The sequence below is a fragment of the Clavelina lepadiformis genome, chromosome 2 (genome assembly GCF_947623445.1).
Source record: "Clavelina lepadiformis chromosome 2, kaClaLepa1.1, whole genome shotgun sequence".
NCBI classification, from domain to species: Eukaryota; Metazoa; Chordata; class Ascidiacea; order Aplousobranchia; family Clavelinidae; genus Clavelina; species Clavelina lepadiformis.
The window spans coordinates 25640602-25784650 of NC_135241.1; the positions used below are offsets into that span (position 1 = coordinate 25640602).

The 144049-nt window shown below is 34.5% G+C and overlaps 13 protein-coding genes and 1 long non-coding RNA gene across 21 annotated transcripts in view; 3 read left to right on the top strand and 11 right to left on the bottom strand.

The window, feature by feature from the left end:
- LOC143445783 (uncharacterized) overlaps positions 1 to 946 on the bottom strand; it is a 3850-nt gene extending 2904 nt beyond the window's left edge. Inside the window, exon 1 of the mRNA XM_076945102.1 lies at positions 1 to 946. This exon is cut by the window's left edge and continues 1735 nt beyond it. The gene's annotated coding sequence lies outside the window, so the exon portion shown is untranslated.
- Positions 1 to 4107, bottom strand: part of LOC143445777 (uncharacterized) — a 12856-nt gene extending 8749 nt beyond the window's left edge. Inside the window, exons 1-7 of the mRNA XM_076945092.1 lie at positions 3926 to 4107; positions 3382 to 3551; positions 3114 to 3202; positions 2549 to 2688; positions 1420 to 1611; positions 1157 to 1314; positions 958 to 1090 (exon numbers count right to left, since the gene is read on the bottom strand). Of these exons, the coding sequence (XP_076801207.1) occupies positions 958 to 1090; positions 1157 to 1314; positions 1420 to 1611; positions 2549 to 2688; positions 3114 to 3202; positions 3382 to 3551; positions 3926 to 3956 (913 nt within the window). The 5' untranslated portion in view covers positions 3957 to 4107. The remainder of the gene's footprint in view (positions 1 to 957; positions 1091 to 1156; positions 1315 to 1419; positions 1612 to 2548; positions 2689 to 3113; positions 3203 to 3381; positions 3552 to 3925) is intronic.
- Positions 4108 to 12183: 8076 nt separating this feature from the next.
- LOC143445003 (uncharacterized) lies at positions 12184 to 13776 on the bottom strand. The gene is made up of 4 exons (XM_076943794.1): positions 13670 to 13776; positions 13498 to 13617; positions 13002 to 13365; positions 12184 to 12648 (listed from the first exon to the last, which is right to left on the bottom strand). Exons 1-4 carry the CDS (start codon positions 13774 to 13776, stop codon positions 12184 to 12186), a joined length of 1056 nt encoding a protein of 351 aa, XP_076799909.1.
- A 3832-nt stretch (positions 13777 to 17608) lies between these two features.
- Positions 17609 to 18019, top strand: LOC143445004 (uncharacterized). The gene has a single exon (XM_076943795.1). The coding sequence runs from the start codon at positions 17609 to 17611 to the stop codon at positions 18017 to 18019; it is 411 nt and encodes a 136-aa protein (XP_076799910.1).
- A 1458-nt stretch (positions 18020 to 19477) lies between these two features.
- LOC143445781 (uncharacterized) lies at positions 19478 to 33681 on the bottom strand. 2 transcript variants are annotated; one of them, XM_076945099.1, is made up of 18 exons: positions 32011 to 33681; positions 31643 to 31872; positions 27373 to 27542; positions 27015 to 27103; positions 26494 to 26627; positions 23790 to 23981; positions 23511 to 23668; positions 23283 to 23415; positions 22277 to 22582; positions 21913 to 22179; positions 21709 to 21825; positions 21566 to 21645; positions 21243 to 21459; positions 21125 to 21160; positions 20955 to 21007; positions 20834 to 20882; positions 20657 to 20703; positions 19478 to 19979 (listed from the first exon to the last, which is right to left on the bottom strand). In XM_076945099.1, the coding sequence occupies exons 5-15, from the start codon at positions 26615 to 26617 to the stop codon at positions 20985 to 20987; spliced, it is 1653 nt and encodes a 550-aa protein (XP_076801214.1). In that variant the 5' UTR covers positions 26618 to 26627; positions 27015 to 27103; positions 27373 to 27542; positions 31643 to 31872; positions 32011 to 33681; the 3' UTR covers positions 19478 to 19979; positions 20657 to 20703; positions 20834 to 20882; positions 20955 to 20984. The 2 variants fall into 2 exon arrangements, with proteins under 2 accessions (XP_076801214.1, XP_076801213.1); XM_076945098.1 differs by having other exon boundaries at positions 31643 to 33681.
- A 12097-nt stretch (positions 33682 to 45778) lies between these two features.
- LOC143445779 (uncharacterized) lies at positions 45779 to 58053 on the bottom strand. Of its 3 annotated transcripts, XM_076945096.1 has the most exons (15): positions 57836 to 58048; positions 56173 to 56550; positions 55769 to 55960; positions 55506 to 55663; positions 55307 to 55439; positions 50550 to 50669; positions 49855 to 49940; positions 49044 to 49290; positions 48770 to 48826; positions 48492 to 48535; positions 48332 to 48380; positions 47925 to 47971; positions 47811 to 47844; positions 47177 to 47322; positions 45779 to 47060 (listed from the first exon to the last, which is right to left on the bottom strand). In XM_076945096.1, exons 1-15 carry the CDS (start codon positions 57876 to 57878, stop codon positions 47001 to 47003), a joined length of 1794 nt encoding a protein of 597 aa, XP_076801211.1. In that variant the 5' UTR covers positions 57879 to 58048; the 3' UTR covers positions 45779 to 47000. The 3 variants fall into 3 exon arrangements, 1 of the variants encoding a protein (XP_076801211.1); XR_013113863.1 differs by lacking the exons at positions 45779 to 47060; positions 47177 to 47322; positions 47811 to 47844; ... (3 more) ...; positions 48770 to 48826; positions 49044 to 49290 and adding exons at positions 51428 to 51695; positions 51785 to 52084 and having other exon boundaries at positions 57836 to 58053; XR_013113862.1 differs by lacking the exons at positions 45779 to 47060; positions 47177 to 47322; positions 47811 to 47844; ... (3 more) ...; positions 48770 to 48826; positions 49044 to 49290 and adding exons at positions 51422 to 51695; positions 51785 to 52084 and having other exon boundaries at positions 57836 to 58053.
- A 4353-nt stretch (positions 58054 to 62406) lies between these two features.
- Positions 62407 to 68149, bottom strand: LOC143445786 (uncharacterized). Of its 3 annotated transcripts, XM_076945105.1 has the most exons (15): positions 67988 to 68129; positions 67728 to 67820; positions 66845 to 67030; positions 66095 to 66466; positions 65725 to 65913; positions 65463 to 65605; positions 65118 to 65247; positions 64925 to 65041; positions 64656 to 64735; positions 64249 to 64477; positions 64055 to 64093; positions 63862 to 63911; positions 63571 to 63619; positions 63294 to 63340; positions 62407 to 62938 (listed from the first exon to the last, which is right to left on the bottom strand). In XM_076945105.1, exons 3-15 carry the CDS (start codon positions 66960 to 66962, stop codon positions 62864 to 62866), a joined length of 1638 nt encoding a protein of 545 aa, XP_076801220.1. In that variant the 5' UTR covers positions 66963 to 67030; positions 67728 to 67820; positions 67988 to 68129; the 3' UTR covers positions 62407 to 62863. The 3 variants fall into 3 exon arrangements, with proteins under 3 accessions (XP_076801220.1, XP_076801218.1, XP_076801219.1); XM_076945103.1 differs by lacking the exon at positions 67728 to 67820 and having other exon boundaries at positions 67988 to 68149; XM_076945104.1 differs by lacking the exons at positions 64055 to 64093; positions 67728 to 67820 and having other exon boundaries at positions 67988 to 68149.
- Positions 68150 to 74485: 6336 nt separating this feature from the next.
- LOC143445005 (uncharacterized) lies at positions 74486 to 74896 on the top strand. Its single transcript, XM_076943796.1, has one exon. It carries the CDS (start codon positions 74486 to 74488, stop codon positions 74894 to 74896), a length of 411 nt encoding a protein of 136 aa, XP_076799911.1.
- Positions 74897 to 77868: 2972 nt separating this feature from the next.
- LOC143446904 (myelin-associated glycoprotein-like) lies at positions 77869 to 83707 on the bottom strand. 2 transcript variants are annotated; one of them, XM_076946761.1, is made up of 14 exons: positions 83581 to 83707; positions 82447 to 82638; positions 82169 to 82326; positions 81942 to 82074; positions 80848 to 81153; positions 80480 to 80749; positions 80262 to 80378; positions 80119 to 80198; positions 79796 to 80012; positions 79678 to 79713; positions 79511 to 79560; positions 79391 to 79439; positions 79214 to 79260; positions 77869 to 78565 (listed from the first exon to the last, which is right to left on the bottom strand). In XM_076946761.1, the coding sequence occupies exons 1-14, from the start codon at positions 83699 to 83701 to the stop codon at positions 78491 to 78493; spliced, it is 1851 nt and encodes a 616-aa protein (XP_076802876.1). In that variant the 5' UTR covers positions 83702 to 83707; the 3' UTR covers positions 77869 to 78490. The 2 variants fall into 2 exon arrangements, with proteins under 2 accessions (XP_076802876.1, XP_076802875.1); XM_076946760.1 differs by having other exon boundaries at positions 79511 to 79563.
- Positions 83708 to 83937: 230 nt separating this feature from the next.
- Positions 83938 to 86767, bottom strand: LOC143445006 (uncharacterized). The gene is made up of 4 exons (XM_076943797.1): positions 86617 to 86767; positions 84395 to 84564; positions 84098 to 84186; positions 83938 to 83971 (listed from the first exon to the last, which is right to left on the bottom strand). The coding sequence occupies exons 1-4, from the start codon at positions 86657 to 86659 to the stop codon at positions 83938 to 83940; spliced, it is 336 nt and encodes a 111-aa protein (XP_076799912.1). The 5' UTR covers positions 86660 to 86767.
- Positions 86768 to 89774: 3007 nt separating this feature from the next.
- Positions 89775 to 92020, top strand: LOC143446355 (uncharacterized). The gene is made up of 5 exons (XM_076945952.1): positions 89775 to 89867; positions 90075 to 90223; positions 90308 to 90402; positions 91153 to 91286; positions 91690 to 92020. Exons 1-5 carry the CDS (start codon positions 89834 to 89836, stop codon positions 91896 to 91898), a joined length of 621 nt encoding a protein of 206 aa, XP_076802067.1. The 5' UTR covers positions 89775 to 89833; the 3' UTR covers positions 91899 to 92020.
- A 3351-nt stretch (positions 92021 to 95371) lies between these two features.
- On the bottom strand, positions 95372 to 96084 carry LOC143447515 (uncharacterized). The gene is made up of 3 exons (XR_013114104.1): positions 95946 to 96084; positions 95672 to 95718; positions 95372 to 95440 (listed from the first exon to the last, which is right to left on the bottom strand). It is a non-coding gene; the product is annotated as an uncharacterized LOC143447515 (long non-coding RNA).
- Positions 96085 to 96304: 220 nt separating this feature from the next.
- On the bottom strand, positions 96305 to 105129 carry LOC143445008 (uncharacterized). Its single transcript, XM_076943798.1, has 14 exons — positions 105118 to 105129; positions 104908 to 105058; positions 103659 to 104051; positions 103156 to 103335; positions 101166 to 101528; positions 99056 to 99241; positions 98512 to 98880; positions 98099 to 98287; positions 97864 to 98006; positions 97521 to 97650; positions 97223 to 97339; positions 96953 to 97032; positions 96525 to 96773; positions 96305 to 96370 (listed from the first exon to the last, which is right to left on the bottom strand). Exons 1-14 carry the CDS (start codon positions 105127 to 105129, stop codon positions 96305 to 96307), a joined length of 2628 nt encoding a protein of 875 aa, XP_076799913.1.
- Positions 105130 to 112098: 6969 nt separating this feature from the next.
- LOC143446905 (uncharacterized) lies at positions 112099 to 125661 on the bottom strand. Of its 2 annotated transcripts, XM_076946763.1 has the most exons (21): positions 125185 to 125661; positions 124641 to 124810; positions 124373 to 124461; positions 123808 to 123947; positions 122679 to 122870; positions 122416 to 122573; positions 122216 to 122348; positions 119032 to 119331; positions 118661 to 118930; positions 117499 to 117804; positions 117117 to 117392; positions 116370 to 116489; positions 115826 to 115905; positions 115039 to 115285; positions 114768 to 114824; positions 114495 to 114538; positions 114334 to 114382; positions 114071 to 114117; positions 113958 to 113991; positions 113504 to 113649; positions 112099 to 113388 (listed from the first exon to the last, which is right to left on the bottom strand). In XM_076946763.1, exons 1-21 carry the CDS (start codon positions 125213 to 125215, stop codon positions 113329 to 113331), a joined length of 2949 nt encoding a protein of 982 aa, XP_076802878.1. In that variant the 5' UTR covers positions 125216 to 125661; the 3' UTR covers positions 112099 to 113328. The 2 variants fall into 2 exon arrangements, with proteins under 2 accessions (XP_076802878.1, XP_076802879.1); XM_076946764.1 differs by lacking the exons at positions 118661 to 118930; positions 119032 to 119331 and having other exon boundaries at positions 112101 to 113388; positions 125185 to 125657.
- Positions 125662 to 144049: the final 18388 nt, after the last annotated feature.

Below are 144049 nucleotides of genomic sequence, written 5' to 3' on the forward strand. Positions count from 1 at the left end.
TTGAAATATGTGTTGGAATAATCAATCAAATGAGGTCAAGAACTACTGGAAGAAGTTGACTTGTAGACTTATCTTGGTACAGCACTGGCAATATTGAAGACATCTGATATAGGTTTGCACTTAAAGAAAATTCATTAAAAATGCCTAGTACTAACCTGCCTTGTCGTTTGTGTAATAGGTATTCCTATAAACTTAATTAAGTACTTAAGAAAGCAGGTACTCCTGGCATGATTAGATCAAGAACAAATAGAGTTTAAGAAATAAGTATAGCGAAGTCATAAAAGTTGAAGAGATTATCACGAAGTGCCGATTACGCCAAAATGGTCACATATTTTGCTTACATGAGTAGCACCCTATAAGTATAGCAATAACTTGGATGCTATTTGGTGAAAATTGAAAGATCTACCTACCAAAGATCTACCTACCTAGATCTACCAAAGATTAACTGGCCATGGTAACTAAACAAACAGATGGATGGACAACAACATCAGCTTGACTAATTGCAAAAGAACTGCAAAATGTTGTGGGTGATAGAGGAAACTTGTCAAATTATTGTCCAACTGGTAAAGGAGGCCCTAAGCCCAAGTACACTTGGAAAGATTACCAAGAAAGAACAGTTAATGTTACACAAAGTTAGACGGAGTTAGAAAGTTAGACAAAGTTAGCTAGATAAATAAAAAAGTTAATGTTTTACATTTAATTAGCCAGTTAAACATGTAATGTAGATTATTACCTAAACCATTAATTTCTGTTTGGCTTGTTAAACCAATTTTAGAATTTTCAACATGTTATGACTTTTGTGCATATATTTGTCTACAGTTGGCAAAATTATTACTGTCATGCTATCAATTTTGTTCTGCGCATTTCTTGTCCGTTTAAAGCATTATACTTATAGTTGGTAAAATCTAATGTAAACAAAAATTATGTCACTTTTATACTGAAACATCTTTTACTCACATAATACATCCACAATATATTCCATTGACTTTCCACTTGCAGGATAGGCACCAGTATAAGGAGTGACAGCCTGACATGAGATTACTTTGTTGTTGTCACTTCTTTGCAATGAAGACAATATGAATCGTTCTCCCTTTGTAAAATTGGTGTCATATTACAAAAGTAGACATGTAAATACAAGGTCAAATAATTGATTCACCTGTGTCCTATTGTAGTTATTTCCTCCAATATATAATCGAGAAGTACTTCCTTCAGGAATGACATCATTGTAATTACAAGTCAAACTCAAATTAGCTCCTTCAATCACAATCAGTTTATTGCCTTCAATTGAACTGCTTGCAAGGGTTACATTGGGAGCTGAATACAAAAACAATCCTAAATTGAGCAATGAGTGTAAACAGCTTTCATTACTTAGGGCTAACTTATTATTTGACGTTTATGACAACAAAAATAATTAGAAACCTGTCCAACATTGCAGATTATCCTGATCGCTCCATTCTGCTGAAGCCAGACAAGTGGTGTCACTAGAGGTCAGGATTATACCATTTGAGTAAAACAAGTTTCCTCCGTTGGAACAAGCAAACTTTCCTGGTGAGTTGAATATCCTGGAAGTTGTATCCACAATAACATCATATGGAAGTGAGGAGTTGCAATCTGTGGAAAATTGCACATCTATTAGTATCAAATGTATGAAGCAGCATAATTAAGTAGGCCTACTTAACATTACCATGATAGTGCAAGTTTTTTGGCCCAAGCGACATACAACCGATGTTTTATTTAAAAAGCAAAAGATATTATAATATATTATAAACATAAATTGCGTTGAATTAAATTTATGTTATTACAGAAATGAGAGAAAATCAAATTTTATTATGCAAAGATTATATCATCTTGTAGTCGTGCATATACATTAAGTACAAAATATTTGAAGCTCTTTAGTACCAAAGTTTATGATATGGTATAAAGGAAAACATTGTGCTTTTTGTAATATCTACTTATTTTCCAAACAACGAATCAAACAGCTTATAGGCTTAGCTTGGCCATTTTTAAGACTGCCTGTTTACCAACAATTATATTTAATTAAACAATGATAATAACAAATAAATAGCAAGTAGTTCCATAAAGTATTGGGTCTCATATAAACTACAGCTGTTGAGAAAGGCTTATTTATGGAATAAAAATTTACTGTTCCTGGATGTAATAGCAGTTAAATGTTAATCTTGGTCACAGAATATTGCAACCTTGATACTGTGTGAAAACTTCATCATGTTTTCATCTATGAATAGGAGCATTGTTGGTTCAATTGATATCTACAACTTCCTCCTAACATGGTGGGATACTTGCTTATTTGAAGTTGGCATAAATTAACTTTTACATAATTTCAAGCATATCAGTAATATTTGAATAAGATAGTCGTCTACAACAATGTAATTTTATTGTTAATTATCTGAACCACTTAATAATGTCAGGTTAAACAGGAAAATGGTTTACTTATGAAAGGAATCCTGCAAGTAAAATGAAATGATGGAAAAATGACATTAAATAATATAAAACAATCTAAATATATAACTCTCAAATTAGTGTGGCACACCTCTTATATCAAGTACAATGGGTTGTGAATCAAAACCAATACCAATACCACCAAGTTCAACCTGATATCCATCTTCTTCAGCTCTAAGTTGTGCAATGGTAAGTTGTGTGGTGAAGTTTGATGCTGACATAGCAACTGCACTGTTGGAGATAAGTGACATGTTACATCACTAAGGCACCGCAGTTCATTCAAAGTCATTTTATAATAAATAATCTTGTAATAAATAATATAATCATTACATCAACATCACTTATTCAAGGTTTATTCAACAAATTCTACATGTGCAAGTCTGTGTAAGGAAATATTAATAACTAATGAATTTGCATATTGCAGATAAAATGAATGAAATAACATAACACTGGAAATATTTTGAGATAAACTTTTATGCAACATATATTAAGCTGTCAACAACAAGCAGACTAGTACTCTTCTGTAGAAAAGCTAAAAATTTTAAATTGCATTTGACTGAAAAATTGTTATAATATATTCATAATAAAAATCAAGTTGAAAAAATATTTCAAGGAGTTCATCACCCGTTCATCTATATATCAACCCATATAGTCACCTGATATTTATTCGACTGGAGTAGATGGAAGAGTCGGCAGCGCTATCAACATCAGGGTATGGGACATATCCTGCTTGGGCAACCCGAGTCTGTAAAATACTTAAAATATCAAAATACGGTAGAATAGTATAGAATAGAAAAAACAAAAACAAAACCATAGTAACTTGTAGCCATCATTTGGTAATAGATGAACACATAGTAACAGTAATTTGTAATAGTAAAACCATAGTAATTTGTTGTCACCATTTGGTTATAAATCAGCACATACCCCATTATATCTCCAGTCAACAATCCAGTTTCCTCCTGATGAGATCACTGATGATGGTGGTGAAGCTGTAGCAGTGATAACCACAGTGGAGTTGGTTGCTTGTACAGGGTATGGTGTTGTGAGAGGTGAAATGCTTTGTCCTTGTATCATAACAGCAGTTTGTAGAATAACTGCAAGTTTAAAGTATAAAAAATAATGTTAATTTTATACTCAGCAGTGGTAGCTACTTTTCCTTTGTTAAATATAACGAAAGAAAAGTCTTATGATAGTTAGTACAGAAAATTGTTTAAAAAAGAATTGATGAAAATCATTTCTTGTAGTTTCATTTATCAAAGCTGTTTCATTGTATGTTTTTTGTTTCAAAGCATTTTAAATTGCCTTGCTTTTAGTGATTGTTGATATTCAACAATTTAAAATACTACAAACTATAGCAAATAAATCATAAAGTATCAAGTGTTAGGTCAATGCGTTACATTTAAAAAATAAAAATTAAACCAATACAATACTACAATGATAGTTCAAAAATTGTTAAATGTATCTTTACCTGATAAGCTTAATTCCAGATGTTTTTGCATATTTTTTTATCTAATGTTGTGCATTGGCTCTCAGTTGAAATATTTAATCGTTTATTTCTATAAGAAACTTGACATTAAGTGTAACCTAACACACATTAGTGTTGTGACAAATATACACGGTTGTAAGCATGAGTGATAAATCTTAGGTATAATATAGATATAATATGGCATAAATATCTTAGTACCGTACTGCTTCTATTCGTAAATCTTTTAAATAAATGTATTAGCTGATATTTTGTGCAAAGTTTGGCTGACAAATACCGCTAAACAAACAATAGTTAATCAAAGCTAGCTGATCTTTAAACAACAGGAAATCCACATAATTTAATCTTCAAGCCACATATACTGTATAAACAAGTTGGCTAAGACCACAACTATACTTATACCCTGCAAGTAAATATTCTTTCTAACTGTAAATTTCATAACAACTACACATATCAAAAACTATTCTTTTTCAATTAGTTACAAACTGACAATGATCGTAAATTATGCAAAAATTTTATATAATTCAAGTTTTCTTTGATCACTGCTAAAACTGCCAATTTCATCTCTAAAAAGCAATTTACTTCATGCTCTTATTACTGTATGTTGTCATCTTCACTTACCAAAATAACTAACATAACATAAACTGTTTTGTATGTTTACCAAACTATGTACCACTTTAAAGTAAACCAAATAACCAAAATCTCTGATGTTTTACTCATGTTTTCTTTTTTTCATTTCACTTCACATTTTTATAAAAGACAAGATTCAATGCGAGTCTGCACGCAAGGTTTCGATTGAGGGAATCACAAAACTGATTCATATTTATGCGTAATATTTAGGTTCGTAGTTGATTCAATACACCTTTAGTTGAAATAAAATAGCATGTATTACACATACCATCATTTGTGTTTTATACTAACAACCAAATTTGCCAAACAACTAAACCAAACAGTTCATCTCCAAATTATGATACACTCTTAGTACACTCTTAGTTGAAATGAAAGAGCATGTATTTATTCCACACACCATCAGTTGTGTTTTATACTAACAACTGATTAATCACCAGAATATGACAATATAAGTTGTAACAAGCTGCTGGCCAAAACTTGGAAAAGTTTCTAGAAAAGCCCCAAACGTGAGCATATTATTTCAACAAGATACCGGTACATTATTTATAAGAACAGTAATCTGCCCTAGATATGAATGTTTTGACTGTTTATCAACTACACTTTCTTTCATCACACACAACATGCTTGTAGTGCAATTTCATGCAATTCACCAAAAAATGCCTCCATACAAATGCCAATATATCAACCAAGCTTCTATGCATTGTCTCACTTTTTTCCAATGGCAAAGTATCACTAAAAGTTACATTTTATGTTTTTGTTAAAAACATACTTTGACATTCGAGACCATAGGCTATAAACTGAAAACAAAAAGAAGATATTTTTATCATAAACTTTCCTGAAAAGAAAATAATTTGAACTTTTCTCGACTCTTTCATTTATTCAAATTCCTAGAATGAACTAAGTAATAAACAGAGGTGGGCAGTCAGTGCCTTAAAAGTACATCGGTAACGATACTGGTGTTGGAAAAAAGTGTAATAACAAATGTAAATAATGCAAATAAAATTTAAAAAACATACTACACAAAACCTTGAAGTAATCATTTTAAAAGTAACAAGCATCGGGACTGACTTATATTTCTTGAAAAAGGAATTCGGTGCTTTTTTTTAAAGTACCAACAGTACCGATATTGGTACTGAAAAAGTATTGCAGTACAGTAATTTGGTATTATAGTACAGCTGTATGACACACCTCTGCTAATAAAACAGCTGGAAGACTAATGTATGCTTATATGGCAAAATGCAAGTTTACTAACCAGTTCTATAGGGGTGATACATTAGCTATGAGGTCAGTCTTTAGAAAAAACAGTCTTCAACCTCATTCAACATCCTGCTCTGTAACAAAAATGACGACAGCCAACTTGTTAGCATCTGAAAAATTGTGTGTTTGTTGTAATATCCGTCGAAAGTTTAGCCTTGCCCATAATGGAAGCTGTGGTACTTGCACACATGAGATTCATCAAAGTGTGCGCCAAACTTTATCATCTTTACGCCAATTTATTACAAAAAAAAACAAAGAAAAACTGTTTGTTTGAACGTTCAAATTATAATTAATTAAAACTAAGAATTGAAGTTTCAGTGCACGCCATCAAGTCTTTGCATAAACGAGTTCTCGTCCAAAATTTCCGTACTTTCTATTCGGGGCCTAACCTACCCCCTTCAAATATTAACATTCTGACCCGTTCTCATGAGCTTTGAGCCGAAAGTTTTTACCTGAACAAAAAAACTAACTTGGGGATTCCCTTAACGCCAAAAATGATGAAAAACTAACAACCTAACCAAGTATGGTCGCACACTACAGGCTATAAAGTGTGCAACTATTTCTGAAGAAAAGATAAACAACTTTCCAAAACAATACAACTGGAAAATTATTTAGAAAACGTTTGCTGACGTCTTACTTACAAGAAAATCAAACAAAACACATTTCAATTGTTTGACCTCGCTATAAATTTAAGGTTTTGGCTTGGGTAAAATCCCCTAATTTAATGGTTGTTATGTAAAGTTTTAGGGATTATTAACGGGAGTAGAACGTAAAATGTTTAAAAACAAATTTTTGCCAAATTAGTTTTGGGTGATACAGAATGTGTTTATTTTATGTAAAATAAAGTTTTTAAACGGGAGCAATGAGCATATTTATATAAATTTAGATAAGTTAAAGCTTTTCTACTCGCCAATCACCATTCAGAATATGAAAATGAAAATTGTTATGCTCGAGTGATTTTGATCCTATAGGCCACCAACCCTGATGAGCTTTTTTCCACAATTTGGAAGAAGAGATCCTCTTGTTCATATTCTGAATGGTGATTTAAAGATCTACCATTTTGGATAGGTTTAACATAGACACATGCTAATTTATATTTAACACATTTGTAATAATTAAACTTGATTAATTGAGGTTTGTGCTTGAAATATGGCGAGGTAAGTTGTTGGGTTGCTCTGGTAAGTAGATCTGACTCCTGACTCCAAAAGCCTGCTGCTACAGTAATAAGCTATCCTCGCTCATATATTAAATAAGTAATAACCTTCTGAGCTCAACACTTTAATGGCCTCACAGTCGAGTCGCCGAAACAGTAGCAAAGAGAACGGCAAACGATCATGCAGTGAGAAAAAAGTTATCGTTTTTCGAAGTAGCTTGAGGGCGCCAACCAGCGACAAACGAAGAAGTACGCAAGGGCCGTTACAGAAAATTCAGCTATTCCGCTTGACCTATATTTGTCAAAAGCGACAGACGAACTGTGTTGATCTTAGTCAGTTACGAAGCTAGGCTAATAGCTAGGCTAATAAGTTGTTTTAGCTACAAAGTTGACGTTGGTCTTGCAAAAGCAAATGACAAATAAAAATTTTTATTTCTCCTCATTGACTTGTGATAATATTGTGATTATAACCAAAACTAATATACAGATTATGGGAAACTTACAATTCTAGTATATGTGCGTCGTTCTAGCAAAGTGTAACACGACTCGCAATCACTTCCTGTACCATTGTTGTGACGTAATATTTTCGCCTTTTTCGTATGCGTTCAGTTTGTCGAAAATAAGTTTTGTTAGCGTAGGCAGTTCGAAGTAACAAGTCTGGGTATAATCAGCAATCAACAATTTAATGCAGTTGAATATAGCTAAGCCAAAATGCTATTACATTGACTGTTGAATGAAGTGCTGTTGATGTGCCAATGTTCTGTCAATTTGTAATCGTACAACGAAGAATCAATATAACCAGTTTATACAATCAACAATTTGTGCAAACTATTGAACAGTACAATTTAAGACAAGCTCAGTGTCAGGTCAGACAACTCTGCTTGTCGGCTTTACAGGACAATCAGCTTTTAGCTGAACAAACGAGTCTAGGATTGATTAAGCAAACAACGGCCTTGAGACTCATTATATCGAAGACAATAAACATTCAGACAATCAAAGATTGTATTGGAGTGACTGGTACAGTCAAGTTCAACAACAATAACCAATCATTCCATCACAGACTGTTTACAAACTGAAAGTTTAGCTAATTATTAACAATATTGCCTGAAACTTTAACTGTTCACTAGAACCATTGAACAAGAGCAAGTATCGCTGGTGCCTTGCCAAATACCAGCATTACAACGGCCACTAAGTATCGAACATGAATCGTATTGACCCAAGCTAAATTCTTTAAACTAAACAGTCTGGTACTTACTACAGAATCGAACACCTGTGTTACAACTCTTTATTTTCAGTCACTATCTAACCTCAACAGTCTCCACATATATAGAAGCGAACAACTTACTGCAAACCACTTTAATTTTAAATGCCGTTTATGTATGTTGACCAAATTTGTAAACTTATGTTTTCGAATAGGTTCTACCTTCTTGTGCAAACAAAGCTTCAGCATTCAGGTGTCGAGCCAATATCAGTCATATACAACACATCACACATCGATGAAAACTACTATACGATGTTTCACAACAAAATGTGCTGAAATGTTGGAAAATTAAAAGATTAATGATTATTTGATTGGCTAAAATGCTAACTGAAATCCGTTTTACGTTTCTTCAGCATCTAAGTATTTGCTAACAGCAATTGAGAACTATTTGAAAATCCTTCATTTGTCAACAATCACCAACAAAGATTGCCAACAAATCTTAATGAAGTCATTCAGCAAGCTACTTTCATTGTTTTGCTTTTTCGAATAATTTGTAACATGATCAATTGAGACAGATAGCTATCACGCGTTTCAGCTCTGAGACAGTCGCCGCTTATGTTTGTTCACTTCCTTGTATGATATCTCTGTTTGTTTCCTCCTACACCACCTACGATTAAACTATACGTCTGCACTTACATTGGCGTCTTTAATAATAATAGTTTAACGATGTAAAGTATATGTAAAAGCAAAATATAAAAAGCACAACCAAACGAAAATTTTTGATCAGTTGCTAAGATCATAAACTATCTCCTTTTCACGCTGAATATGTCATTTTATAACTATAGTGCGGCCGTTATTGTTTGAGCAAAATGTTTTTGACAACTTGTATTAAACGTCTTGGCAGTAATCTTGCAATTAGTTTGTCATGTGCGGTATGAAACGTGCAGGCAATGGACTTGGCATGGTACATGTTGCACTCAGTGACTCAGACATGACATGGTTCGCGGTTTGGTCGCAGAGTTTGCCACTCCCCACTTATGTCGAATTGAATGATCTGAGGTTGGCGGTTATTGCATATCGTGTTATCGATTAGCTTGAACAAAGAGCTATTTTTTAGCCCGAGCGACTTTCAAGAGACGCCGATTTATTGTCTACAGCGCCTATTATAAATCGTCAGACCGCCGCTTTCAATATCCAAATGTACTGTATTTATTGGTCCAATATACTAGATCGGTGTTTCTCAACCTTTTTAGCCCACGGACTATTTTCCATTAGCATAAGTATTTGCGGACTCAGGTAATAGGAATAAAAAATAAGTTAGTTCAACACTTAAACAGTAACACAACACATACAAAAAGCAGAAGCAGTTTTTTTATTGGGCACATTTGCAATGTAGGCTAAATCTCAATGAGAACCTTGAAAATTACGACCTTTGCTCAACCTGTCTCAGTGAGAACCTTGTCCCTAAACTTGTTTCACAAGTTTGTCGGAATCAGGAATTATGGTCGTCAACGCACATCTGATATCGTCTTCGGGTTAAAGTTCATTCCGGTACTTGATTTTAACCAAAGCAAATGTTAAAAATCCAGCTTCACGTAAGTATATGTTACGCTGTTTTACGCTTGATTTGCATTTGCATGCAGTCTTGTCTGCCTTCGCACGAAAGCGCTTGTCGACTTCTCGAGCAATTATCCAAGCAGCAGAGAAAGAAGCGCGCACTGCTTTGTTGTGAGAGTAAACTAATTTTCCCCAAGCGGTTGGGTGATCAAAGCGACTTCTCTTTACCTGATATTCTTTTTCTTTAAACACATCAAGGGGCTTGTTGACGAATTTTTCATGGTTTCGTTCTAGGTGTCCACGAAGTTTTGCTTCAGCTATGTGCTAAGACTTTTAAGCACAACACACATTGTGGCCTAACTTCACCATTTACCTCGACCGAAGTAAATCCAAGCGTCAATTAATCATCATTATATGCAAACACCTGCTTTCGTTTTGCTATATTATTCTTATTAAAATATTTTAACTTTACGCCACCAACAATGTCTAATCTGGCTTCCTATGCACAGACATTTGCGAGCATAACCTGGTGTGACGTGTGCAGGTGAAATCGCATTGCGGGAGAAGGAAAGAAACAACAAAAGCGCTGACACTTGCGAACTCTTTTTAAAGAGAAAAAAGTATATCTTGCGACCCCTACTTTTTGAGGGGAAAAGCTGTCGCGAAAATTATGACCTATGCCTAATTTAATTATATACGGTAAAATAATGGGCTTGCAGACTCACAAAAATCTTACGCGGACTCAAATGAGTCCGTGGACTCGGGGTTGAGAAACACTGTACTAGATAGTTAAATTAAATTGATAATAGAACAATATTGTTTCAAATCAGAGCATGTGAGCTTCTGAACATGCTGTCAATCACGGAGTGAAATAAAAATATCTGCTCATAATCGGATTCAAAGTTGAGATGAATTATTCTTACTATGTCAGCTCCCAAACCCACGCAGTAGCAAAAGCTAATTACAGTAAGATGAGATAACTAGAGCAAATTGGCAAGGTTCATAGAAATGCAAGTGGAACTGATTCGACAACGATACATGTTGTACATGAAAAATGAAACACAATCTTAATATTTAGCTGCTCTGTATTCTCAACATTTACGGCTTATTTAGAATCCAGTAACTTCCTGCAAATTACTTTCAGTATAAATAAATTATTCCTTTGTCTTCCACCTACGCGGTTAATATTACAGATACATTAGTCACCCTCACACATACGTCATCTAAGAGTTGCAATCTCACCAGTGACATCCATCCAGTCTTAAATCGCAAGACACCGTCTATGTGGTGCTTGTGTGTACTGCGTCACCAGATAGATGCTCATACCCAGAAGTGCAATGAATGTGATTCTGAGCTGACGTACCTAAGGTCCACAGACCCAGTGTCGTAGCTAAACCCGGCTACGATCCGTTTTATCAAAGCGATTTCTTAAGTGTCTTGCAAATAGGTTCGGTCACTCAAGGTGTCGGCGATAGATCTGTTCAATGTATTTAAGGGCAGGACCGAAGTCTACATACGCTCCGTTGATGACAACATCAAGCACACAATTTGCTTCCTTTGTTGTTGAAGTTCCTAGCCCTAGCCTAGAACATGTTCAAATGATAAGCAAAATCCCAGAAAACCTTTTGCGGTAATTTTCGATCTATTGTTCTTCTTTACTAATTTCGCCAATAGGGGAAACCAGTGAATTTGGACCCCTTAAGCAAAATCTTTGATAATAACGAAAGTCCTTGGTCGATTTCTTCCAAACTTCACTTGTTTATTCACATACATGAAAGGTACAACATAACGAAGTATCGGGCTTAAATAATTTAAACTGCAGGTGCACTACCAAATTAAATTTTTTCATACTAAGGGTCCAATTTACACAACTGTTGGGTAAAATGGACCCCTTCCATTTTTGACCAAAACATACAACTTAATATTCAATTTTATTCGGATAGCACCTAACTTCACTGTATAAGTTTCTAATTCAATGACACTGCTGGTAAGTAGTCAATTTTAATTTCTCCACACACCAGGCAGATGGAATTTTGTTTGTTCTCTGTTTTCCTTCCTCTCTTCTGTTTAGTTTTTTGTGCACCGCCTCTTTTTGTCACATCACTGTCTCTTTTATTCAGAGTGTTTTTATGAGGAGAACTTGTCAAAATTGTGGCGTGTGAAGATTTTCGCCGTTTAGTACCAGGATTCATAGATCGGATTCGCTTTGGTAGAGGGCTGATATCTGTGGCAGTTACAACACTTTTTTTTTCTCAGAATAAGAAATGGATGAGAGTAGGCCTACAGGGCTGGCTTGCATGTCAGAAACTAGATTGCTGATTTCAGCTGTTTTGTTGATGCAAGCAGGAGTGGTGTTAACTGCAGTTGAGCTTGCATTTTTCACTAGACCTGAGCTTGTGGTGGCGATTAGATCATCTGAATTCTCAGCTGGATCGGGTTGATCTGTCATGGTTGATCATCTGGTTGTTGATCATCAGCAGCCGCAAAATCACTGTCATTAAAGACCAGCATATTAACTGGATAAATTCCGGCCTTTCGAAATCCATTCACCGCACAGCTAACATTTGCAGCTTTCCTGTATGCAAGACCAAACAAACGACAAATTTGAAACGCAGAGACTGCTCGTCCAGGATTTGCACGCAGCCACTGCTCAATTTGTTGATAATAATAGGTCATCAGTGGTTTGAAAAAAGTTAAATCTAATGGCTGCATCCGATGACTGGTGTGTGGTGGTAATGAAAGCATAATAACACCACTTTTTGATGCCAACTCTAAAGCTTCAATATTGTGCGTGTGGCTTTTATGTCCATCTAAGATCAGCAGGACCCTCTCTTCTTGGCTAGGCTTTGCATGCTGGATGAAGTGTTTTATCCATTCCAAGAATATGTCGTTGTTCATCCATCCCTTTTTCTGAAAAAAGGTTCAAAATTTATTACGAACTATTGAGCATAGGGAGATTAACATTTTGTAAAGCAAAGCCAAATTTATGCACCATACAGTGATAATAAAACCAATTTTTACGAATAAAAAAATTGTCAGTATGAGCATAGTTTAATTAATTTATAGCCTAATTGGTTGATACATTTGAAAACACTAGCAAACCTAAATAGTGTAGGCTATAAAATTTGACATCTTTAGCATCCCAGTGGTAACAACCACCATTTTTATAGTCCTACATAGATTCAATGTCGGCACACATAGCATCAACATAGAAAAGATGGGTTTTGCCTGGTAGGATTGCTAGACACTTAAACATGACTCACTTGACAAGTGAACATGCTTCCTGGAGGAGCTCCATCCTTCATACGCACTCGTGGAAAGATGAAGCTTGGTGGGACAAAATTTCCTCCTGCACTCATGCAGCAAATAACCGTCACATTTTGTCCTCGCTCTTGACTAGTTATCGAGCCAACTTGATGTTTCCCCTTCTTAGCTAAAACTTTTGACAATTTCTGAACAACGTTTATTCCAGATTCGTCCATATTATAAATTCTGGCAGCAGTTAAGTTGTTCTTTTCATAAATTTCATGTATGAGTTCAAAAAACTTAGCTATCTGTGGTTTGTTAAATCCAGATGCTCTCGCTAGTGATGTTGCCTCCAGGGATCGAAGAGATATTTCTGGATGCCTTTTCAGAAATCCTTTCACCTATTCATAGCCAGCAATTTTCTTTTCTTTGTTGAATCTAGTAGAAATGTTATTAGCTTCTGCAATTTGGAATGCAAGCTTTTGAAGGTCCATCAATGTCAAGCCATAAAACCTGGCTTCCATATCTTCAATATGCTTTGCCAATTGGTTTTCAATCTCTTCCGGGAGGTCAGTAGATCTTCCTAACATCTTGCGGCTGCCAACAGCAATCTTGTTCATATTTTTCAGTCTTCTAAGAAGAGTCGTTTTGGGGACATCAAACTGTTTGGCTGCTTTTTTTGTACCCATTGTGCCATCTCTTACAGGCTACAGCCTCTATTGCATGTCGCATCGCTTCTTCATCCCACTTTCCATACACTCCTTTGCTCTTACGTTCAGCTCTTGTGGTCATGTTTTTACCAAGTTAAAGATCAGAAGGTTCACCTGGGTCCAAATTACACGTTTTATTGGGGTCCATTTTACACAAACCTCAGCTAAAATTTCTTTCAGGCTCTACACTAACATCTCAAACTGACAGTCTAATACTGTCACGGTACAGTATCTGTGAATGTTTTAGTTGTCTCAAAACGTTTAAATTATTTTCCTACCTGCTTCTAGCCTCCGATTATATCGAAATAACGCATGAACAAAAATAAGATCAAGCACCCCTAATAGTTTACTTGCGTTTTCGTAACTAGACCAAAAAAGAAAAGAAATCAAACACAATTACTGCCATGTTGTCTTGCTAACCTCTTCCATGTCACGTGATATTTGTGACGTCACGTACCGCTATTAGTCTGAAATCAGCCTTGGTCCAATTTACACCAGGGTCCAATTTACACCACTTTCCCCGTATATAATATAGTAAATATTTTTTGTCCTATCCAGGTGTTTCATTTTTTCTTAAGACCCCGTATATTTTTGTAAACAGGCCGATTCCGGACAAGCACAGAAGCACTCATTAAGCATTTTCTTCTAAACAATGCTGATTTATTATAAAAAGAAGAAATGTTCCTGTACACGATTGCACTTAGTGTTGTCCGGATCCGGAGGTTGATTTTAAATAAAACGTATGACAAATTTTCAAGTAAAGTAAATATGTTTGTGTTTACAAATGTTTAATGAAAACTTTGTTAAGTTTTTTAGTTCTAAACCAAAGATCTCAAATTCAAATTGATCTGAAGGCAAGATAAAAAATTGCAAATCTGGCGGCAATACACAGTAAAAGGTCAATAGAAACGGACGTCTATCGTTTTTGCATTGTTTCTCGATCGCTCTTATTTAAAATGACGCAAAAGTTCAAAGATTTGTTACTGGCCTAAGATTACTGAAAAACACGAGGCAATGAAAAAGATATTAATTAAATATTTCAAAGTGCGTCGGGAGCCGCGTGTTCGAGACCCTTATTCTAAACAATGACGTTTTTGCATAAAATTGTTATTTGTCAAGTCAAGTGTGTTGTAAATATTTCTTTGCAAACCTTTCATGAAAGTTGTGTTTCACTGTTTTAAATCTAAACTTAAAAGCTCGTTTCGTAATTTGCAGTTAACGGCAAATCGACCTCTACCCGTTTGCAATTGCTTCCGGAAGATCCAAACCTCAGGGTTTTATTACGCACCATGCAGGGATTAAAACCAAGAAGAGGTGCCAAGTGTTTATGACGTCATTAAAAATTCTCAGTTTTGGAAACGAGTTTTGAACACCGTATGATGTGGCGCCCCAGAGCACAAAACTGTTTGTCACAAATTCAACTCGGCGATGATTCGTTATCGCTTGAGCCCCGGTTACCAAGTTCATCTTTGTGCAAGTCCCAATGAACACATGTTTTTATATATATTGTGTTCTACGGGTTTAGAAATGTTTATCAAGATTACTGCATAGGAGCATACAACGGCAGTGAAACTAAGAATAAAACCCAGGTTAGGACTTGGAGTCAGGTCAGTTGTTCAACCGCTTCACTACCGAGCTGGTCTATGACAATGTTTAAAATAACACTAATGGTAAAAACGCCAAGTTTCAAAATATTTCCGCATGTTTGTAAGAAATTTTGGGTTGAAAATTTCGTCATGGGGTAATTTTTCAATGAATATTCTAGTAATAGTCAGTACATGGTTATGTGACCCTTTATGAAGTTGGTTGGTTACAGCAGAAGGATGTGGTCGACTCATACTTCAAAGGTTGTGAGAAGCCGGACATTGACTGATCTTTCAACTTTCAACCAGCGAACAAGAGAAAAAGGAATGACAACATTTTGAAAAAACTGCTAAAGATTTCCTTACAAAGGACTCACACTATTCAAGGGACTTGACGAACGGTTCTGTATGTGCTATTTAAATGAGGTAGTCACTTAAAACAATCAACAATGAATGAACCTACTGCAATCATACAAGTTCAATTAGAAAGTGATTTATTGCTTTAATTCATAAAAATTAATCTCTTTATACAGTGATTGCACGTAATACTTACAAAACACGTAATACTTGAATATTAAAATGAAATTATGTTAATGAAAACTGTATCGCCCATTATTACGACATTAATCGTAGAGTGCATGAATAAAAACATAATGCTAAACACTGTTACTGCACAATATAAAACTCGCACTATTAATTAATAATAATTAATTAACTGACGGAAAATGGACAACGTTGTTAAGTACAATGCGCTATAGCGATGAACACGACCACTACTAACACGGAAAAGATCAAATGAAACAACCTGCCGCGTTAGTGTAGCAAGATTTCACAACACCAGTAAAAATACGTCCAAAAACAATGTAAGTGATATCTCTTTTATTATAAACGACATACGCAGTCATATAACAAAAGCAATGTGTAAAAGAGATATTGTTGGTAACCCTTGCATGAGAAGTCAACATGGACAGTTACAGATGCAGCTGGCAGATAAGTTGAGGTTGAGGAAGGAATATTGCGAAAAGTTACTGAATGAAGAAAACCAGTGGGATAACACACTAGAATCTAAGGAAAATGTTGGACCCGTGAAGGAAATCACAGTTCAGGAGGTTGGGAGAGCGATGTGCAAAATGAAAATAGGTAAAGCAGCTGGTCCAAGTTGTGTGCCAATAGAAGCAATTCAGCTATGTAATGTGGAGAGCATCCTAGCAAAGATTGGTAACGGTATGATGAATGGGGAGGGAATGCCTGCAAGTTGGAGAAAGAGTGTGTTGGTTCCTTTGTACAAAGGGAAGGAAGACGTGAAGGAATATACCAGTTACAGAAGCTTGAAAATGCTTGAACATGCAATGAAGGTTTTGGAAAGAGTTTTCGAGGAGCGAATTCGTGAGAGAGTTGAAATTAGTGAGATCCAAATGGGTTTTATGCCAGGAAAAGGTACAGTGGATGCCATGTTTGCTGTGAGACAATTGATAGAGAAATACGAAAAGGTTGGGAAGGAGCTGTATTTCGTGTTTGTTGATCTGGAAAAGGCCTTTGACCGTGTTCCCAAAGAAGTGATTTGGTGGGCATTGAGGAAGAAGGGTGTGATGGAACCAGAAGTTAGAGCAGTGATGGAGATGTATAAAGAAGCTGGGACATCTGTGAAACTCGAAGGCGAAATGTCAGAATGGTTTAAGGTAAAAGTGGGGGTCCACCAGGGTTCAGTGCTTGCTTTTCGTAATTGTTATGGATGCTCTGACACATGATTTGGAAACAACAATGAACGAGTTCTTGTATGCTGAAGATTTAGTTCTCGTAGGTCGTAGGAGATAACTGGAAAGGGGTGGAGGAGAAGTTTGTTAGATGGAAAAGTGCGCTGGAAAGCAAAGGTTTGAAAGTGAACATCAATAAAACTAAAGTGATAAGAATTGGTACAAAATCGTCAAGGAGAGTAGTCAGTACTGTTGATCCATGCGCAATTTGTGGGAAGAGAGTAGGGAGAAATTCAATTCAATGCAGAGAGTGCGAGTATTGGGTGATAAGAGATGTTCAGGTATCAATGGAAGGCTGACGAGTGGAATGAATTACGAATGTGGCAGATGTAAAGGTTGCATTAGTGATGAAGAAGAGGAGAAATATGTGAAATTGGGAAGTGATGAGATCGAGCTTATTAAGGAGTTTCGTTATTTGGGGGATATGATAGGGGAAGATGACAGTACTGGCAAGGCAGTGACGGCAAGAATACGCGCTAGCTAGAAAAAGTTTAAGGAATTGTCTGGTACGCTCTGTGGCAGACTACTCTCTACCAATCTGAAAGAAAGGCTGTATAGAGCATATGTATGAAGTGTAATGTGTTATGGAGCTGAATGCTGGGCGATGAAGAAGGTTGATATCAGGCGAATGCAGACGACAGAAATGAGGATGATTCGAACGATGTGTGGTAAGACACTAAGAGATGGCATTGCCAATGATGTGCTAAGAAGATGGACAGGTGTTGAAGATATTGAAAAACATCTGAGAGGACATCGTCTGAGATGGTTGGAGCACATTGAGCGAATGAATGAGGAGAGCTTGACGAGAAGAGTACAGCATAAGATGATTGAAGGAAAGGTGAAAAGGGGAAGACCAAAGAAAACATGGGAAGAGACGGTGAAGGATGATATGAGAAGGAGAGGTTTGAAGATCGAGGATGCCATCGACAGAGGAAAGTGGAGGCGTCGCTGCAGACAACTGGTCGACCCTGAATTTGTTTCGGGATGAAGACCAGGCCTGAACAACAGGCGAATGGAAGATGATGATTCTTTCAAGAGCATTTTTCAAGCCTTGCAAAATAATGTTTTGGTAAAAATAAGAAAGCATCAACCGATTTCATGCAACCACAGAAATGCTCCAACATAAAAAGCTTATGCTTTGCTGGGTAAGAAGAGGTGATTACAATATAAAGTGCAATTGGCGCACAAATTTATTAGCACCAAATCCAACACAAAAAAGTTTTAACCTAGATGTAATATATCACGATGGTGTGATGGATCTAGTTTAGATCTGAAGTTTTAAGAAATTTAAACATTTCGCTTGTGTCAAAGTCAATGCTAAAATTGCTGCATGTCCTTGCTATCTACAGTAATTAATGATTCATGTTCAAATGTTTTCACATGTTGAAATGAAATACGGTAGAAATAACTTCGTTCTTACTGATTTGTAAGGTTTTGAAATTGTTTCTTTGCTAACAAGTTGAGTTGGCAATGCCAAAGCTTCGTCCCATTATGTTGATTATTTTATTAAATTTTTATGGTTAATGTTTTGTGTGGCAGTTTTGTAAATCTAGTTTGTTTAAACATAAATACTAAATCAATCCTCTGTATGAAGCATCATCCTCACAAGATCAAGTGGAAGCCGCTTATGCTGAGTTTGATAAAAGCAAAAAGAAACAAAAAGCACCTGCTCGGGGTGAGATTCTTCTCTTTGTGTTATTCGCAGTATTTTTGTTGTCATTCAATTCCAAGTAAAGTTGCATTACTCGCCTTTTACAACACAGATTTGACCGAAAGTGAAAGATCGCAATGCAGCTTATGGGAGATGTTGGTCCTGCCCATATGGAATCAATGCATCCATGATTGTGTAAATGACGTCTGGGATGATCATCATGCAGTGCATGCACCATGATCACCACCAAGGAAGCAAATGTTTGCTTAAATTGGATGAAATCGGATTCGGAAAAGATTGTCCGCTGTTATAAATATAAAGCATTGCTTGAGAAGTGAATTATATTGGCGTGTTTTTAATTTCAAAATGTTCGCCGCGCTCGGATAGTTATGACATGGTTGTGATATTCTGCAAGGGTCGTAACAGAATAATCGTAACTATACTAAAATGTTGGATAATTAATGAATAAAATAACAGCCGAGGTGGTTCACAATTCTATCAAGTGTTATATTTTTGATTCTTGAATGAAGTTGGTAAAATATAAAACAAGGAACAATGAATAAATAATACGGAATAAACCTCAATCGACAGAACATTGGAGTCCATGTGACATTGTGTTCGTCACCACACACCTGCCCATGAAATCAAACTCCCGTCGAGAAGATGACTGGAAGTGACGATTTGTTGATCATTCGCTTTGATAAACGGGAAATTGATACAACCAGGACAATTAAAAATTACTTCACTGAGTTTTGCAAAATCAAATCTTTCTGACAACAACTTGTGTGCTGCACGCAGAAGTGGCTTAGATGGAAGAAAGTAACCCACAAAAAACTATAGCAACCTATAGTAATTTTATGGTCAAAGAGGCTATAATATTTATGGTTTGTACATTTCTCATTTGTCTTTAAAATGATTTGGGAACAATAAGAATAAAATAGTTTTTACAGAGACAAACAATGGCGCTATATTAAATAGCATTATTCAACATAACAAAAAACATGGTTGTTGTTAACTTTCCGAAACCGCTAAGAACAAAACGAATTAAAAAGGCCAAAACAATGAGGTAGAATCAGTGTAAATTTATATGTAATCGTAGTTCCCGTTGCAATCCTGATAATGACATTTATTTCCAATTTTAAAGATTTTAGCTATTTGTATTTTAAATTAATTAGTGCTCTTCTTGAATAAACAATATTAAGCGTTTTATCCCATCTGCAAACTAGATTGTTTCGTCATATTGCCCATCTATGGTGTCATAGTTTTGCCTATCTGGGGCGTTTTCATATTGTGAAGCCTAAAACAGCAAAAAAATTATGTTACATGCGGCTAAAACTAATCGAAATTCACAAAAATTCGATCATTAAAAACAAGACGCTAAAATATTCTATTATTCTACTTATTCTAACTCGTAATTATTGTATGTTTAACTTCATATGTTTTATGTAAAGGAACAGTTACCTGGTCATGTTCCTGGTCAAATTTTACTGCTAAAAAATTTCTTCTTGTACAGGGTGGAGCAGAGAAAGTAAATGTATTTAAAAACTAACTTCAGGCCAGAATTAAGCTCTAACTTATAGCATTGGAGTCAAACGCGCTAACCATTGCCCTGTCCAGGCTTAAACAATCGTAGCACTAAAGATACAATTAAACTTTAAACCTACTGATTTGTGAATTAGACATTTGCTCTACTGGCCTTCAGTTACAAGTATTTGCAAGAAGAAAATTTAAAATGCTGCCGAAATAAATCCAGTTATTGCAAATACCGGTATTTATCGTTAAATTAAATGGAGTTATTCAGTTTTCACTTTCAGGGCTCAACCGATGAGGAATCAGCTCAGGGTATAAGTCGTGCAAAGACTTTCCTCAGTCTTGAGGATAAACATTATCACAACATGACATTTCAAAAACATGCGGTTTTTCTGCTGCAACTTGTATTTTTAACGACATGAGTTTTTTTTTGAAGGAATTTACCGGGTTTTGTTTCTGACCAATGTTGACTGCCAGATAACCATCTCTTCCTAAACAAGTTGATAAAAGTGAGACTGACAATCTAGTTTAATTTTTGCAAGTAGAAAGAAACTTAATTGAAACAAAATTATATTTATTCTTTTGCCAGACAAAAATCCCAAAATAATCCTTATAATATACCTTCTAAAGGTCGGTCGATACTTTCATAAGCTCCATTGGTTCATTGAAACTACAAAATTTGATAAAACTTGTTGAAGATTCACAACTTAGCACCAACACAAATTTGCTGACAGTCATTCACCTGCAAGTTTTCTCGATTCTGATCTTTGATTTAAATGCATTCCTGAGCAACTGCTAACATTATAATTATTATTATTTCGCACTGGTTGATAAAATATTTGAACATACAACTTAACTTTTATTACCGTTTAAGAAACTAGCAGTAAATTCAATTGAAAATGTTCAACTTACCTATGTTTGCTTGTTTTTCAATCGAGTTGAATGAACCTTAACACAATCATACATAAATTAAATTACATGATTTAAATTTTAAACTGTGCAATTAATATAATTTATTGGAGATTATTACGTTTTGGATTTTGTTTTGGTTTTTTCTTCACAATATAAACTGAGACCACAATTGTTATGCAGACGACAATGACAGCTGCCACAGACCCTCCGACGATTGCTGGTACATCCAGTTGTTGATCGTTGATGACAGCGATGTTAAACACGATTGAGTAGTTGTACGGGGGAAGAGAATAACGCAGTGCAAGAGTATAGGTTCTTTCATCGTTGGATGTTACCTGAGTGGTTCAACACATATTTAATTTTGAAATTATAACTTTCAATACTTGTATTTCAATTAAAGCATTACGCAATATAATTGATATTTAAAGAATATTCCCCCACCTTTGTTTTTTTGTATAAATAATGTTGTTCCTGGCCAATGCTGAAAATGACATTCGGACCATCGTTTCCAACCGATATTTCTACAATATTTCAATTTTTTTAGCAAAAATGTAACGACATTTATCAAATATACCAGCTCTTACTATTCATATCCAATGATGCAAATTCCACTTCTGGGTTGGAGAAGATTATGACATCACAAACTCCAGTTTCCTCCATGACCCAAATACAGGATGTTGTAGTTACTTGATATGGAGCATCTGATTGAAAAGAAATTTTAATTCTTGATTCAGGGGATCAATAAAAGTTGAAAGCAAATTAATGTTTTTGCCATTTTCAGGGCTTACATTGTACGTCCAAATACACTGATGCATCAAAGCTTCCAAACAAGTCATTTGTAACGCAAGTGTAATTTCCTGCATCAGCGGTTGTCAAGGAAACCACATGCATCGGTTGTTTGACGATAGTGCCGTTTGGTAGAAATATTTTAAATTCTGTTGCAAGTTCGTCTTCATATGAGATATGACATGACAGTGTCATATTGTCGCCTGTTTGTGAGGTCACAATGCTATCACGCTTAGGCATGTCATCTACTTTACCAAATGAAACTGACCCTGTAAAAAATACTGAAACTGTGATTGCATAGTTTAATGATGAAATCGTGTGTGATTAATAGACACATACAAAATTATATGATATTTACTATCTTACTTAACAAAGGCACAACGGTAACTTTTTGCATCTTGCTTGAAGCAAATCCATAATCATTGGTAGCAATGCAAGAGATTGAGCTATTTGTGCTGAGATGGTAACCCATGTTGCAATCACTTGTATGTGTTGATGAGATATTCTCACAACTTTTGCCACAAACTGTCCATACGCACGATGCTGCAGGATTTGCATCACTTGAACAAAGTAATGTCAGATTCTGGTCTGATCTAATGAGATATTCATCATTTCCAAGTTCCAAGAAGTATTTTGATGCTGAAACTTGGCTTTTTGCGAAACTTGGTCTATCTGTCAAGAACGGTGTATTATTTATTGCACACATAACATTGATTTTTCCCATTCATTCACTCCATAAAATATTTAATGCCATCATATAATACTTAATAGACATAGCAGAGCCCATGCCAAGTAGTTAAAGTGACTGGCAACCATTAGATCAAGGCTCAATACTCACATGGTAATGATTTCGAAAAACGCTCTCTCACCACCGTCCAGATTGAACTAACTTAGGTACGCATAATGCTGAAATCAAAATCTGGTCAAGGGATTGGCTCATATCATGTACGAGACCAACCTTTACCTTCACATTACTGATGAAACTGATTGAGACACACCTTTAGCTCGCAGTACATAAAAACTTAACTAAGTTCGCCGTAAAGCATTATGGATTTAAAATCATAATCACAGCAATAATTCTTTAAAACTTATATATTTGGGGACATCAGATGAAGCTTAAACCTTGTAAATTGCAACTATTAACTCAGCAATTAATTCATGTTATGTTTGTTAAACCGATTTTACAATTTTCAGCGTATTTTGAATTGTATACATAGGTTTGTCAACAGTTTGATGAAATATTTACTATCAACACCAACGTTTTTTAGAATTTTGTTTTGCTCTTTTTAGCTCAGGATTATATATATACTGACGACAATCGCATAGTAAAATTAAGTGATATCATTTTTATCCTGAAATATCTTTTACTCACATAATACATCCAGTGTATATTCCAAAGATCTTCCACTTGAAGGATAGGCATCAGTATAAGGAGTGACAGCCTGACATGAGACTACTTTGTTGCTGTCACTTCTTTGTAATGAAGACAATATGAATGGTTGCCCCTTGGTGAGTGAAATGCATTCATTTAAACTGAAGCAATTACACAGTTCTATTATTCTTTGTAACAAAGTTGAAAAAATCAAAATAAAAAACTGACCTTAGTCGTGACGAACTGATTTTTATCAATGTAAAATCGTGAAGTATCACCAGATGGAATGACCTCATTGTAATCACAGGCCATTGAGAGAGCTCCACCTTCAGGCACACTCAGCTTATTGCCGACAACTGAGCTGCTTGTGAAGCTTACAATGGGCGCTAAATGCAAATCATCATTTAAACAATATTAAAACATGCACCAAGAAATTAACTTGTTATTAACTATTTGAATTATTGAAAATTTCACAATTAACTAAAATATTGAGTTGAAAAAATAAACCTGTCCAACATTGCAGAGTATCTTGACCACTCCACTCTGCTGAGGCCAAACAAGTCGTGTCACTAGATGTCAGCATTGTGCCATTTGAATAAAACAAGTCTCCTCCGTTGGAACATGCAAACGTTCCTGGTGAGTTGAATATCCTGGAAGTTGCATCCACAATAACATCATATGGAAGCGAGGAGTTACAATCTGTGGCAAATTGCACATCTATTAGTATTGGTTGTATATCATCTGAGTGACAGTTCATTTGAGCGACATAATTATAGTTCATTTGAGTGACACTTTGATAAGTACTGTTTAATTCATTTGAGTGACACTTTGATAAGGACTGTGTAATTCATTTGAGTGACAGATTGACATTTGTTGTTTAAGTTGCAGTTGCTATTAATTAGTAAATGCACAGATGACAACACACACAAGACAAAGTTTAGAATAATATCCATAAAAAAACAACTAAGAATCCTCAACCATCTCGTCCAATTCTTCTGTTAGTTCCGCAGTTGGTCCGATCTTCAAATTACGCGCAATTCGGCGGAGGAATACTTCCTGTGGAAGGTCTTCTTGCTGGGAAAACAAATTTCCAATACGGGTTTCTTTTTGCCTTGTCATACGCGATCGGCGCAATGGTGTTGATGCACCAAATTCAAGGCGAAAGAGTTCTTGGGAAACTCTAACTCGAAACTTGGTGCGATGTTGTGTGAAATGAAACAGATAACATGGTTTCCCTTGTATTGGTGTGAAGACCAACGGAAACCATGTTATCTGTTGCATTTATATGGTATGTGCCACTCATTTCTCAACCATTACTGTAGTTTGAACAGTACTCACCAATGTGTAACTCAAATGAACTGTCACTCAGTTGAGCATGAATTATTTGTCACTCAAATGAACGTTAAAAGAATGTGTCACTCAAATGAAGTGTCACTCAGTTGATCAACTACCATTAGTATTAAGTTAAGTATTAAGTATGCTTACTTTACATTATGATGTTGGTGCATTTTTTTGGCCCAAGCGACATACAACTGATGTTTTAGTTAAAAGGCAAAAAAATTAGAATATGCTATAAATATAAATTGTGTTGAATCAAATTTATGTTATTAAAAAATGAGAGAAATACAAAGTTTATTATGCAAAGATTATATCATCTTGTAGTCGTGCATATAAATTTCGTACAAAATATTTGAAGTTCAGCTTGTAAACGTCCAAATGATACATTATGCATTGTACGTGTCAGCAGTGCCATTTTTCATCTAGGCCCTTTTCTTTTGATCTTTTTCATCTGTTTGCTTTTGTTCCACAAGTGTCTTGTCGAATAAAGAAGTTGTTTATGTTTTTATTTTTTTTATTTTTACGCAGCTTGCATTTTACTACGTTTCCTACATTTACTAGGTATGCCACAGACCACGGTCAATTTTGATCACAGCTCACAGCTTTCATCACCACATCACTAGTTATCATGAATAAAATACTTTGTATAAAGCGATAAATAAATAAAAAATTTTGATCACATCACTAGTTATCAATGTTCTCTCTAAGCTGCGCGCGTGCGCAAATGCGCACTGCTGATACGGTCTCCACGCACAGAAAATCTGTGTTGCGCACAACAAAAAATCCAACCTGAATTGAAAATAAAATAAACGTATAATAATGGCCACAGTGCGCACGTCTGATGTTGCTCACAGTGGTCCAAGGGACCGTTCAGGGAGTTATTGTGTTTGCTCAGACTCATGAAAAATTAGAGGGAACATTGCTAGTTATAATGAATGCCGCCATGGATAATATAATTCACTTTTCGAATTATGACAACAATCACATCCACCATTGCTACAATTATCCTACAATGAAGGAAATTTCAAGCAGGATTTTAGGAGTATCTTCAATATTCGCTTTTTGGCCAAATTGAACTGAATATGGGCATTTTTTATGAGTTCGGCCGAATCAATTTGATCTGCAGAAATTTTGGTTCCTACCCCTAGTAAATTGTTATGTTTTATGATGTTAATGATGTTTTAGCTGCTTTCATGTTTAACTATTTAGAAATATTACATTCACATTAAATTTTGTATAAGATTCACAGGTCGTTCAAAAACGTTTTGATATAACAAAAATATTACGTATTAGGCCAGGGGTGGCCAAACTGCGGCTCTTTGAGCCTTTGATTGCGGCTATTTAATGAATTAGCATTGTTGAATTAGACATGCATTTTCCCGGTCTAGACGAGTTGTTTGATCAGATTATGAAACAATGCGTCCTATCACAGGTAGTAACAATGGACTCATTGTTAGTAATAATCAAATTACACTCCAAAAAGTACATTATTGTACAGAAGTGTGCTAACTTGTAGGCCTACACTGTAGTTAATTAAATTGTCAAATTGAAGCTGTAAGTCAGGGTGACCTAGTTTTAAGTCTTGGTTACCGTTATACCAATAATTGCAAAAAGAGTTGGTGAAGCCCAGTTGGAGACTCATAGAGTCATAGTATCACCACGCAGCACTAATGTTAATCAATAGCTACACTTCTTTGTGAGTGAATATATTCGTGTTTTTTATTTTGTTTGTGTTGTGGCTCTTTTAAAACTGGATGTTGTTATATGCGGCTCGAGCATGAAGCAGGTCACCCCTGTACCCACCCCTGTATTAGGCTCTTACAATTTAAAAATGTTCCTGATAATGATAATAATAGTCAGGTTTTATATTTACCTCTTATATTAAGTACAATGGATTGTGAATCGACACTAGAACCACCAAGTTGAACCAAATACCCATCTTCGTCAGCTCTAATTTGTGCGATGGTGAGCTGTGTGGTGAAGTTTGATGTTGACATGGCAACTGCACTGTTGGAGATAAGTGACACGTTACATCACTGAGGTACCACAGTTCATTCGAAGCCATTTTATAATAAATAATATAATCATTACATCAACATCACTTATTCAAACTTTCATTCAACAATTTCTACATGTGCAAGTTTGTGTAAAGAAATATTAATAACTATGGAATATGCATATTGCGGATACAATGAATGAAAAAACGTAATACTGGGAATATTTTGAGACGTATATTAAGCTTTCAACAACAAGCTGACTAGTACTCTGCTGTAGAAAAGCAAAAATGGATAAAATGTATTTAACTGAAACATATTTTCATAATAAAAATCAAGTTGAAAAAGTATTTCAAAGACTTCATCACCCGTCCATCTAAATATCAACCCATATAGTCACCTGATATTTATTCGACTGGAGTAGATGGAAGAGTCGACAGCGCTAGCAACATTAGGGTATGGGACATATCCTGCTTGGGCAACCCGAGTCTGTAAAAGTAATTGAAGTTGACATTTTATGTTTATCGATTCACATTTTATGTTACTGACAGTTTATTATTTGATGCAAAAAATAGTGTTTGAAGTAATCATAAAAAGTCCTATAAAAGATGTATCTTTGAAGCACTTTCATTTGACATTTCATCTTAATTAAAAGAACCTTATTAAGTTTATAACTACAACTGAACAACCACATTAACCAAGTACAAACAAAACCATAGTAACTTGCAGTCACCATTTGGTAATAGATGAGCACATACCCCATTAAATCTCCAATCAACAATCCAGTTTCTTCCTGATGAGATCACTGATGATGGTGGGAAAGCTGTAGCAGTGATAATCACAGTGGAGTCGGTTGCTTGTACTGGGTGTGGTACAGTGAGTGGGGATATGCTTTGTCCTTGTATTAGAAGTGTAATTTGTAGAATCACTGTAAATACATAACAACATTACCTAAAGGTAGATAACGCTTATGTCACTGGTTTTCGTTTTACTATGTCAAAAATATGAAGACAAATATTACAACAAAGACATATTTAAAATGATTAAAAAAATATTTTGATCATTTCATCTTTAAACATTGTTTAGTTTGTTGAACATTAATTGACTTTTTATTTTATTAGTTTCTTTGATGTAAGAAAAATACAACTTTTAGAATTTGTAAAATTTTCTGGTACATGTACGTCAATGTTTCAGGATAAAATGGAAAACACTTTTACCTGATAAGCTTATTGCAAAGTTTTTCATGTTCAAGATCAAATGTTTTAACTTAATTCACATTCAATCTTTTATTTTCATACAAAGAATTATACATGTAATATATTACAGAGAATATAACAAGACAAGTCATGTTCATGAATAAGACAACCAACATAAAGTCCAACATTATTATATATACAAGGAAGAATCCTTAACATGTCTTACTCAAAGGCATTACAACGGTATGGCACCACTGGGTATCAAACATGGAATACTAGCTGCATTATTACAAGGCCAGCGCTCAAACCACTCGACTACTGAGCTGACAACTCAGTCTTCTATCAGTTGGAATGGATGTTTGTCGCTCTCTACACTGAGCAAACACATAAAATGCCAAATCAAGACTGAATTAGCATAAAGTTTAAAACTGGAGTACATTAATTTAAACAACCAACAAAGGAATATAATGACATAAAAATCTAAAGCACTCCAAGAACGTCTAGAACCGTGACACGACAGTTAATCGAACGACAATTAATCGAACGACAGCTGATCGAACCGACTGGGTTAGGGTTAGGATTTATCGTTCGATAAATTGTCATTCGATCAACTGTTGGTTCGATTAATTGTTGTTCGATAAACTGTCGTTTGATTAACTGTCGGTTCGATTAATTGTCATTCAATAAACTGTCGTAGTACCGTCTAGAACAGGGGTGTCCAACCCGTGGCCTGCGGGAAGGTTCTGGGTGTCCCGCACGGTATTTGTCGAAATGACTTATATTATCAACTGAATCGCCTAAGGAATTTATGGCAAACTTACATTCCGAGAAATTGGCATTTATTGTTTGTTTACTAATTACTGACAGTCCTATGGAAAACTCGCTTCGCATTGCTAAATCATCCACCTCACAGAATATTGCCAAATTTGTTAGAGAAAAAATAATGCCACACTTCACATTGAAATGTCGACTTGTAGTAAAAACTTTGTTGACTTTACTATATCTTGGTTTGTTTATTGTTCTTATAATTGTAAAAGAGGATAATACTTTCTAGGGTTAGAATCTTGGTGTGAGGGTTATAATTAGAAATTAGCAGTAAACAGTCAAGTGGCCCGCGCAATCATTTGTGAATTGCATGTGGGCCTTTGGCCAAAAAGGTTGGACACACCTGGTCTAGAACCTGGTCACACCGTCATCGCCCAAGAAAAACAACAAACACAAAATAAAAGCTTACAAATTCAAAAATGAAGACGGGCCCCAAACATTGATATCCAGTCTCCTTTTTAATATTTTAAATACTTGACACCTGTTCATGTCACAACCCACACATCCATCCATCCATATCAGCCATGTTCATCATATAGCCAATATCAGGCCACACATGTCGGGTGAGTTTTAATAGCTGCGAGGAAAAGTTATCTATGAAGTCTTCTTTTGATTCCGTAATAGTGGTAAGTTTCGTGCGATCGGTGCTAATCCATTGCTGGTATGTCACGTCCTCAACATCGTTCAGTTCTTCACAGTTTTTAAGGTGATCGATGAGCCCTTCACGACCAAGGCAGTCCTTACAGTGACCCATCATACACTTTTCGTTCTCTGTAGAGCACACACAGAATTTCATAAGGTCACGAACAGAAGATTTCAAACACCCTTCTGCCATCAACTTAGGGCTCTGGTGGTACTTGCAGACACAGACAGAGTGAGTTCCTGATGATCCAGCAAGTACACACCACTTGGGACGCAAAGCCGCGAAAGACGAGAATCCAATCTTCTTTTCGGGATAAGTTTCTTTCCAGGAAGAATGCAGTTCCTTAAGATTGGATAATACCAGTCGCTTCTGATGTTGAACTTTCTCACCATTCTTATTTCGAACACTAACCGAATCTTTCATTCCAGGACACATTCGACTATTGTCATCACATTCATAAAAACCACAGACATCATTTTTAAGTTCTTCTGACAGCGTTTTGCCCTTGTTCTTATCACATATTCCCAATATTCCATATATTCCCATATTGTGTATATTATGCATTAGATTAGAAGGTTCAAAATGGTCATTTTATGGTCAGGCATGCCCACTAAAGTGTATTTTATTAATAAACCAAAAATATTACATCTCTGGATTTTTTATATGTTGTAGGTAACATCTTGGGGTATAATTTGCACTTAATTTAATTTCAAGGTCACGTGATCCACAAGGTCAAATTCAAGGTCAAACAATAGGTCAAAAGGTCACACACATTTAACTTGCTCCTATCAAGAAAAGAATAACATATTTGGATTCCTTGTGAAATTACCTTTCCAATGACACCAGTTTCATCAAAATTGGTCCACCGGTTACCAAAATATCAGGGCCTAAAATTTGGCGACCGCGTCCGTTTTTGCAAAAATTCGAAAATTCGAAGGCCTATATCTCTAAAACCACTGGTCCGATTGAGCTAATATTTTGGATTTGTGCTAATTATGCCAAGACCTCCCTACATACCAAATTTCAGCAAAATCGAAGACGTAGGGGTTAAACCCATTGGGTGATTTGACATGGAATGACCCAGTTGTAACATACTATTATTATTATTCTAGCTATTTTAGATACAAAGTTTAAGCCAATCACTTTTTAATAAGGTAGTTATTTTCCCCTTTTAAATTAAACTCTTATCAGGGCTTTTCAATCGTAACTTATTCTACTTAATTCAAATTGCATTATGCAGCCCTAAAACCAAATGGCTGCCACTGATGGTCAGCCACATCGAAACTAACACACTTTGACTTTATTTTACTTTCATTTTAAACACTGAGTTGACAAAGGTTGTTGATCAAACAAGTTTTAGTGACATAGCTCCTCTATGCAAACAACAATAAAACTGGTAATCTGTGTCATGCAGCCGCGCTTGATATTTTAATGATAAACATCTCATACTTCTATATTTCACAAACAAATCGTAAGAAAACGGTTACATTTAAGCTAAAGCAAATTTGTATATTATAATGAAAGGTCCTAGTTAAAATAACAGATTAAACTGAAATTTGTCCAAGAAAAAGATCAATGCTGTATGGATAGCAATTATACTACCCAAGCAACAATGCCAGCTTCAAAATACAAAAGAAGCAGTAATTGTATCAAAACATACAACTGCTGCTCCTTCCTGCTAATGCTACTTCCTTGTGTCTATATTTGTACGGTTATTAATCAGATGCCTCTTGTTAATAAACCACTGTTATATTCATCTTGTAAATTGCTTATTATTACTGCACTAAAATTAAATGTTAAAACGGTCACTACTTCTATTTGCAACATACGGAAGTGATATAACATATAGATGCAAACTAACTCAACATTTGTTTGTATGTACTAAATTTGTTTGGAAATATTAAACTATTATTAACAATCCACTATTTTCCAGATGTTAAATACACATTCGCAACACTGAGAGTCTGAGACTAACATTTTTTGGCTTTCCAAGAATGTCAAGTAACGTCAAACAGTTATTTTTAGTTCCTTTTGAACTATGAACTATCATAACTCAAGTATAACTTAATAAATTAAACTTATTTTATGATTTGTGGGACTAATATCAGCTTCAGTGTATAACAAATGTCCAATTGTTTCTCATTGCTAATTATTTTACTTGGAAATGAGCAATGCACTCATTCAAAGACTATACACAATATACATGCTGATGAAATATGTAATACGATGCATCAAAAGTTAAGCATCACAGCAGTTATATTTTAGCGGAAAATAATTGCATTTATCTTATAATTGATCTTTACAACACGAAGTTAAGAAGAATATTATTTCTGTGTATAAGATAAATTTATAAGAAGTACTTACCTGAAACATGACACCCCACATATTTTTGGTGCAAAAATTCTGGTGCACCAATTCTTTTCCTGATAATTACAAGGTTAAAGGTAAAGGTGGATTCAATACTTGATTCCAAACGTCCATTGATAAAGAATTACGGTTTCTCATTATGTTAAGCAAACTGCAATAATGGAAGCAGAGTGCTCTCATTACCACTTTACTCAGTGATAATTAATTCAACTCAACGATCTGTGATGCTGTTTTGGTGCAAGAATAGAAAAATCAATTTTGAAGTTTAAAATAAACTGACTGAAACTTAATCAATTAAATATTTATAATTATATTATTCAGTGATAACGTAATTATCCCAAGTCCAATTTAAAATAGCTTCTTACTTGAATAAAACACTGCCAAGGAGCAGAAATTCCCTAGTGCTCAAGTGTTTAAGTTTGAGTGTTAGATAAATCTATAGTTACAAGTGGTAACCTAGGTATACACTAGAGAATGATTAAAATTTGTATGATGTCAATCATTCAATCGTCAATCGTATACACATTTGGCTAGCTGTGGCACATCTGAGTAGTCTGAACAGGTCTTTATCATCAGATTAAGGAAAGTCTTTGTACAATTTAAAACCCGGCAATGGCAATGGCAAACCCGGCAACTTTAACAAGAGGTTGCGTGACCCATATAGGGTGGAATAGTAACTTGGTATTTTAATTGCACTCTCTCTGTAACTGCAGTTTTGTAAAAAGCTGGGAGTGCCATTGTTCAAGGATTAAAATCAAGAAACGGTGAAAACTGATCTTGCCTTCCGTAAAAATTCCCGATTTTGAGAATGAATTTTATAAGCCACAGGAAGATGTGGCACCTTAGAGCAAAACATTCAAATACAAATGATATGGTTTAGTTTTAGTGACACAATCTTTTTATCCTTGGTCTGAGAAAAATCTTCGACACAACTTAAACTCGGTATATGACGGGAAAGAATATATGATGTGATAGATAGACGGTGCTAACTTTTTATGCCGTCATTGAAATTTCTCTGGTTTTGAAAATGAATTTTGAAAGCTGTAAGAAGATGTAGCAACAACGAGCAAAAAATAAATCACTTTGTCATACCTCAGCAATGATTCTCATCGCTTGAGCCCCGGTTACCAAGTTCGTCCTGCTTGTTTTTCTTCGCTACCGAGCTGGTCAATGACAAGGTTTTAAACAACACTAATGGTACAGCATGTTTTGAAATATTTCCGCGTGTTTGTAAGAAAAATGTGGGTTGAAAAGTTCGTCATAGGATATTTTTTATTGTACCGATACCGTATTTACTTGATTGTAAGCAGTGCTTGATTGCAAGCCGCCCTTGATTGTAAGCCGCATGTGATAGTGTTAAAAATTTAATGTAAGCCGCCCTTGATTGTAAGCCACATGTGATAGTGTTAAAAATTTAATGTAAGCCGCTCTTGAATCTAAGCCGCATATACCAACTGTTTACATGCAAAGCTGAAACTGTTTAAAGGTTTATTTTAACTTTCACGCTCATTATTGTCATTGTCATCATCATCGATAATGTCACCGAGATTACCGACAATTTAAAATGCACGTCAAAACTTCACAATTGTCGGTATCAGACAACACAGTACGGCAAAACATCTATTCTATGGCAAAGTCGACAAGGAAAAAGGCAAAAAGAAAAATTGTAAGCCTCCTTTGATTGTAAGCCGCCCTTGAATTTAAGCCGCAAACATGATGAAAAAAAAAACTTTGTAAGCTGCGGCTTACAATCAAGTAAATACGGTATTGTAGTATTAGTCAGTTCCGTGACGCGACACCTTATCGAAAGACACTTTATCGAACGACACTTAATCGAACGACACTTTATCGAAAGACACTTAATCGAAAGACACCTGATCGAAACGACACCTGATCGAAACGACAGTTGATCGAACGACACTTTATCGAACCGAAAGTTGATCAAACGACACTTTACCGAACCGACAGTTAATCAAAACGACAGTTGATCGAACGACACTTTATCGAACTGACAGTTCAAGCAAGATTTTTGCGTGTTTCTCAAACATTGAAACAATGGGTCATTGTGATGTTCAGCTATCTGTCCATGTTTGTTTGATAAAGTTGGATTTTGTAATTTTTGATATATTGTGATATTTATATAATTTTGCTCTCTCTCCGCATTGAAACGTATTACTCATTTACGCACCAATAACTTGACTAACTATTCTTTTTCGTTCTCTTTTCACAGCGGGGGCGCGGCGTAACAAGAAGAATTTATAGAAATGTGTCACTTTTAGAAATACCTAATTTACACTAAATTCACTTTCTTTAGTTTTACAATTATGATGTATACAGGAAGCCAGATGATGTTTCTACTAACCTGTAATAATCTCATCAGTCTACGACGCATAGGTTTCTAGTAATTAACGATTGCAAATGTGTCTGCGGGGTTGGCCACACCTAGTTTTTTTTAGTAAACTCGCGAGCCTGGTTAGGACAGGGTTAAAAGATCCACAATTTATTGAAACAACTGACGATATGCACTGTTAAAAGAACGACAATTTATTAAAAGAACTGACAACATGCAATGTTAAAAGCACGACAACTGACGAAGTGCACATTTCAATCGCATTCATTTAATTACAAGTTGTGTGCAATTGCTCGAAGATAACTTTTTATGTCCATATTTGTTGAGTCATAATTTTCAACTATGCTCTTCAGCCGTTGGTTGACAGCGTCGTAGCGCTTCTTCCGAGGTGGGCCATCGATTCCAGCACTCAATTGCTCAATTAACATTTCGTTGGAACCTGGTTCCCGCTTAATTTTTTTGACGAGTCTTCGAAGCGTCGGATGGGATATTGAGACACGCTTGCTGAACGCATTGTGCCATCCTTCTGCGGAGGTCGCAGCTTATCAGTTCTTAACTTATATTATTCGGTCTTAGTTTACCTGCCGAATTAATGATCTGACTCCGTGGTTGCGTGCGGTTAGAAATCTCTAACCTTAACGTGTTACTACTGTTCTAGCCGAAAGCTATTACGATTAACTGATACAGTTTATCAGAAACAATCCTTTATTGTAGGAACTGTACAGGTTCCGATTATTATGACACAAACACAAACTTAGCATTCACCAATTAAACAAGTCTAACGAATTACATTTTAACACGACTGACGTAATACGTTCGTACGATTCGATATCTCTGTCTGCGCTACTCGCATATTAGCACGAGTTTATAAAGCGGAGCGATGTGAGCGGAAGTATTTAACAAAATATACACAAATAGGTCAGAAATCGCAACGATAAACTAAGCGTTGGCAATGGGAATTATACACAGTTTAAACTCGGATGCTATGAAATCAACTGGTAACATACTAAACGGCGCTTTCACATAAAGTTATTTAGTGCAAGTTTCCAAATGTTGCATAATGATTGCAGTTTGTAAAGTTGCGACTGCAGCCGAATTGCATCTGCATGTCGCATGATTAAATGTCCTAGTGATTATGTGTCGCGTGATTAAGTGTCGCGTGATTAAATGTCCTAGTGATTATGTGTCGGTGATTAAACGTCGCGTGATCAAGTGTCGCGTGATTAAGTGTCGCGTGATTAAGTGTCGCGTGATTAAGTGTCACCAAACCCCTCATTGACAACTTGCAGTTTCAAATGCAATGACGTCCAAACGTCCAAACACAGACTACGGTGACACTTTTTCCTTTCTAGCGGTTAGTCACTTTATTTACTTACCTGATGCCTCATTAATACAATAATTCGCACTCACTCAGCTACTTTGTGTAAAAGTCAGGCAGCGGCATGCCCCTTGCTATAAAATTTTGCCTTCAATTCCTTACTCTTTGTATCTATAATGACTAGTCTAGTCTACTGTACAGACAATCTCGTACTTAGTAATTCTCGTGCGTATTCTTGTGATATCTTATTAATATGTGGGCGGGCCGGCCGCCATGCGAAATCGAACACTTTATGATACAAATATAAAATATAGATATAAAATATAAATCGTCAACTTTATGATATATACATCACAATTCATTAATGCACACCATTACAAAGACCGCACATCACAATGGCTCATTTTTTCAATGTTTGAGAAACACGCAAAAATCTTGCTTGAACTGTCGGTTCGATAAAGTGTCGTTCGATCAACTGTCGTTTTGATTAACTGTCGGTTCGATAAAGTGTCGTTCGATCAACTGTCGGCTCGATTAACTGTCGTTCGATCAGCTGTCGTTTCGATCAGGTGTCGTTCGATAAAGTGTCTTTCGATAAAGTGTCTTTCGATAAGGTGTCGTAGTGTAACCAAACTTTGTTTACCAGGTAAGCTCCCCGCTTAACGGCTAGTCAATTAGCCAGACTGTCTTATTTCTACGAGTCTTCCTTAGATAAAAACAAACGTCTTCCTTTATTAAAACCAAACGTAGACTAACTCAACTCAACCAAAACACAGAATTAATCTTGGCCACATAGCAAGAAAATAAGCGTGGGGCGTTAATTACCAAATAGGTCTGCAGGGGTAGTGCGGTGACGCGGAACGAGAAACAAGCTAAAAAAACCCTGCACGTGTAAATAGTAAAGAAGTGCGACAGTGGGAGAGAAGTTATGAAAACGGACAAGCACACGCAAGTACGCATAAATGAAGTAATGAACAGCATCTATAAAAACGGCTGACACACACACATTGGATTAAATTACTGTATAATATAATGCAGCAGAAAAACAGTGCACGCACACACTAAGGTAAAAACTCCCTAACAGTTTACGGGGTAGTAAATATAAAACAAACACTAAGTAGTTATAAACAGCTTACACCGTAAACTAGTGCTTTACAAACCGGGTGTTACAACGTTAAAATGCAGTGCTTATAAAACAGGCGTGAAAAGATATTCTCGTGACATCCCCCCCAGACCAGTTCTTTTCCGGCCCCGGAAAAATTATTCATTATCCGGGTAAAAACGTGTTTGTCTTCGAGCTCGCCGTGGCGGTAGGTTTCTTTCCGTCATGGCCGAAGTGGTCTCGCTGGGAATGGGGCCGTTCTCTACGAGGGCAGGTTGGCTTGTCTCTATTGTCTCGTTATTGCCCTCCTCTGTGATCCTGAGTTGCCCAACTGCCGAGTCTTCCCGTCCTTGACTACTGGATAATTGCTCAGTCGCGCTCGTATTGATTGATGTAGCCTCGGATTCTCCGGTGACGGTATCCGTTGAATTTTGTGGTATGAACACCAAACCTTCAAAAGGAGAACAGTGGTTAATGCCATTATCTGGAACATGATCGTACGGGAGTTGATTGTCACGCTTGTCATCACTATGAACCCTTAATTTCATTCTGTTAAAATGAACCGTTTGCTCTTTGCCGGCTTTGTCTTTAATAGTATAAGTGGGATGTCGCGCGTTCACTACCGTGAAGGGGCCCTTGTAAGGAAGATGAAATTTGCGATATTCTCCCTGTGGGACCACTTGGTCTTTCAGCCATACTTCTTTCCCCACTTCAATTGGTAGCCCCCTTTGTCGTTGGTCGTAGAGGTCGGCCATCTTCGTTCGTTGTTTCCGTAGCGTTTCCCGCACCGTCTTTTCTGCAATCTTTAACCGCGTTTGTAAATCCTGAATAACCGACGTTTTTAGCACTCCACCGGTCGGTGTGCCCAATAAATCCGCAGGTAAACGAAGCGTACGACCAGTTAATAAGAAATGCGGCGATACACCTGTGCTGTCGTGGACGCTCGCGTTATAGGCCGCCACGACGGCTGACAAAGCTTGATCCCAACTACGTTGATCCTCCTGTACGTAATTTCGTAACATGGTGATGATAGTCTTGTTGTTTCTTTCAACTCCCCCGTTCCCTTGTGGATGATAACTTGTGGTCCTTGTTTTCGAACAACCCATCAATCGTAATAGTTCTTTGAAGACCTCGCTCTCAAAATTCCCACCCCGGTCGCTGTGGATAACATCTGGTACACCATGAACTGTGAACCATCGGTGGAACAAGACGTCCGCTGTGGTTTTTGCTGTTTGATTGCGCATGGGCCAGGCCCTTACATACTTGGTAAATAAATCGCACGCCACCAAGATGTATTGAAAACCTGATGATGTCATAGGTAGAGGTCCCACGACGTCTATTTCTACTCTCTGCATCGCCCTATCTTCCGTGGACGGAACCAACCTCGCCCTTGGCTCGGCCGGCGGTTTCTTGTTCCTTTGACATACATCGCAGTTTCGGCAATATTTTTCGGTGTCCTGTCTCCAACCAGGCCAATAAAATTTTTCTTCTACTTTGTGGCAAGTTTTCGTCAACCCTAAATGAGCCCCGCCAAGAACGCAATCGTGTAGTGACTGCAACACAGACAAACGCATAGGTTCCGGAGTTATAAGTCGATAACAGTGTGTTCCCGGTAAACTGCGATTACTATTCGCCCAATAAACAGGGCCGTCAAAAGTGTGTAAACTTCCAAATTGGGCCCATAGATGCTTAGTCATTCTTGACAAGTTTTTAACATGTTTGTACGGAGGTCTTTTCCCCAACTGTAGCCATCTCAAAGCGGGGGCAATCTCTGCGTCCTCTTCCTGTAGATTCAGTACTTCATTCGGAAGAAACCCGATGTTGCCTCTAAGATCTATGTTGTTGACTGTTTGCTTGGAATCTTCGAGGCTTGTTGCAACTTGTTGGTCATGCCATTTGTAGGGGAGGTTCACCTGTGTACCTTCGTTAGGGCGTCGACTCAACGCGTCAGCGTTTTTGTGTTTTTGTCCTGGTCGATGGAGTAGCTCAAAATTGTACTCGGCAAGGTGTTCTACCCATCGAGCGCATTGTCCATACAACTCCTTTGACTGCCATAACCAACGCAACGATGCATGGTCCGTCCTCAGCAAAAACTTTTGACCTAGGAGGTGACACCTATTCAATTTTGTTGCCCAGACGACCGCCAGAAGCTCTTTTCGAGTCGTGGAGTAGTTCTTTTCTGCTTTCCCTAGAGATCGGCTACAATACGAGATCACACGCTCTCTGTCATCTATGACTTGTGACAGAACAGCGCCAATTGCGTTATCGGATGCATCGGTGTCGAGAATAAACGGCTTGTCGTAGTTTGGGTATGCCAGCACTGGTGCGGTACACAGCAAACGCTTCAAAGTAGCAAAGGCGTTCTGATGCTCTTCGGTCCACTGAAACTTCTTGTTCTTCTCGGTGAGTTTGTGCAACGGTGAGGCAATTTTGGCATAATTTGGAATAAACTTCCTATAATATGATGTCAGACCTACAAACTGTCGAACGTGTTTCACGGTGCGAGGTATCGGCCAATTCGCGACTGCCTCTAATTTCTCGGCGTCACACATCACGCCTTCCTTAGAAATTTTATGCCCCAAAAATTTCACCGATTCTTGAAAAAGGGAGCATTTGGACGGTTTCAGTGTTAAACCGGCTTCTTCCAGTCGATTTAGAACGTCGCTTAAACGAGACATGTGTTCCCCGAATGTGCGACCATACACGATCACATCGTCTAAATATGCTAAAGCGCCGCGCCACTCCAATCCATTTAGAACGATGTGCATCAATCGTTGAAATGTAGCCGCCGAATTGCTAAGACCCATCGGCATAACGTTCCATTCATATAACCCCATGTGGGTGGTAAAAGCCGTAACCTCGCGGGACCTGTGATTCATGGGTATTTGCCAATACCCTGAACGCAGATCCAGAGTAGAAAAATAAATGTTACTCGACAATTCGTCCAGGCTCTCGTCGACACGTGGGATTGGGAAACTGTTCTTTTTCATCAGGTCATTTACGCGCCTGTAATCAACACAAAACCTCACCTCGCCCGATTTTTTTCGTACAAGAACAATGGCGCTGGACCAAGGGGATGTGGATGTGCGAACCAAGCCTTGCTTCTCCATTTCCGTGAGGATTTCTTCTACCTTTCGCTTGTCTCGAGGGGGTATTCGGCGATGCGGTTGTCTCACGGGGGCGCTAGTCCCAATATCGACATGGTGTTCTATCAAGTCGGTTTTGCCTAGATCGAATTGACTGGTCGAAAAACACTTCCAATGCTTCGATAATAAATTGAGTACTTCGCGACGTTCACTCTTAGACAGCTTCGTCCCTAAATCTACGCCTTCTTCGATAGCTTGCAAGTGATCACGCTGGGGTTTAAAACGATGTTCTTCTACCGACGCTACGGAACATCTTTGGTCGGAGTTCACAATGCATCGGTTATTATTACAGTCACACGTGGAGTTTAATCTCGAAACTAAAGCGCACGTGCCGGGCTGGTAAACATCACCTCCGCCGAATACAGAGACTGGATGTAGGGTGGCGACCCTGGTTCCGTTGACTAATCTGACTTCGTCATCACTGAAATTAGCCAATCGAATGGGGACCTTTCCGTTCTGAACTTGCGTGAGGTAGTTACCCGCTAGTATCCCATATTTATCATTCAATCGGAGATTACCTTCAACTAGTGCCGGGAACTCAACGTCGGGTATCTTAATCATCGGATCCATACAAAATATGCCAGAAGTACACACCTCAGTGGAAGCGGGGACGATCAGGTCTTCGACGATATAAACCTCGTTTCGTTGTAAGGTCACTCTTCCATCGAGCAGGGGTGTTGACGACGATCCGGCTTCTAGAGTTTTGTCCTTGTAGCAGATCCGGCATTGGTGATGCTGGACGAAATCTAACCCAATGATGAAATCTTCCGTGAGTTGATTAACTACGTAGATTTCGCACTCTGTGATCAAACCGGCCACTTGCACTGATAACGTGACAAGGCCTAACACCTGTAGGGCCGTCCCGCTAGCCGTAGTTAACTGTGTATCTAACGTGGGGCCTAGTGTAGTACTCGGATTTTCTGATGAAACTTTATCGAACAAAGTTTTAGACATGAGTGATACGCTGGCTCCCGTGTCTACCAGAGCACAAATGGGCACAGAACACAACATCATATTAACATACTTGCATAACCTTTTCCGGTAATGTTGTCGAGCGGGTGTTGCGGTGGCTGGAGCAGGCGGACAGGATCGATTCCAACTTAACTTTGATCTGTTTACATCACATGCGTTAGTCCGAGGGTTGTGATTCGTAGCTAGGCTTTGACGGTTTAGGCAATCTCGCCTAAATGAATCATATTTAGACGGATTTGCATTTGAACGTGGGTTGTTTAGGACCCCACGTGTTTTATCGGAAGGGGACTTACGGTTTCGGTATCGTTGATTTCTTCCTTCAGACGGACCCGGTGCGCGTGGTTTCCAATGGAGGCGATCCACGTCTCGTTGTAAAGTGTTCACTTGCGTTTTCACTGAAGACACAGTTTCGTCAATACTTGAAATCCGGCCTTGAATATTGTCATTAAACAATTTTATCTCGCCACTTATCTTAGCAAGTTCATTCTTCATCAAAACAGTCGCTTCGTCCTGGCGGCTTTCGTCTCCATGTGAAAGTCGAGCGACAGTGAACACGTCTGAACACGGAGTCTTTTCCGAGACGTCCAGGGCAATGGCTCGGGCGCTGGTAATGAAGAAGTCTCTGCCGATCTCTAGGTCTGCGACTAAGGTTTCCGATATTTTGCGGTTTCTCAAACCCCGGATCAATGCCAAGTAGAGTACCTCATTTTTTACAGGTGCTTGATCTGCACTGGCGTATGCCATGTCACCCTGTTTCCGCAAAGCATAGACGAATGATCGTGTAGATTCGTCCGGTTTCTGTACCCTATCCAAAAGGCTGTTTTTTAATCTGCTGATTTCCGCCTTTGATCGCCCTGCTTCTGAAGCCCTTTCCACCAACTCGTCGAACTCTAAGTCGTAGACGGAGGCATCTTTCCCTTGAATTTCCCAGACAAAGTCCTTATCGAAACTTTCAATGAGGAGGTGTTTCTTAAAATCTTGATTTGCCCTAACGCTGGCGCAGTAAGAGTTAAAAACTTTGAGAAAGTCTTGAAAGTCTTCATTGGACTTATATCTTAGTAGAGGCAACGTCACATTAAAAGCCATACTGGTAAACAATACCTTGATACCTTGATACCTTTTTGACTGCGGGATCCTGGCGCGCTCGCCAATTGTAACCAAACTTTGTTTACCAGGTAAGCTCCCCGCTTAACGGCTAGTCAATTAGCCAGACTGTCTTATTTCTACGAGTCTTCCTTAGATAAAAACAAACGTCTTCCTTTATTAAAACCAAACGTAGACTAACTCAACTCAACCAAAACACAGAATTAATCTTGGCCACATAGCAAGAAAATAAGCGTGGGGCGTTAATTACCAAATAGGTCTGCAGGGGTAGTGCGGTGACGCGGAACGAGAAACAAGCTAAAAAAACCCTGCACGTGTAAATAGTAAAGAAGTGCGACAGTGGGAGAGAAGTTATGAAAACGGACAAGCACACGCAAGTACGCATAAATGAAGTAATGAACAGCATCTATAAAAACGGCTGACACACACACATTGGATTAAATTACTGTATAATATAATGCAGCAGAAAAACAGTGCACGCACACACTAAGGTAAAAACTCCCTAACAGTTTACGGGGTAGTAAATATAAAACAAACACTAAGTAGTTATAAACAGCTTACACCGTAAACTAGTGCTTTACAAACCGGGTGTTACAACGTTAAAATGCAGTGCTTATAAAACAGGCGTGAAAAGATATTCTCGTGACAGTAGTACCAGTCAGTTCATGGCTATGTGTCCTTTCTGCAGCTATTGGTTACAACCTGCAACAACCTTTGTAAACTGGCGGCAACCATTGTAAGCTCAAAAGCCTAAAAGGGAGTTGAGATATTTCAAGGTGACCAGGTCAAACATTTATGATGTCAGAATTAGTTTGTGCCGTTATTTGGTCCCATATTGGTGTTCCTTTGACCTGACAAAGTTTCATTGGTAGGAATATCAATGCAGTAAAAACAAACGTTTTTCAATCAGCTTGAAAACCGGTTTTCTTTTAATTTTACAATGGTCTATTCACACTTAATAGTAGCTTGGTTATTCAAGTATCAATAAGGATTTACTTTTTGTATCATATCACCAATATGTTTATCATATCACCAATATAAGGCCACACATATTCCATATTGTCTATGTTGTTCATATCAAACTGAGATGAGTTAAGTAGTAAATTACAAGTACTTAAGTTCTTACTTACTACTTCTTAATTTACTTGTAACATACTATTATTATTACTATTCTAGCTATTTTAGATACAAAGTTTAAGCCAATCACTTTTTAAGAAGGTAGTTACTTTCCCCTTTTAAATTAAACTCTTATCAGGGCTTTTCAATCGTAACTTATTCTACTTAATTCAAATTGCATTATGCAGCCCTAAAACCAAATGGCTGCCACTAATGGTCAGGCACATCGAAACTAACAGTTGACTTTATTTTACTTTCATTTTAAACACTGAGTTCACAAAGCTTGTTGATCAAACAAGTATTAGTGACATAACTTCTCTATGCAAACAACATTCAAACAGCTAATCTGTGTCATGCAGCCTTGCTTGACATTTTAATAATAAACATCTCATACTTTTATATTTCACAAACAAATCGTAAGAAAACTGTTACATTTAAACTAAAACAAATTTGTATATTATAATGAAAGGTCCTAGTTAAAATAACATATTAAACTGAAATTTATCCAAGAAAAAGATCAATGCTGTATGGATAGCAATTATACTACCCAGGTAACAATGCCAGCTTCAAAATACAAAAGAAGCAGTAATAGTATCAAAACATACAACTGCTGCTTCTTCCTGCTAATGCTACTTCCTTGTGTCTATATTTGTATGACTACTATCAGATGCCTCTGGTGGATAAACCACTGTTATATGATGCATTTAACATGGTTAAATATTATTACAATGACATTTTGGCAATACATATCTGTATTCATCTTGTAAATTGCTCATTACTGCACTAAAGTTAAATGTTAAAATGGTCACTATTTCTATTTGCAACATGCAGTAGTGATATACCATATATATGCAAACTAACTCAACATTAGGTTGTATGCACTAAATGTGTTTGGAACTATTGGACTATTAACAACCCACTATTTTCCGGATGTTAAATACACAATCGCAACAATGGGACTAACACTTTTTAGCTTTCCAAAAATTCCAAGTAATGTCAAATAGTCCTTTTTAGTTTTTTATTGAAATATGACATCATAGCTTTTAATTAAGCAAGCTCAAGTATATCGCAATAAATTTAACTTTACAATTTATGATTGGTGGGACTAATATCAGCTTCAGTGTATAACAAATGTCCAATTGCTTCTCATTGCTAATTATTTTACTTGGAAATGAGCAATGCACTGATTTAAAAAGTTTATATCATACAATATATATGCTGATGAAATATGTCATAGGCTGCATCAAAAGTTAAGCATCACAGCAGTTATATTTTAGCACAAAATAATTGCATTTATCTTATAATTGATCTTTACAACACGAAGTTAAGAAGAATATTCTTTCTGCCAGTAACATAAATTTATAATAAGTACTTACCTGAAATGTGACACCCCACATATTTTTGGTGCAAAAATAACGACCAAATCTTTTCCTCATAATTACAAGGTTAAAGGTAAAGGTGGATCCAATGCTTGATTCCAAATGTCTATTGATAAGGAATTACGGTTTCTCATTGTGTTAAGTCAACAGCAATAATGGAAGCAGAGTGCTCTCATTATCACTTTACTCAGTGATAATTCAACTCAACGGTCTGTGAGACTGTGATGCTATTTTGGTTCAAGAATAGAAAAATCAATTTTAAAGTTTAAAATAAATTCAATGAAACTGAATCAATTATTTATATTATTCAGTGACAAAGAAATTATCCAAAGTCCAAATTCAAAATAGCTTCTTACTTGAATAAAACACTGCCAAGGAGCAGAAATTCCCTAGTGCTCAAGTGTTTAAGTTTCAGTGTTAGATAAATCTATAGTTACAAGTGGTAACCTAGGTATACACTAGAGAATGATTAAAATTTGTAGTCAATCGTATAGACATTTGGCTAGCCGTGGCACATCTGAGTAGTCTGAACAAAAGCATGCGTTGTTCATGGTTTGGTAATCTCTATCTTCAGACTAAGGAAATTCTTTGCTCAGTCTTTGATTCTTCATCGCTTGAGGCCCTGTTTTCTAAGCTAACCTTTGCGTGTTACTCAAAGAACATTATAAAGATAGCACAAGTTACTTGCAATCATGAGCTTATTCTTATGGCTGCCTCTACTTCACCGGAAAAAATCGTGCGTTTGAAGCTATTTTTCACAGTTCCTTGTTAATCTAACTTTAATTTTATAACATAGTAGCGTAAAATAAACCTACATTTACTTTCTAATATAAACTTAACTCAAACAAAACCTGAAATAGCTAAAATCAACTTTATGCAATTTACCCATTCTCCTAACCTAACCGCCTATATTTAACAACAGGCTGCATGACCCATATAGGGTGGAATAGTAACTTGGTATTTTAATTGCGTTCGCTCTGTAACTGCAGTTTCGTAAAATGCTGTGAGTGCCATTGTGCAGGGATTAAAACCAAGAACCGGTGCAAACTGATCTTGCCCGTACGTAAAAATTCCCGATTTTGAGAATGAATTTTAAAAGCCACAAGAAAATGTGGCGCCTCAGAGCAAAACATTCAAATACAAACGATATGGTTTAGTGACACAATCTTTTTATCCTTGGTCTGAGAAAAATCTTCGACACAACTTAAACTCGGTATATGACGGGAAAGAATATATGATGTGATAGACAGACGGTGCTAACTTTTTATGCCGTCATAAAAATTTCCCTGGTTTTGAAAAATAAAAAAATAAAACACTTTGATATAACTCAGCAATGATTCGTCATCGCTTGAGCCCCGGTTACCAAGTTCGTCCTGCTTGTTTTTCTTCGCTACCGAGCGGGTCAATGACAAGGTTTTGAGTAACACTAATGGTACAGCATGTTTTGAAATATTTCCACATGTTTTGCAAGAAAATTGTGGGTTGAAAAGTTCGTCACAGGATATTTTTTTCAATGAATATTGTAGTAATAGACAGTTCATAGTTATGTGACCCTTTCTGCAGCTGGCTGGTTACAGCAAAAAGATGTGGTCGACTCATGCTTCCGAGGTTGTGAAAAGCGGGACATTTACTGATAATTCAACTGTTGATCAGCGAGCAAGAGCAAATGAAATAAACCAAACGCAATAATTAGAAAAAACTCTCAAAGATTTCATTACAAAGGACTTAAACTATTCAAAGAACTCGACGAACCCACGACGAATCAAACTAATTTCAATTAGAAAGTGATTTAATTATAGCATTAATTTATAAAAATTAATCTCTTTATACAATGATTGCACGTTATAGTTATAAAACACGTAAGACTTGAATAATAAAATGAAATTATGTTGATGATAACTGTATCGGCCATTATTTCGATATTAATCGTAGAGAGCATAAACAAAAGCACAATGCTAAACGGTGTTACATCACAATAGAAAACTCAAACTATTAATTTCTAATTAATAGACGAAAGAATGGAAAAAGTTGTTCAATACAATGACGCTATAGCAATGAACGCGACCACTACATACACAGAGAAGATAAAATGAAATAACCTGCCGCAAATGTGGCACAAGATTTCACAACACCAGTAAAAACACGTCCAAAAACAATGTAAGTGCTATCTCCTTATTATAAACGATATACGCAGTCATATAACATTGAACACCTACAGCTGCATGCAAAAGGTTGAGATGCTAAACAATGAAGGATTTTCACTTTGGCTGGCTATGGCAATCATTGTATGCACGTTGGAATGTTAAGTTTAAAAACGTATTTCTGCATTCCTTATCTATTACATCACAATACATTGATGGCACCAGGCCAAGTAAGATAGCGGTTTATGACCTGGTGTTTATGGGTGGTTTCGGAAAGATGCCAATAATAGAAAGAATCGCTGTTAAAAAATATCTAGGATTTGTTTCAACAAAATAAAACTCCCAAGTTTTAACAACATTTGATTAAAAATGCATGAGGTGAAATGCATGAAGTATTCTACGTAACGCGAGTACAAACTATGTGGAACACAAAAGTATTCGCTGATTGAAAACATTTGAGATAAAACAGAAGCAGTTCACAGGATGAACTTCATAGTCCGCAACTGCACTGTTGCAATTTAAAAAACAAACAATGATAGATAATGGGGTACAAGACAAAACAATCAATGCAGCATTTATCGAAAAATATTTCTAAGAATTTATGCAACGAAAACTACCTTTTTTAAAATGAAAAATCTCAACGTGGTTTATATTATATAAGCTATCTATGACACAACAAACAAGATGAAGAAATATTGGAAGTATGCAAGTTCTTGTAAATCAATTTCTATGAGTTGTTGATTTCATCATAAGGCCCTTCAACATTTTCATATCTTCTTGAGCCGTTCTGTTGACCATGATTGTGAAGCAAAGTTTAATAGAAGTATAATTTTGAAATCTTATTTTTACTTCAGGTTTGATTTTTATGAATTAGTTCAACGACTTCAGTTTAATTTTTCTCACCTCAGTATGAGCACTTGGAGTAGTGATGACTTCATCATAAGCACCTTCAATGTTCTCATATCTTTTGGAACTACTTGATGCATTTCCTTGATTGTTCGACTCAGCATTGGATTCCTCCCCATTGAAGACAACGTAACCTGCATTGTCTGCGTAATAAAGTGTTCAGTTGGTCAAATTTTACTTTAGTATGATGTTATTTCTATGAGACAGTATTTGTTACCTCCACTATAAACATCATGCTGTGGTATTAAGCTGTTATTTGTAAAAGCAAAAAAGTATAAAAGAAAAACATAAAAAAACTTTCAGGTCATAGACATGAAAAGAAAATTTGAGCAAATATTGATAAACCCTACATTATCAATATTATCGTCTTATATATTTTTCGCCATAAACCTTGTGGAAAAAAACTATGACGCCATTCTAGATACAGCACAATAAAAACATGCTCACATACAATTAAGGAAGTGGAAAAAGAGCTTACTAAACACAAAGTATACAATTGTCGCTGCTTTGCAAAGGTGAAGATGTTAGTATGTTATTTGGTATGCCCACATTAAATCTTATACTTCATATTGCTGTGGTATTAAGCTGTAATTTGTATAAGTCATAAAAAATTGTAACTAAGATAATTTACCAGTTTCTGGCTGGGAATTAGAAGCTCTGTTTCTCTGCAAAATTGAAACAAATTAAGATTCAAGCAGCAGAAATCAATGCTGCTGCGTTACATTTAAAATAAAACAGGAATTACCAAGTGACCAGTTGTGCTTCCGTTAACTGCAAGATATCCATTTTGATCTGCAGTTTTACAAACACAAAAGCATGATTTATATTTCTTGTAAACACAGTCATGAAGATTATGAAACTCATTAACCTATATTATTAGTAATATTAGTATATATTATATTAAGTTACTATTCAATTCAAAATGAAATACTTTCTCCAGCTTTGGAATAAATGACGCAAATATGAGCATGGTTGCAAAAACAATCATGAAGGTTTTGAAACTCATAAATCTATGCAACCTATTACTATTTACTCTTCTGGCTTGAATAGATGATAATAGCTTATTTGAAAATTAACATCAATCGAAACAATTTTTCGCTACTCAATAATTCTAGGGAACATTCAGTCAGAGCAAATATTATGAAGTCATACCTTCAGCTGGACCAACTACTTCATAATTCCTTTGGTTATGTGAGTTTATCTGCGATCATTTATAACTTTAATTTAATTTCAGAACAAATGCAAGCCTTTTACTACATAATAAATTGTTACAATATGCATTTCCATTATTATATACAAAAATTTTGGTTACTTGGGTTGAATCATTTGCAGTAACATCAATGTAACCGGGTTGATCTGGAAAAATAAACAATGTCTATATGCAACATGAGCATATGCATATATACGAGCAAATAAAAATATAACTGCCTATGTTAACTTTACTAGACTTAAATACAAATAAAAACACGAACAAATCAGAAAATTGTGATTAAATAGCTTTGAAAAACAATGAACATTTTTAAAACGAGTTCATAAAAACACATTTAAAGTTATTTGAAGCATCAGTTTTGGCCTAAAGAATAATGGCACCTGTCAATGTGTGGTTGCCACTGCCAGTAGGATACCGTTCATTAGATTGACTTTCATCTGTGTACATACCAAGAATACAGTGAAAAGAATTTGTAAACTTACGTGAAAAAGTTTTTCCAAACATTTACCAAACAACATCGTAAAATTAAGATAGTCACAAACTACAAATGGAGATAAAATAAAAACAATTTTGGAATATAAATATAAAAACCTAAGTTCCAAGTAAGTCAGTTTCAACAAAAATAATGAAACAAATGCAAGAAAATAAACCAACTTTTCTTCTGAGATCCACTTCTCCATCTATAAACACCATAACCAGCTGCACATAAAATGACCACCACAACACCAGCAATAATACCAGCAATTGCACCAGTGGAGAGACCAGGAGTGCCAGGTGGTTCCCCATTGCCATCTGTATTGTCCACAACTTCAATGTCAAAGTATAAAACACTATTCGAGAATAAACTGCTGGTTGAAGATTTCACAATGAGCTCGTACCTTCCATTGTCTGAATTTGTTACCTGCAAAATATTTAGAGGTCAGACTACTTAGGTAAATTAATTATTTTTTATTTAATGAAAATTGTTATTATGCAAGGCAATTAAATATTACCCACATAATAATGATGGCAATTTTTATTATAATACAAAACACATTCACCAGAACTAAAATAAACATTCTCTATAAAACATATCGTTGAACATAATAATAAAGTAAATATTAATAACGTACTTAAACATAAAAATGCGACAAAGGTTTGATGCCTTTGTGAAAGATTTAAATAAGGTATAATTTGAAAAACTTGGAACATTTTTTTGTATCTTACATGATAAACACGGCAAAAACAGTATGTTTAAATTTCTATATACACCTTTAATGCAAACTCTGAGCCTAGCTATTGGTTGCTAAAGATCAAAGAAATGGTCTCAAAATAGAAGGCCGCATAACGATCGAGTTTTTCTCAAATTTCAATAATCCAGTCGTAAAATATCTTGGTGTAAAATTTAAGGCAATCAACACAAATCACAGAATTTCTTATCTGTGTGTGATCCTTACTTTACAGAAATATTATGCCAATTACTTACTTGTGTTCGGGTGAATGTGAAAGTCTGTTGGCCTTGATCACCAGTTGATTCTATAGTCATTGAACCGTCACTTGCTACCGATGATCCTGGTGAATAAATCGGTCAACATGTTTAATAAAAAGATCTAGTAATTACTATGCGAGTGTAAACTAAAATTAAACCAATTATAGAACGACTGTGGCAAAGTTTTAACCTAAACCTTGCCTAAACGTAAACCTAAACGTTTTCACCTAAACCTAAAAAAATTGATTTAGCTTTGGACAATATTGCTCCTTTAAAGTTTAAATCAGGAATAGGCAACCTTTGTAAACTCAAAAGCCTAAAAGGGGGTTGAGATATTTCTAGGTGACCAGGTCAAACATTTATGTTGTCAGATTTAGTTTGTGCCGTTATTTGGTCCCATATTGGTGTTCCTTTGACCTGACAAAGTTTCATTGGTAGGAATATCAATGCAGTAAAACAAACTTTTGCTGCACAATATCCTTTGGCAGGCAGAAATTGGCCAATCTCATTTCGCTAAGATTCAGCTTACACAGAAAAGTTATCAAGTTTGTGCAAGGCTGCGCAAATTAAGCTATAAGACTGCTGATAGCTGAACTATCATGTTTTCAACTGGCATCTTAAAAACTCTTTAAAAATTTCAGCTTTATAATACGAAGAAATTAAATGACCATAGAAATCAAGTCAAAACTTACCATTTTTGCTCAATGATACAAATTGGGAGTTTGGATTTGAGAAAATCACAACAGAGCAGATTCCAGTTTCATTCAAATTCCAGTTACAAGTTGGAAGTTTATCATCCTGTGTTGCAGCGTCTGGAAATACAAACATTAGTTTTATTGGGCAAGATCATCAAAGTTTAGAAACTTATGAGAGGCTTTATGTTAAAAAGCCTGTTTTTCGAAACATTCACATTATTTTATGCAAAAAAATTGAATTGAAAGAATCATTTTTATTGCAGATTTTACACAATGACATAACTAATGTAAACGTGCATCTGTTTCTAATTTGATTTTCTAAACATCACTAACTCAAACCAATTACAAAGCAACTTATGGATAGAAAAAAGTTCTTTTATTAAAAGCAGTTGTCAGCAATAATTATCAAGAAGTTTTAATGATCAAAATATAGAGCATGTAAACATGTTTTGAAAGAATTCAAATTAATTTGTTCGATTCAAATAAAGTCTTTAATTAAAAGATAAAATTTAAAACTCTTTAATTAAAGGTTGAATTGTTGGTGCTACTGTGCATGCTAATTTCAATTTTGTATATTTATTATTTTCATTACCAGTCACTACGAGTGAATAAAGTCAGTAAACATAATAAAACAATTGAAATAATTTTCACAGCAACGTCATTTCACAAAAATTCCAACACTTCATCAGAACTCACATATAACATTCAGGTAAATAGTTGAAACTTTAAATTGGTCGAATATGTTGCCGACATAACCACCAGGGTTACGAGTGAAAACAATTTCCAAGAAAGAATTGCAAATGTTTTTAGATAATTATGACAAATTACTCCAAGCAAAGTATGGTCTGCATGCAACTGATTGTTCATACTCATACAGAACATCAAGGTATATTGATGAGCTATAAGTTCCAAAGCTATCCATCGTTGTGCAGGAATAATTCCCAGTATCAGAAGGTTTTGCAGACAAGGTAACACTTGGGCCAGTATTGATGACGTCATTTGATTGATACAATAAATATGTCGTATTAAGCTCATCGCTATAACTAATAGTGCAGGAAAAATTCACATCTTCTCCAAGATAAGACATCATATATCCTCCAGTGCTTGTGATGTTGCTTACAGTCACATTGAATTCAGGAATGCCTAAAATAGTTGTGCAAGTTAATGCACCAAAGTACGGATTTTGCCCAATTACATTTGACTGTAATGTCTAAAAACGACAAATTACTCACGTTGCGCTGGAACCACAGTGATGGTTTCATTATTGCTTGACCTTGAACCAACTTCATTTCTAGCAGTGCAAGAGACCAGACTTGATTGGTCAAGATCATAACTTATGCTGCAACCACTGACTGAGCTGACTGTGTTTGACTGAGTCATATGAAATGTGAAGTTACAGTTTGCAGGTGGATTTGCTTCACTATATATGCACTGCATGGTAAGATTTTCATCTGATCTTAAAAGATATCCTTCTTCTGCAACTATTGTATATTGAGAAAGCTCAACTTTGCTGGTAACTGTGTCTGGTGCATCTGTCAATTTGAAAAATGATCAAATTATTTTAATGTAACACTTTCATTAATTAATTCAAAACAAACATAAAAAAACAATAAAATCAATGTCTTTCTGAGAAGTTTTTAATTGTCTTTAATTTTTCATGGTATTTTTTCCTAATTTGGAGAACCTGCAATGTAGAAAGAGAAAAAATTTATGTTAAACTTTACACAGTTGCAATCAAGGCAATGAGTAATCATATTCATCGTACTCTAAACATTTGCCCTTTTTATGAAAAAAAGCAAGCAAAGCAGCTAAACAATGGTAGAACCAAGTTGCAAAATCTTTCATGAAATCTTAATTTTCTGTCACAAACTTATAAACTTATCAACAAGTCCACATGAAGTTTATTGTCAACAGTGATAAATACTATAATGTCATCGAATTATACTGTATTGTCGCTTCTGTGTATCTGATATAGTCACCAGTCATACTAAGCCTTTAGCTGGACATGATCAGCACATTAAGTAAAATGGCTCTGACTTGTAGTGCGTGACAACTTTATAGTTTATGTTTGAGCTGGGTACGCAGCGACTATTTTGTACTCAATAATTATAGACTCTGTTTGTAATCATCCGAATTTATTAATCTTATTAATTTGTTAAAAGCACAGCCCTATGAAAATAAAACCTGATTTACTTTCTACCGTATTTATGTTGGTCTAAGCAAGCCATAACAGTGTCGTATTTTGACTGAATTGTTAAGTCTGAAGACCTCGATATCTTACCTCCTGATCCTGAAACCTCTGGTACACTCAAATATTGGCTGTCACTGCCTTTGCAAAAAATGTTTTAACTCAACATATTTGTGACAATTCAGAAGCAACACTGAGAAAAAATGACTTTGTCATAAATCTCTACTTGCCCATTACCTATTCTTATACAGAAAAGTGTTCTACCTATAACAAGGTCTTGAACGCTTTACAAAGTATCAATAAAACTGAAATTTTGCAAAAAAAACAAAAAGTATGTTGTTGCCTACCATCTTCTTTAACGTATTCGCAAATGACCGGGGAAAAAATTGCATGTATCCAAGGGATGCAAAAACGAAACTAAAACAACAAAGTACCAAAGTGATGGTTTCATCATTGCTTGACTTGCAACCAATTACATTTCCTGCAGTGCAAGAGAGGAAGAGACCAGACTTGATTGATCAAGATCATAAATTTTATTGCAACCACTAACTCAGCTGACTGTTTTTGAATGAGTCATGTCAAAATTTTGCAGAGCACAAAAACAGAACACAAATAGAGGTTTTTTCCTATGCAAGGGCAGCTTTACACAAAAAGTTCCAGTCCTCTTAAAACATAGCACCATAGTGAAACTATGTTATCTTTTTAAATGAATCTTTGTTTAAATTTAATGAACACTTTACGGAAGTTGGTGCACATGTTGTTGGTGCACATGTTGGTGGTTAGGCCAGGTGCGTCTAGTTCTATATTTACATTTAGTTGCAAAGACGAAGCTTGCTCAGGCAAGATTTCACAATTTTGCAGAGCACAAAATAAAACACAAACTGGAACAGCTTTTCACAAAAAGTTCCAGTCATCTTAAAACATAGCACCAAAGTGAAACTAAGGTATCTTTTTTAAACGAGTTCTTTTATCTTTTTTTAAATGCATCTTACTCCAAAGTTGCATAGAATTTAACGAACACTTTAAAGAAGTTGGTGATTCATGGGTGCAATAAATCCCCTCATAACCATCTAACATGACCGATATTTCTTGTAATAAATTGAAAAACGTGATGGAGCAATCACCATCTATGATGTTACGAACTGTCCTTTTTTTCTTAAGGCAAAAGCAGGCTGCTCCCATGTTTCCAGTACAGCTGTCAATGTGATACTAATTACAGTTGTTGTAAAATTCCAACCCATTTATCCTCAGCAAAATGCAGGAAAGACTGTGTCGAGGATTAGTAACAAGAAGATTAAGATATTGAAGATAGGCAACTACAGTAATCCAACAACTGAGGTCAAGGCTAATCAACAAGAACTACGGGAAGAAGTAGAAGGGGAGGGCAAGGGCAACTATGCAAGGGCAACTTTTCACTAAAAGTTCCGTTCATCTTAAAACATAGCACCATAGGAACTAAGTTATCTTTTTTAAATGAGTTTTTCATCTTTGTTTAAATGCATCTTACTCTAAAGTTGCATAGATTTTAACAAAGACTTTTCGGAAGTTGGTGCACATGTTGGTGATTCACGGGTGCAAAAATTCTCCTCATAAACATCTAACATGACCGCTGTTTCTTGTAATAATTTGAAATATGTGTTGGAATAATCAATCAAATGAGGTCAAGAACTACTGGAAGAAGTTGATTTGTAGACTTATCTTGGTACAGCACTGGCAATATTGAAGACATCTGATATAGGTTTGCACTTAAAGAAAATTCATTAAAAATGCCTAGTACTAACCTGCCTTGTCGTTTTGTGTAATAGGTATTCATATGAACTTAATTAAGTACTTAATGGCAGGCAGGTAAAATTCTCCTGGCATGATTAGATCAAGAACAAATAGATTTTAAGAAATAAGTATAGCGAAGTCATAAAACTTGAAGAGATTATCACGAAGTGCCGATTACGCCAAAATGGTCACATATTTTGCTTACATGAGTAGCACCCTATAACTATAGCAATAACTTGGATGCTATTTGGTGAAAAGTGAAAGATCAGTCTACCAAAGATTGACTGGCCATGGTAACTAAACAAACAGATGGATGGACAACAACATCAGCGGGACTAATTGCAAAAGAACTGCAAAATGTTGTAGGTGATAGAGGAAACTTGTCAAATTATTGTTCAACTGGTAAAGGAGGCCCTAAGCCCAAGTACACTTGGAAAGATTACCAAGAAAGAACAGTTAATGTTAGACAAAGTTAGACGGAGTTAGAAAGTTAGACAAAGTTAGCTAGATAAATAAAAAAGTTAATGTTTCACATTTAATTAGCCAGTTAAACATTTAATGTAGATTATTACCTAAACCAATAATTTCTGTTTGGCTTGTTAAACCAATTTTAGAATTTTCAACAAGTTATGAATTTTGTGCATATATTTGTCTACAGTTGGCAAAATTATTACTGTCATGCTATCAATTTTGTTCTGCTCATTTCTTGTCCGTTTACAGCATTGTATTTATAGTTGGTAAAATCTAATGTAAAATTAAATAATATCATTTTTATCCTGAAACATCTTTTACTCACATAATACGTCCAGTGTATATTCTGATGATCTTCCGCTTGCTAGATAGACATCAATATAAGGAGTGACAGCCTGACATGAGACTACTTTGTTGTTGTCAGTTCTTTGCAATGAAGATAATATGAATGGTTCTCCCTTTGTAAAATTGGTGTCATGTTACAAAAATAGACATGTAAATTCAAGGTCAAAAAATTGATTCACCTGTGTCCTATTGTAGCTTTTTCCTCCAATATAGAATCGAGAAGTATTTCCAGCAGGAATGACATCATTGTAATTACAAGTCAGATTCAAATCATCTCCTTTAACCACAGTCAGTTTATTGCCATCAATTAAACTGCTTGCAAGGGATACATTGGGTGCTGGATAAAAAACAATGCCACGTTGAGCAATGACTGTAAACAGCTTTCATTACTTATGGCTAGCTTATTATTTGAACGTTTTTGACAACAAAAATAATTAGAAACCTGTCCAACATTGCAGATTATCCTGACCACTCCATTCTGCTGAAGCCAGACAAGTGGTGTCACTAGATGTCAGCATTGTACCATTTGAGTAAAACAAGTCTCCTCCGTTAGAACAAGCAAATGTTCCTGATGAGTTGAATATCCTGGAAGTTGCATCCACAATAACATCATATGGAAGTGAGGAGTTGCAATCTGCGGCAAATTGCACATCTATTAGTATTAACTGTATAAAGTAGCGTAATTAATTAAGCCTACTTTATATTACAATGTTAGTGCAATTTTTTTGGCCATGCATGCATGATATATTCATCATGGCTACTGTTTGACCTTGTACTATGCCAGTTTCTAGAAAACTCTGAGTTGCGTTTAAAATTCAGTCATTTACATAAATTTTAAACACATACCTTGCACAGTTCTATTGATAGGACCAGGTGTGGTTGCAATAATGCATCTCACTTCGATATTTATATCCCCAGCAACAAGTGGTTGAGTGATTGTCAGTGTTGTTATTGTGTAATTTGTTCCATCAATTGTTTGTTCAGTGCAAGTGATGCTGTCATATGTGCCTGGTGATGGAGCAACACATCCACCAAATAATGCTGAGTAAAACTGAGCACCACTTCCACTATCCAGCTCTCCTCCATAATACCAAGAACATGAATCAGTAGTATCAATTGGTGTTGGAAACTGAGCAGTTACAATGAGATTGTTGAAACCAGCTGCCAATGGATTGTACGGAGGATCAGTGCTGATTGTTGTGATTGCTGCCGCTTTCAAAACACCTGGTTAAAATTATTTCGCAAAATTAGGATTTCTCGCTTCTTGATTTCTTTACATGGTTTTAACCGTACTTCATTTAAAATTCATTTTAGCTGCTGGTTTACTTAGGCATTTTACTTTACGAAGCAGGGACTTAGTGGAGGGTGCGATTAACACTCGTCTCAAACAGTCAGGAGTAGCTCAGTTCAAAAGATAAAGGTGATTACTGGCCCTGAATGGATCTGGGGCAAGGATGGGTTTAAAGGGAGGGGCAAGTCCAAAAACAAATTGGCTTTAAATCAAAGAACGGTTTCCAGTAAATATACTGGTGAAAAAGTTTTTAATAATGTGTAGTGCTTGGACAATTATTGTGAAAATTGTGTTGCAAATTTGGTTTTCTATTATGGTGATTATGAACTATGATTGTCATTATAACAGACAACTGGTTGACCCTGAATTTTGTTTCAGGATGAAGACCAGGCCTGAACAACAGGCGAATGGAAGATGATGAAGAGGTGATTATGAAATTACAATGTAAAAACAATATGCTTGATGACTGCCGATTGTATTAGGTATGATAGGCTAGCTAACTCGTTTGAGATAGAATACGTTTCCATAGATAGGTGATTAGTAGCAAGTAGTGTTTATTTTCATTGTAAGAATGTCACCGGCGACGGTACATAAATTTGTAAAGCATTTTGTTTTACTACAGTTACCAGTACCAGACTATGATAAAGCCAGCAGCACAGAAATGTAGAATAGCTTTTACATTAACCAGTACAAATAAATCAACAGTAAGCTACATTAGGCTTATTCAATGCAAAATATTCCTGTTGTACACTTAAGTATGCTATAGTTACACCTATTTCCATTTACTTGTCGGCCACAGGAAAAATTCTATCCATACTTGATCCAAACACCCAAATCATACCTATTGTTTCTTTAACTGTGGCTTAACAAAAACCGCCATCTTCATCATAATTAAGTGGTGAATTCGTGTTTTTTGCCATTTATTTATGATAATAACTACTTAACCACTACATATTATTAACAATCCATTATCCAATATATTTCCCGATAATTACTCTTTGAATTTATGCCAACTTATTTATGGACTTTAAAGGTTTAACTTGGAACTATAACTCGATTACTCCCCTTGTATAGTTGTATCAAAACATAACTATCCTTAAAATTTACCATGATTACAGCATATAACAAGCTCTTTTACGATGTTGCAAACTAGTAGATTCTCATAAAATAGAAAGGCAAGGAAACAATTTTAATAAACATGCAAACAAATATACAAACCATATATTATCAGCAGACAATGAAGATCCAAGCCCAACCTCATGGCTTCTCCTGTAGATGGACAACTTCGTTATAAGCAGATATTAAGTTGTTGATTTTCAGTGGTTCTTAAAACTTAAAATACACAGAATTTATTCAATAATGAACTGCTACAATAACAATATATATAAAATTTAATCTAAAAAATGCATTATGGAAACTACTGAAAATAATGTGGTACACTAAACAAAAATGATAAACTGAAAACATCTTGCTTGGAAACAAAATATTATTTTCTGAAATAGTATCATCTGCAAAACTCTTGAATGGCAACCATTTACTAAATTTCAATACATCTTGTTAATTATGAGGAAAATTGTGAAGTACAATTGCAATAAAAATTTTCAATACATAATTGTATATATATATATATATAATATATTTGTTTCTCAAATGACCATAAAATTAAGATCAATGACGTCAATGATAATAAAGCCGTAATGATGAATTGTTATATAATTTTAACATTAAGCCTTAGAGCAGGTCATGCTGACTCATGCTTAGCACTTCCAGGAAACATTCTTGCTATTAATTATTTTGTCAATTTGTTTCATAGAGAAGATAATTTGTACTTTTCTCAACTCTTTCATTTATTTAAGGTCCTAGAATGAGCTAACTAATAAAGAGTGGTGGGCAGTAGGTACCTTAAAAGTACCGTCAATAATGATACTGGTACTTGGAAAAGAAATGTGATAAAAAATGAAAAATAGTGTAAATAAAATTTAAAAAACATGTTTCCCAAAACCCCTAAAGTAATCTTAAAGTAATCTAAAATTAAAAACTTAAAGTAATCAATAAGAGAGTAACAAGTACCGGGACTGAATTTTATTCCTTGAGATAAGAAATTTAATGTTTTTATTCTAAAAGTACAAACAGTACCGATATTGGTACCGAAAAAGTATTGCAGTACAGTAATGTGGTATTATAGTACAGCTGTATGGCCCACCTTGGCTAATAAAGCAACTGGAAGACTAATGTACGCTTATATGGCAAAATGCAAGTTTACTAACGAGTCCTATCGGGGTGATACATTAGCTATGAGGTCAGTCTTTAGAAAAAACAATCTTCAACCTCATTCCACATCCTGCTCTGTAACAAAAATGACAACAGCCAACAAGTTGGCATCTGAAAAATTGGGTGTTTGTTGTAATATCCGTTGAAAGTGTTAGCCTTGCCCCATAGTGGAAACTGTAGTACCTACACGCATGAGATTCATCAAAGTGTGCGCCAAACTTTTTCATTTTTACGCCGATTTATTACAAACAAACAAAGAAAAACTGTTTGTTTGAACGTGAAACTATAATTAAACAAAAACTAAGAATTGAAGTTTCAGTGCACGCCATAATGTCTTTGCACGAACGAGTTCTTATTCAAAATTTCCGTACTTTCTATTCGGGGCCTAACCTACCCCACCTCAAATTTTAACATTATGACGCCGTTCTCATGAGCATTGAGCCCAAAGTTTTTCCCTGGATAAAAACATTTAACTTGGGGATTCTCTTAAAGCGGAAAGAATTGAAAACCCAACAACCTAACCAAGTATGGCCGCACACTACATGCTATAAAGTGTTCAACTATTTCTGAAGAAAAGATAAACAACTTTTCAAAAAAATACAACTGGAAAATTCTTTAAAAAATGTTTTCTCATGTCTTACTGGTAAGAAAATCAAACAAAACACATTTCAATTGTTTCAAAGGCTAGTTAACTGAGGTTTTGGCTTGGGTAAAATCCCCTAATACAGTGCTTTTTTGTTAAGTGGAGTTTTTAGCTTTCGAACGGGGTAAGGACGTAAAATGTTCAAAAACAAATTTTTGCAAAAATTAGTTTTGGGTAATACAGAATGTGTTTGGTTTGTGTAAAATATAGTTTTTAAACAGAAGCAATGAGCATATTTATGCAAATTTAGATAAGTTAAAGCTTTTCTACGCACCAATCACCATTCAGAATATTAAAATGAAAATTGTTATGCTCGATTGATTTTGATCCTATAGGCCACCAAGCCAGATGAGCTTTTTTCCACAATTTGGAAGAAGAGACTCTCTCCTTCATAATCTGGATGGTGAGTGAAAGATCTACCATTTTAGACAAGTCAAACATAGACACATGCTAATTTATATTTAACGCAATTGTAATAATTAAACTTGATTAATTGAGGTTTGTGATTAAAATATGGCGAAGTAAGTTGTCTGACTCCTGAATCCATAAGGTTACTGCTACAATAATACGTTATCCGCTAATATCCGATACTAACTTACTTATATTTAATACATTTGTAACAATTAAAATTGATTGATTGAGGTTTGTGCTTGAAAGTTCAACTATTCCGTTTGACCTTTATTTGTCCAAAGTGACCGACGAACTGTGTCGAGCTCGTTACGAAGCTAGGCTAATAAGTTGTTCTAGCCACGAAGTTGATGTTCTTCTTACAGAAAGGACAAATGACAAAATGGCAAATGTTTTACTTTTCGTCATTGATTGTTTACATACTGAAAGTTTCTCTTTCTTTATGTAACTCTCTCTCTCTCTCTCTCTCTTTTACTCTTTCATATTCTGAATGATGAATTAAAGATCTACCATTTTGGATAAGTTCAACATAGACACATGCTAATTTATATTTAGCACATTTGTAATAATTAAACTTGATTAATTGAGGTTTGTGCTTAAAATATGACAAGGTAAGTTGTTGGGTTGCTCTGGTAAATAAATCTGACTCCTGACTCCTGACTCCAAAAGGTTGCTGCTACAGTAATACGTCATCCTCACTCAGATATTAAATAAGTTATAACCTTCTGAGCTCAACACTTTAATGACATCAAAGTCAAATCGCAGAAACAGTAGAAAAGAGAACGGCAAACGAACATGCTGTGAGAACAAATTTATCGGTTTTTCACGGGAAGTAGCTTGAGGGCGCCAACCAGCGACAAAGTTAGAAGTAGTTAATGGCCGTTACAGAAAGTTCAGCTTTTCCGTTTGACCTTTTGAACTGCGTTGAGCTTAGTCAGTTACGAAGCTAGGCTAATAAGTTGTTCTAGCTACAAAATTGACGTTGGTCTTGCAAAACAAAATGATAAAACAATTTTTTTATTTTTCTTCATTGGCTTTTTACATACTGAAAGTTTTTTCTGAACTGAAACTGAAAGTTTAGCTAATTATTAACATTGCCTGATAGATTAACTGTTCACCAGAATCACTGAACAGGAGCAAGTATCGCTAGGGCTTGCCAAGTACCAGCATTACAATTACAACGGCCACTAAGCATCGAACAGGAACCGTATTGACCCAAGCTAAATTTTCTAAACACTCAGGTAAACTACTACAGAATCGAACACCTCTGTTTCAATTCTTTATTTTAAGTCGCTCAACCTCATGTAACCTCAACAGTCGTCACATACATAAAAGCAAACGACTTACTGCAAACCACTTTCATTTTAAATGCCGTTTAAGTATGTTGACCAAATTTGTAGACCTATGTTTTGAGTAGGTTCTACCTTCTTGTGCAAACAAAGCCTCAGCATTCAGGTGTCGAGCCAATATCAGTCATATACAATACATCACAACTCGATGAAAACTACTATTCGATGTTTCACAACGAAATGTGCTGAAATATTGGAAAACTAAAAGATTAATGATTATTTGATTGATTAAAATACTAACTGAAATCCGTTTTACATTTCTACGGCATTTAAGTATTTGCTACAAGCAGTTGAGAACTATTTGAAAATCTTTCATTTATCAACAATCACCAACAAAGACTGCCAACAAATCTTAATAAAGTCATTCACCAAGCTACCTTCATCGTATCGCTTTTCTGAATAATTTGTAACATGACTAGTTGAGCCAGATAGCTATCACGCGTTTCAGCTCTGAGACAATCTTCGCTTATATTTGATCACTTCTTTGTATGATATCTCTGTTTGTTTCCGCCTACACCACCTACGGTTAAATTATACGTCTGCACTCTGCACTTACATTGGCGTCTTTAACAGTAATAGTTTAACGAGGTAAAATATATGTAAAAGCAAATATATAAAAAGCACTTCCAAACGAAAATTTTTGATGAGTTGCTAGGTTTGATTTTAAAAATATCATAAACTATTTATTTTCCACGCTGAATATGTCATTTTATAACTATAGTGCGGCCGTTATCGTTTGAGGAAAATATTTTTGGCAACTTGCATAAAACGTCTTGGCAGTAATCTTGCAATTAGTTTGTCATGTGCGGTATGAAACGTGCAGGCAGTGGACTTGGCATGGTACATGTTGCACTCAGTGACTCAGACATGACATGGTTCGCGGTTTGGTCGCAGATTTTGCAACTCCCCACTTATGTCGAGTTGGACGATCTGAGGTTGGCAGGTTATTGCATATTTTGTTATCGATTAGCTTGAACAAAGAGTTATTTGGTTTTAGTCTGAACGGCCTCTGGGAGACTCCGATTTGTTATCTACAGTGCTTATTACAAATCGTTAGAGAACCGCTTCGACTCCGATTTGTTATCTACAGAGCCTATTAATTATAAATCGTCGGGCCGCTGCTTTCAATATCCAAATATGTTTATTGGTCCAATTCAATAAATAGATAAATTAGATTTATACTAGAACAATATTGTTTTAAATCAAAGTATAAGAACTTCTCAAAATGCTTTCAATCACGGTGTCAAAATAAAATTACTACTCATAACTGGATTCAAAATTGCTTTGAATTATTCTTACTACGTCAGCTTCCAAGCCCACGGAGTGGCAAAAGATAAGGCTAACTACAGTAAGATGAGGTAACCAGAGCAAATTGGCAAGATTCATAGAAATGCAAGTGGAACTGATTCTACGTTGAAACGTTGACCGCTACACACTTTTATAATCATATTAATAGTCTGGTCATGTCGTTCATGCCCAAAGGTCCTATATTTCAGTCCGGGCCATGAAAGTGCATTTTTAACAATATATACAACATAAAGAGATGGTTGTTTTAAATAGTTTGCCATTAACGTTTTATATTTCTCCATCATAAAGTCCTTCGATGATTTCATAATTTTGTTCTCCTCTGGTGTTTTCATAATTTGCTGCCTAAACAAGAAATTGAATCATTATTAATCAGATGACTGATGATACTGCTGACGTCATTACTACTTGTCTTATAACCTAACCTTTGATTGGCGTGTAATATTGTAACCTCAATAACGTGGTAGAATGATGCTATGAGTATATAGTATATACCAACACAGTGTAATGGTGATGTTAGTTTGCGAATGATGATATTATATTCAACAACACAATAATGTTGTATAAATAATTTAAAAATGTCGTAATTTTGTATTTGTAAAATTATATAAAATAAATTCAGACTTTACTTGAATATTTTATAAATTGCAACGTAGACAAAATGTAAACAGAAAAAAAATTAACAATTTTAGAAACAAACCGTAGTTTGTCGATCACCAACGTTCACTTCCAAGTAGCCATTTTTGTCTGTTAACATAAACCTGATTGTTAGGAGAATGGCAGAGTAAGTATCTTTATGAAATATTCTACAATTAAATTTTTATGATCGAAACTAGAAATTGTCGTTTTACGTCTTCATTAATAGACATCATATTTTATTACAACAGCGTGAACTAATTTTGCAATGAACTTATAACTTATATTTTCTAGTTGTTTGAAAACCTTCATGTTTATCTTAACACAATGCTCTGAGATACCTTCCTCAAGCTTCTCCAGGTTTTCATAAGCTGCGTTTGTTTCTTGTGTCTGCAAGTCATGAATTTATTTAAATATATGTACACACGCTTTATTTCTTTTATATTAACCACAAATAAAAAATACGACTAATTGAACAGTGAGAGAGAATTTAAGAAAATATAATTCGCTTATTCATGCTTCTGAATTTTCTTCTCTCTACGAATCTTTTAGTTTATTTTATATTGCAACGTTCCCAATTTCAAATCGAATCTTTAGCAATACATGCAAAATAATGTCAATATTAAAGTCACCTTTGCATTGCTTTTTACGTGTTCGTCGAATTCAACATATTCCTCATGCACTGAAAAGCAAATTTAAAATTTATTACAATTATTAAGCAAATATGTGCAGCTGACGTAAATAATCGCAATAAATTGAACGTTTTTTGTTTTTTGATTAATTTTTTACTGTCAATAAATACATCGCCGTTTAAGTTTAACTCACCAGTATGTGTTTTTGTGTTGTGTGAAGTGTTTAATTTATCTAAAAGAAATGTAAAAAGTTTGACTTACACTTCATGTTTTTTTTAGAAAATATTTATGTATTTTCAAGTGGAGTTTTATATAACTTTATTATGTCCTTAATTTCATGCATTGGGCTAAAATAGAAATTACTGTGCATTCAGTGTATTTTCTAACCTTTAGCTTTTGGCGTTTGTGGCCTCCTTGTAACATACAGTGCGAGCACAACTGTAATGCAGATGAGAGCAACAGCGGCAACAGTTCCTCCAACAATTGCTCCTGTGTTGTCTGGTGTTGGAAGTTGATCGATGTTGACAACAGTGATGTCAAACTCTATTGAGTAGTTGTATGGCGGAAGGAGATGGCTCAAAGTAAGCTTGTAAGTTCCCTCATCACTTGATGTCACCTGTGAATTTAGTTTATCTTCAATAAAATTCCGTGCATAGTTTTAATATTTGGGTCATTTCAAAAATTTCAACCCGGATGATAAATAGTTTGATATACATTGCGCATATAGTATAGTATTGCATAGTGTGCAGTATATTGTCAAATGTAATGCCCTAACTTTAATGTATTACCCTTACCTGACTCCTTGTATACAAATAGTGTTGTTCATAGCCGTTGCTGAAGACAATATCTTTTCCATCATTAGAGACCGCATTATCTGCATAATTGAAATGTCATTTGTGACAGATGCTTCAAATTTAACAACAACACTTAATGAACAAATAACACATAAACACCATAAAATATCAAATACACAATAATGTTGTCAAGGGTTCTTTGAATTTAACGATAATATTTACAGTTGTTTCGAATAGTAACATGAATAAAATTAACAGCCAAAACCAACCATTTAAAGACAAAAAAACAAATTTCATTTCGGGATTTGAAAAAAATGAAATATCACAAACTCCAGTTTTATCAATTGTCCAGCTACAAGAAATGTTTTCCATTCCATAAGGAGCATCTAAAGAAAACATTTGTTTTAACACTGTCTCGAATGTTAACAACAACGATACATTTGGGTTAAAATTATTTCTTACATTGTACGTTAACATGTTCTACCCTGGATCGTCCGGTGTCATTGAAAATCTGCGTATATGACGTCACCACTTGACATGATATGGGTTTCATGTTGTCTTCCTTTTCCAGTTTCAGGTGAAACATTTCATCCTTCGTAATTACATCAAAATGCAGACGTTACATAAACTATGTTAACATTAACTTGTTGTACTAAACGCAAAATTCTTTGTTGTGGTAAAACCAAGGGTTTTGATATATTACAAAAAAGAATAATTTTATTCTTAGTTTAGTCGAAAGAATAAAAAGTGTGGCGATTAAAATCGAAATTAGAATTAGAAAGTGTGTTAATTTCGCAAAAGTTTTACCTTTGATATTACATATCCAAGCTCATCAAAGTAAAATATCAAGGATGTTACTTCAGGAAAAACGGTATCATCATAATTGCAATTCAGGCTTGTGGTATCTCCTTCAGAAACGATCAGGTTTCCAGTGATTAACGGGTCGGAAGCTAAAAAGTAGATCTAGTAAATTGTTTAATACAATATCTCGTTTAACAAGTGTGTGGCGAGTGAAAATTTAGTTTATCAAGAGAAAATACCTCCTTACCCCTCCAAACTACTAACTTACCTGACCAACATTGTAAAGTATCCTGCCCACTCCATTCTGCATGGGCTAGACATACTGTGTCACCAGATGGCAGTGCGGTTCCATTCGAGTAAAACAAATCTCCTGTTGGGCAACTGAACATTCCACTGGCTTGGTATGTTTGAGATGATGACGTAATTACAACATAATAAGGAAGTGATGACGGGCAATCTGTATTGATTAGGTTAATATTTACAAATATTTAAACCAGTATTTTATTTAATGAATTCAAATGAAAAATAGTTTTTCTTGTATTATGAAAACTTTCAAACAATATTTAATTTATCAAAATCATATTCACTTTCAGAAACTTTACGCAGCACGCTTTGTAGTTATCGTTCAAAATGCTCACCTTGCACCAGCCTAGTTACAGAGCCTGGTATGATTACTGCTATAGCGCATCTCACTTCAATACTTATATCCCCAGCAACAAGTGGTTGAGTGATTGTCAATGTTGTTATTATGTGATTTGTTCCATCAATTGTTTGTTCAGTGCAAGTGATGCTGTCATATGTGCCCGGTGATGGAGCAACACATCCACCGAAAAGTCCTGAGTAAAACGAAGCACCACTTCCACTGTCCAGCTCTCCTCCATAGAACCAAAAACATCTATCAGTATTTGATGTTGGTGTTGGAAACTGAGCATTTACAATGAGATTGTTGAAACCAGTTGCCAATGGATTGTTTGGGGGATCAGTGCTGATTTTAGTTCCAGGCGATGCACCTAAATCAAAATTAATTCTAATTTTTGTAATTCAAAGCATAAAAAATCTCAGAATATTCTAAACAAGATAAGCAGATGTTTCGTTTCGTTTCTATTTAGAAAAAGTCTCAATGCTGATGATGCTGATGATGCTGATGATGCTGATTCCTGTGATAATGTTTTAAAATCTCCGTGCTGTTTTATTCATTCTTCCAATTATAAGTTGCTTCAAACATTATGCACTGAAATCTTTGTAATGTTTTATTTAAAAGTTCTTAATTGAATACGTTTAAGTTTAAGTATGTAGCAAATTATTGGGCAGTATTTCATGCAACAACAACCCAATTTACTTTGTATGCTTTGCTGATGAGTGAACATTTTGTAATAAGCTTGACAAACCTGTACACTGTAGATTATCTTGAGCCAACCATTGTGCATTTGCTAAGCAAATCGTATTGCTAGACGAAGGTGCTGTACCATTCGAGTAAAATAAATCTCCTGTCGGGCAACTGAACATTCCACTGGCTTGGTATGTTCGAGATGATGACGTAATCACAACACCATAGGAAAGAGATGATGGGCAATCTGTAGAATGCATAACGTATATTGAAGCTTTGATGCTCACGTTTAAATAAGGTTGTTTTAAAATGTAGTACTTGAACAATGAGCAGAGAAGCGTTGTTGTAAATGCAAACATTGTTAATACAGCAGCCTGTATATTGCGAATACAGCAAAAACGTAAGTAGTTTTTGAATGAAAAATTGTACTTTGTTTCTTGGAAAACTTTGGTTAAAACTAACAATTTGATTTGGATCCTATACTTGTGCGATTTCCTCACTTTGTGCAAAACACCTTTATTGAACTTACGCGTAGCAAAACGTAAGCACATTGCGTAGCATAAGCGCTTTAAAAGCTTTTTAATTCAACTTTACTTATCATAACAATAATAACTTAAATTGTATCTTCAAATTGCCAGTAAAACATTATTCGTTTTACCAAGTTTATATAACTCAAGTCTAAGTGGGAAATTACATGAAGCATGAAATTAGGTAAAGCTTATTTGATTTGCCCAGACGATTCAAATTTCAAAAAGTCAACGCAATAAACTCCCACAGTCAAGTTTGAACATTTTAGGCCGAACCCATGAATTTTTCAATCTTATTCTTTGAAATACTGGGCTCATACCAAGTAAATTGACTTCCCAATGATTGTTTTGTATATTTTTTTTATGCACATTACTTTAGTTTATAACAGCATTACTAGATTTGGTGGAATCCCTCACCTTAACTAAGCATGTCTGGTGATTCAAGAAGATTTTGTAACTGGTTGTGCACTTGGCATACTGGTACTGTGCATTGGTCATACTTGGTTGGTACTAGTTAATGAACCATTTCACGAGTGTTAAAAACAACAACAGCAATTTATTAACAATTGTGAATGATAAACACAGCATTTTTATGATGTTCAATTAGTATTCTCATAAAAAAGAAACCTCTTAAACAAGGCAACAATTTCAACCAACAGGCAAACAAATGTACAAACCATATATTATCAACAGACAATGAAGATCCAAGTCCAACCTCATGGCTTCTACTTTAGATGGACAACTTTGTTATAAGCAGATATTAAGTTCTTGATTTTCAGTGGTTAATAAAACTTAAAATACGCAAAAGTTATTCAATAATGAACTGCTATTGCCTGTATATAAAATTTAGTCTAAAAAATGCATTATGGAAACTACTGAAAATGATGTGGTACACTATAGAAAAATGCTGAAGTGAAAACGTCTCGCTTGGAAACAAAACATAATTCTCTTAAATAGTAGGCCTAATCCAGTCTACAAAATTCCTGAATGGCAGCTACTTCCAAAACTTCCATACACCTTGTTGATTATGAGGTAAAATGTGAAATACATTTGCAATAAAAATTTTCAATATACAATAAAGTTGTTCATTATGTGGAAGATTTTGATTGCTGAAATAATTTTCATTTGAACAAATATCAGTGCATGTTTAATTTGGGCTATTGTAAAGTGACAATTACATCACAATGATTGCATTATTTATGTGATGGATGTGCTTGTGTTAATTTGATAATTAGTTGGTGCTCAAATGACCATAAACTTAAGACGTGATGATCAATTGTTATATTATTTTAACATTGAGCCTTAGAGCAGGTCATGCTGACTCATGCTTAGCACTTCCTGGAAACATTCTTGCTATTAATTATTTTGTCAATTTGTTTCATAAAGAAAATAATTTGTACCTGTCTAGACTCTTTCATTTTTTCAAAGTCCTAGAATGAGCTAAGTAATAAACAAAGGTGGGCAGTCGGTACTTTAAAAGTACAGTCGGTAACAATATTGGTGTTGGAAAAAAATGTAAAATATTGCAAATAAAATTTAAAAAACATACTTCACAAAACCTTGAAGTGATCATTTTAAAAGTAACGAGCATTGGGACTGACTTATATTTCTTGAAAAAAGTAATTCGGTGCTTTTTTCTAAAAGTACCAACAGTACCGATATTGGTACTGAAAAATTATTGCAGTACAGTAATTCGGTACTATAGTACAGCTGTATGACACAAATCTGCTAATAAAGCAACTGGAAGACTAACGTATGCTTGTACGACAAAAACGACAAAATGCACTAACGTATGCTTGTACGACAAAATGCAAGTTTAATAACCAGCCCTAAAGGGGTGATACATTAGCTATGACGTCAGTCTTTAGAAAAAAGCAATCTTTAACCTCATTGAAGATTCGGCTCTGTAACAAGAATGACGACAGCCAACAAGTTAGCATCTGAAAAATTGTGTGTTTGTTGTAATATCCGTCGAAAGTGTTAGCCTTGCCCCATAGTGGAAACTGTGGTACCTGCACGCATGAGATTTATCAAAGTGTACGCCAAACTTTTTCATATTTACGTCAATTTATTACAAATAAGCAAAGAAAAAGTGTTTGTTTGAAGGTTAAATTATAATTAAATAAAACTAAGAATTGAAGTTTCAGTGCACGCCATCTTGTCTTTGCACGAACGAGTTCTCGTTCAAAATTTCCGTTATTTCTAGTCGGGGCCTAACCTACCCCACCTCAAATTTTAACCAGAACCGCTGAACAGGAGCAAGTATCGCTAGGGCTTGCCAAGTACCAGCATTACAATTACAACGGCCACTAAGCATCGAACATGAACCGTATTGACCCAAGCTAAATTTTCTAAACACTCAGGTAAACTACTACAGAAGCGAACACCTCTGTTTCAATTCTTTATTTTAAGTCGCTATGTAACCTCAACAGTCGTCACATACATAAAAGCAAATGACTTACGGCAAACCACTTTCATTTTAAATGCCGTTTAAGTATGTTGATCAAATTTGTAGACTTATGTTTTGAATAGGTTCTACCTTCTTGTGCAAACAAGGCCTCAGCATTCAGGTGTCGAGCCAATATCAGTCATATACAATACATAACAACTCGATGAAAACTATAATACGATGTTTCACAACAAAATGTGCTGAAATATTGGAAAACTAAAAGATTAAGGATTAATTATTTGATTGATTAAAATACTAACTGAAGTCCGTTTTACATTTCTTCAGCATCTAAGTATTTGCTACAAGCAGTTGAGAACTATTTGAAAATCTTTCATTTATCAACAATCACCAACAAAGATTGCCAACAAATCTTAATAAAGTCATTCACCAAGCTACCTTCGTCGCTTTGCTTTTCTGAATAATTTGTAACATGATCACTGATCAGTTGAGACAGATAGCTATTACGCGTTTCAGCTCTGAGACAATCGTTGCTTATATTTGATCACTTCCTTGTATGATATCTTTGTTTGTTTCCTCCTACACCACCTACGGTTAAATTATACGTCTGCACTTACATTGGCGTCTTTAACAATAATAGTTTAACGATGTAAAATATATGTAAAAGCAAATATATAAAAAGCACTACCAAACGAAAATTTTTGATGAGTTGCTAGGTTTCATTTTAAAAATATCATAAACTATTTATTTTCCACGCTGAATATGTCATTTTATAACTATAGTGCGGCCGTTATTGTTTGAGCAAAATGTTTTTAGCAATTTGTATTAAACGTCTTGGCAGTAATCTTGCAATTAGTTTGTTATGTGCGGTATGAAACGTGCAGGCAATGGACTTGTCACGGTACATGTTGCACTCAGTGACTTAGCCATGACATGGTTCGCGGTTTGGTCGCAGAGTTTGCCACTCCCCACTTATGTCGAGTTGGACGATCTGAGGTTGGCGGTTATTGTATATTGTGTTATCGATTAGCTTGAACAAAGAGCTATTTTTTAGCCCGAGCGACTTTCAAGAGACGCCGATATATTGTCTACAGCGCCTATTATAAATCGTCAGACCGCCGCTTTGAATATCCAAATATGTTTATTGGTCCAATATACTAGATCAGTGTTTCTCAACCTTTTTAGCCCACGGACTATTTTCCATTAGCATAAGTATTTGCGGACTCAGGTAATAGGAATAAAAAATAAGTTAGTTCAACACTTAAACAGTAACACAACACACACAAAAAGCAGAAGCAGTTTTTTTATTGGGCACATTTGCAATGTAGGCTAAATCTCAATGAGAACCTTGAAAATTACGACCTTTGCTCAACCTGTCTCAGTGAGAACCTTGTCCCTGAACTTGTTTCACAAGTTTGTCGGAATCAGGAATTATGGTCGTCAACGCACATCTGATATCGTCTTCTGGTTAAAGTTCATTCCGGTACTTGGTTTTAACCATAGCCAATGTTGAAAATCCAGCTTCACGTAAGTACATGCTACGTTGTTTTACGCTTGATTTGCATTCGCATGCAGTCTTGTCTGCCTTCGCATGGAAGCGCTTGTCGATTTCTCGAGCAATTATCCAAGCAGCAGAGAAAGAAGCGCGCACTGCTTTGTTGTGAGAGTAAACTAATCTTCCCCAAGCGGTTGGGTGATCAAAGCGACTTCTCTTTACCTGATATTTTTTTTCTTTAAACACATCAAGAGGTTTGTTGACGAATTTTTCATGGTTTCGTTCTAGGTGTCCACGAAGTTTTGCTTCAGCTATGTGCTAAGACTTTTAAGCACAACACACACAGTGGCCAAACTTCACCATTTACCTCGACCGAAGTAAATCCAAGCGTCAATTAATCATCATTATATGCAAACACCTGCTTTCGTTTTGCTATGACTAGATCTTACATTAAGTTTTAAAATATTTTAACTTTACGCCACCAACAATACCTAATCTGGCTTCCTATGCACAGACATTTGCGAGCATAACCTGGTGTGACGTGTGCAAGTGAAATCGCATTGCGGGAGAAGGAAAGAAAGAAAAAAGGCGCTGACACTTGCGAACTCTTTTTAAAAACAGAAAAAAGTATCTCTTGCGACCCCTAATTTTTGAGGGGAAAAGCTGTCGCGAAAATTATGACCTATGCCTAATTTAATTATATACGATAAAATAATGGGCTTGCGGACTCACAAAAATCTTACGCGGACTCAAATGAGTCCGTGGACTCGGGGTTGAGAAACACTGTACTAGATAGTTAAATTAAATTGATAATAGAACAATATTGTTTCAAATCAGAGCATGTGAGCTTCTGAACATGCTTTCAATCACGGAGTGAAATAAAAATATCTGCTCATAATCGGATTCAAAGTTGAGTTGAATTATTCTTACTACGTCAGCTTCCAAGCCCACGCAGTGGCAAAAGATAAGACTAACTAGAGTAAGATGAGATAACCAGAGCAAATTGGCAAGGTTCATAGCAATGCAAGTGGAACTGATTCTACGATGAAACATGTTCTACGTGAAAAATGAAACACAATCTTAATATTTAGCTGCTCTGTATTCTCAGCATTTATAATTTAGAATATTTATATCTACGGCTTATTTAGAATCCAGCAACTTCCTCCAAATTACTTTCGGTTTAAAAACTAAGCTGTTTGCTGATCAAACATATGTAACCTAGGCTGAACTTTTCTGGGTAAATAATCCTTTAAAATTCTGTTAAGCCGCTAACATCATAAATAAAATTACACGAAATGAAAACTACTACATGATATTTCGCCATTAAATGTGGTAAAACACTTGAACAATCAAAGGTTGAACAAAACATTAATGATCCAAAATACCGTTTAAAAATTTTTAATTAATCGAAAATCTCTTACAAATTTCAAAATATTTAAATCAAATCCTAAACAAAGTTACCATCATTTTCTTTCTCAACCGGTTTGCAAAATGGCAAGCTGCGCCATTTATCTAGTAAGCGTTTAAGTCATGAGATAATCGATTTGAAAACTTCCGTGTAATATATCCTTTGTCTTCCACCTACGCGGTTAATATTAGAGATACATTAGTCACCCTCACACATACGTCATCTAAGAGTTGCAATCTCGCCAGTGACATCCATCGGGTCTTAAATCGTAAGATACCGTCTATGTGGTGCGTGTTTGTACTGCGTCATCAGATAGAGGCTCATACTCAGAAGTGCAATGAATGTGATTCTGAGCTGACGTACGTAAGGTCGCAGACCCAGCGTCTTAGCTAAATTCGGCTACATAAAAGGTGTCGGCGATAGATCTGTTCAAGGTATTTGAGGAAAGGACCGAAGTCTACATATACGCTCCGTTGATGGTAACATCAAGCACACAATTTGCTTCCTTGTTGTTGAAGTTAGAAACTTAATCCTAGCCCTAGCCTAGAACATGTTCAAATGATACGCAAAATTCCAGAAAACCTTTTGCGGTAATTTTCGATCTATTGTTCTTCTTTACTAATTTCGCCAATATATAATATAGTAAATATTTTATGACCTATCCAGGTGTTTCAGTTTTTTTTAAGACCCTATTTTCTTGTAAAAAAGCCGATTCCGGACAAGCACAGAAGCACTCATTAAGCATTTTCTTCTTAACAATGTTGATTTATTATAAAAAGAAGAAATGTTCCTGTACACGATTGCATTTAGTGTTGTCCAGATCCGGAGGTTGATTTTAAATAAAACGTATGACAAATTTTCAAGTTAAATAAATATGTTTTTGTTTACAAATGTTTAATGAAAACTTTGTTAAGTTTTTTAGTTCTAAACCTATCTAAATGTAAGTGCTATCTCCTTATTATAAACGATATACGCAGTCATATAACAAAAGCAATGTGTAACAGAGATATTGTAGGTAACCCTTACATGAGAAGTCAAGATGGACAGTTACAGATGCAGCTGGCAGATAGGTTGAGGTTGAGGAAGGAATATTGTGAAAAGCTACTGAGGATGCTCTGACACATGATTTGGAAACAACGATGAATGAGTTCTTGTAAGCTGACGAGTTAGTTCTCGTAGGTCGTAGGAGATAACTGGAAAGAAATGTCAGAATGCGAAATGTCAGAATGGTTTAAGGTAAAAGTGGGGGTCAACCAGGTTTCAGTGCTAAGCCCGATTGGTGCGATCAGTGCGATTTAGAAACAACAATGAATGAGTTCTTGTAAGCTGATGAGTTAGTTCTCGTAGGAGATAGCTGGAAAGAGGTGGAGGAGAAGTTTGTTAGATGGAAATGCGCACTGGAAAGCAAAGGTTTGAAGGTGAACATCAATAAAACCAAAGCGATGAGAATTGGTAGAAAATCATCGAAGGGAGTAGTCAGTACTGTTGATCCATGCGCAATTTGTGGAAAGAGAGTAGAGAGAAATTCAATTCAATGCAGAGAGTGCGAGTATTGGGTGTATAAGATATGAATCAATGGAAGGCTGACGAGTGGAACGAATTACGAATGTGGCAGATGTAAAGGTTGTATTAGTGATAAAGAAGAGGAGAAATATGTGAAATTGGGAAGTGATGAGATCGAGCTTGTTAAGGAATTTCGTTATTTGGGGGATATGATTGGGGAAGATGACAGTACTGGCAAGGCAGTGACGGCAAGAATACGCGCTAGCTAGAAAAAGTTTAAGGAATTGTCTGGTACACCCTGTGGCAGACTACTCTCTACCAACCTGAAAGGAAGGCTGTATAAAGCATATATATGAAGTGTGATGTGTTATGGAGCTGAATGCTGGGCGATGAAGAAGGCTGATATCAGGCGAATGCAGACGACAGAAATGAGGATGATTCGAATGATGTGTGGTAAGACACTACGAGATGGGATTGCCAATGATGTGCTGAGAGGGTGGACAGGTGTTGAAGATTTTGAAGAACATCTGAGAGGGCATCGTCTGAGATGGTTGGGGCACATTGAGCGAATGAATGAGGAGAGCTGGACGAGAAGAGTACAGCATAAGATGATTGAAGGAAATGTGAAAAGGGGAAGACCAAAGAAAACATGGGAAGAGACGGTGAAGGATGATATGAGAAGGAGAGGTTTGAAGATCGAGGATGCCATCGACAGGGGAAAGTGGAGGCGTCGCTGCAGACAACTGGATGACCCTGAATTTGTTTCGGGATGAAGACCAGGCCTGAACAACAGGCGAATGGAAGATGATGATTCTTTCAAGAGTATTTTTCAAGCCTTGCAAAATAATGTTTTGGTAAAAATAAGAAAGCATCAACCGATTTCATGCAACCAGAGAATTGCTCCAACATAAAGAGCTTGTGCTTTGCAGGATAAGAAGAGTTGATTACAATATAAATTTCAATTTGCGCACAAATTTATTAGCACCAAATCCAACACAAAAAAGTTTTAACCTAGATGTAATATATCACAATGATGTGATGGATCTAGTTTAGATCTAAAGTTTTAAGAAATTTAAACATTTCACTTGTGTCAAAGTCAGTGCTAAAATTGCTGCATGTCCTTGCTATTGTGACGATTACGTCACGACTCACGAGTTGTTTTTGACATGTTTGGAATTTAATTTGGGATATTGAAATTCATTTGTTTACCAGATTTGAGTTTTCCTTAATGACGTCAGATAATTTCCTCGCTTGAACTAGTTTGCCACATATATATACTGTTGTAATGTTTACGATCTCCCTTTTCCCTATTTTACCGTCTCACGTGTTACTGAGCGCGATGTAACATTCCGCAAGCTTTGCCCTAAGGTGAAAACCTTTGTGTTATAATAAATAAAATGGGAACTTTATAAGTTAGTAATTTGTATAGACAGGATCAAGCAACTAACAGCATAGTCACGCAAATTTGAGAAATGAGAACTCATCCATCGAAGCAGAAGCAAAACAAGTCACCAACCATCAATCGTCCTCGCTCATATTCAAACAATTACCGCCAGCATACGCAGTCTTTATGACAGATATGTTCCTTGTGTAATACTTCACACAAGTAGTGCACAAGCGAACTATTTCTTTGTCATAAATTGGTGCCCGAGTAAGTTCGAAATTGCTGAGTTAGTTGCACATTGAGCGAGAAAGACTGTTACCAGCTATTTATGAAGTTTTGATGACCAAGTTTCAACAGCAAGATCAGCCAACTACGAACGCTAGTCAACGAGGAAGTTTTCACGACATTCCATCTACAATATAAGCAACCAGACTAATTCGGAAATAACAGAACTAATGACATTGATACCTGGTTGATGTGATGAAGTTTTGATCGCCTAACTAACGTGTTATACATCTCCAAGAGCATGAGCGACCTATTGTATATACTTTTACGCATCAAGAAACAAAGTCCACTGGACATCGCCACACGGCGCATCTCTCTACCGCAAACAAGGCTTGCTACAGCCGCGGAACGACACACGCAGACGTGATCGCTCATTTTTTTTACCTTCGACATGCAAGGGAAAGCGACACTTCTGTAAGCTTATGTCTCATGTTTTGTATTTCAAGTGAAACGGTGTATCGATATTTGTTATATTTACCGAGCTCTGTCATTGTACTGTACCAAATTCTTGTTTTAATAACTGTGATGAATATTATAACCACAGACATAATTTTGTCGAGTAAAGGTTGCCTTCAATTTCATTTCAGGCAAGCTTTACTCTGGGTAGGAAGGCTATGTGACGATTACGTCACGACTCACGAGTTGTTTTTGACATGTTTGGAATTTAATTTGGGATATTGAAATTCATTTGTTTACCAGATTTGAGTTTTCCTTAATGACGTCAGATAATTTCCTCGCTTGAACTAGTTTGCCACATATATATACTGTTGTAATGTTTACGATCTCCCCTTTTCCCTATTTTACCGTCTCACGTGTTACTGAGCGCGATGTAACATTCCGCAAGCTTTGCCCTAAGGTGAAAACCTTTGTGTTATAATAAATAAAATGGGAACTTTATAAGTTAGTAATTTGTATAAGTTAGACAGAATCAAGCAACTAACAGCATAGTCACGCAAATTTGAGAAATGAGAACTCATCCATCGAAGCAGAAGCAAAACAAGTCACCAACCATCAATCGTCCTCGCTCATATTCAAACAATTACCGCCAGCATACGCAGTCTTTATGACAGATATGTTCCTTGTGTAATACTTCACACAAGTAGTGCACAAGCGAACTATTTCTTTGTCATACTATCTACGGTAATTAACGATTCATGTTCAAATGTTTTCACATGTTGAAATAAAATAAGGTAGAAATAACTTCGTTTTTACTGATTTGTAAAGTTTTAAAATTGTTGCTAATAAGTTGAGTTGGCACTGCCACAGCTTCGTCCCATTATGTTGATTATTTTATTAAATTTTTATGGTTAATGTTATGTGTGGCAGTTTTGTAAATCTAGTTTGTTTAAACATAAATACTAAATCAATCCTCTGTATGAAGCATCATCCTCACAAGATCAAGTGGAAGCCGCTTATGCTGAGGTTGATAAAAGAAAAAAGAAACAAAAACTTTGTGCTCAAGGTGAGAGTCTTCTCTTTGTATTATTCGCAGTATTTTAGTTGTCATTCAATTCCAAGTTAAGTTGCATTACTTGCTTTTTACACCACAGATCTGACCCGAAAATGAAAGATCGCAATGCAGCTTATTGGAGATGTTGGTCCTGCCCATATGGAATCAATACGTCCATGATTGTGTAAATGACGTCTGGGATGATCACCATGCAGTGCATGCACCATGATCACCACCAAAGAAGCAAATGTTTGCTTAAATTGGATGAAATCGGATTGGGAAAAGATTGTCCGGTGTTATACAAATAATGCATTGCTTGAGAAGTGAATTATATTGGCGTGTTTTTTAATTTCAAAATGTTTGCCGCGCTTGCCGGATAGTTATGACTCCGTGTTTGTGATATTCTGCAAGGGTCGAAGGGTTGTAATTGAATAATCGTAACTATAATAAAATGTAAGCGAATTAATGAATAAAATAACAGCCGAGGTGTTCACAAATCTATCAACTGTTATATTTTTGATTCTTGAATGAAGTTGGTAAAATATAAAACAAGGAACAATGAATAAATAATACGGAATAAGCCTCAATCGACAGAACATGACACGTGAAATTGTGTTCGTCACCACACACCTGCCCATGAAATCAAACTGCCGTCGAGAAGATGAAGTGATGATTATATTATTATCATTCGCTTTGGTAAACCGGAAATTGATACAACCAGGACACAAACAATCAAAAATTATTTCACTAAGTTTTGCAAAATCAAATCTTTCTGACAATGCCACAACTTCTGACTGTGCAATCTTTCTGATTGTGCTGCACACAGAAGTGGCCCAGATTGAAGAAAGTAATCCACAAAAACTATAGCATCCTAAAGTAATTTTATGGTCAAAGAAGCCATAATATTTATGGTTTGTATATTTCTCATTTGTCTTTAAAATAACAATAAAGAATAAAAGAATAAATAAGAATAGCAACAATAAGAATAAAATAGCTTTATAGCATTATTCAACATAACAACAAAGATGGTTGTTGTTAACTTTCCGGAAACCGCAATGTACAAAACGGATTAAAAAGGCCAAAAGCAACGAGGTAGAATCAGTGTAAATTTATATGTAATTTTAGTTCCCGCTGCAATCCTGATAATGACATTTAATTCCAATTTTAAAGATTTTAGCAATTTGTATTTTATATTAATTAGTGCTCTTCTTGAATAAACAATATTATGCGTTTTTTCCTATCTACAAACTAGATTGTATCGTCATATTGCCCATCTATGGTGTCATAGTTTTGCCTATCTGGGGCGTTTTCATATTGTGAAGTCTAAAACAGAAAAAAATATGTTACATGCGACTAAAACTAATCGAAATTCACAAAAATTTGATCATTAAAAACAAGACGCTAAAATTTTATTCTAACTCGTAATTATTGTATGTTTAACTTCATATGTTTTATGTAAGGGAACAGTTACCTGGTCAATATTTACTGCTAAAATAATTTCTTCGTGTACAGGGTGGAGCAGAGAAAGCACATGTATTTAAAAATTAACTTCAGGCCAGAATTAAGCTCTAACTTATAGCACTGGATTCAAACGCGCTAACCATTGCACTGTCCAGGCTTAAACAATCGCAGCAATAAAGATCAAATTAAACTTTAAGGTGATTTGTGAATTAGATATTTGCTCTACTGGCCTTCAGTTACAAGTATTTGCAAGAATAAATTTTAAAATGTGGCCGAAATTAATCCAGTTATTGCAAACACCGGTATTCATCGTTAAATTAAATGGAGTTATTCAGTTTTCACTTTCATGACTCAACCGATGAGGAATCAGCGCAAGGTTTAAGTCGTGCAAAGACTTTTCTCAGTCTTGAGGATAAACATTATCACAACATGTCATTTCAAAAACATGCGGTTTTTCTCCTGCAACTTGTATTTTTAACGACATGAGTATTTTTTGAAGGAATTGCTTACCGGGTTTTGTTTCTGACCAACGTTGACTGCCAGATAACCGTCTCTTCCTAAACAAGTTGATAGAAGTGAGATTGATAATCTAGTTTAATTCTTGCAAGTAGAAACAAACTTAATTGAAACAAATTTATATTTATTCTTTTGCCAGACAAAACTCCCAAAGCAATCCTTATATTATACCTTCCAAAGGTCGGTCGATGCTTTCATAAGTTCCATTGGTTCCTTGACACTAAAAATTTGATAAAACTTATTGAAGATTCACAACGTAGCACCAACAAAAATTTACTGACAGTCATTCACCTGCAAGTTTTCTCGATTCTGATCTTTGATTTCAATGCATTCCGGAGCAACTGCTAACATTACACTTATTATTTCGCACTGGTTGATAAAATATTTCAACATACAACTTAACTTTTTTTACCGTTTAAGAAACTAGCAGTAAATTCAATTGAAATTGTTCAATTTACCTATGTTTGCTGGTTTTTCAATCGAGTTGAATGAACCTTAAAACAATCATACAAAAATTAAATTACATGATTTAAATTTTAAACTGTGCAATTAATATAATTTATAGGAGATTATTACTTTTTGGATTTTGTTTTGGTTTTCTCTTCACAATATAAACTGAGACCACAATTGTTATGCAGACGACAATGACAGCTGCCACAGACCCTCCGACAATTGCTGGTACATCCAGTTGTTGATTGTTGATGACAGCGATGTTAAACGCGATTGAGTAGTTGTACGGTGGAAGAGGATGACTCAGTACAAGAGCATAAGCTCCTTCGTCATTGGATGTTACCTGCGTGGTTCAACACATATTTAATTTTGAAATTATAACTTTCAATACTTGTATTTCAATTAAAGCATTACACGATATAATTGATATTTAAAGAACATTCCTCCACCTTTGTTTTTTTGTATAAATAATGTTGTTCCTGGCCAATGCTGAAAACGATATTCGGACCATCGTTTCCAACCGATATTTCTGCAATATTTCAATGTTTTTAGCAAAAAGGTAACGACATTTATCAAATATAACAGCTCTTACTATTCATATCCAATGATGCAAATTCCACTTCTGGGTTAGAGAAGATTATGACATCACAAACTCCAGTTTCCTCGATGACCCAAGCACATGATGTTGTAGTTACTTGATATGGAGCATCTGATTAAAAAGAAATTTTAATTCTTGTTTCCGGGGATCAATAAAAGTTCAAAGCAAATTAAAGAAGTCAAATTAATGTTTTTGTCATTTACAACGCTTACATTGCACGTCCACGTACACTGATGCATCAAAACTTCCAAACAAGTCACTTGTAACGCAAGTGTAATTTCCTGCATCAGCAGTTGTCAAGGAAACCACTTCAAGCACCGGTTGTTTGACAATAGTTCCATTTGGTAGGATTATTTCAAATTCTGTTGCAAGTTCGTCTTCATATGAGATATGACATGACAGTGTCATATTGTTGCCTGTTTGAGAGATCACGATGTTATCACTCTTAGGCATGTCATCTACTTTTCCAAATGAAACTGACCCTTTAAAAAAACACTGAAACTGTAATTGCATAGTTTAATGATGAAATCGTGTGTGATTAATAGATACATCCAAACTTATATGATATGTTCTATCTTACTTGTCAAAGGCACAATGATAACTTTTTGCATCTTGCTTGAAGCAAAACCATAATCATTGGTAGCAGTGCAAGAGATTGAGCTGTTTGTGCTAAGATGGTAATCCATGTTGCAATCACTTGTATGTGCTGATGAGATATTCTCACAACTTTTGCCACAAACTGTCCATACGCACGATGCTGCAGGATTTGCATCACTTGAACAAACTAATGTCAGATTCTGGTCTGATCTAATGAGATATTCATCTTTTCCAACTTCCAAGAAGTATTTTGATGCAGAAACTTGGCTTTTTGCGAAACTTGGTCTATCTGTCAAGAACAGTTTATTATTTATTGCACACACATTGATTTTTCCCATTCATTCACTCCATAAAATATTTAATGGCATCATATAATACTTAATACACATAGCAGAGCCCATGCCAAGTAGTTAAAATGACTGGCAACCATTAGATAATGGCTCAAATTTCACATAGTAATGAATTCGAAAACCGCTCTCTCATCACCGACCTGATTGAAATAACTTGGGTTCACATAATGCTGAAATCAAAATCTAGTCAAGGAATTGGCTTTCATATCATGATTTTAAAGCTTCACCTGCACATTACTGACTGACTGATTGATTGATTGATTGATTGAAACTGATTGCAACACACCTTTAGCTCGCAGTACATAAAAACTTAACTAAGTTCACCGTAAAGAATTTATAGATTGAAAATCATAATCACAGAAATAATTCTTTAAAACATATATATTTGGGAGCATCAGATGAAGCTTAAACCTTGCAAATTGCAACTATTAACTCAACAATTAATTCTTGTTTGGTTTGTTAAACCGATTTTACAATTGTCAGCGAATTTTGAATTGTATACGTAGGTTTATCAACAGTTTGATGAAATATCTAATATCAATACCAACATTTTTAAAATTTTGTTTTGTTCTTTTTTATCCATTTACAGCGATATCCATTTTATCCATCCATTTTATCCATTTTTATCAATTTACATTTCTTTTTTGTCCATTTATATATATACTGGCAACGATTGCTTCAAAAAATTAAGTGATATAATTTTTGTCCTGGGACATCTTTTACTCACATAATACATCCAGTGTATATTCCAACGACCTTCCTCTTGTAGGAGAGAGATCAGTATAAGGAGTAACAGCCTGACATGAGACTACTTTGTTGTTGTCACTTCTTTGTATGGGGGACAGTGTGAATGGTTCCCCCTTGGTGAGTGAAATACATTCATTAAAGTGAAGCAATTACACAGTTCTATTATTCTACGTAACTAAGTTGAAAAAATGAAATTAAAGAACTGACCTTAGTCGTGACGAACTGATTTTGATCAACGTAAAATCGTGAAGTATCACCAGATGGAATGACGTCATTGTAATCACAGGTCATTGAGAGAGCTCCACCTTCAGGTACACTCAGCTTATTGCCGACAACTGAGCTGCTTGTGAAGCTTACAGTGGCTGCTAAATACAAATCATCATTTAAACAATATTAAAATATGCCTAAGAAATTAACTTGTAATTAACTATTTGAATTATTGAAAATTTCAAAATTAACTAAAATGTTGAGTTGACAAAACAAACCTGTCCAACATTGCAGATTATTCTGACCACTCCATTCTGCTGAAGACAGACAAGTAGTGTCACTAGATGTCAGTATTGTACCATTTGAATAAAACAAGTTTCCTCCGTTAGAACAAGCAAACTTTCCTGGTGAGTTGAACATCCTGGAAGTTGCATCCACAACAACATCATATGGAAGTGAGGAGTTACAATCTGCGGCAAATTGCACATCTATTAGTAATAAGTGTATGAAGTAGCATAATTAATTAAACCTAGTTTACATTACGATGTTAGTGCAATTTTTTTGGCCCAAGCAACTTACAACTGATGTTTTATTTAAAAAGCAAAAGATATTAGAATATATAATAAATATAAATTGTGTTGAATCAATTTTATGTTATTAAAGAATGGAGAGAAAATCAAATTTTATTATGTAAAGATTATATCATCTTGTTAGTCGTGCGTATAGATTTCGTACAAAATATTTGAAGTTCAGCTTGTAAACGTCCAAATGATACATTATGCATTGTATGTGTCAGCAGTGCCATTTGTCATCTAGGCTGTTTGTTTGTCTTTGTTCCACAAGTTTCTTGTCGAATAAAGAAACTATTTTTGTTTTTAGTTTATTTATTTTTACGCAGCTTGCATTTTACTACGTTTACTACATTTACTACATATGCCAATGACCACGGTCAATTTTGATCACACTAGCTTCCGTCACCATGTTATGATGAATAAATGATAATATAATTCACTTTTCGAATTCATGCGCAACAACAACAATCACATCCACCATTGCTACAATTATCCTACAATGAAGGAAATTTCCAGCAGGTTTTTAGGAGTATCTTCAATGTTTGGTTTTTGGCCAAATCGAACTGAATATGGACATTTTTTATGAGTTCGGCCGAATCAATTTGATCTGCAGAAATTTTGGTTGTTACCTCTAGTAAGTTGTTATTTTTTATGATGTTAATGGTATTTTAGCTGCTTTCATGTTTAACTATTTAGAATAATTACATTCACGTTAAATTTTGTTTAAGATTCAAAGCTCACGTTTTGATATAACAGAAATTTTACCTATTACCTATTAGGTTCTTACAATTTAATAATGTTCCTGATAATGTTTAGATAATAGTCAGGTTTTATATGTACCTCTTATATTAAGTACAATGGATTGTGAAACAAAAACAACACTAAGTTCAACCAGATGTCCATCTTCTTCAGTTTTCAGCTGTGCAATGGTAAGTTGTGTGGTGAAGTTTGATGCTGACATAGCAACTGCACTGTTGGAGATAAGTGACATGTTACATCACTGAGGTACCACAGTTCATTTGAAGTTATTTTATAATAAATGATATAATCATTACATCAACATCACTTATTCAAGGTTTATTCAACAATTTCTACATGTGCAAGTCTGTGTAAAGAAGTATTAATAACTAACGAATATGCATATTGCAGATAAAATGAATGAAGTAACGTAACACTGGAAATGTTTTGAGACGTATATTAAGCTGTCAACAACAAGCAGACTAGTACTCTGCTGTAGAAAAGCATAAATTGATAAAATGCATTTGTATGAAACATATTTTCATAATAAAAATCAAGTTGAAAAAGTATTTCAAAGAGTTCATCACTCGTTCATCTACATATCAACCCATATAGTCACCTAACATTTATTTGACTGGAGTAGATGGAAGATCCGGCAGCGCTAACAACATCAGGGTATGGGAAATATCCTGCTTGGGCAACCTGAGTCTGTAAAAGTAATTGAAGTTGACATTTTATGTTTATTGATTCACATTTTAGGTTACTGACAGTTGATTATTTGATCCAAAAAATATATTGTTTCAAGTACTCATAATAAGTACTACAAATATAACTACTACTAAACAGCCACATTAACCAAGTAAGAACAAAACCATAGTAACTTGTGGTCATCATTTGGTAATAAATAAGTATATACCCCATTAAATATCCAGCTAAGAATCCAGTTTCCTCCTGATAAGATCACTGATGACGGCGGTGAAACTGTAGCAGTGATAACCACAGTGGAGTCGGTTGCTTGTACAGGGTGTGGTGTAGTGAGATTTGATATGCTTTGTCCTTGTATTATCACAGCAGTTTGTAGAATAACTGCAAGTGCAAAGTATAAACGATGATATCAGTTTTATATGCTGTGGTGGAAGCTACTTTGCTTTGTTAATTATTATAAAAGTCAATTTTTTTGAGAGTTAGAACAGAAAACTGCTTAAAATGAGTTGATGAAAACTATTTCCTGTTGTTTCATTTTTCAAAGCTGTTTCATATACCTTTTCAATATTGGTGATTGTTGTTATTCAACAACTTAAAATACTACAAACTAGCCAAGAAATCATAAAGTATCAAGTGTTTTGTCAATGCGTTGTATTTAAAAAACAAAAGTTAAACCAATTAACAATGATAGTTCAAAAATTTTTAAATGTATCTTTCCCTGATAACCATAATGGTAGATATTTTTGCATATTTCGTTATCTAATGTTGTGCTTTGGATCTCAGTTGAAATAAATAATTGTTTATTTCTATAAAAAAATTGACATCAAGTGTAATATAACACACCTTAGTGTTGTGACAAATATACACAGTTGTAAGCATGAGTAATAAAAGTTAGGTACACCATAGGTATTATGGCATAAATATGTTTGTACTGCTTCCATTCTCAAATGTTTTATCTTTTAAATAAATGTGTTAGCTGTTATTTTGTGGGAAGTTTGGCAGTGGCAGACAAATACTGCATAACAAACTATATTTAATCCAAGCTAGCCGATCTTTAAACAACAGGAAATACACATGATTTAATCTTCAAGCCACATATACTGTACAAACAAACAAGTTGACTATGACCACAACTATACCTATACTCTGCAAGTAAATATTTTTTATAACTGTATATTTCATAACAACTACACATATCAAAATATATTCTTTTTCAATTAGTTTCAAACTGACAATGATTGTAAATTATGCAAAACTTTTATATAGTTCAAGTTTTCGTTGATCACTCTCAAAATTTTAATCATGAACTTCATTTCTAAAAAGCAATTTATTTCATGCTTTCATTACTGTATTTAGTCATCTTCACTTACCAAAATAACTAACACATAAACTATTTTGTATGTTTAACAAGCTATGTAATATTTTAAAGCTAAATAACGAGAATTTTGTTGTTTCATTCTTATTTTGTAGCTTTTTGTAAAATGCCAGATTCAATGTGAATCTGCAAGAAAGGTTTTGATTGAGGAAATAACAGGAAATAACCTGGTCGATATTCATGCGTAATATTTCGGTTTGTGGTTGATTTGATACACCCTTAGTTGAAATGAAATAGCATGTATTTATTCCACACACCATCATTTGTGTTATATACTAACAACTGATTAATCGCCAAAATATGACAATGTAAGTTGTAAAAAGCTGCTGGCCAAAACTTTGAAAAGTTTCTAGAAAAGCCCCAAACATGAGCATATTATTTCAACAAGATACCGGTACATTATTTATAAGAACAGTAACCTGCCCTAGATACGAATATTTTGACTGTTTATCAACTACGCTTTCTTTCATCACACATAACATGCTTGTAGTGCAATTTCATGCAATTCAACAACAAATGCCTCCATACAAATGCCAACATATCAACCTATGCTTTAGGTTGATCAACCTATCAGCCTATCCTACCTTAAGCTTCTATGCATTGTCTCACTTTTTTCCAATGGCAAAGTATCACTAAATTTTACATTTTATGTTTGTGTTAAAAACATACTTTGAGGTTCGAGCCCATAGGCTATAAATTAAAAACAAAAAAAAGATATTTTTATCATAAAGTTTCCTGAAAATTCAACTATTGACATTTAAAATTTACAAGGTACAATTAATTGATGTGATCCCTCGCTTTAACCAAGCATGTCTGGTGATTCAAGAGGATTTTGTAACTGGTTGTGCACTTGGCATACTGGTACTGTGCATTGGTCATACTTGGTTGGTACTAGTTAATGAACCATTTCACGAGTGTTAAAAACAACAACAGAAATTTATTAACAATTGTGAATGATAAACACAGCATTTTTATGATGTTCAATTAGTATTCTCATAAAAAAGAAACCTCCCAAACAAGGCAACAATTTCAACCAATAGGCAAACAAATGTACAAACCATATATTATCAACAGACAATGAAGATCCAAGCCCAACCTCATGGCTTCTCCTTTAGATGGACAACTTTGTTATAAGCAGATATTAAGTTCTTGATTTTCAGTGGTTAATAAAACTTAAAATACGCAAAAGTTATTCAATAATGAACTGCTATTGCCTATATATAAAATTTAGTCTAAAAAATGCATTATGGATACTACTGAAAATGATGTGGTACACTATAGAAAAATGCTGAAGTGAAAACGTCTTGCTTGTAAACAAAACATAATTCTCTTAAATGGTAGGCCTAATCCAGTCTACAAAATTCCTGAATGGCAGCTACTTCCAAAACTTCCATACACCTTGTTGATTATGAGGTAAAATGTGAAATACATTTGCAATAAAAATTTTCAATATACAATAAAGTTGTTCATTATGTGGAAGATTTTGATTGCTGAAATAATTTTCATTTGAACAAATATCAGTGCATGTTTAATTTGGGCTATTGTAAAGTGACAATTACATCACAATGATTGCATTATTTATGTGATGGATGTGCTTGTGTTAATTTGATAATTAGTTGGTGCTCAAATGACCATAAACTTAAGACGTGATGATCAATTGTTATATTATTTTAACATTGAGCTTTAGAGCAGGTCATGCTGACTCATGCTTAGCACTTCCTGGAAACATTCTTGCTATTAATTATTTTGTCAATTGTAATAATTAAACTTGATTAATTGAGGTTTGTGCTTAAAATATGGCGAAGTAAGTTGTCAGGTTGCTCTGGAAAGTAGATCTGACTCCTGACTCCAAAAGGCTGCTGCTACAGTAATACGTCATCCTCACTCATATATTAAATAAGTTATAACCTTCTGAGCTCAACACTTTAATGACATCACAGGCGAATCGCAGAAACAGTAGAAAAGAGAACGGCAAACGAACATGCAGTGAGAACAAATTTATCGATTTTACATGGGAAGTAGCTTGAGGGCGCCAACCAGCGACAAACTAAGAAGTACTTAATGGCCGTTACAGAAAGTTCAGCTTTTCCGTTTCACCTTTTTTGCCAAAGCAACAGACGAACTATGTTGAGCTTAGTCAGTTATAAAGCTAGGCTAATAAGTTGTTCTAGCTACAAAGTTGACGTTGGTTTTGCAAAACAAAATGACAATTAAAATTTTTTATTTTTCGTCATTGACTATTTACATACTGAAAGTTTTTTTGAACTGAAACTGAAGATTTAGCTTATTATCAACAATTTTGCCTGAAAGATTAACTGTTCACCAGAACCACTGAACAGAATCAAGTATCACTAGGGCTTGCCAAATACCAGCATTTCAACGGTCACTAAAAATCAAATATTAACTGTATTGACCCAAACTAAATTCTCCAAACACTCAGGTAAACTACAACAGAACCGAACACATCTGTTTTACAACTCTTTATTTTCAGTCGCTATATAGTCTCAACAGTCTCCACATACATAGAAGTGTACGGCTTACTGCAAACCACTTTCATTTTAAATGCCGTTTAAGCATGTTGACCAAATTTGTAGACCTATGTTTTGAATACGTTCTACCTTCTTGTGCAAACAAGACCTCAGTATTCAGGTGTCGAGCCAATATCAGTCATATACAATACATCAAACATCGATGAAAACTACTATTCGATGTTTTCACAACAAAATGTGTTGCAATATTGGAAAACTAAAATATTAATGATTATTTGATTTGATAAAATACTAACTGAAATCCGTTTTACATTCCAACGGTATCTAAGTATTTGCTACAAGCAGTTGAGAACTATTTGAAAATCCTTCATTTATCAACAATCGCCAACAAAGACTGCCAACAAATCTTAATAAAGTCATTCACCAAGCTACCTTCATTTGTTTTCCTTCTTTGAATATTTTGTAACATAACTAGTTGAGCCAGATAGCTACCACGCGTTTCAGCTCTGAGACAACCGCCGCTTATGTTTGATCACTTCCTTGCATAATATCTCTGTTTGTTTCCGCCTACACCACCCACCTACACGAACTAGTTGTGTATGCATATTCAAACCAACTGATCAAACCATCTGATTGGACATGAGTGACGTAGCTGACCATCTTCTACTTCCGCTCACAACCGACCTGTGTAAAGATTCTTACAGCGTGAACAGGCCACCTGAACGGGAAACTATTCCCATGGATGGAGTTCATATTAATGGGGATTTTCTTCTTCCATCCAAACACACAGGTCGGTTCCATCTTGACGGTGACACAACGCTTATGTCCTGCCAAACTATCAGCGTAACTTTTGTTTCTATATATTTAAATATATTTTAAATATATATATTTATATTTATTTATATATATAAATATATTTAAATTACGTGTTTTTGTATTAAATTATGTTTTAATAATGTGTTTATAATTTGGGTTTGGTTGCCGTGCTGACGCTAATATCTTTCTTCATTCTCTGATTGGTCCATAATGCACATTTTTGCCCTGGAGGTCTTGTCACATTTTTCCCGTTTTTCCAATTTGTGGAAATTATTGTCGATAACTACTAAAATGTTTGCGACCACCTCCGTCAGCACAAATTTTTCGTTCCCCACATCGACGACGAAAAATAAAATGAATGAATGAATTATATTAGCGTAACACGTTATAAGAACGAAAAAACTAATAGCAGCATAACCGGGTTGGAGAATTCAACCAATTGCTTGGACCAACCAAGCAAGATTTGGCAACTTTTGAGTTACGTATTATTTGATATTTTCTTTCTAGGTAATCTCTGTTATAAGTTTGTTTAAGCTTAGACAAAATTCAATGCTATAATCCACATCAGTGCCCAACACCATTATTTGTAGTGAAAATTGTTTTCAGCCCAAACGATTTTTTTGCAGTAAGATCCACTTCATCTTAATATTTGCCATAAATTTTTATTGCCATTGAAGGCATCACTATGATTGGCGTCTCGCTTTTAGTTTAAAATACGCAACCATTCAATTTGCTAGGAAAAGCTTTAAACTAGTAAGTTACAAAAGTCTAAAACAGTTGCATGATGATGACGTAATAAGTAATTGAGAAAAGGAATATAAAAAAGACAGGTGTGTTATGTTATACCATCGTGGCGTAAAATGTTTACAATCCTCTGAAACATATTTCAAGTCCTTCATTTTGTATTTAACAGGTGTTCTACGTCTAGGAAACTAACTTTGTAAATATATTCATACCTATTACATGTGTTATGGAAGTCAATCTTATTTCTTTGTTCTTGCTTGGTACGTATTTTGTTAATATTTATATAACTTTAGTAAGCTTTCAAGATTGTTATGTAATTCTAATACAAGCACTAGAAGAATATGGCAGTAGAAACTGCTTCATAGGACCATGGCAAATATGTCTAGCCGCTTTTTTCATTGTTATGAATTCTTTAATATAATCGTGAATGTTTGGCTTCATTTAATTATAATAGAAACAAATTTCAGTTCTGTCATGGAACATTCATTTCTGCAACGCTCAAACTTTTTCATCACTTGCACCATCTAGTGCAATGCAAGCAATTGGGTCTGATGTTGAAATCTCTACAACCGTGACCACATCATCTCCTTTCGGAGCAATATGGAGAATTGACGGTGTAAACGATAATTAATGATAAATATCTTTAGTTTGCTATAGCATTTCAAGTTCAATTCAGTTTTGTTTTTAATGTTTGTTTAAGATTGTTGTTGGAACTGCATCTGTTAACTCTGCTGGAACTGCTACTGCTGGAGCTGTTACGACTGGAACAATTTATGAAAGTAGAGTTGATATAAGGTCTGTGTGTATATTGCCTTTGCCCTTTAGCATAGGTCATTGTTTCCCAACCTATTTGAACTCCAGACACACTAATCTACCCAAAGCAATGAAATTATGAAATGACACACATTCAAGCCCTAGCTCTAGCTATTCGAAACTTGTTTACCTGACATCCAGTCATTGTCGGTCTCTTTATTAAGTGTGTCGAGGTGGTTATAATTTCATATAAACCTAAGTAACAAAACAATGCCAGTGCTTTCAAGACTGAATTGCGCAGGATGTGTAGATCAACATCTAGTACAAAAAATATTTTGTGACAGTTTTGTTTAGCGATAGTGGAGGTAAGTGGATGCGAGTTTAAGACGCAATTGTAATTTAAAAACAATGCACCTGGGCATCGAGACACATCATTTGAGAACCTCTTGCGTGGGTCATTTTGTATGGTGGGCAGTCGCATATCTGGAACATTTAAGGGGATGTTCTACCAAATTTTGATAACTTGGGATGCTTCATATTTTAAAATTTTTGCTGCTTTACCCATAAGATCGTGTATTGTTGGGTCTTATGAATGTGTTGTATTCTTTATGGCGTCTTAAGGCATTGCACGTAATCCATATCACAAGTTATTACTTTTTTAAGATTTTGTAAATGTGTCACCTAGAATAGAATTGCTGTTGTATTATGCTGCTCCATGTGCTAACAAATTCGGAAAATAAAAATCAAAAACAACGTTTTTGGAGTTTGTACTAAATGCAAATATCTATATAGTGCCGGATCATATACTTTAACCCAATACACCACTGTTCTTACCATACAAGGATTGCTTGCCAGTGAAGATGGTGTAACTGTTGATGTTGGAACTCCTGGTATTTACGACACTTCACTCAACTTAAATGTACAAGGTAAGATTTCATTTGCAACAATACAGTAAATAGTCTTCACTTAGACACAATACCAATATATGTCACTAATCATTATCTCACTGGGTGCAATCTATTACAATATGTATTGGGAGATGCCCTGCACTATACACATCACATTGCAACATAATTTTCATGCAATGTTTTCAGAAATGTTTGCTCCCAATTCGTAGTAACATTATCTGAAAAAGAATTGCAAATGTAAGAATTTCGACATTAATTGATCTCGAACCTTATCACCAAACCTATTCTTTAGTTGTTTATTTTATCTATGCAGAAAGCAGTTCAATATTGGGTACCAATATTTCTATCATCAATATTATTTTATTTAATAATATTTGGTATTTATCTTAGATATTTCAACATGCAGTCTCCATTATTGCAGAATGCAGTTTAAACACAACAGCTTACCCCAGTCTCACCTTCACATGCGATGATTCTCCATGCGAGTTCAACTCTGCTGGAACACTCTCGTGTGCTGAAGGTTACACAACAAGTGGTGTAAGCACAACCTCAACCACTTGCCAGGCTGATGCAATGTTGACCAATTTAGATGTACTGTCATGTGTAGCAATCAATGTTAGTGCAAATTAAGTAACTGAATGTAAGTGCCAAGCTGAATATTTATTTGGCTCTAGTGATAATACGGTTTTAAGTGGTGTTGGTGCAATAAATTTATTAGTTTTAGTTTTTGTGTTGCCATAAAGTTATGAATATGATTACACTGGGCGACATTTTTGAACTTTTTTTTTATTTTTTTCAAACAATTAATTGAGTTTACCTAATTTGACTATGCTGATTCCGAATTTGCAGTCAGAATTCACCCATCACGTCACACTTTTTTGCAAAAATTGAATGAAAATTTTACTCAAAAACGGTTCTATTAAGGGCGCTTGTGCCCTATTACAGGTCAAGAGCTCCGTACGTGAAACGAAACACAGCCTACAAAGCGCTTAACTTACTCAATTGGATTTGAGATTTTGTTAGCTTAAACCTTAACCCTCTAAACCTAAACCCTAGACCCCAGTAGCACATAATTATGTTCATTTGCTCAATAAACTTTTGATTCAAACAACTTTTCTTTCTTATTTCTTATAGGTGTTTGGCATGAATTTTCTTCTTTTAACTTTTCTTGCAGCCTCACTATTGTCGCAGTCGCGTTTCAGGCACGAACAGTAGTCCGCCATCATCATTACATCCCATCGCCCTTGATACCGCGTATCCATAGCTTTGATGTCCTGGTGAAAACGTTCACCATGCTCCTCACTCATGTCACCCAAGTTTTTAGGAAAATTGTCCAAATGTGCGCGTAGAAAATGAACCTTTAAGCTCATTAGACAACCAAGTGCTTGATAAGAAACCAACATGTTTTCTACAGTATTTTGGTAATCCGGATCTTTAGTATTTCCAAGAAATTTAGATACAACTTCGGTGAAAGAGAGCCATGCTTTTTTTCCACATCTGTCATGGTAATAAGAAATTGGGGGTCTTTGGTAAGTGTTCTGATTTGAGGTCCAACAAATACACCCTCTTTAACTTTGTCGGCACTTAAGTGAGGAACCTTTTCCCGAATCTATTTAAAACATACACCTTCTTTGTTGAGAGCTTTTACAAACTGTTTCATAAAACCCAGTTTAATATGTAATGGTGGAAGTATAACATAAGATCTGTCGATAAGAGCAGGCTGTAAAACATTTTTATAGCCTGGTGTAAGATACTCCCTCAACGGCCACTCACGTTTAATCCAATGATTTCTCCTGTCTCGGCTGTCCCATTCACACATAAAACAAGGGTACTTGGTAAATGCAGATTGTTGACCCAGTAGCATATTTAGGACTTATAAAATCAACGCAAACTTTCCATGTATGAGTGCTATATTGCAACTTCGAAAGAAAAAGTTTCATATTTTCGTAAGACTCCTTCATGCTAGTTGAATGAGCTACAGGGATAGAAGCAAATTGATCTGTATTGTGCAACAATACAGCTTTTAGGCTTGACTTTGATACGCACAAGCTGGCATATGGTACTGTACATGTGCTTGTATGTAAATTGGTTTACTCACAATTAAATTATTATGACGTCATAATAATGTATAATGGCTATGACAATAGTAACTATGACCCAACAACGAGGAATACTTCATAGAACAGGCTGTTATTAGTAGTGAAGTGCAAAATTTTAAATCACAAATTATAAAAAATCTTGACGTGATAGAAAAAAAGCGACTTCATATTCGTAATCAGCGTGAGCAAATTATCTTAGAAGTCACCATTTTTGCCAGAAAATAAAAATCACGTCTAAATAATTATTTAGATAAATTTAAAGCGCATGGGTGACGGTTATGAAAATGGTTTTTGTGTGAGTGAAATAGATTTAATGTTTAATTTAATGTTAGTAACTGGTGGAATTGGTTTTTCAAGAATGTGATCTGTATTAATACAAAGTAAAGTATTTAACAACAACCACTTGGTAAGTTCAATGTAACATAGTAAAGTTTCTAGTTGTTGTGTTTATGCAGCTGACAGCAAATATTTTAGTATTTTCAATTATAATCTTTTTCTTTTATTTTCTATTCACCTGCTTGAGATCAAATGCAATACAACAGTTTCACAATTGCCATTTAATTTTACATCAAAATACATCTTTAAGCGATCAACATCAGCAAAGTTGTAATGTTCATTCAGTGAAAGAAAATAATCAGTTTGTGTATTACAAAAAGTGATGATTAATGACGACGATAAGACAGAAAATGAATTGCGTGTTTTTCATTATTCTGTTTGTAATTAGCAGCAACTGCTTTAAGCACCAAATATTCTGTGCTTCTGGAACGAGACGGCTAAACAGATTGACCGCTTTAAAACTAGCTTACGTGTGTGGCGTGGAACACCACAAAAATACTCCACAGCCCAAAATTATTTAATTTGTTTGAAAAACTTAGACATTTTCCTTTAATGTAATTTTACTCTTGCGTTAACCTGCATGTTATGTTTCAATCAATTTCATGTTTGGTTTGTGCACATTACACACAACGCGTTACCGAGACGGTCATTTGTGGTTTCGTGAACTACTGAACATTGAAGTATAAATGTAGTTGACGTTCATTCTGTTTGCTATCTGGGAAGGACAATCAACTTTCTATAGGAAGCAACCAGCTTGAATCAAATTATTTTTCAGTTTTAATGTGTCGTTACCGTACACAATGCCATTAAATTCTAGAAGTTTTGTATTGTTTGAAACGAATACAACCTTTCGAACTTTGTTGTTTTAGATTGATACGGAAAAGCGAATTTTCGTGTTCCTGCAGTAAGCAGAAATTTAATGACAAAACCAGTTGTGGGCAACAGACTAGTTAAGTTCATCAATAAACCATAATTAATATAACTGTGCGTATTTAGAGTTCTACTGTTTAAATTTGTTGTTGTTTTTCAAGCCTCGTTCTGAAAAAGTTTATATTTTTCGACAGCAGAGAAATAACTCATAACTTAGCTATATAAATTATTCAAAATAAGTTGCTCCTTATTCGTTTATTGATTTAAACTGCCTTAATAAGTTAACAAAATAGTGAAATTTAATGTTCAGAATGTTCAAGGTAGCTCATTGCAATTTGGTCGAGAAAAAGTCTGAGAAAGGCAACTTGACCAAATTTTTGCAATGCAATGAAAAGTCAAACAATTAAACTTTTTTATATGTGATTAAAACAAAAAGCAGAAAAGTCAACCACAATGAACTAGTGGTGAACCAAGTGAAACTCCATCAACTTCCATCAACTGAACACAGTGAACCACATGAACTAAAGTTATAATTGAAATGTACGATAATGAACAAACAAAGATTAAAATTTGATTTTAATCATCATGGCAAAGTGCTTTTACAACTGATCATACGCAGCAAACTTGAAAAATATACGATAAATAGATATAAACTGTGTTCATGTCCAAATACGTTACATCAGTTCTAATAATAAGAGATTTGTTTCTTTTTCTAACAACGTTTGCGTCATGAACAACGTTTGCGTCATGTCATAAAGACAGGAATTCTTAAACTATTTTGCCATTGAAGGTTTAGATTTCATTTCCATAAGGGCCTTGGATGGTTTCATAGTGTTGTCCTCCACTTGTGTTTTCATAATTTGATGTCTAAAAAGTTCAGAAATAAATGACACTTGATATTACTGATCATAAGAATATTCAGTCTTATAGTGGAATGTGATATATTTAATATGTACTGTAAAACTATTATACGTTTTATTCTGCAAATAATTGTGCAGAAAACAAATGTTAATTTACAAAGAAGTTTTATTTATTTTAGATTTACTATTAACCAAAAATTGCAAATAAACAAAACATTTAATTATTTCTATCGCTCACTGAAGCTTGCCATTGATCAACATTGACCTTCAAGTAACCATCGTTGCCTGAAATCATTTAAATGCTCGCTTTAAAATTATTTTTGTTGACTTTTTATTTTTCAAACTTAATTTCTTCATTGCTTACAGCAAACGACAGTGCTCAACTCACGCTCTTATTTCTACATAGAAAATTAGCATCGTGTAACATTTATAATTTGTTTCCTTAGGCAAGACATATTTTCAAATTGTTGTAAAATTATCAAACGTATTTTAATATAATATGCTTTACTTACCTTCATCAAGCTTCTCTATGTTTTCATAAGCTTCATTTGTTCCTTGACTCTGTACAAATAATTATCACTGAGGGAAGCTCACATTTAAGTTTGGCGCTTAATTAAGAACAACAAATGTAAAAAATAATTTCAATCCCAATCTTAACCAATAGTTACCTTTGCATTGCTTTGTTTTGCATTGTCAAATTTAACGTACGCCTCATTTGCTAAAGCAGAAAAATTTAAAAAAAGTTCAATTTTATAAATCAATTCAATTTCAATCAATCAGTTCACTGTTTTACGAAATCATACAATGTTTGCAATGAAGTAAAAGTATCTCCGTGATTGCTATTTTCTGAAAATATGATTTTATTATCTTATCATTGTGTTAAAATCATCCGACTCACACATTTCGGGTGTTGTGACATGTGACATCCTGGATGTGCCTTAAAACAATCAAACAGATTTTTAATTTGAACTGAAAAATTTAGAATTGATTTTTGCCACAACTGCGCGCTATACATGTCAGATTGAGTTGAATAAAACATGTCAAGTGTTATTCAATTAAATATAACGCATAAGCACAACCATGATTATTACTTTGAGGTAACGTGTGTTAACTTTTCCATTTGGCGTTGGTTGCCTCCTTGTAACATACAGTGCGAGCACAACTGTAATGCAGATGAGAGCAACAGCGGCAACGGTTCCTCCAACAATTGCTCCTGTGTTGTCTGGAGTTGGAGGCTGATCAATGTTGACAACAGCGATGTCAAACTCTATTGAGTAGTTGTATGGTGGAAGGAGCGAGCTCAATATAAGATTGTAAGTTCCTTCGTCACTGGATGTCACCTGTGAAGTTAGTTTATCTTTAACTAAGTTTCGTACATCGTTTTATCATTTGGTTCATTTCAAATATTTCAACCCGGATGATAAATAGTTTGCTATATATTGCGTAGTATAGTATAGTATTGCGTGGTGTACTGTATATTGTCAAATGCAATGGCCTTACTTTAACGTATTACTCTTACCTGATTTCTTGTATACAAATAGTGTTGCTCATAGCCGTTGCTGAAGACAATATCTTTTCCATCATTAGAGACCGCTTTATCTGCATAATTGAAATGTCATATGTGACTGATGTTTCAAACTTAACAACAACACTTAATAAGCAAATATCACATGAACACCATAAAATATCAACTACACAATAATGTTGTCATGGGTCCTTTAAATTTAACGATAATATTTACAGTTGTTTCCACGAGCAATAAAAATAAAACTAACAGCCAAAAACCAACCATTTAATGACAAAGAAACAAACTTCATTTCTGGGTTTGAAAAAAACCAAATGTCACAAACTTCTGTTTTATCAATTGTCCAACTACAAGAAGTGTTTACAACTTGGTAAGGAGAATCTAAGAAGGAATAATTTTTGAAACTGTCTTTAATGTTTGAGAATAAAAATTTGGAACAATATTTTTAACAAGTTTGCATTTTATTTTTTAACTTTCAAAATATGAAAATTATTATTTCACAAAAACCAAACACACCAACAACCACAACCACAATACGTTTCGCGTAAAATGTATATCTTACATTGTACGTTAACATACTCTACACTGGATCGTCCGGTGTTATTATAAATCTGCGTATATGGAGTCACCACTTGACATGAAATAGGTTTCATATTGTCTTCCTTTTTTAATTCCATGCGAAATATTTCATCCTACATAATTACATCAAAATGCAGAAGTTACAAAAACTGCGCAAGCATCAATTCGTTGCAGCAATCTGGAATTTACTCTTAAAGTTAAATCTAAATGTCTAATTTGGAAGAGACAAACATATTTTTCTTAGTTAGTCGAACTAAATTTATTAAAATTAGTTAAACTAAAATTTCATGCTATATACAAACAGAGTAAGTTTGCATATAATTTACTTTTGTTATTAAATATCCAATTTTATCAAAATAAAATATCGAAGACGTTGCTTTAGGAATAATGGTATCATCATAATTGCATGTCAGGCTTATAGAGTCTCCTTCAGGAACGATCAAATTTCCAGTTATTAAAGCGTCGGAAGCTAAACAAAAAATAAGTTTTGTAACTAAACAACTCATTTTACAAGTTTTTAGCCATTGAAAAATATTTAGCATATCAAGCGAAACTAATAACCTTTCCAACATTGTAAATTTTCTTGTCCCTTCCATTCTGCATTGACTAGACATACTGTGTCACCAGATGGCAGTTCAGTTCCATTAGAGTAAAACAAATCTCCTTTCGGGCAACTGAACATTCCACTGGCTTGGTATGTTCGAAATGATGACGTAATCACAATACCATAGGAAAGAGATGTTGGACAGTCTGTAATAAGTTTGGTTAATTTTGACAAATATTTCAATTCATATTGTATCTGCTGAAGTTAATTTTTATAAATATTTAACCCATATTTTATTTAATGCATTCAAACTAAAAGTATTTTTTCCTTTACTATAAAAACTTACAAACAATATTTTAACTATTAAAAGCACTATCACTTTCAGAAACTTTACGCAGCACGCTTTGCAGTTATCGTGTAAAATGCTCACCTTGCACCAGCACAGTTACTGAGCCTGGTATGATCACTGCTATTGCGCATCTCACTTCGATACTTAAATTCCCAGCAACAAGAGGTTGAGTGATTTTCAATGTTGTTATTATGTGATTTGTTCCATCAATTGTTTGTTCAGTGCAAGTGATGCTGTCATATGTGCCTGGAGCTGGAACGTTACATCCAAACGCTCCTGTGTAAAACAGGGCACCACTACCACTGTCCAACTCTCCTCCATAATACCAAGCGCATGCATCAGAAGTATCAGTTGGTGTTGGAAACTGAGCGTTTACAATGAGATTGTTGAAACCAGTCGCCAGTGGATTGTTTGGAGGGTCAGTAATGATTTTGGTTCCCGGTAATGCACCTAAAGTAAAATAAATTCCAATTATTGTAGTGTTTTATTCAATAGAATAGAATTATTCAATAGAATTCATATGAGTCTAAAGAGTGTAACTGATTATTGCACATCTTCTTATGCAAACTTCCGTATGCTTTGCTGAATATAATGAATACAGTAGAGTGATAAAATCCTGGCAAACCTTTACAATCTAAGTTATCTTGAGCCAACCATTTTGCATTTGCCAAGCAAGTTGTGTCACCAGATGGCAGTGCAGTGCCATTTGAGTAACACAAATCTCCTGTTGGGCAACTGAACATTCCACTGGCTTGGTATGTTTGAGATGATGACGTAACCACAACACCATGGAGAAAAGACGATGGACAATCTGTAAAATGCATGATGTTTTTAACGGTTTAGTGTGTTTAGTGTTTCATGTTTGAAAAGAGAATGTTTCAATACGTAACACTTAAATAATGAGCAGTAAAGCTTTAAATACAAACATTACTTATAAATACAATAGTCTGTATATTACCAAGATAACAAAAACGTAAATATCTCGAAATGCTAAATCGTACCACGTTTCTTGAAAAACTTTGCTAAACAAAAAATTAAAACTGGATCTTTGGATGCGATTTGCTCACTTTGTGCAAAGCACTTTATTAAAACTTACTCGTAGTTAAACTTAAGCATGTTGTGTAGCTTAAGTGCTGTAAAATTTTTGTAAATCGACTTACCTTATAATAACAATAAATAACTTATTTTGTGCTTTAAAATCTCTAGTGATATAGTATTCCATTTACCAAGTTTATACAATTTAAGTTTAGTTGATAAATATGCATGAAGCATGGAATTAGGTAGAGCTCATTTGAATTGATCCCAGATGATTCAAATTTGAAAGTCAACGCAATTAACTATTACAGTCTGAGAATCTTGAGCCTAATTCGTAAAATTTTCAATCTTATTCTTTAAAATACTGGGCTCGTAGCAAATGAATTGACTTCTCGACGGTTTCACAAGTATATATTAGTTTCATGCACATTACTTTAATTTATAGCAGCATTACTAGATTTTGTTAAAGGTCTTATTTTGCATGAAATTAGAGTAAACGTTCGGCGTTTGTAACCGGTGCAAAGGTTAATTTGGTCTGGAGTCCACTGGAAATGTTTTATAAACGAAACCAATATTTTCGATGGTTAGGCTGAAGAAGTCAATGAACAAGACCTGGTGTTTTTGCATGGGGTGATCCCGAGCACATTTATTTCATGAAATATTTTGTTAAAATAATTTGTAATTCACAAACGAGTAATTTTGGAATTCAGTAACGAGTATCTTTAGCTTATAGTTAATGAGCTTCACTGTATTGGTTTTAACAAATTTCTTTTTTGTTTCGCAAAAAAATTGTGAAACTAAGTTTCAAAGACTTAATGAAGCAAGAAATCAAAGAATCGATGCGCATTAAATAAACTTTCATGTTCGTGCCAATTATGATTCAGTTCATTAAAATTATTTTGTTTAAAGTAGGTTTGCCATACGTCAGGATTATTCCTGACATGTCAAGGAATTTAGTGTTCAAATCTGCGTCAGGGAGAAATGCTAAAATGTGCTTAAAAGTCCGGGATTTTTAAAAATTGTATCTTAGTCCAAGTTTTTCTAGGTTGTCACCTTTTTTCAAACTTTTTCTTAGTCGCGAACATTCTCAGCTCGTCAAAACTGTCTGCAACTCGTTTATGACGTAAGTTGTTTACTACCTTTTAAGATAAGATTTAAGATTTTTAAGAAAGAGATAAGATGACCATTGAGAGAATGAAAGAAACTTTAACACTTCAGTACAAAGCATGTCTTGTGGAGAATTTTATGTGTTTTTGAAGTCCAACATGAGCTTGTTGAAAAAAATCAGATCTTCGGAAAAGTTCGATTGGTATGATGGAGAGTATTGTTATATATATATTATTTATTATATTATTATATTATATATATATATTATATATACATACATGTGTATATACATACATACATGTATATTATTAGTAGTATTATTCATAAACTGTCATACGTTCATTACTTGTGTGTAATACAATGCAACATTTCTTTGCTGTTTTTGTATTGTTTCGTGTTTATCCTTCTTTCACAAAAAAGCAATGGCGGCAATGTACTTTGGTAATATTTTAAAGTTGGTCAATGCAACTGAGGTAAATTTGTCAGGGATTGTGCATTGTCAAATATGGTAACCTTAGTTTAAAGGCACAATGTTGGAAGAATGTAGACAGTAAGTCTAATGCTTTTATGTTTAAAACAATCCACAAATTTACCTTGCACAGTTCTATAGACAGGGCCTGGTGTGGTGGCAACTAAGCATCTCACTTCAATATTTATATTCCCAGCAACAAGTGGTTGAGTGATTGTCAATGTTGTTATTGTGTGACTTGTTCCATCAATTGTTTGTTCAATGCAAGTGATGCTGCGATTTACATTTGAAGGTGAAGGGTCACATCCAACAAGTGTCGAGTAAATAGTACCACTTCCACTGTCCAGCTCTCCTCCATAGAACCAGGAACATTGATCACCAAAAGCAGTTGGTATTGGAAACTGAGCGGTTACAATGAGATTGTTAAAACCAGTTGCCAATGGATTGTTTGGGGGGTCAGCGCTGATTTTAGCATTAGCTGATGCACCTAAATGGAAACAAAATTCCACACTTTTGTTTTTTATACGTCGTTTTGTGCAATTAAAGCGTTGTGCGTTTGATAGTAACATCAGCCCAAATAAAAATTTCGTACGTCCGATATAATCTGCCTATAGCTAAGCAAGTGAAAAAAGAACATGTTTTTATTTAAGTAAAACTTAAATGTTACTCTATCTTTATCTGTCTTGACCATATGTTTATAGAATATGATACCTCTCTGACTTGAAATCATTTTTGTGGGCTTATGCCAAACAAATTACAAAAGCTACCGAGGTCATTCTTGCACAATTTTAAGAAACTATCGAAACTTAACTTGTGATTTCTTTCTAACTCTCTTTTGTGTTAAGTTTTGATATTTACCTTCATCTAAGCAAGGGTATACAGTTTTTCAAAATATTTTTTTGAATCGCCGCCATTCGACTTGATTGTCAGGCATGTAATCTGCTTCCCTGACATCTTCTTCATGTTAGGATTATTTCGTAATGGCCATAATAACAGAAGAGGTTTTGTTATTTCAGCGATTTACATTTGTTACAAAATTTAAATGACGTTACGTTATTTGCATTTGTTAGTTTTGTTTCTTGGTTAGCTTCAAATAACTAAAGATAATTCTTTTATTTTTATGTCACAGATTGTTATTTTGCTTGATTATGATAAGATTGCAAATGTTGTTTAACCAAAAGAAGTTGCCCAAGTATATGGAAACAACACAAAGCTAGTTTAGGCTACATATTGGTTTAAAACATGTGAAATTTTGCAGCCACTCAAAAACATATAACCTTATAACTTGTGAGCAAAAATACCTACTTTATTATAAAGCAAAAGCAAAAAAAGGGTTTCCGAGGCTGTATGTAAGTAATGTAAATACTATAGATACCAATACATGGATTATTTGAAGCAAACCGTACTTTGATTTTTAAGACTCTTTCTGTCATATTGTCGTACTGAACGTTTTAGTTTGGGAAATATCAAAAGGTTTTACGATAGTTTTCCAAGTAAATACGGTCAATGAGGGAGGAAAAGTAACATATTTGATGTTATTGTTATATGTATTTAGCTAATTTGGTTTAATTTGTTTGGTTTTATTGTACAAAAATTTCTCGATAGAATATGCTATACATATTGATTTTTCTTCATAGCACAAAAATTTCATTAGTTCACAAATCCAAAAACTCAAAACCTTTCTTGATACAAATACTAAAAATATCAGTTCTAGCAACATTACAGACACTATTTTTAAAAAAGCAACCATTTCATAAGAAGTGCTAAAATTTCAACTTTCTATCGTTAATAATTCTTGCATTGCAGCCAGGCTTGGGCAGAATAGAGGTAAAGTTGTTGTGCGCTTGTGATCCAACTGAAGTTAAGCGCATGAACGATTTATTAGATGCCATAAATAAACGTAATACGCAGTTAGGCAACATATAATTAGGAATTCTGAAAATTAAATTCTTTTCGAAAAAGTTTTATATAATTTTCGGTTTTGTGTTAAAACAGAAACTGTGAAAAACCAACAATTGTTTAATTTAATATTATACAATTGTTAACAAACAATTTCCTTTGTATGCTTCATAGGAAAGCATCAAACTTAAAGTTTTCTATACAGTGCTACTTACATTGTAAATTTTTTTGACCATTCCATTCTGCATTTGGCATGCAAATTGTATCACCAGATAGCAGTGCAGTTCCATTCGAGTAAAATAAATCTCCTGTCGGGCAACTGAACATTCCAGTGGCTTGGTATGTTTGAGATGATGACGTAATCATAACACCATGGGGAAGAGATAATGGACAATCTGAAAAGAAAATTTAAATTGTAGTAATAAACCTTCCATAATTCCCAATAAAACAAATGTAGTTGCTCGTACCTCAGTGCCATATAGTAATTTTCGAAAATTCGAACACGTTTTCGGTTTATTGTAATAATATATTACTTAAAACCTGAAAAAATACTTTTAAATGCTGGTCTCACTAAACATATAATTTTTTACACTGGTATGTTTTCAGAGTTATTTAAATTGTTTATTTTTATTTGTTTTTTTCATATTATATGTAAATTTTGCTCCATGAATTTCTTTAGCAGTTATATTAACTGTTCATAAGCTTTGTATATAATTACCTTGCACTGATCTAATAATAGGAGCTGGTGTGTTGGTTGCAACTAAGCATCTCACTTCAATATTTATATCTCCAGCAACAAGCGGTTGAGTGATTGTCAGTGTTGTTATTATGTGACTTGTTCCATCGATTGTTTGTTCAGTGCAAGTGACGCTGAGATTTACATTTGAAGCTGAAGGGTCACATCCACCAAGTGTTGAGTAAATAGTACCATTTCCACTGCCCAGCTCTCCTCCATAGAACCAGGTACATGAATCACCAAAATCAGTTGGTGTTGGAAACTGAGCAGTTACAATGAGATTGTTGAAACCAGTTGCCAATGGGTTGTACGGAGGACCAGTGCTGACTGTTGTGGTTGCTGCTGCTCCTAAATCAACTAATGGTAAGCAACTACCTACGAATATTAAACTACCGAGGGTTCCTTTGAAATGAAAGATTCTTACACATTTTCCTGACAAACGGAAGACAAATCTGATAACAACTTTTAACTCAAAAACAAATTAGTAAAAAACTACGAAAATACTTGATTTGTATAATATTTGAAAAATATATTTACCTTTCACAAGCAGTAGAATAATTGCAAAACTTTCAATCTTCAACTTCATTGTGTGTTTTTTAAAACAAATTTAATTGTTTTTAGAAATAAAACTTATTTAACGCGTATCAACAGCATTTTGACAATAAGTTAATACTTTTGTAATTATCTCTCAAAAACCAAAGATGTGTCTACTACTACACACTGCCGTATGATAACAGAAAATATTTCATGCAATCACCAATTAGCTTTTGAATGTTTTTTTATTTTCACGTTTAACGATAAATATATTCCTAACGGCAATTGTAAATAATAACTTGATTGCAAAAACGTTATGTGGCTCGCTAGCTATAAATAAAGTGTTAAACGGTGAATAGTGTTGACCAGTTTAATAACCTTTCCCTCAATTACAGGTAGACTTAAGTACAAATCTTAGAATGCAACCTGTATGACAGAGACGATCAAAATTAACTGCAAAACTTTTATGATTGAGAGCTTTATTGACTGCCGTCAGTCGTGTACTCCATCAGTTGTGTTTACCTAAAATGTCTATTGCATACAAATCTGACGTAAGTGTTCATTTTGTTTAGATGGGACATGAAAATTTCTTTTTACGTTTTGTGATGTAACAAGCTAATTAGAACCTGTACGACAAAAACTTGCACACCAAGAAATCTTTTAAACAGTAGTGCATGCTTTATTTTTTGGTTACTACATGAATGCAATCTCAGTGATGTAATCGAGTTACTGGCAAGTCCATCATTACTTGAGTTGTTCCTTAGTTTGTGTTTTTCTGTAACGTCGCGACGGAAAAAGGATACTAAATCTGTAAATTTTCCTTGCAAGAACTGTTTGGTACGAGTTGCCTTGGTCAAAATAGTTAAAAATAAATAATGGAAATACTACTAAGTCAACTGTCAATAACATTCAGAACCATAATGATGATAAACGCTTTTCATTTAAACATTGTTTTATTTCGTGTTGATTTAAGTTACTTTATGCGTTGGTTTTTGCACTTATGACGTTCCACCATAATCAGCTCTACTTGTTGAAGATATTTATCTAAATGTTTGAAAAAATGCCTGTTTATTCCATTTGTGGAATAATTTATATAATATTACTTTTAATTATATCATGATATCAAAAAAATGTCTGAAACATTGAAATTTCCATCCCGAATTGCTTTCGGCAATCTTGATATTATTTAAAACTGCATTGATGAAAAGCTAGAGAGGATTTGATGCTCTTACATATGTGCTGACACATAAATTGCTTTAGTTATCTTTTATGAGAGCGTTTTTCAACCAAAGATCTGCGAACTTTTGTTTGTGTTTTCTAAAACATTTTCTAAAAAAAGCAAAAAGCTCATAAAATTTTTATTTTTTGGTGAAGTTAAACAGTACATCACACAACATAGTTTTCGCCGTAAATTTTTAGCTATATGTCGCAGGCTGGACATTGCTTTGTTTCTGAATTTAGACGGAAATTGTGCAGCTTTAGTTCATTTTAAAATACAGGTTAATGTGGAGGGGCGGGGGTGGGGGTGGTGGTGGTGATGGAATACACAATTGCAAAAGTCGGACGAGAAAAGTTTCCTATCGGCCTTAGGTGAGACTTTTATTCTGAAACATTTGAAAAACTTGAAAAAGAGAAGTAAACCATTTTGAATGTAAAAAAAACAAACTGTATTTAATCACCACAATGTGAATCGACTCAAACGTTCTCAGCGGTCATCCTACTTACGTTATTTACATTACATTTGTTGTGGTTATTAAATTAAATTGATGAAGATGGATAAATAGGAAAAACGTTAAATAACTGATGAGAAATGAATACTGAATAGTGAATATAACTTAGTCCTTAAACAATTTTGTGATACTTTACTTACATCATCTTCTACGAAACAACTTACACTTAAATAAGTCACTTTCTTTTGCAGATAAACTATAAGATGATAGATATAATTAATTCATGCGACCGTAGGAGAGTTATTACACTTGCAAAATGCTATCATTATTCGTAAAAGATTACACAATTCCTTCAAATCAATGTTTCATTAAAATCAAAGTTTAAAGGCAAAAGTTTGGTTTGAATATTTGGTTATGATTTTACTTTTAAAGCCTTTACTTTTTACTTTTGACTAATGAAATGCTCAGGCAAAGCTCCATTTACGTTTATGTAAAATGTGATAGATACAATATAAAAACAGCATATTATAACGAATTTAAAAGCAGACAGGTGTCCTTGCTTATTAATACATACACAAGGCGCGTTGCAGCAAACATTAGAACTTGCAAATAATTTGTACAAATTTCTACTTCAGAATAGATTGATAACATTGTTGTAATACTCTACAAAACTATCTGTTCGCGAAGGATATCATCAACGTAAAACTGCACCTTAACAATTTGTGCTTTCACATCCCTATGCAATAGTTATTATATAAATATTTAACTTTACTCGCCATGAAGCTTCAACACTCAACAGTGACTGCGTTCAGGAAAAGCAGCAGCTAGCAACTTTTTCTCATTTTAAATTCTGAAGTGATAATGGTTTTGATCGAATGTATGACTTACATTTTTATGTTTTTGTGCAAACACGGCTTCAGCATTCGATTCGGCATTTCAGCATTCAATTCGATTCGATAAGCAGACAATAATGACTATGTTCAAATATTGATCAAACCAAAGCCTAAGCAAAACACGTTGACCTGAAATAACCTACTGACTGAACTCTGTTTCCAGTCCTATGGCATGTACTTGGTACATTACTGTTACCAGGCCCAGTGACAAACTACGCGAAAGTTCTTATTTTATCAAAAATCACCTACAGATTTTGTCCACAAATTTAACTCAAGTATTTCTATTAGGTTTGCTCCATCTTTCTGTTCTTAAATTTTTTAGAACATGATCAGTAGGGCCGGTTAACTAAACTTAACGGTTAACTCTTGATTTACTGGTTGTTATTACGAGTTGGGTAACTTCTAAGCATTTTAATTCTGAGTTAATCGACAACTGGAAATAAAGAAATCAAAAATCAGACATGACAGTCAGGAAATGACATGACATGATCAAAGGCAAACATTCCGACAAGACAATTATGGACTTTCATGTTCTCCTCAGGGCCACAAAACAGGTCAACAACTCAACATATGGCAGAAGCACAACAAACACATACAATGAAGTGCACCGTATTCGACGGTATTCTTTGCCGAACATCAAAAAAGGCGTTCTTGCAAGTATTTGTATTTGTTTGGCCTGAGATGTAATATAGTTAGTATAGTGTATAGTGTATATAATTGTATAGTGTTTATAGTTGTATAGTGTATATAGTATAGTGTATGTAGTTGTCAGTAAATATAGTGGTGAAAGAATTTGTGCTATTATATTGTGGTTAAGTAGTTATTGCATATAAAAAAGTGGCAAAAAAACGTAAATTTATTACCTGCTACTAATCACCTACCTATGGCTATGGAGACATATTTCATCCAAAACGCGGTAGCTAGCCAACCGCTACTATCATCCCTTATTCAAATCTTAATCATCAGGTATATTGTTTTTCATTGTGACGTCTTATACCGGTGTCTTCGTCATAATAGGAAAACAACTTTGCGATACCATACTGACAATAACTACTTAGCCACTACATATTACTAAAAATCCTTTCACCAATTAGTTTACTGACAACTGCTCTTTTGGGTCTCTTGGGGTCAAATTTGGAGTCTTTCATATCTCTATGCACCAACCAAAATATAAATATTTAACCTCAATCACTACGAGGCTTCAACACTAAGCAGTGACTGCGTACATGAAACAGCAACTAGTGGCAACTTTTTCTCATTTTAAACCCTAAAGTGATGTTGTTTGCTGATCAAATGTGTGATTTGAATATACGTTTTGTGTAAACAGGGTTTCAGCATTGTGATAAGCAGCTAACATCAAAAATTTATTAACGCAATTATGTCACAGCGCAATAAAACTATAGAACCGGGTATTTGGTATTTCACGATAAAATAATTATGTTTAAATATCGATCAAACCAAAAATCAAACAAAACACGTTGAGCTAAAATAACCTACTGAGTGAACTCTGTTTCCAACACAACTGTTTCCAACACAACTGTGTACTTGACACATCAGTGTAACCAGGCACAGTAACAAGCTATTAGAAAGTTCTTAATTTATCCAAAATTACCTAAAGATGTTGTCAACAAATTAACTCAAGTATTTCTACCAGGTTCGCTTCATCTTTCTGTTGGTATAACTTCTAAGCATTTTAGTTCTGAGTTACTCGACAGCTGGAAATAAAGAAATCAGAGATCAGACATGACAGACAGGAAATGACGTGACATGATCAACGTCAGTGATAATCATGGACTTCGATGTTTTTCTCAGCGTCACACTGTCAAGTCACAGACATCAGGCACGACATATGGCAGGACCACAACAAACACATACAATGAAGCGCATCGTATTCCACGGTATTCTTTGCCGAACATCAAAATACTTGCAAGTATTTGTATTTGTCAACATGTAAATTATTTGCGCAGAAACCTTTATAATATCAGGACAATGCAGCATTTATGTCACGTAAAACGCAACTTAAACCAGGAATAGCAGCTCCTTTTGCGGTGAACCCCCACACCAGAGTCACACTTGAGTGTTGTTTGATGTATTTAAAATCAATTCACAAAAAGGATGAACACTCACGGCAATAAAACGAACTGCTACTACTTCAAAAACTTCCTCAAAGCTCCTTTCAGCTCCTTTAGCGGGGGAAGTCGGCGGTACCACTGGTGCGGGCAACAAAAGCAACAAGAACAAATTTTGACATTGTTAAACTCCGTTACTGTAAAACTAAAAGCAAACACAACAGCTACACGCGGCAAAATAAACCAAGTATAATAATGCAAAGCTCCAAGACAACAATATAAACACAAAACTACCATATTATATTGAAAGAACAAACCCTTTTTGAGTAAAGAGAACTAAAAACAAACAAACAAACCAATTGATAAACCACATAAGACAAATGGACAAACGAGAACTCAAGAGGTGCAAAAAATTCAAACTAGTGCTCAAACATTGACTAAATATAGTAACAAGAATAAATATGATGTAGTCACATTTGTTACCAAAATCCTACAAACTGCCTATTTACATAGGATCGCAATCAAAGTAACTGCAACGACGTAAAGCTCTTTGTCTTTCATATCTTTGTTTTTAAAATAAAACACAATCTTAATTTTTAGCTGCCCTGTATTCTCAACATTTACTGCTTATTTAGAATCCAGCAACTTGTTGCAAACTACTTTCGGTTTAAATGCTGAGGCGATGGATAATATTTGCTGATCAAACCGATACAACCTAAAGGTAAACCTTCCTGGGCAAACATAGCTTCAGCATTCGCATGAGCAGCTAATATTGTAAATACAATTGTAACGTAATGTTGCACTAACGAACTTACTTTGTCAGATATGCATAGGTGGGCAGTACCGCGGTACTATAGTACCGATAGCGGTACCACCGGTACTTTAAAAAAGTACCGGATTTCTGTACCGAATTACTTTTATCAAGAACGTTCGGTCAGTCCCGGTACTCGAAACTTTTCACGTGATACTTTCAAAATTTTAACAAGGGTGTTTTCAAAAATACATGTTAATTAATCCTTAATACTAACTTTAGCATCTGTTGATTTTTTTAAAACTCGAAATATCAAGTAAAAATGCAAGCGATTAACGCCACATATGTTTTGGCCTTGAGTAACCTTTACCGGGGGCGTAATAGCGGCAAATATTGCATTTGCAGCAACATCTTTTACCCAAAGAGTACCGGTACCAGGTACTGACAAAGTACCGAACTACGTTTTTAAAATAGTACCCAATATCGGAACCGTCGGTACATTTTTTGCAAAGTACTGGTACCGTTACTTACGATGCTTTCAAAGTACCGACTGCCCATTTCTGCAGGTTTCTATGGCAACGTTAGAGCTACTTTAAACTGTGTGTTACTTTATTGTCTATATCCCACTTGTCCATAAAGTATATTCACCTGGTTACCTGGTTATTTTCACCTATTGTATTGGTAGCATTGTTGTCCACGTAACATTATTATCCACGTAACATTAAAGGGAATGTAACACCGCGTTGCCGATATATAGATGTGACACCTTGTGCAACGTTAATTATTTTTTAAATAATTTTAGTATTTCACGTTTTATAAGGTTTTAATCTGGGTTTGGTACCCGACCAAGAAGGTTGTTGTTTGCTGTCCTTTACCGTCAAACAAATTTAGTTTAAAACTCTAATAATCTAGAATAGCGACCTAACTACATCACCTGCGTCATAGCAGGTATAGGCTTATTAATTATCAGTAGCAAACAATTGCGGAAAAATCTTTAATTTTTCTAAAAGCTACTGCAGATGCTGCCAACAGATTTAAATCAAGTATTTTTACCAAGTTTTAACACCTTTCTTATCTTTCTTTTTCAACGAAGCTGTAACTTGACCAGTTAAGTCAGTTAGCTGCTTAGCATTTAAGTTTTGACATAAGTTACTCGATATTTGCATGTGACTACTTCCGTGTATAATGCTGTCGTTTGTCACCTACGCGGTTATATCTACACGTACATTAGTAACTCACATATACGTCATCTAACAGTTGCAGTTTCGCCAGTAGTCCTACGTCATCAGATAGATGCTCATACTCAGAAAAGGAATAGACGCGACATGAGTCAGAGCTGACGTTCGAAAAGCGTCTTAGGGAAAACCGGCGTCAAAAAGTTTTATCAAAGCGATCTCATAAGTATCTTGCTAATAGGTTTTGCTAGAAGTGTAGGGGATAGATCTGTTTTTCGATCAATTGCTTCTCTTTCTTAATTTCGCCATATAATAGAACAAAGATTTTATGTCCTATCCAGGTATTTCACTTTTTCTTAAGATCCTGTATATTCTTGTAAAAAGGTCGGGTCCGTACAAGCACAGAAGCACTCATTAAGCATTTTCTTTTAAACAATGTTGATTTATTATAAAAAGAAGAAATGCTCCTGTAAACGATTGCACTTAGTGTTGTCCGGATCCGGAGGTTGATTTTAAATGAAATGTTTGACACATTTTTAAGTAATTTTAATTTGTTTGTGTTTACAATTAAAAAATTTTTAAAACTTTTAATTATAATTTAATGTTTAATTTTTGTATTTAATTTTTTGTTGAAGTTTAAAAATTTAATCAAAAAAATTTGTTGAGTTTTTTAATTCTGAACAATGATATTTTTTCATAAAAATGTTAAATGTCTAAAGTCAAATGAGTTGTAAATATTTCTTTGCAAACTGTTCTAAAAGTTGTGTTATCCTTTCTTTATCTAATCGCAAATTTCGGAACAGTTTGCAGCTACCTTCGGGAGTTCGGAATTCGGAGTAGAGAAGTTAAGAATTCTCAATTTTGAAAATTAAATTTGAACACCATATGATGTGGCGCCAAGAGCAAAAAATTAAACCCTTTGACACAACTTAAACTCGACAATGATTCCTTGAGCTTTAGCCCTGATTTCCAAGTTCTTATGGTATAACAACAGCAAGTTTTGAAATATATCCGCGTTTTTTGCAAGAAAATTGTGGGTTGAAAAGTTCGTCAAAGGATATTTTTTTCAATGAATATTGTAGTAATAGTCAGTTCATGGTTATGTGACCTTTTATGCAGCTGGTTAGTTACAGGGAAAGGATGTGGTCGACTCATACTTCGAAGATTGTGAGAAGCCGAACATTGAATGATCTTGCAACTTTCAACGAGCAAGCAAGAGCAAATGAAAAGACAACATTTCGAAAAAAACTTTTAAATACTTGATTACATAGGACGTAAACTATTCAAAAACTTGACAAAGTAGACGAACTCTTCTGTATACGTTATTTAAACAAGGTGGCCACTTAGGTCTAGGACTAACCTTCTATTTGCAAAACCTTATTGCGTAACAACTTAAATTCTTGCAAGATAATTTCGCAGCAATATAAACAACGAACAATGAAAAAACGTACTGAATGAATGAACCTACTGACATAAAGGCAATCAAACTAAGTTCAATTAAAAGTGATTTATTGCATTAACTTATAAAAATTAATCTCTTCATACAATGATTGCACGTAATACTTACAAAACACGCAATATTTGAATAATAAATTGAAATGAAATTATGTTGATGATAACTGTATCATTCATTATTTCGATATTAATCGTAGAGAGCATAAACAAAAGCATAATGCTAAACACTGTTACATCACAATGTAAACTCAAACTATTAATTACTAATTAATTAATAGACGAAAAATGGCAAAAGTTTTTAAGTACAATGGCGCTATAGCGATGAACGCGACCGCTACAAACACGGAAAAGATAAAATGAAACAACCTGCCCACATGTGACGCAAGACTTCACAACACCAGTAAAAACACGTCCAAAAACAATGTAAGTGCTTATTATAAACGATATACGCAGTCATATAAGTTTGAGCAACTACAGCTGCATGCAAAAGGTTGAGATGCTGAACAGTGAAGGATTTTCACTTTGGCTGGTTATGGCAAATTTTTATGTATGTTGGAATGTTAAGTTTAAAAACGTATTTCTAAATTCTTTACTTATTACATCACAATAAATTGATGGCACCAGGCCAAGTAAGTTAGCGGTTTACGAACAGGCGTTTATGGGTGGTTTTGGAAAGATGCCAAGAGTAGAAAAAGTCGCTATTAAAAAATTTCTACGATTCGTTTCAGCAAAATAAAATTCTCAAGTTTTGACAACATTTGATTAAAAATGCATGAAGTGAAATGCATGAAGTATTCCGCGTAACGCGAGTACAAACTATGTGGAACACAAAAGTAGTCGCTGATTGAAAACATTCATGATAAGGTAGAAACAGTTCACAGGATGAATTTCATAGTCCACAACTGCACTGTAGCAATTTAAAAAACAAACAATGACAGATGATGGGGAACAAGACAAAACAACCAATGCAGCATTTATCGGAAAATATTTCCAAGAAATTATGTAACAAAACCTATCGATTTTAAAAATAAAAAGCCTCTATATAAGCTATCTATGACACAACAAACAAGATACAGAAATAATAAAAGTCTTTGTAAGTCAATTTCTATGACTTGTTGATTTCATCATAAGGCCCTTCCACATTTTCATATCTTCTTGATACGTTCTGTTGTCCACAATTTTGAAGGAAAGTTTAATAGAAATATAATTTTGAAATCATATTTTTACTTCAACTTTCATTTTTATGAGTTAGTTCAACGAATTCAGTTTAATTTTCTCACCTCAGTATGAACACGTGGAGTAGTGATGACGTCATCATAAGCACCTTCAATGTTCTCATATCTTTTGGAACTACTTGATGCATTTTCTTGATTGTTCGACTGAGCATTTGATTCCTCCCCATTCAAGACAATGTAACCGGCATTGTCTGCATAATAAAGTGTACAATTGCTCAAATTTTAATTTAATTTGATGTTATTTCTTTGTTACAGTACTTTTTACCTCCACAATAAACATCATAATACGACGTTATGCTAGATATAGCACAATAAAAACATGCTCACATACAATTAAACAAGTAGATAAAGAGCTTACTAAACACGAAGTGTACAATTATCGCTGCTGAACATATTAATATGTTATTTGGTATGCCCACAATAAACCTTTACTGCATACTGCTGTGGTATTAAGCTGTTATTTGTATAACTCTTAAAAACTGTAAATAAGATGATTTACCAGTTTCCAGCTGAGAATTTGAAGCTCTGTTTCTCTGCAAAATCAAACAAAGTAAGATTCAAGCAGCTGCAATCAATGCTGCTGAGTAATATTTAAAATAAAACAGGAATTACCAAGTGGTCAGTTGTGCTTCCATGAACCGCAAGATATCCGTTTTCATCTGCAAATTTATAAACGCAAAAAAATAGTTTATAATTCTTACAAAAACAATCATGAAGATTTTGAAGCTCATAAATCTATGCATCGTTATTGTTTACTCTCCTGATTTGACGAGATGACAATTGTACATTTGAAAATTATAATCAATCGACAAAGTTTTCTGTTACTTAATAATTCTGGGGAGCATTCAGTCAAAGCAAATATTATGAAGTCATACCTTCAGCTGGACCAACAACTTCATAATTCCTTTGGTTATCTGAGTTAATCTGTGATCATTTATAAGTTTAATTTAATTTCAGAACAAATGCAAGCCTTTTACTATATAATAAATTGTTACAACATGCATTTTCATTATTATATACAAAAATTTTTGATTACTTGGGTTGAATCATTTGCAGTAACATCAATGTAACCAGGTTGATCTGGAAAAATAAGCAAAGTTTATATGCAACATGAGCATATGCACATATAAAAGCAAATAAAAATATAACTACTAACGTTAACTAGACTATAATAGAAATAAAAACACGAACAAATCAGAAAATTGTGATTAAATAGATTTGAAAAACAATGAACATATTTGACACCATTTCATAAAAACATATTTAAAGTTATTTGAAGCAACAAATGTGGACTAAAGAATAATGGCACCTGTCAATGTGCGGTTGCCACTGCCAGTTGGATACATTTCATTAGACCGACTTCCATCTGTGTACATAGCGAGAATACAGTGAAAAGAATTTGTAAACTTATGCAAAAAAACTTTTCCAAATATTTTCCAAACAACATCTTACATTTAAGATAGCCACAAACTACTGATGGAGACAAAAAAGCAATACTAGAATATAAATACAAAAACGTAAGCTCCTATTAAGTCAGTTTAAACAAAGACAATCAAACAAATCCAAGAAAATAAACCAACTTTTCTCCTGAGATCCATTTCTCCATTTATAAACACCATAACCAGCTGCACATAAAATGACCACCACAACGCCAGCAATAATCCCAGCAATTGCACCAGTGGAGAGACCAGGAGTGCCAAGTGGTTCTCCATTGTCATTTGTGTTATCCACAACTTCAATGTGAAAGTATAAAACACTATTCGAGAATAAACTTCCGCTTGAAGATTTCACGGTGAGCTCGTAACTTCCATTGTCTGAATTTGTTACCTGTAGCGATTATAGTATTTTTATTTTGATGTCATTAACGTGAAGACCAGCAGTAATCTATGAGTTGGAATTGTAAGTGCTGCAGATGATAGCTTGCTTCAGCTCAAAGCTTATCGTTAACTACTGTTAGGAAGGGCTATATAATTATTAGTGCACAGCTCAAGTCAGTTAGTTACCAATTATTATTAATTAAATTATCAATGCACACTTTTTTTCATGAAAAGACTGATTACAGTATTGTTAAACTGATGCAGTAAATTTAATAAAAGTAGAAATTTGTAATGAATTTAATAATTTAGCTGTAAGCCAATAACCTTGCAATGTAAGTTAAATTTGTAATTACTTTGTTACTTCAACAATAAACTTACAGAGTAGACTTATTTCCTATGTCTACCCCAGAATTTTACCCAGAGTTTCCCAGCAAACTTAGTCCATAAGAACAAAAAATATTTATTTCATAAGTTTTAATAAATTAATCCAACTGTATCTGTACATGGTCGTTAGTTTACAAGATTTTGCAAAAGTTATGTCATTGCTTACTTGTGTTCGGGTGAATGTGAAAGTCTGTTGATCACCAGTTGATTCTATAGTCATTGAACCATCACTTGCCACCGATGATCCTGGTGAATAAATTAGTCAACTTAATTAATAACATGAAACCAGTACTAATGGCACCAACATAGCGCTAAACTACTTAGAAGTTGCTTTGGGTGATGTCACCTCCAGACTCAAAATGTTGATTATTACAGCAAAGCGTAAATCAAACTTTCAATACTGTCTTCATAACTATTTGACTAATTTTTAGAAAATTTGTATTTTGGTTTTTCTGTAAAAAAGATTTCAAGTTAAGCAATAACTTTTTTGCTTAGTGGTTTAAGAGTAAATTAACAAAAGTCCTTGATTTTGAGCCATTCTATATTGTAAAATGACATCCAAAAAAGCATAATCTTTAAACTCAAGATAACTTTATAATAAAGACCTGTTCAACACATCAAAGTATTGTAAGTACAGGTCGCAAATAGCTCTTGTTGAGTTCACCACATCCTGATAAATAAAAGACCAGAGAAATCAAGTCAAAAGTTACCATTTTTGCTCAATGATATGAACAGTGAGTTTGGATTTGAGAAAAACACAACAGAGCAGATTTCAGTTTCATTCAAATTCCAATTACAAGCTGGAATTTTATCATCCTGTGTTGCAGCGTCTGGAAATACAAACTTTAGTTTTATTGGGCAAGATCATTAAATTTTAGATATGAAAAACAGGTTTATGTTAAAAATCTGGTTTATAAAACATAGTTACTTTTGCAAGCTATTACAGTGAAATTAGCCCATTAAAAAATTAAAATATTTTTTAATAAAAAGTTTAAAACATCTACTTCATTGTATAAAAGCATGCACATGTAAAATTAAATGTTCATTGCATATGCTACACATTGATATAATTAATGTAAAGGTAAATATGCATCTAATTTGATTTTCTAAACATCACTCATTCAAACCAATTACAAAGCAACCCATGGATAGAAAATGTACAGGTTTAATAAAAGCAAATGCCAATGAAACATCAGCAATAATTATCAAAAAGCTTTAATAATCAAAATGTACAAAAAACAACTTCAATTTACTTTGTTCTATTTAAATAGTCTTTAAAGAAATGATTCCAGTTATATCGCTACAACTGTTATGCATGTAAATTCCAAGTTCATACATCTACATTACACAAAGAAGTAGATCACACTAAATTAAACTTCCAATTAATGAACAGCAAACAATTCAAACATTACAGCAACATCTTTTGACAAACATTATAACACTTCATCAGAACTCACATATAACATTGAGGTAAATAGCTGCATTAAAGCTTCCAAATTGATCATTTGTGTTGCAGATATAATCTCCAGTGTCAAAACGTGTTACAGAGGAAAACAATTTTGAAGACTGAGATACCATTGTGTTGTCTGGTAGCTTTATGAGGTATGCGGTGCTCAATTCATTTTCATATGAAACACTGCAAGAGATGATGATGTGTTCTCCAAGATAAGTTGTTGAGTTGATGCTGCCATCATTTGCAACATTGTTGCCAGTGACATTGAACTGAACTTGTCCTGAAAAAAAACTAGCAATTTTAGGCAAGATCAAAAACCAGCATAACACAAAACTCAGCACAGCACAGCAAACACAACACAGCGAAGTGCCTTTCGTTGCACTCACTCTCAGCAGGAATCACATCAACAGTTTGCTCTGCACTTGATATAATGCCAACTACATTCTCAGCATTACAAGTCACATTGCTTGATGCATTGAGATCAACACTGATAAGACAAACACCATCTGAGGTGAGTATCTGGCATCTTGAATCTGAGCACAGTTGCCAACTACAAGTTGCTGGTGGGTTTGCATCACTTGGAGTGCAATTCATTGTGAGTTGTTGATCTGATCTTAGCAGGTAGTTGCTTTCTGATGATTCAATCACGTACTGCGATATCTGTATTGTGTTAACGACTGACAAAGAGAGATCTAAAGATGTAAAACGATTTTTATAAAAAAATGAACTTTCTTGGCATAACATTTTTCACGTTTTAAAATTAAATAATATTAAAATTTAACAAATAAAGCAAAGCAACAACTGAATGTGAATTAGCAATTAATAACTAAAGCAGAATTATGAAATTTACCTGATGCAAACAACAGCAACAAAAGCAAAAATATTAGCATAACTTGCTAAAAAGCAACTGACAAACACATGCTACTAATCTGAGAACTACCAAAGTAATAATCACAACAATTTAATGTTAAGTTATATTTTGATGTGACATTTGTAGCTTGCATAACAGACAGCACAAACATAACTGTGACAAACATACATAGTATGTATTTTCAAAACAAACTTATTTTTTTAAATTTCTGGTTGATAAATCTTGCACACTTACATATATGCAGTCTTGAAATAGTCTTTCCATAATTAAATACAAAGTTACTCAGAACACACTATGTGCCACAAACTCTGCAAATGTGATTTAATAAGGCATAACAACAAAAACAAAATAATGGCATATGTTTAGCCACAGATATAATAAATAACCACAGTGTAAGAAGCACAGAACGAATTCATTAAAAGCGGACAACAAGCTAACTACCACTTTTTATGCAAAAGTGAGTTTGAGTTTCAAAAGTGACATTAGCAGTTGATTATAGTTGTTGATTATTATAGATTATAGATAGTATTATAGATAGTTGATTAAATAGTTCATTTGATTATCCGGTTTGAATTTGATAATAATAATCAGACGAAATTCTCAAACATCAATTGACAAATTAAATCATTCACAAAATGATCATAGCAAACGCATGCAATCAACAACTGCCTACTCACACAATACATCAAGATATATGGATGAGCTATAACTTCCAAAGCTATCCATGGTTGTGCAGGAATAGTTCCCAGTATTGGAGGGTTTTATTGGTTTCAAATCAAAGGACTGGACAAAGAGCTTCTTATCAGAAACTTTTAACTCGTATGTTGTGTTAAGCTGATCACTAAAAGCAATGTTGCAAATAAAAGTAAGATTTTCTCCAGGATATGAAGCTACTCTTTCCCCAGTGTTTGTGATGTTGCTACCAGTCACATTGAATTCAAGATTCCCTGAAACAGTAGAACATCAACTTCCTAAACGTTTTGCCATATATTGATATCACAAAAGTCTTTTTTAACTGTAGAACTGATCACTACGAGAAATTACTCACTTTGTGCTGGAACCACAGTGATGGTTTCATTATTACTTGACCTGGAACCAACTTCATTTCCAGCGGTGCAAGAGACCAGACTTGATTGGTCAAGATCATAACTTATGCTGCAACCACTGACTGAGCTAACTGTGTTTGACTGAGTCATATGAAATGTGAAGTTACAATTTGCAGGTGGATTTGCTTCACCATTTATGCACTGCATGGTGAGATTTTCATCTGATCTTAAAAGATATCCATTCTCTGCAACTATTGTGTATTGAGAAAGCTCAACTTTGCTGACAACTGTGTCAGGTTCATCTGTCAATTTGAAAAATGATACATTATAATTAATTCAAAACAAACATAAAAAAACAATAAAATCAATGTCTTTCTGAGAAGTTTTTAATTGTTTTCAATTTTTCATGGTATTTTTTCCTAATTTGGAGAACCTACAATGTAGAAAGAGAAAAAATTTATGTTAAACTTTACACAGTTGCAATGAAGGCAACAAGTAATCATATTCATCGTACTCTAAACATTTGCCCTTTTTATGAAAAAGAAGCAAGCAAAGCAGCTAAAAAATGGTAGAACCAAGTTGCAAAATCTTTCATGAAAGCTTAATTGTCTGTCACAAACTTATAAACTTATCAACAAGTCCACATGAAGTTTATTTTCAACAGTGATAAATACTATAATGTCATCGAATTATACTGTATTGTCGCTTCTGTGTATCTGATATAGTCACCAGTCATACTAAGCCTTTAGCTGGAGCACATCAAGTAAAATGGCTCTGACTTGTAGTGCGTGACAACTTCATAGTTTATGTTTGAGCTGAGTAGGCAGTGACTATTTTGTACTCAATAACTATACACTCTGTTTGCAATAATCCGAATTTATGAATCTTATTAATTTGTTAAAACCACAGCCCTATAAAAATAAAGCCTGATTTTCTTTCTCCCGTATTTATGTTGGTCTAAGCAAGCCACAACAGCCTCGTGATCCTCAAGCCTCTGGTCCCCTGAAATATTGGCTGTCACTGCCTTTGCAAAAGCTTTTTTAACGCAACATATTTGTGACAATTCAGAATCAACACTGAGAAAAAATGACTTTGTCATAAATCTCTACTTGCCCATTACCTATTCTTACGTAGAAAAGTGTGCTACCTATAACAAGGCCGTGAACGCTTTACAAAGTATCAATAAAACTGAAATTTTGCAAAAAAAACAAAAAGTATGTTGTTGCCTACCATCTTCTTTAACGTATTCGCAAATGACCGGGGAAAAATTTGCATGTATCCAAGGGATGCAAAAACGAAACTAAAACAACAAAGTACCAAAATGATGGTTTCATTATTGCTTGACCTGAAACCAGTTACATTTCCTGCTATGCAAGAGACCAGACTTGATTGAGCAAGATCATAAATTTTATTGCAACCACTAACTCAGCTGACTGTTTTTGAATGAGTCATGTCAAAATTTTGCAGAGCACAAAAATAGAACACAAATAGAGGTTTTTTCCTATGCAAGGGCAGCTTTACGCAAATAGTTCCAGTCATCTTAAAACATAGCACCATAGTGAAACTAAGGTATCTTTTTTAAACGAGTTCTTTTATCTTTTTTTTAAATGCATCTTACTCCAAAGTTGCATAGAATTTAACGAACACTTTAAAGAAGTTGGTGATTCATGGGTGCAATAAATCCCCTCATAACCATCTAACATGACCGATATTTCTTGTAATAAATTGAAAAACGTGATGGAACAATCACCATCTATGATGTTACGAACTGTCCTTTTTTTCTTAAAGCAAAAGCAGGCTGCTCCCATGTTTCCAGTACAGCTGTCAATGTGATATTAATTACAGTTGTTGTAAAATTCCAACCCATTTATCCTCAGCAAAATGCAGGAAAGACTGGGTCGAGGATTAGTAACAAGAAGATTAAGATATTGAAGATAGGCAACTACACTAATCCAACAACTGAGGTCAAGGCTAATCAACAAGAACTACGGGAAGAAGTAGAAGATGGCAACTTTTCACAAAAAGTTCCGTTCATATTAAAACATAGCACCATAGGAATTAAGTTATCTTTTTTAAATGAGTTTTTCATCTTTGTTTAAATGCATCTTACTCCAAAGTTGCATAGAATTTAACAAAGACTTTACGGAAGTTGGTGCATATGTTGGTGATTCACGGGTGCAAAAATTCCACCCATAAACATCTAACATGACCGCTGTTTCTTGTAATAATTTGAAATATGTGTTGGAATAATCAATCAAATGAGGTCAAGAACTACTGGAAGAAGTTGACTTGTAGACTTATCTTGGTACAGCACTGGCAATATTGAAGACATCTGATATAGGTTTGCACTTAAAGAAAATTCATTAAAAATGCCTAGTACTAACCTGCCTTGTCGTTTGTGTAATAGGTATTCCTATAAACTTAATTAAGTACTTAAGAAAGCAGGTACTCCTGGCATGATTAGATCAAGAACAAATAGATTTTAAGAAATAAGTATAGCGAAGTCATAAAAGTTGAAGACATTATCACGAAGTGCCGATTACGCCAAAATGGTCACATATTTTGCTTACATGAGTAGCACCCTATAAGTATAGCAATAACTTGGATGCTATTTGGTGAAAATTGAAAGATCTACCTACCAAAGATCTACCTACCTAGATCTACCAAAGATTAACTGGCCATGGTAACTAAACAAACAGATGGATGGACAACAACATCAGCTTGACTAATTGCAAAAGAACTGCAAAATGTTGTGGGTGATAGAGGAAACTTGTCAAATTATTGTCCAACTGGTAAAGGAGGCCCTAAGCCCAAGTACACTTGGAAAGATTACCAAGAAAGAACAGTTAATGTTACACAAAGTTAGACGGAGTTAGAAAGTTAGACAAAGTTAGCTAGATAAATAAAAAAGTTAATGTTTTACATTTAATTAGCCAGTTAAACATGTAATGTAGATTATTACCTAAACCATTAATTTCTGTTTGGCTTGTTAAACCAATTTTAGAATTTTCAACATGTTATGACTTTTGTGCATATATTTGTCTACAGTTGGCAAAATTATTACTGTCATGCTATCAATTTTGTTCTGCGCATTTCTTGTCCGTTTAAAGCATTATACTTATAGTTGGTAAAATCTAATGTAAACAAAAATTATGTCACTTTTATACTGAAACATCTTTTACTCACATAATACGTCCAGTGTATATTCCAACGATCTTCCGCTTGCAGGATAGGCATCAGTATAAGGAGTGACAGCCTGACATGAGACTACTTTGTTGCTGTCACTTCTTTGCAATGAAGACAATATAAATGGTTCCCCCTTTGTAAAATTATATTACATGTTACAAAAATAGACCTGTAAATACAAGGTCAAATAATTGATTCACCTGTGTCCTATTGTAGTTATTTCCTCCAATATATAATCGAGAAGTACTTCCTTCAGGAATGACATCATTGTAATTACAAGTCAAACTCAAATTAGCTCCTTCAATCACAATCAGTTTATTGCCTTCAATTGAACTGCTTGCAAGGGTTACATTGGGAGCTGAATACAAAAACAATCCTAAATTGAGCAATGAGTGTAAACAGCTTTCATTACTTAGGGCTAACTTATTATTTGACGTTTATGACAACAAAAATAATTAGAAACCTGTCCAACATTGCAGATTATCCTGATCGCTCCATTCTGCTGAAGCCAGACAAGTGGTGTCACTAGAGGTCAGGATTATACCATTTGAGTAAAACAAGTTTCCTCCGTTGGAACAAGCAAACTTTCCTGGTGAGTTGAATATCCTGGAAGTTGTATCCACAATAACATCATATGGAAGTGAGGAGTTGCAATCTGTGGAAAATTGCACATCTATTAGTATCAAATGTATGAAGCAGCATAATTAAGTAGGCCTACTTAACATTACCATGATAGTGCAAGTTTTTTGGCCCAAGCGACATACAACCGATGTTTTATTTAAAAAGCAAAAGATATTATAATATATTATAAACATAAATTGCGTTGAATTAAATTTATGTTATTACAGAAATGAGAGAAAATCAAATTTTATTATGCAAAGATTATATCATCTTGTAGTCGTGCATATACATTTCGTACAAAATATTTGAAGCTCTTTAGTACCAAAGTTTATGATATGATATAAAGGAAAACATTGTGCTTTTTGTAATATCTACTTATTTTCCAAACAACGAATCAAACAGCTTATAGGCTTAGCTTGGCCATTTTTAAGACTGCCTGTTTACCAACAATTATATTTAATTAAACAATGATAATAACAAATAAATAGCAAGTAGTTCCATAAAGTATTGGGTCTCATATAAACTACAGCTGTTGAGAAAGGCTTATTTATGGAATAAAAATTTACTGTTCCTGGATGTAATAGCAGTTAAATGTTAATCTTGGTCACAGAATATTGCAACCTTGATACTGTGTGAAAACTTCATCATGTTTTCATCTATGAATAGGAGCATTGTTGGTTCAATTGATATCTACAACTTCCTCCTAACATGGTGGGATACTTGCTTATTTGAAGTTGGCATAAATTAACTTTTACATAATTTCAAGCATATCAGTAATATTTGAATAAGATAGTCGTCTACAACAATGTAATTTTATTGTTAATTATCTGAACCACTTAATAATGTCAGGTTAAACAGGAAAATGGTTTACTTATGAAAGGAATCCTGCAAGTAAAATGAAATGATGGAAAAATGACATTAAATAATATAAAACAATCTAAATATATAACTCTCAAATTAGTGTGGCACACCTCTTATATCAAGTACAATGGGTTGTGAATCAAAACCAATACCAATACCACCAAGTTCAACCTGATATCCATCTTCGTCAGCTCTAAGTTGTGCAATGGTAAGTTGTGTGGTAAAGTTTGATGCTGACATAGCAACTGCACTGTTGGAGATAAGTGACACGTTACATCACTGAGGCACCACAGTTCATTTTAAGTCATTTTATAATAAATAATCTTGTAATAAATAATATAATCATTACATCAACATCACTTATTCAAGGTTTATTCAACAAATTCTACATGTGCAAATCTGTGTAAGGAAATATTAATAACTAATGAATTTGCATATTGCAAATAAAATGAATGAAATAACATAACACTGGAAATATTTTGAGATAAACTTTTATGCAACATATATTAAGCTGTCAACAACAAGCAGACTAGTACTCTTCTGTAGAAAAGCTAAAAATTTTAAATTGCATTTGACTGAAAAATTGTTATAATATATTCATAATAAAAATCAAGTTGAAAAAATATTTCAAAGAGTTCATCACCCGTTCATCTATATATCAACCCATATAGTCACCTGATATTTATTCGACTGGAGTAGATGGAAGAGTCGGCAGCGCTATCAACATCAGGGTATGGGACATATCCTGCTTGGGCAACCCGAGTCTGTAAAATACTTAAAATATCAAAATACTGTAGAATAGTATAGAATAGAAAAAACAAAAACAAAACCATAGTAACTTGTAGCCATCATTTGGTAATAGATGAACACATAGTAACAGTAATTTGTAATAGTAAAACCATAGTAATTTGTTGTCACCATTTGGTTATAAATCAGCACATACCCCATTATATCTCCAGTCAACAATCCAGTTTCCTCCTGATGAGATCACTGATGATGGTGGTGAAGCTGTAGCAGTGATAACCACAGTGGAGTTGGTTGCTTGTACAGGGTATGGTGTTGTGAGAGGTGAAATGCTTTGTCCTTGTATCATAACAGCAGTTTGTAGAATAACTGCAAGTTTAAAGTATAAAAAATAATGTTAATTTTATACTCAGCAGTGGTAGCTACTTTTCCTTTGTTAAATATAACGAAAGAAAAGTCTTATGATAGTTAGTACAGAAAATTGTTTAAAAAAGAATTGATGAAAATCATTTCTTGTAGTTTCATTTATCAAAGCTGTTTCATTGTATGTTTTTTGTTTCAAAGCATTTTAAATTGCCTTGCTTTTAGTGATTGTTGATATTCAACAATTTAAAATACTACAAACTATAGCAAATAAATCATAAAGTATCAAGTGTTAGGTCAATGCGTTACATTTAAAAAATAAAAATTAAACCAATACAATACTACAATGATAGTTAAAAAATTGTTAAATGTATCTTTACCTGATAAGCTTAATTCCAGATGTTTTTGCATATTTTTTTATCTAATGTTGTGCATTGGCTCTCAGTTGAAATATTTAATCGTTTATTTCTATAAGAAACTTGACATTAAGTGTAACCTAACACACATTAGTGTTGTGACAAATATACACGGTTGTAAGCATGAGTGATAAATCTTAGGTATAATATAGATATAATATGGCATAAATATCTTAGTACTGTACTGCTTCTATTCGTAAATCTTTTAAATAAATGTATTAGCTGATATTTTGTGCAAAGTTTGGCTGACAAATACCGCTAAACAAACAATAGTTAATCAAAGCTAGCTGATCTTTAAACAACAGGAAATCCACATAATTTAATCTTCAAGCCACATATACTGTATAAACAAGTTGGCTAAGACCACAACTATACTTATACCCTGCAAGTAAATATTCTTTCTAACTGTAAATTTCATAACAACTACACATATCAAAAACTATTCTTTTTCAATTAGTTACAAACTGACAATGATCGTAAATTATGCAAAACCTTTATATAATTCAAGTTTTCTTTGATCACTGCTAAAACTGCCAATTTCATCTCTAAAAAGCAATTTACTTCATGCTCTTATTACTGTATGTTGTCATCTTCACTTACCAAAATAACTAACATAACATAAACTGTTTTGTATGTTTACCAAACTATGTACCACTTTAAAGTAAACCAAATAACCAAAATCTCTGATGTTTTACTCATGTTTTCTTTTTTTCATTTCACTTCACATTTTTATAAAAGACAAGATTCAATGCGAGTCTGCACGCAAGGTTTCGATTGAGGGAATCACAAAACTGATTCATATTTATGCGTAATATTTAGGTTCGTAGTTGATTCAATACACCTTTAGTTGAAATAAAATAGCATGTATTACACATACCATCATTTGTGTTTTATACTAACAACCAAATTTGCCAAACAACCAAACCAAACAGTTCATCTCCAAATTATGATACACTCTTAGTACACTCTTAGTTGAAATGAAAGAGCATGTATTTATTCCACACACCATCAGTTGTGTTTTATACTAACAACTGATTAATCACCAGAATATGACAATATAAGTTGTAACAAGCTGCTGGCCAAAACTTGGAAAAGTTTCTAGAAAAGCCCCAAACGTGAGCATATTATTTCAACAAGATACCGGTACATTATTTATAAGAACAGTAATCTGCCCTAGATATGAATGTTTTGGCTGTTTATCAACTACACTTTCTTTCATCACACACAACATGCTTGTAGTGCAATTTCATGCAATTCACCAAAAAATGCCTCCATACAAATGCCAATATATCAACCAAGCTTCTATGCATTGTCTCACTTTTTTCCAATGGCAAAGTATCACTAAAAGTTACATTTTATGTTTTTGTTAAAAACATACTTTGACATTCGAGACCATAGGCTATAAACTGAAAACAAAAAGAAGATATTTTTATCATAAACTTTCCTGAAAAGAAAATAATTTGAACTTTTCTCGACTCTTTCATTTATTCAAATTCCTAGAATGAACTAAGTAATAAACAGAGGTGGGCAGTCAGTGCCTTAAAAGTACATCGGTAACGATACTGGTGTTGGAAAAAAGTGTAATAACAAATGTAAATAATGCAAATAAAATTTAAAAAACATACTACACAAAACCTTGAAGTAATCATTTTAAAAGTAACAAGCATCGAGACTGACTTATATTTCTTGAAAAAGGAATTCGGTGCTTTTTTTTAAAGTACCAACAGTACCGATATTGGTACTGAAAAAGTATTGCAGTACAGTAATTTGGTATTATAGTACAGCTGTATGACACACCTCTGCTAATAAAACAGCTGGAAAACTAATGTATGCTTATATGGCAAAATGCAAGTTTACTAACCAGTTCTATAGGGGTGATACATTAGCTATGAGGTCAGTCTTTAGAAAAAACAGTCTTCAACCTCATTCAACATCCTGCTCTGTAACAAAAATGACGACAGCCAACTTGTTAGCATCTGAAAAATTGTGTGTTTGTTGTAATATCCGTCGAAAGTTTAGCCTTGCCCCATAATGGAAGCTGTGGTACTTGCACACATGAGATTCATCAAAGTGTGCGCCAAACTTTATCATCTTTACGCCAATTTATTACAAAAAAAAACAAAGAAAAACTGTTTGTTTGAACGTTCAAATTATAATTAATTAAAACTAAGAATTGAAGTTTCAGTGCACGCCATCAAGTCTTTGCATAAACGAGTTCTCGTCCAAAATTTCCGTACTTTCTATTCGGGGCCTAACCTACCCCCTTCAAATATTAACATTCTGACCCGTTCTAACTAACTAACTTAAAAAAAAACTAACTTGGGGATTCCCTTAACGCCAAAAATGATGAAAAACTAACAACCTAACCAAGTATGGTCGCACACTACAGGCTATAAAGTGTGCAACTATTTCTGAAGAAAAGATAAACAACTTTCCAAAACAATACAACTGGAAAATTATTTAGAAAACGTTTGCTGACGTCTTACTTACAAGAAAATCAAACAAAACACATTTCAATTGTTTGACCTCGCTATAAATTTAAGGTTTTGGCTTGGGTAAAATCCCCTAATTTAATGGTTGTTATGTAAAGTTTTAGGGATTATTAACGGGAGTAGAACGTAAAATGTTTAAAAACAAATTTTTGCCAAATTAGTTTTGGGTGATACAGAATGTGTTTATTTTATGTAAAATAAAGTTTTTAAACAGGAGCAATCAGCATATTTATATAAATTTAGATAAGTTAAAGCTTTTCTTCTCACCAATCACCATTCAGAATATGAAAATGAAAATTGTTATGCTCGAGTGATTTTGATCCTACAGGCCAGCAAGCCTGATAAGCTTTTTTCCACAATTTGGAAGAAGAGACCCACTCTCTCATATTCTGAATGATGAGTTAAAGATCTACCATTTTGGACAGGTTCAACATAGACACATGCTAATTTATATTTAACACATTTGTAATAATTAAACTTGATTAATTGAGGTTTGTGCTTAAAATACGGCGAAGTAAGTTGTTGGGTTGCTCTGGTAAATTAATCTGACTCCTGACTCCAAAAGGCTGCTGCTACAGTAATACGTCATCTTCACTCATATATTAAATAAGTAATAACCTTCTGAGCTCTACACTTTAATGGCATCACAGGCGACTCGCAGAAACAGTAGAAAAGAAAACGGCAAACGAACATGCAGTGAGAACAAATTTATCGGTTTTACACGGGAAGTAGCTTGAGGGCGCCAACCAGCGACAAACTAAGAAGTACTTAATGGCCGTTACAGAAACTTCAGCTTTTGCGTTTGACCTTTTGAACTGCGTTGAGTTTAGTCAGTTACGAAGCTAGGCTAATAAGTTGTTCTAGCTACAAAGTTGACGTTGGTCTTGCAAAACAAAATGATAAAACAATTTTTTTATTTTTCTTCATTGGCTTTTTACATACTGAAGTTTTTTTCTGAACTGAAACTGAAAGTTTAGCTAATTATTAACATTATTGCCTGAAAGATTAACTGTTCACCAGAACCACTGAACAGGAGCAAGTGTCGCTAGGGCTTGCCAAGTACCAGCATTACAATTACAACGGCCACTAAGCATCGAACATGAACCGTATTGACCCAAGCTAAATTTTCTAAACACTCAGGTAAACTACAACAGAACCGAACACCTCTGTTTCAATTCTTTATTTTAAGTCGCTATGTAACCTCAACAGTCTTCACATACATAAAAGCAAACTACTTACTGCAAACCACTTTCATTTTAAATGCCGTTTATATATGTTGACCAAATTTGTAGACCTATGTTTTGAATAGGTTCTACCTTCTTGTGCAAACAAGGCCTAAGCATTCCGGTGTCGAGCCAATATCAGTCATATACAATACATATCATTACGATGAAAACTACTATACGATGTTTCACAACAAAATGTGCTGAAATATTGGAAAACTAACAGATTAATGATTATTTGATTGACTAAAATACTAACTGAAATCTGTTTTACATTCCATCGGTATCTAAGTATTTGCTACAAGCAGTTAAGAACTATTTGAAAATCCTTCATTTATCAACAATCACCAACAAAGACTTCCAACAAATCTTAATAAAGACATTCACCTAGCTACCTTCATTGTTTTGCTTCTTTAAATAATTTGTAACATGATCAGTTGAACCAGATAGTTATGACGCGCTTCAGCTCTGAGACAACCGTCGCTTATATTTCATAACTTCCGTGTATGATATCTCTGTTGTTTCCTCCTACACCACCTACGATTAATCTACACGAATGCACTTACATTGGCGTCTTTAACAATAATAGTTTAACGATGCAAAATATACGCAAAAGCAAAATATTAAAAGCACTACCAAACGAAAACTTTTGATCAGTTGCTAAGATCATAAACTATTTCCTTTTCACGCTGAATATGTCATTTTATAACTATAGTGCGGCCGTTATTGTCTGAGCCAAATGTTTTTGGCAACTTGTATTAAACATTTTGGCAGTAATCTTGCAATTAGTTTGTCATGTGCGGTATGAAACGTGCAGGCAGTGGACTTGGCATGATACATGTTGCACTCAGTGATTCAGACATGACATGGTTCGCGGTTTGGTCGCAGAGTTTGCCACTCCCCACTTATGTCGAGTTGAACGATCTGAGGTTGGCAGGTTATTGTATGTTGTGTTATCGATAAGCTTGAACAAAGAGCTATTTGTTTTAGCCCGAACGGCATTTAAGAGACTCCGATTTATTGTCTACAGCGACTATTATAAATCGTCAGACCGCCGCTTTGAATATCCAAATGTGTTTATTGCTCCAATATACTAGAACTAGTTAAATTAAATTGATAATAGAACAATATTGTATCAAATCAGAGCATGTGAGCTTCTGAACATGCTTTCAATCACGGAGTGAAATAAAAATATCTGCTCATAACCGGATTCAAAATTGTGATGAATTATTCTTACTATGTCAGCTTCCAAGCCCACGCAGTAGCAGAAGATAAGACTAACTAGAGTAAGATGAGATAACCAGAGCATATTGGCAAGGTTCGTAGCAATGCAACTGGAACTGATTCTACGATGAAACATGTTCTACGTGAAAAATGAAACACAACCTTAATATTTAGCTGCTCTGTATTCTCAACATTTACTGCTTATTTAGAATCCAGCAACTTACTGCAAATTACTTTTAGTTTAAATGCTAAGCTGGCTGCTGATCAAACATATGTGAACTGGGTTGAACTTCTCTGGGTAAATAATCCTTTAAAATTCTGATAAGCCGCTGACATCATAAATAAAATTACACGAAATAAAAACAGCTACATGATATTTGGCCATAAAATGTGCTACAACACTTGAACGATCAAATGTTGAACAAAACATTAATGATCCAAAATACCGATCGAACTACGCCGTCTGTTCTATGGCAATTATGGTATACAGTATACAGTAATATAATATATAATACAGTAATATAATATCAATAACATTAGCAGTAGAGAATGGTTTAAAAATTTTTAATTCATCCAAAATCTCCTACAAATTTCAAAAAAGTTATATCAAATCTTTAACCAAGTTATCTTCATTTTCTTTCTCAACCGGATTGTAACATAGCAACCTGCGCCATTTATCTAGTAAGCGTTTAAGTTATGAGATAATCGATTTGAAAACTTCCGTGTAATATATCCTTTGTCTTCCACCTACGCGGTTAATATTACAGATACATTAGTCACCCTCACACATGCGTCATCTAAGAGTTGCAATCTCGCCAGTGACATCCATCCAGTCATAAATCGTAAGTCACCTTCTATGTGGTGCGTATGTGTACTGCGTCACCAGATAGATGCTCATACTCAGAAAATGAATAGATGTGATTCTGAGCTGACGTACGTAAGGTCGCAGCCACAGCGTCTTAGCTAAATCCAGTTACGAACCGATTTATCAAAGCGATTTGTTAAGTGTCTTGAAAATAGGTTTGGTCACTCAAGGTGTCGGCGATAGATGTGTTAAAGATATTTGAGGAAAGGACCGAAGTCTACATATACGATCCGTTGATGGTAACATCAAGCACACAATTTGCATCCTTGTTGTTGAAGTTAGAAACCTTAGCTTAGCCCTAGAACATGTCAAAATGATGAGCAAAATTTCCAGAAAACCTTATACGGGAATTTCGATCAATTGCTTCTGTAATTTCGTGCTTCTTTAGTAATTTCGCAATATAAAATACCAAAGATTTTATGTCCTATCCAGGTATTTCACTTTTTCTTAAGACCCCGACTATTCTTGTAAAAACGCCGGGTCCAGACAAGCACAGAAGCACTCACTAAACATTTTCTTCAAAACAATGTTGATTTATTATAAAAAGAAGAATTGTTCCTGTACACGATTGCATTTAGTGTTGTCTGGATCCGGAGGTTGATTTTAAATGAAATGTATGACAAATTTTCAAGTAAAGTAAATATGTTTGTGTTTACAAAATTTTAATGAAAACTTTGTTAAGTTGTTTAGTTCTAAGACAAGGATCTCAAATTCAAATTAATCTGGGGTCCAGAGGAAAAATTGCAAATCATCCCGAGGGTCGCAATGCACAGTAAAAAGTCAATAAACATTAAGCACCAAACACATTAAACAAAAATAATTGAATGTAATCGGTGTTGTATTCATTTTTTGTTCTGGCCACTTAGCTGGCAGCGTTTGTCAGCAACAAGGTCCTCGACAGTTGGTTTGAATTCATCAGATGAAACCAATCTCAGTGTAGCTCGCAAATGTTCATCAGTGATCCGTGATCTCAGCACAGACTTGTTTGCCTTCATGGATGAAAAAATTGCTCACATATAAAATACCTGATCCGCATGTTCCACATCTCGTCTCGGCGGAACCGTTGCACATAAGAACCTCATGTATATGAATATCATGGACCCTCCCATCGTAAAAGACAGCGTGAGTCGGATAATTGCACCAGTTGCAAAGAGCAGAGGAGGGTTGATGACGTAAACCTGAATGACGTAATCATTGGGATAACTTCACACGACAGTGCAACGAATTTGTTTAGGATAATTGCTCATTGGCAAAGAAAGCTTATGTCAGGCCACATTTTATATTTATTGGTGTCGCACATGAAAGCAACTGGCCTTTGATCCGCAAACAAAGTGAATTACCGACCCAGCTAGAAGTGATGATGATGGCGGTGGCTTCTTTCTCTATGGCTGGTTGACGCCACACGTGGGGACGAAGTGTTCTAGAGTAAAATGCAACTGGTTTATTTTTTTGCTTAAGAGTTGCCGAAAATGCCACATCCAAAGCATCTGTTTCAATAGTAAACGGAGCATTTTCCTCAATGTTTTACAAGGCCGTTTGCGCCAGGTAGTGGTTTAGTTCGAAATACGCGTTTCTTGATACTTTGCTTAAAGGAAAAATAGTGGCCTGGACCAAGGGCTGCACCTTATCAGAATATTTTGAGACTCATTGAGCATAATAACAAACATGTCCAAAGCTTTACTCAAAGCCTTCAAGTCATTTGGAACAGGAAGTTGCATTACAAGCTCAACACGATTTGGATCTGGCTGTAGGACGTCCTTGTTGATTCGGTAGCTCAACAAGTCAATGGAATCAGTAGAAAAAACATATTTGTCTTCATTAAAAGTTAAGTGGGCTTCTTCAGCCACCTCTAGGAGCCTGCGTAAATTAATGTCATGTTCTTGCTGCGTATTATCGCCGATGCTTATATTGTCGAGTTAAAAAAAAGTCCCGCGGCGATTGTTGGTTGAAACAAGCTCGTTCATTATTCTTTGAAAACATCGTACTGCTGTTAGTTGAGCCGAACGGCATTCGACGAAACTGGTGCAATTTACCACCATCTTCATATGCGGTAAAAATCTTATCGTTAGGCGCTAATTGTATCTTGTGGTACGCGCTCTTTAAGTCTAGCGTACTGTAGATGGAAAATAGAGGCACATCATGATTATATTGTTATATGAATAAAAGATATAAAATTCTTAATTTAACACTACTGTTTAGTTAATTTTGTTTTAACAAATGATTAATCGCGATACCAAACACAATTACTTCATCTCATCGCCTTCAGACTTCATTTTCAATACTATCAGAGCGGTTCATCTTTACAACGTGTCAGGTTTTCTAATTGGTTTATTGCCACGTTTTAGTAATGACGTCACAAGAGCAAAAGTTTTAGTTTCATTAAATGAAACGTTACAAAGATAGTAAAGACCGTCCTCCTTACGGCAATGCTAAAGAATGTTTAAATCCCGAAAGTTAAACTTTGTTTATCTAATCACAGCTTGACTATATAGGGTTCACTTTAAACCACAAGCTACTTGAAGAGGTATTTATAAAATAAATCCTAAATCGTTTTATATATGTTTTGCTTTTAGCTTCTTTTAAATGTATCAAATGTTACTGTTAACTTCAATAAATCGATGCAATTTGACATGTAAGCTTTGCAGAAGGTTAAGTTTAAATACAGATAAAGTTTAACAGAAATTCTAAGGAGCTCACCGTGTGTCTTCCATTTGAGCTGAAAATACAACCAAATGTAATTTAAAGTTAAATAGTTTGCGGCGAGCTTATTGAGTGGTTATTCGAATGTGATGTCTGGCTTCAATTGATAAATCGTTCGCATTAAAGCTTAGATCCGTCGCATTTTCCTTTGGTCCATCGCCGGTCTCATGAGGCAAATACACCACAACTCTTAGAGGTAATTATGAAGAAATCTGTAGCCAACTGACGTCCTGGCTAAATATAGTTCGACTCACAGTAAGAACTCGACAGACCGCTACAATGCATTACGGTGAAAATGAATGCAATTTTGTTATGTAATGCTTTCAATTAATTAGTATTGCGTTCACGAACTTCGGAAATTTATAAAACTAATTTACTGAACCTATTTAATGCCAAGAATCTAGTATCCGTGGTTTCGAATTGTTCCAGTTTTATATCGATACATACAAGATTGAGATTGCTCACTTTATTTTGACAACTTTCATTCTCTTTGTACAAAAATAAAACTTGTAACCAGCTTTACCGTGAGGTAGAATGAAATGAATTTGCGGCCCATGTTCTTGTCTGTTCTGGCCGACAACAGTAATTCAATTGTGGACAATATATTAGCCAAGTTCTGCAATAAACCGTAAATAATTTAGTTGAGGGGTTTTATAGTTCTACTGTTTCGAGTTTCGAGTCATGTTGAAGAAGGGTAGTGTAGTTATAGTATTTTATCAGGGAATGTAACTCATGGTTTGTTAAGTAAATTACTAATAACTCGTAAATAAATTGCCTTAAACTCATTTATTAATAAAAACTTGTTTCTTTAGTTAACAAAATGCTGGAAATTGATGCTTACATTGTTCAAGATTTAATATTCAAGCTAATTCCTAGCGCCGTTTGGTCAACAAACAGTCTTAACAATTTTAACAGCAACTTCCTTGGCTTTATGGTGCATAACTTTTATTTTTATCCTACAAGTCAAATAACTAAACTTTTAATATGTGATTACAGAAACCGAGAGATGAATCATAATAACTAGTAAGTAGAAAAATAGTTGAAATGAATGATAATGAAAAAACAAGCAAACATTTGCCTTTAATCCGAATGGTAAAATGCCTTTAGAACGGATCATAGCTCGAAAACGTGACAAATATACGGTTAAATAGATATATACCGTGTTGATGTAGTTCATGTCCAAATACGTTACGTCAGTTCTAACAATAAGAGATTTGTTTCTTTCCTTTTGAACAACGTTTGTGTCACGTCATAAAGACAGGAATTCTTAAAATATTTCACCATTGAAGGTTTAGATTTCCCTTCTATACGGGCCTTGGATGGTTTCATAGTCTTGTCCTCCACTTGGGTTTTCATAATTTGACGTCTAAAAAGTTCAGAAATAAATGACACTTGATATTACTGATAATGAAATTATTCGGTCTTATAATGGAATATGATATATTTACATACATTTATATACATAAGCTTCGTTTGTTCTTTGACTTTGTACAAATAATTATCACTGAGGGAAGCTCACATTCAAGTTTGGCGCTTAACTAAGAACAACAAATGTAAAAGATAAATTCAATCCCAATCTTAACGAATAGTTAGTTACCTTTGCATTGCTTTGTGTTGTATTGTCAAACTCAACGTACGCCTCGTTTGCTACATCAGAAGAATTCAAAGAAAGTTCAATTTTATAAATTAATTCAATTTCAATCAATCAGTTCATTGTTTTACGAGATTATACAATGTGTGCAATGAAGTAAAAGTGTCTCCGTGATTGCTATTTGTTGAAAATATGAATTTGTTATTTTATCATAATGTTAAAATCATCCGACTCACACATTTCGGGTGCTGTGACACGTGACATCCTGGATGTGCCTTAGAAGAATGAAACAAAGTTTTAACTTGAACTGAAAAATTTAGTGTTGTAATTTGCCACAACTGCGCCCTATACATGTCAGATTGAGTTGAATAAAACAATTCAATTAATTATAACGCAAAATTACAACCATGATTATTACTTTGAGGTAACGTGTGTTACCTTTTCCATTTGGTGTTTGCTGCCTTCTTGTAACATAAAGTGCGAGCACAACTGTAATGCAGATGAGAGCAACAGCGGCAACGGTTCCTCCAACAATTGCTCCTGTGTTATCTGGAGTTGGAAGTTGATCGATGTTGACAACAGTGACGTCAAACTCTATTGAGTAGTTGTATGGCGGAAGGAGATGGCTCAAAGTAAGCTTGTAAGTTCCCTCATCACTGGATGTCACCTGTGAAGTTAGTTTATCTTCAGCTTAGTTTCGTGCATCGCTTTATCATTTGGGTCATTTCAAATATTTCAACCCGGATGATAAATAGTTTGTTATATATTGCGTAGTGTAATATTGCGTGGTGTGCAGTATATTGTCAAATGCAATGCCCTTACTTTAATGCATTACCCTTACCTGATTCCTTGTATACAAATAGTGTTGTTCATAGCCGTTGCTGAAGACAATATCTTTTCCATCATTGGAGACCGTTTTATCTGCATAATTGAAATGTCATTTGTGACTGATGTTTCAAACTTAACAACAACACTTAATAAGCAAATATCACATGAACACCATAAAATATCAAATACACAATAATGTTGTCATGGGTTCTTTAAATTAACGATAATATTTACAGTTGTTTCCACGAGCAGCAAAAATAAAACTAACAGCCAACAACCAACCATTTAAAGACAAAGAAACAAACTTCATTTCTGGGTTTGAAAAAAACGAAATGTCACAAACTTCTGTTTTATCAATTGTCCAGCTACAAGAAGTGTTTACCACTTGGTAAGGAACATCTAAGAAGGAATAATTTTTGAAACTGTCTTTAATGTTTAAGAATAAAAATTTGGAACTATTTTTTAACAAGCTTGGTTTTTTTTTTTTTAACTTTCATAATATGAAAATTGTTATTTCACAAAAACAAAACACACCAACAACCACAACCACAATACGTTTCGCGTAAAATGTATATTTTACATTGTACGTTAACATACTCTACACTGGATCGTCCGGTGTTATTATAAATCTGCGTATATGGAGTCACCACTTGACATGAAATAGGTTTCATGTTGTCTTCCTTTTTTAATTCCATTCGAAATACTTCATCCTAGATAATTACATCAAAATGCAGAAGTTACAAAAACTGCGCAAGCATCAATTCGTTGCAGCAATCTGGAATTTACTCTTCAAGTTAAATATAAATATCTAATTTGGGAGAGGCAAACATTTTTTTCTTAGTTAATCGAACTAAAATTACTAAAATTCGTCAAACCAAAATTTCATGCTATATACGAACAGAGTAAGTTTGCATATAATTTACTTTTGTTATTAAATATCCAATTTTATCAAAATAAAATATCGAAGACGTTGCTTTAGGAATAATGGTATCATCATAATTGCATGTCAGGCTTATAGAGTCTCCTTCAGGAACGATCAAATTTCCAGTTATTGAAGCGTCGGAAGCTAAACAAAAAATAAGTTTTGTAACTCAAAAACTCATTTTACAAGTTTTTAGCCATTGAAAAATATTTAGCATATCAAGCGAAACTAATAACCTTTCCAACATTGTAAATTTTCTTGTCCCTTCCATTCTGCATTGACTAGACATACTGTGTCACCAGATGGCAGTTCAGTTCCATTAGAGTAAAACAAATCTCCTGACGGACAACTGAACATTCCACTGGCTTGGTATGTTCGAGATGATGACGTAATCACAACACCATAGGAAAGAGATGTTGGACAGTCTGTAATAAGTTTGGTTAATTTTGACAAATATTTTAATGCATATTGTATGTGCTGAAGTCAATTTTTATAAATATTTAACCCATATCTTATTTAATGCATTCAAACTAAAAGTATTTTTTCCTGTACTATGAAAACTTACAAACAATATTTTAATTATTTAAACCACTTTTATTTTCACAACCTTTACGCAGCACGCTCTGTGGTTATTCTTCAAAATGCTCACCTTGCACAAACGCAGTTACTGAGCCTGGTATGATCACTGCGATTGCACATCTCACTTCGATATTTATATTCCCAGCAACAAGTGGTTGAGTGATTGTCAATGTTGTTATTGTGTGACTTGTTTTATCAATTGTTTGTTCAATGCAAGTGATGCTGTCATATGTGCCTGGTGATGGAGGGTCACATCCACCAAATACCGCATTGTAAAACTGAGCACCACTTCCACTGTCCAGCTCTCCTCCATAATACCAAGAACATGAATCAGAAGAACTAGTTGGTGTTGGAAACTGAGAAGTTACAATGAGATTGTTGAAACCAGTTGCCAATGGATTGTTTGGAGGGTCAGTAATGATTTTGGTTCCCAGTAGTGCACCTAAAGTAAAATAAATTCCAATTATTGTAGTGTTTTATTCAAAACTAACGCAATAGAATTCATATGAGTCCAAAGAGTGTAACTGATTATTGCACATCCTTTCTTATGCAAACTTGCGTATGCTTTGCTGAATATAATGAATACAGTAGAGTGATAAAATCCTGGCAAACCTTTACAATCTAAGTTATCTTGAGCCAACCATTTTGCATTTGCCAAGCAAGTTGTGTCACCAGATGGCAGTGCAGTGCCATTTGAGTAACACAAATCTCCTGTTGGGCAACTGAACATTCCACTGGCTTGGTATGTTCGAGATGATGACATAACCACAACACCATGGGGAAAAGACGATGGACAATCTGTAAAATGCATGATGTTTTTAACGGTTTAGTGTTCATGTTTGAAAAGAGAATGTTTCAATATAAGCAGTAAAGCTTTAAATACAAACATTTCTTATAAATACAATAGTCTGTATATTACCAAGATAACAAAAACGTAAATATTTCGAAATGCAAAATCGTACCACGTTTCTTGAAAAAACTTTGCTGAACAAACAATTAGATCTTTGGATGCGATTTGCTCACTTTGTGCAAAGCACTTTATTAAAACTTACTCATAGTTAAACTTATGCATGTTGTGTAGCTTAAGTGCTGTAAAAGTTTTGTAAATCGACTTACCTTATAATAACAATAAATAACTTATTTTGTGTTTTAAAATCTATAGTGATATAGTATTCCATTTACCAAGTTTATATAACTTAAGTTTAGTTGATAAAGATGCATGAAACATGGAATTACGTAGAGCTTATTTGAATTGGGCCCAGACGATTCAAATTTGAAAGTCAACGCAATTAACTATTACAGTCTGAGAATCTTGAACCTAATTCGTAAAATTTTCAATCTTATTATTTGAAATCCTGGGCTCGTAGCAAGTGAATTGACTTCTTGACGGTTTCACGGGTATATATCAGTTTATGTTTAAGCACATTCCTTTAATTTATAGCAGCATTACTTGATTTGGCTAAAGGTCTTATTTTGCATGAAATTAGAGTAAACGTTCGGCGTTTGTAACCGGTGCAAAGGTTAATTTGGTCTGGAGTCCACTGGAAATGTTTTATAAACGAAACCAATATTTTCGATGGTTAGGCTGCAGAAGTCAATGAACAAAGCCTGGCGTTTTTTCATAGGGTAGTCCCGAGCACATTTATTTCATGAAGTATTTTGTTAACATAATTTATAATTCACAAACGAGTAATTTTGGAAATCACGAACGAGTAATTTTGAAATTCAGTAACGAGTATCTTTAGGTTACAGTTAATGAGCTTCACTGTATTGGTTTTAACAAATTTCTTTCTTGTTTCGCAGACAAATTGTGGAACTAAATTTCAACGACTTAATGAAGCGAGAAATCAAAGAATCGATGCGCATTAAATAAACTGTCATGTTCGTGCCAATTATAATTCCGTTCATTAAAACTATTTTGTTTAAAGGCACAATGTTGGAAGAATATAAACAGTAAGTCTAATGCTTTCATGTTTAAAACAATCCAAAAATTTACCTTGCATAGTTCTATAGACTGGACCTGGTGTGTTGGTGGCTACTGTGCAGCTCACTTCAATATTTATATCCCCAGCAACAAGCAGTTGAGTGATTGTCAATGTTGTTATTATGTGACTTGTTCCATCAATTGTTTGTTCAATGCAAGTGAAGCTGCGATTTACATTTGAAGGTGAAGGGTCACATCCACCAAGTGTTGAGTAAATATTGCCACTTCCACTGTCCAGCTCTCCTCCATAATACCAGGAACATGAATCACCAAAAGCAGTTGGTGTTGGAAACTGAGCGGTTACAATGAGATTGTTGAAACCAGTTGCCAATGGATTGTACGGAGGATCGGTGCTGATTTTAGCAGTGGCTGATGCACCTAAATGGAAACAAAATTCCATGCTTTTGTTTGTTATACGTGGTTTTGTGCAATTAAAGCGTATTTGTTTAATAGATATATTAGCACCAAGAAAAGTTTTAGTACATCTGATATAATCTGCCTATAGCTAAGCAAGAGGAAAAAGAACATGTTTTTATTTTAAGTAAAACTTAAATGCTACTCTATCTCTATCTGTCTTGACCATGTGTTTATAGAATATGATACCTCTCTGCCTTGAAATCATTTTTGTGAGTGTGGCAAAATAATATTTCCCACCATTGTTTGTATTTTTTTCATGAGTTTTCCCACCCTTTTATTTCTGTTAGTTAGTTATCAGTTAACATTTATTCAGTTTGTTATCACTATGATTTCTCTTGTCCACTGCTTTATTTCACGTTGTTTTCTTTTGCGCCTCAAGTGTTTCGATGTTGTCGAACGTGGAATCATTACATGTCCTTTATCGGTTGGTGTCCCGCATGAGCTTCAGGCGGGAGTCGTTTTCCTTCCCAAGAAAACGTGGCCTTCGAAGGCAGTAGACATACGAGCGTTCAGGACGAAGACCTGTTGTTTTTGGTCGGTACCTCAGATCCGCTCTTGTTGTTTTTATTATATTTTATCGAATTGCTTTGAACGTGTGTCTCGAAAGTTAAGCCCCAAACGGAGAAGAGTGTTTTTAATCTCATATGAAATACAATCGAGTTACATCGAAAAACGTTCGTTGGCTTTGAGTGGGCCGTGAATGCGGTGGAAAAGGATCTGGCAAAAGAAAATCTGTAACATGATACAAAAGCAAAATACAAAAGCTACCGAGGTCATTTTTGCACAATTATAAAAAACTGAAACTTAACTTGTGATTTCTTTCTAACTCAGTTTTGTGTTATTTTTTGATACTTTCGTTCATCTCAGCAAAGGTATACAATTTTTTAAAATATTAGTTTGAATCGCCGCCATTCGACTTGATTGTCAGGCATGTAATCTGCTTGCCTGACATCTTCTTCATGTTAGGACTATTTCGTAATGGCCATAATAACGGAAGAGGTTTTGTTATTTCAGCGATTTACATTTGTTACAAAATTTACATGACATTATGTTATTTGCTTTGTTAGTTTTTTTTCTTGGTTAGCTTCAAACAACTAAAGATAATTCTTTTATTTTTATGTCACAGATTGTTATTTTGCTTGATTATGATAAGATTGCAAATGTTGTTTAACCAAAAGAAGTTGCCCAAGTATATGGAAACAACACAAAGCTAGTTTAGGCTACATATTGGTTTAAAACATGTGAAATTTTGCAGCCACTCAAAAACATATAACCTTATAACTTGTGAGCAAAAATACCTACTTTATTATAAAACAAAAGCAAAACAAGGGTTTCCGAAGCTGTATGTAAGTAATGTAAATACTATAGATACCAATACATGGATTATATTTGAAGCAAACCGTACTTTGATTTTTAAGACTCTTTCTGTCATATTGTCGTACTGAACGTTTTAGTTTGGGAAATATCAAAAGGTTTTACGATGGTTTTCCAAGTAAATACGGTCAATGCGGGAGGAAAAGTAACATAGTTGATGTTATTGTTTGATTTTTCTTCATAGCACAAAAATTTCATTAGTTCACAAATCCAAAAACTCAAAAAATTTCTTGATACAAATACTAAAAATATCTGTTCTAACAACATTACAGACACTATTTTTAAAAAAGCAACCATTTCATAGAAAGTTGTAAAATTTCAACTTTCTATTGTTATTAATTCTTGCATTGCAGCCAGGCTTGGGCAGAATAGGGGTAAAGTTGTTGTGCGCTTGTGATTCAACTGAAGTTAAGCGCGTTAACGATGTATCAGATGCAATAAATAAACGTAATACGCAATTAGGCAACATGTAATTAAGAATTCTGAAAATTAAATTCTTTTCGAAAAAGTTTTATATAATTTTCGGTTTTGTGTTAAAACAGAAACTGTAAAAAACCAACAATTGTTTAATTTAATATTATACAATTGTTAACAAACAATTTCCTTTGTATGCTTCATAGGAAAGCATCAAACTTAAAGTTTTCTATACAGTGCTACTTGCATTGTAAATTTTTTTGACCATTCCATTCTGCATTTGCCAAGCAAGTTGTGTCACCAGATGGCAGTGCAGTTCCATTCGAGTAAAATAAATCTCCTGTCGGGCAACTGAACATTCCACTGGCTTGGTATGTTCGAGATGATGACATAACCACAACGCCATAGGAAAGAGATGATGGACAATCTGAAAGGAAAATTTAAATTGTAGTAATAAACCTTCCATAATTGCTAATAAAACAAATGTAGTTGCTCATACCTCAGTGCCATATAGTAATTTTAGCAAATTAGAACACGTGTTCAGTTTATTGTAATAATATATTACTTAAAACCTGAAAGAATACTTTTAAATGCTGGTCTCACTAAACATGTAATTTTTTTACACTGGTATGTTTTCAGAGTTATTTAAATTGTTTATTTTTATTTGTTTTTTTCATATTATATGTAAATTTTGCTCCATGAATTTCTTTAGCAGTTATATTAACTGTTCATAAGCTTTGTATATAATTACCTTGCACTGATCTAATAATAGGAGCTGGTGTTTTGGTTGCAACTAAGCATCTCACTTCGATATTTATAGTCCCAGCAACAAGTGGTTGAGTGATTGTCAGTGTTGTTATTATGTGATCTGTTCCATCAATTGTTTGTTCAATGCAAGTGAAGCTGCGATTTACATTTGAAGGTGAAGGGTCGCATCCACCAAGTGTTGAGTAAATAATACCATTTCCACTGCCCAGCTCTCCTCCATAGAACCAAGAACATGAATCACCAAAAGCAGTTGGTGTTGGAAACTGAACAGTTACAATGAGATTGTTGAAACCAGTTGCCAATGGATTGTTCGGAGGATAAGTGCTGACTGTTGTGATTGCTGCTGCTCCTAAATAAACTAATGGTAAGCAACTACCTACGAATACTAAACTACCGACGTTTCTTTGAAATGATTCTTACAGATTTTCCTGACAAACGGAAGACAAATCTGATAACAACTTTTAACTCAAAAACAAATTAGTAAAAAACTACGAAAATACTTGATTTGTACAATATTTGAAAAATATATTTACCTTTCACAAGCAGTAGAATAATTGCAAACGTTTCAATCTTCAACTTCATTGTGTTTTTTTTGAAACAAATTTAATTGTTTTTAGAAATAAAACTTATTTAACGCGTATCAACAGCAATTTGACAATAAGTTAATACTTTTGTAATTATCTTTCAAACACCAAAGATCTGTCTACTACTACACAATGCCGTATGGTAACAGAAAATATTTCATGCAATCATCAATTAGCTTTTCAATTTTTTTTTATTTTCGCGTTTAGTGATAAATGTGTCTCCCAGGGCAATTGTAAATAATAACTTGATTGCAAAAAAGTAATGTGGCTCGCTTGCTATAAATAAAATGTTAAACGGTGAATGATGTTGACCAGTTTAATAAACTTTCCCTCAATTACAGGTAGACTTAAGTACAAATCTTAGAATGCAACCTGTATGACAGAGACGATCAAAATTAAACGCAAAATGTTTATGATTGAGAGCTTTATTGAGTGCCGTCAATCGTGTACTCCATCAGTCGTGTTTACCTAAAATATCTATTGCATACAAATCTGACGTAAGTGTTCATTTTGTTTAGATGGGACATGAAAATTTATTTTTACGTTTTGTGATGTAACAAGCTAATTAGGACCTGTACGACAAAAACTTGCACACCAAGAAATAATACACAATTGCAAAAATCGGACGATAACAGTTTCCTGTCGGCCTTAGGTGAGACTTTTATTCTGAAACTTTTGAAAAAGTTGAAAAAGAGAAGTAAACCATTTCGAATGTAAAAAAACAAATTGTGTTTAATCACCACAATGTGAATCGACTCAAACGTTCTCAGCGGTCATCCTACTTACGTTATTTACATTACATTTGGTGTGGTTATTAAATTAAATTGATAAACATAGATAAATAGGAAAAACGTTAAATAACTG

Bases quoted from the DNA above. Each gene is read 5' to 3' on its own strand.
- LOC143445781 (XM_076945099.1), bottom strand. From the start codon at position 26,617: ATGTCAACATCAAACTTCACCACACAGCTCACCATCGCACAAATTAGA. The intron at 23,416-23,510 runs GTCAGTTTTTTA...TCACTCACCAAG, and splicing joins ATCAGTTCGTCACGACTAAG to GGGCAACCATTCATATTGTC. The intron at 22,180-22,276 runs GTAAGATAGTAA...TATTTTTTACAG, and splicing joins TACCGTTGTGCCTTTGTTAA to GGTCAGTTTCATTTGGTAAA.
- LOC143445004 (XM_076943795.1), top strand. From the start codon at position 17,609: ATGTGTTATGGAGCTGAATGCTGGGCGATGAAGAAGGTTGATATCAGG.
- LOC143445006 (XM_076943797.1), bottom strand. From the start codon at position 86,659: ATGAGGTTGGGCTTGGATCTTCATTGTCTGTTGATAATATATG. The intron at 84,187-84,394 runs GTATATACTTAT...TTACTTTTACAG, and splicing joins TTAGCTGGATATTTAATGGG to ACTCAGGTTGCCCAAGCAGG. The intron at 83,972-84,097 runs GTGACTATATGG...GCTTTTCTACAG, and splicing joins TCCAGTCAAATAAATGTTAG to CAGAGTACTAGTCTGCTTGT.
- LOC143445005 (XM_076943796.1), top strand. From the start codon at position 74,486: ATGTGTTATGGAGCTGAATGCTGGGCGATGAAGAAGGCTGATATCAGG.
- LOC143445779 (XM_076945096.1), bottom strand. From the start codon at position 57,878: ATGAGGTTGGGCTTGGATCTTCATTGTCTGCTGATAATATATG. The intron at 49,941-50,549 runs GTAAGTTTTGAC...TTTATTCACCAG, and splicing joins TGTATCATTGAGCAAAAATG to GATCATCGGTAGCAAGTGAC. The intron at 48,381-48,491 runs GTAACCAAAATT...AAATGATCGCAG, and splicing joins CTGCAAATGATTCAACCCAA to ATAAACTCACATAACCAAAG.
- LOC143446355 (XM_076945952.1), top strand. From the start codon at position 89,834: ATGGAAGTCAATCTTATTTCTTTGTTCTTGCTTG. The intron at 89,868-90,074 runs GTACGTATTTTG...AACAAATTTCAG, and splicing joins TATTTCTTTGTTCTTGCTTG to TTCTGTCATGGAACATTCAT. The intron at 91,287-91,689 runs GTAAGATTTCAT...CCATTATTGCAG, and splicing joins ACTCAACTTAAATGTACAAG to AATGCAGTTTAAACACAACA.
- LOC143445008 (XM_076943798.1), bottom strand. The intron at 104,052-104,907 runs GTAGTAACCAAA...TAATATTCGTAG, and splicing joins ATCACTGAGATTGCATTCAT to GTAGTTGCTTACCATTAGTT. The intron at 97,651-97,863 runs GTAAATTATATG...GTAATTATGTAG, and splicing joins TTGGATATTTAATAACAAAA to GATGAAATATTTCGCATGGA.
- LOC143446905 (XM_076946763.1), bottom strand. From the start codon at position 125,215: ATGCAAAAACATCTGGAATTAAGCTTATCAG. The intron at 122,349-122,415 runs GTGAATCAATTA...AATTTTACAAAG, and splicing joins ATAACTACAATAGGACACAG to GGGGAACCATTTATATTGTC. The intron at 114,383-114,494 runs GTAATCAAAAAT...AAATGATCACAG, and splicing joins CTGCAAATGATTCAACCCAA to ATTAACTCAGATAACCAAAG.
- LOC143445003 (XM_076943794.1), bottom strand. From the start codon at position 13,776: ATGACCACAAGAGCTGAACGTAAGAGCAAAGGAGTGTATGGAAAGTGG. The intron at 13,618-13,669 runs GTACAAAAAAAG...GACTCTTCTTAG, and splicing joins TGTAAGAGATGGCACAATGG to AAGACTGAAAAATATGAACA. The intron at 12,649-13,001 runs GTGAGTCATGTT...ACCTTTTTTCAG, and splicing joins GAAGCATGTTCACTTGTCAA to AAAAAGGGATGGATGAACAA.
- LOC143445786 (XM_076945103.1), bottom strand. From the start codon at position 68,030: ATGAGGTTGGACTTGGATCTTCATTGTCTGTTGATAATATATG. The intron at 65,248-65,462 runs GTAAAACTTTTG...GTAATTACGAAG, and splicing joins TTGGATATGTAATATCAAAG to GATGAAATGTTTCACCTGAA. The intron at 63,620-63,861 runs GTGACTTTAATA...CATGACTTGCAG, and splicing joins ACGTAAAAAGCAATGCAAAG to ACACAAGAAACAAACGCAGC.
- LOC143446904 (XM_076946760.1), bottom strand. From the start codon at position 83,701: ATGTCAGCATCAAACTTCACCACACAACTTACCATTGCACAGCTGAAA. The intron at 82,327-82,446 runs GTTTGTTTTGTC...ATTTGTATTTAG, and splicing joins TAATCTGCAATGTTGGACAG to CAGCCACTGTAAGCTTCACA. The intron at 79,714-79,795 runs GTAATAATCTCC...GATTGTTTTAAG, and splicing joins ACCAAAACAAAATCCAAAAA to GTTCATTCAACTCGATTGAA.